This window comes from Amblyomma americanum, chromosome 1 (genome assembly GCF_052857255.1).
Source record: "Amblyomma americanum isolate KBUSLIRL-KWMA chromosome 1, ASM5285725v1, whole genome shotgun sequence".
Taxonomy (NCBI): domain Eukaryota; kingdom Metazoa; phylum Arthropoda; class Arachnida; order Ixodida; family Ixodidae; genus Amblyomma; species Amblyomma americanum.
In genome coordinates this window covers 74,633,967-74,752,804 of record NC_135497.1, presented here as the reverse complement: position 1 = coordinate 74,752,804, position 118,838 = coordinate 74,633,967, and the positions used below count along the sequence as shown (strand labels likewise).

Genomic DNA, 118,838 nt, shown 5'->3' with positions numbered 1-118,838 from the left:
CAAATCTCATAGCACAAATACATCTTTTCGCTACCGGAAAAGCGATGCCAAAACCACGAAATGAACTATCGGATTTTCCTAGCAAAAAAAAAATTACAAAGTTGTCCTCAGTGTCCCTTTAAGCATTTACGGCTATTTATTGTGTGCGTGTGGCACAGGTATTAGACCACTCGGCTATCGCCGCAGCCTCTTGCGGGGTGTGTTCTTACTCGTGGCATCTTGCGCATTTGGTGTGAAATTGTGTGTGCTGGCGGCTATACAGAGACTTCCATATTTATCTGTCCAGATTTTTAAAAAATCCTGTTTGCAAAGTACTGGCTTAATCGAGGGCAAACAAAGCTCACAAGGTAGTGTATTTTTGGCTATGTTCTTTGAGATGTAATCAAACTTGCCCACAAGCCATCGGTTGCTTCTCCAACCGGCAGGGTGCGCAGCCGCTCATTTCGGCTGCTCAGCCAGCCTTTCTGAAAACTACCCGTGGGCGACACCAGTACGTATTTCTGTAATTACAAAAAATTAGGCCTATTTTGATGTCGAACTACACCTCAAAGAATAACATGTTAGGGCTTGTGAGCGATGTTTGCTCCCAGTAGTTGGCGCATAGGAATTTTAAAAATTCCTGACAGATAAATACGGAAGTCTCGATCTATGATCGCAGACGATCCTTGTAATTGGCTCTGTAGTGGTCGTTGCGATGTCTACGTTCATGAATTGCTTCCTGTGGGCTGGAAGCGGAACATAATCGGGGTATGTTCCACGATAGTTTAGTTTATGGGGGTTTAACATCCCAAAGCGACTCAGGCTATGAGAGACGCCGTAGTGAAGGGCTCCGGGAATTTCGACTACCTGGGATTCTTTAACGTGCACTGACATCGCACAGTACACAGGCCTCTAGAATTTCGCCTCCATCGAAATTCGACCGCCGCGGCCGGGATCGATCCTGCGTCTTTTTGGGCCAGCAGCCGAGCGCCATAACCACTCAGCCACCGCGGCGGCTCCGTTCCACGATAGACGCATATCTTGAACACATATTAGCTGGTTTAACATTTTTCTCGCGGAAGCGCGTATAGTCTTAATACCACTTTAGCTGCATATCGCATATCTGTATGTATGCTACAACTTCGCCACGAGCACTCGATGAGAGGCGCCAAAATCCGGCCTTGCGTGCCGGCGCCTCACGTGCTGCATGCCAGGCTTCAACTCGACTAACAACTTTGTGTTCTGAACCGTGCCGATTCGTTTGCCCCACTCCGAACTCTCTGCGCCGAACAGGTGGGCCACGATTTTGTCACCAATGGAGATCCCAAGTGGCACCAGGCTCGGCACCCGCTCAGACTGCACATATATGCGGAACGCCAGTATAGGGCGTAATCCTGCCGGCGTGCCGACTCAACGACTGTGCGCGAGTGCGGCCACGTGGTGGGCTGTCACATTTTGCTGATGTGAGGTGTTACTGCTATGATCACGTGTTTTAGCCGCCATCTTGAAATCTGAGAGCGGACGAAGAATCTAGAGAAACGGACGCGAAACGCTGTTAAAATAGATACTTGGGAATTTCAAACCGCCCGCAGCCTGCGAAAAGTAGCCAAAAGTAGTAAAAAAGTTCTAAATTTAACTGATGCCCCACATTTTGGAGCGTGACGTCACGCGGACAGCCTTTGCCAACATGCATGTTCATTTCAGCTCGGTCGAACTGCAGATATAAGCGTTCCACCACCTTATACTCCCAGCAAACCGACTGAAAATGATGCACAAAAATTTAAACGCGATGCTTTCTGCGCTTTCTATATATTGTAATTTGTCTGTTGATTCAGGCAGAATGCATTCTGCCTTTTTTAGATTACGTTCCGAGTGACGAACATATATCATTTAGACTGTTTAGATCACGTTCCGACTGACGAACACATATCGTTGTTAGAACGTGTACCACCCAGGCAAAATGCAGTGCGGAACGAGCCAATGTGATGCATATCACCATAATCAGCTGCACGCAAAATAGCAGGGTATTTAAGCGCGTTTTTCACAACACTGCGCCCGTGTGCTGTGCGATGTTAGTGCACGTTAAAGATCCCCAGGTGGTCGAAATTATTCCGGAGCCCTCCACTACGGCACCTCTTCTTTCACTCCCACCTTCCTCCCTTCCCTTACGGCGAGGTTCGGGTGTCTGCCGAGATATGTGAGACAAATACTGCGCCATTTCCTTTCCGCAAAAACCATTTTTTTTTAAATTTTCAGTTTTAATATTCATGCAGAGCGCAGTAGTATTCAAAGTCGCACTGCGCACTTAAATGACGCAAGCGATGCCCCTTATCGACTCGAACACAACAGCGCTTGATAGAGCGCGGTATGTTACGATTCCTGGTTGAAAGTAATGCGGTTGTACTTAACGGCAAATGTGCTGGCATATCCTTGCGACAGCTGCTAGTTTCTTGAACACGATCTGCCCCACTGGAATAAACTACAAATGCTTACCCAGGTGTCCTGTCCTTAGAGTACTTTCAGCGGTCACATGCCATCCAGGCGTTTGAGCGGTCGGTCGGTCATGATTTCAGTACAGTTCGTTCGGGTCGATAATAAATAAACTAAGTGCTTGCTTGTTCGCTCAAAAATACATCAGCGCACGAGTACAATCAAATGCTCGCTGCAGATCCTGACAGCGCTTGACGTCGGTCACTTTTACTCTTTGTACAATTGATGGTAAAGGGGTTTAATAAAAATAATAATAAAAGGAAGGAAAAGATTTTTGCCAGCCCTGGCATCTGCCATCGATACTGAAGCACCTGAACTGGGCAGCGGAAATAAAGGATAGCAGGCAGAATGCAGCCAAAACCCATTTTTCATCGGTTTTTGCTATGCGAAAACCGGAACCAATATATATGCGACTGGTCTTCGACCCATTAGCACATCTCACCGCGCTAAAACTCGACTGCATTGAAAAAAAACACCGAAAATTGTCACCGGACGAGACCAAATCCGCTGCACCACGCTGCCAGCAGCGGAATGTGGGTTGTGGTGGTTGATTGTACGAATTATTCAGGGGAGAGGATACTGGTCCCGGATTATGTTGGCCGGGGAGTGACATCAATCCCTCGCGGCCGGGCTGTCGCAGCAGCAGCGTCGGCTCGCCCGCGGAGGGGTGGAGAAAAGCCGCGATGCACTGGGAGTGTGAGCAAGCATCGGGCAGGGACAAGACAAGCTTCATGGCCTCCGTCCGGCCGTGAAGCACCGTGGGAGGCGCCGAGCAGATCGCGCGCAGAGGCCGATGGTCGAAGGAGTGTAGGCCACAGGAGAGGCAGGCCGGGAAGGATTACCAGGGGCGGGGAGAAGCCAGGCTGCTGCAGGAACCGGCGGTGATAAGTGGATGGCGTTAACATAAAGTTAGTAAGGCTTCGCGCCATCTTCCATGCCGACTTCTCGGGATCTTTCAGGGAGAACACGGAGAAGCAGCAGTGGACGTCTCCGGTACTGGGACTTCGTGGATGCTTCCCTGCTGACTTCAAGTCGAGGTTAGGGGCTGGGAGGGGGCAGAGGACGTCGACGGGGTTCAGGCAACACCCTCTAGAGAATTTAGAGGGTGTTGGTTCAGGCTGGTTTCCTTCAGAAAGGAGAGGAGTACAAGATGTGCAGGGAGCTGGTTTCCGGTATCCCGCCTCAAGTTGTTGTCGGGAGGGGTCGTAGATCGGGCACGCCAGCAGCAGGTGGCCGAGTGTCCCCGTGTCACCGCCGGCCGCAGGCGTGCTATCGGGGACAAAAGTGGTATACTCCATGCAGCGGGATCCGGGGCAACGGAAAACTGCATCGTAACCCGCCGCGGTGGCTCAGTGGTTAGGGCGCTCGGCCTGATCCGGAGTACCCGGGTTCGAACCCGATCGCGGCGGCCGCGTTTCGATGGAGGCGAAACGCAAAGGCGCCCGTGTGCTGTGCGATGTCAGTGCACGTTAAAGATCCCCAGGTGGTCGAAATTATTTCCGGAGACCTCCACTACGGCACCTCTTCCTTTCTTTCACTCCCACCTTCCTTCCCTTACGGCGCGGTTCAGGTGTCCGCCGAGATGTGAGACAGATACTGTGCCATCTCCTGTCCCCAAAAACCAATTTTATGCCATCTAGAGCACGAAACATTGAAACGACATGCCTGCAGTTAATAAAGGGCTCCCATTTGGTGTCTCGGTCCCAGATGCCGCCTGTAGATGGCGTATTACGATGCATTTTTCCGTTGCTCCGGCTCCCGCTGCATGGAATGTACCACTTTTGTCCCCGATAGGACATCCTAGAGGGCGGCCACTTACACCTGATGCTCAGGCGCGGGAGTAGTGCTCAATCCCGCCTGGGCAGCTGGTCCGAGAGACGGCGCAAGGTAAGGTAGACCGCGATCCTCCGGTCTGGGGGTAAGGCCCTTGCTTGAGATGGGGACGGGCAGAATCATGCTGCATCACTACAAAGTACACCGGGACCCATCGGTCTGGGCGGACATGGGGACATGGCCAGCGCGTCGGCCAGCTCGTTGCTGTCAGTGCCGGTGCGGAATGTTTTGCGAACGAGTCCAAGCCGCGCCCCTCTTTCGAAACGTCAGCCGTGACGTAGGTCGGGAGAGGTCTATTGTTTCTTTGTCAGGGCAGCCCACAGCCGCGCATTTTCACGGCGTCGTCCCCCACTACTGGGCGCAGTACACAAGGCAGGGGTGACTAACAAAGGAAGCTCCCCGACGTTTTTATTGGTAGGATTACAAGGCGTCCTGTATTACTCCGCTAGCCGATTAAAACTAAGCGAAATCAGCTTTCTGATGTTTGACTTTATTAAACAAGCCAGGCATCAAAATTTTATATCTTATAATTTTTTGTTGAGATGAGCTTTTTGTTTGGGTAGCAAGAAAATTTTAACAGCGAACAAATTTTTATTTTCGTGGAAGAATCCTGTGCGGCGGTCCTGAATGTGGGCGGTGCTTCACTGCAGACTTGAGTTGCATCCGACTACAGCGTAAGATGAGCCTGCAATGTGATCGTTTACCCAGGTAGCACAAACTAAGGTAGAGCAGGTCTTCAAAGAAACTACCCGAAACGAAACAAACGCTAGGAAACGTACGTGTGGTGAAAATCCGTTTTCAGTCATAAAGCTCGTCTGATGTCCGGGTCAAAAGACGTTTCAGAGTCCCTCTTCTAGGTGTAGTCAAGAAACTTCCGAGCGCCGTAAAAAAAGTATAAATGAGCGACAGCAAGGCCTTTCCTTTACGAATGCAGGTAGTTTAGAACATGTTTGCGATACGATTTGTAGCAGAATTTTTCTACCCGCGAATTTTATTTGTTTTGTTCAGCGAAAGAAGAAACAGCACTGTGAGCCCACATGAAGCTTGCACTGTGAACTGTACAACAACCCTTCTGGACGCTGAAAGCTTGATGCTGGCACCAACTCCACCGCCAGCTCCGCCCAGGTAGCAGCAGAGCGCGGATGCACCGTAAGTCCGGTGAGACTCTGCAGCCAGCTGCAACAGCTCCAAGGAAGGGGGTGCAAGCGACGAGGCGCACGTAAAACCGGCTGCAGTTCCCTTCGGTCGCACGAGAGCACTGGGAAATGGCATACACTCAGAGATGCGCAGACTAGACGCAACACCGTGAGAACGCGCCACACGAGCACGGGAAGATCGCTGAGCAACCAAGATATGAGCGTGAGCTACACAGATATGGTGCGAAGAGATGTGCGCGCTCGATGGTAGCTGTACGGCGGGAGGCTCGAACAGCGACGGAGGGTCCGCGTGCAACGAGGAAGCCGCACTAAGGACAAAAGAATCACGTGAAGATTCGCGCGAAGACCCCGCACGACGGTTAACGGGCGACGATGGGATGTCCGCTGGATGCCACCGCACAGAGGTGGCGCTAAGAGCAGGGAGAGCGCACGAAGGTGCGAACAAGGGCCGCCTTGCAAGGGGGAAGTCGGACGAGCGACCAGAGTTTTAAGTTTTTTTTCCTCCATGCGAGCGACGAGCGATCCGCTGCTGAGGCACGGCAGAATTGCGGTAAGGGTTACGTGCGAGCACAGGCGCCCCCAAAGTTAGCGCCACGATGAAGAATCTGCACATCACGAAACGGGCTTGATGCAGAAAGTCTGAAGAGAGCGCACGCCGTTTCAGGTGTGCACCGCGGCCTGGCCGCACAGGTGGCAGGGCCGCCACCTAACAATGTCGAGACAGGCAACCACTGAGAAAGCTACAGGATTAAATGCCTTTCTGCAGAAGCTTCTGTTGTCTATTATATGTCTTAAAGAATACCCCGTACGCAACCAGCCCGAAAAGCCCGCCAAAATTATGTTTTCCGCCAAAACTTCTGTTTATAAGATATCTTAAATAGGGCTGACATAAAACCAGTCTTCTGCCCCGTACTCACCAAAAGGCCTAAAAGCCCGCCAAAATTATGTTCCTTTTTCGCCAAAACTTCTATCGCCTGAGAAGGCGGAGATAGGACCCGCGGAAACTCGATCAACACTTCCTCGGCGTGCAGGCGCGGCCAAAAGTAAACGGAGCACGTTTTTGCGTTCTAACATTTTTCACTCGCTTCCTAATTGAGACTGCCAACTGTGGTATGTGCAGGCTAGTAGTAGACGATAGTTCGCTTTCTCATGAACAAATGTTTCCGGGTGTCCTGTAGGAAAGGCAAGATTGCAATTAGAACGGAATGGAGTGCTTTGTTTACTTATGTCCGCGCCTGTAGATGCGGAGCGCCTGCGCGCCCATTGCCGCGCCGCGACGGACGTCGAAAAGGGGCATGCATTTCCATGCTCTTGGTGCTGGCTCACTCCCCCTTTCCAGCCGACCGAAAGAATGTCAAGGCCGTGAACAGTTGGATGGCCGAGGCATCCTCCGAGGCAGGGCGAAGTAGTTCTCTGTAAGCCGCGTGTGAATCAGTGAAGACTCTGACTGCTTTGATACTATAGTGTGTGGGAGGGCGGCAATGGCTCCCCAGATTTCGAGCAGCTCAGCATGCAGGGAGGGTACTGGAAGGAAGGTGGCACGTGTAGGCCCCGAGTAGACGGGAAGTCTGCGTATAGGTCCACGTCATTCGAGCTTGGTCGCCAGAGAGAGTGACATCAGTGTAGATGTCGAGGGTATCTGAGTGCGCATCCGCAAGGTGACACATAAAAAAACGGCAAACTACCCAGGGCCAGGCAGCGGTCCTATAGTGCGCACCGATTGCCCGCCCGGCCGTTGATTTTCGGTCTCTATAAAGTCCAGCACTCGAGAAATTGTAGCTGCTAAACTCTGTCACGTGCAAGAGCCATTCATACTTGCGTCTGCCTACTTTCGCCCAGGCAGTATCTCGAGCGAACCCTGCGCGTGGCTTCAAGTATTAACGCAGGCAGCTCAGAGCCTTCTTCTTTTGATTGGGGGTGACTTCAATGCTCACCGCCCTGCATGGAGTACTTGGCAGCCTGACCAACGGGGGAAACATCTCTACGAGACTATGGAGCTCTCCGCTTCAAACATCTGCAATATCCCTGGCATGCCAACGCGAATTGTACTACACAAAGCACAAAAAGACACACCTCCAGACCTTACCCTCGCCAGCCTTGCTCTCGTGCGGCACTGGACAGTGTGTGACCAGTCGTGGGGCAGCGATCACCTTCCGATACTCATGGCGCTTAATCGCAAACGTCTCCGTATTAAAACCACTAGCTTTGCCACTAAATGGGACGCCTTTCAGAGCCATGCCGCTGTATCCTCCTAAATATCCTACAACAAGCTCGCACCCTCGCGCTAGACATTGACATGTGATGGGTTTGCTCAACTGATGGACACACATTTGGCCAATCTGTGGAGACAAGCGGGTCGTCTTGTGCAAAGGTACCGTTCGTGCGGCAACCGCCATTTCGATCTCATGAAAGTCAAGCGCCAGTTCAAGTTAATACTTGAGTACCATGCTTCAACTTCAGGGCTAGACCTGGCATTCTACTTGCTACCGCCTTAGCCGAGTACCGGGACTTCAGGGCTTATATGGCGCATGTTTCGTAGCCTCGGCGGCAAAGGAAGGGTCCCCCTGCCCTGACTGAACTCAAGAAATCTGACCCTGCTTCAGTAGAGAAAGAGGCCATTACGACCTTCTTTCCCCACGCGTCTCTTACTCCGCCCACACATCCACACCCTCATGTTATCCCAGAGTCGGACCGTGATCTCGATCGCCCCTTCAGCATGAGAGAAATGCTCGTTGCAATCAGACAAGGTCGTGCTCCCTCTGCACCCGGCCACGATCGAGTGACGCGGCAGGAAGTTCGCACTTTTGGAGCTGAAGCTCGGGATGCTCTCTTAGAGGTCATTAACGATCTCTGGTCTTCTGGGACTGTTCCTGATGAATTCAAACTATTTCTCATTTACACCAAAACCCGGTAAAGAGCCGAAGCATCCTAGCAATCTCGGACCAATCTCGTTGACCTCAACTCTTTTTAAGCTTTTTTTCTTACGACGCTTGCTTAAGTTAGCAACCCCTGGTACACGCCTCCTTGCCTACAACACTATTATTAGATCAATCTTAGAATATGCAGTAATTATCTGGGACCCTCTTACAAAGGTAAACATAAACTTTAAAGAATCCAAAAGAAAGTAAGGTTTATATATAACACTTACGGGCGAGCATCAGTCAGTGACCTCCTCAAAAAAAGCGGTTTACAGAAATCGCATATGTTGCTTAAAGTTTTTCTATCAGTTAATTAATAATAATTTCAAAGTTGACACTTCCAATATCCTTACTTATTCCTCGGGGTACCAAACTAGATATCGCCATTCTCTTTCCATAACACCATTAAATTCGCGAGTTAATTGTTTTAAATATTCCTTTTTTCCAAGGACCATCATTGATTGGAATAACCTCACGGATGATGTCAGGCAGACATCATTACATTCATTTCAAGAGCATTTGCATTGATTGTTGTTAATTGACCTTGTCGCTGTATTTTCTTGTTGAAATTCTATGTGCAATTCTGTTTTGTTTGTAATTCTGTATATTAACACAATGTTCCCACCTGCTATGATCTTGCGTACAAGATCGCAGTATTCATAAATAAATAAAGAAACTTATAAAGCGCATGATTCACACGCGCATTTCATATTATCTCGAAACAGTTCGCCCCGGTTATCCAGCACTGAAGGGCTTCTGCCCTAACCCGGGCACTCACGATTGTCTCAGGCTCATGCGGCACTTCATCAATCGCACAGCGCGCACGTCCGTATACCAGACTACTTGCTGGCCGTCGATATGCACAGAGCGTTCGGTAACGTTCGCCATGATGTTATCCTTGAAGAGCTCGCTAATCGCTATCATAGCCAACGTGTCCAGAATTGGATAAGAAATTTCCTTGTAGCCCGACCAGTTCGTATACATGGCATAGCGCCTGGATGAACTCCAAGCGCACATTACTTGGATAGGGGAGTTCCACAGGATTCCATCTTGGGGCGCCTGCTGTTTAGCCACGTGCAAAGCAACAGAGAACCTCCAACGTGACACGGCGGCTCGATTCGCGTCCATTCCATTCCAAAAACCTTTATTTCCATCAGAAGGGAGGCCCACTACTCCCTACCCCCGGCACGCAGGCCTAGGGGGTAGGGACCGGGACCCCCGCGATTAAAGGCAGGCAAAGAGTTGCTGGCTCTTCGCGGCCTCCACCGCCAGATGAATGGCTTGCTTCTGCTTGACGGGGTCCGTGCTCCGCAGAAGGGTCTCCCAGGCTTCTCTACTATCAATTCCTTCGTTAGCCCCTGGGGAGTCTACACATTCCCAAATTACGCGATCGAGAGTCCCCCTCTCTCCACATTTTTTGCACTTATCATCTATGTCTTCGTCTTTGAGGACGTGCGATGCCCAGACCGGATTAATGTGATTTCCTGCCTGTAATCTGCTCCAGATCGTCGCCTCTTTGTTTCCGAGCTCTCTGTCCGGTGGAGGGATTAGTCTCCTTTGTAATCTGTAGTTTTCAGTTATTTCCGTGTAATTCAGCAGTCTCTCGTCTAGTTCTTTGCAGTCGGGCGGTTCTGCTCCGGCTCGGAAGTAGAGATCTCGAGCCAGAGCGTGTGCCGCCTCATTGCCTGGAACTGACGTGTGAGCTGGTGCCCATATGAGGCTAATTTTCCTGTCTATCTTTCCTCCTGTTAGTATCCGCACCGCTTCTGGTGCAATCCTACCTCTACCATAGTTATATATGGCGGTTTTGCTGTCGCTATGAATTTTGCTTCTGTCCCTACGCAAGCAAGCGCTATTGCAGCTTCTTCTGCTGACGCCGGATTGCGGCTGCGTATGGTTGCTGATGAGACTGCCTCACCCCGGCCATCCACCACCGAGGCTACTGCCGCTCCCAGCTTGCCACTCGCCGCGTCAGTGTATGCTACTGTTTTCTCGTTTGCCTCACTGAAGCGCCTGACTAGCGCCTCAGCTCTCTTCTCCCTCCTTTCCTTGTGAAAAGTGGGGTGCATATTCCTAGGGAGAGGATCCACCCTAAGTTGTTCTCTAATTATTCTTGGGATGTCCTGCTTCTTTTGCATACCCCTGTTCATTTGTAGTCCTACCATGTTTAGGATAGTCCTACCTGTGCTGGATTGGCTGTCTTTCCAGCTGGGCTGTTTTAACAGTCTCGGCGATTTCCCTCCATGTGTTGTGAACTCCCATTCCTAAGAGTCTTTCGGTTGAAGTGCTTATGGGTATACCGAGTGCTGGCTTGTAGCATCTCCTGATTATTGAATCTAGTTTGTCTCTTTCCGAGGCCCGTATATTAAGGTATGGTGTGGCGTAGCTCAGACGGCTAATAACGTACGCCTGCACCAGCTTAATTATGCTCCTCTCTTTAAGCCCTCTTCCCTTGAGGGCTATTCTCCTAAAGATTCCTATGACCTGTGCCGCATAGCCTTCCAGCTTCTTTATAGTCGCATCATTATATCCATTGCTTTGGATATGGAGACCAAGAATCCTGATCTTGTCTACCTTGGGGACCAGTTTACCCTCGACTGTGATGTTAAAGTCATTGCTTTGTTTAAGTCTCAGAGATTTAGGGTTGTACACCAGGAGCTCTGACTTCTCTGGTGAGCACGAGAGCCCCCTAGCTGCTGCGTAGTCCACCACTATATTCGTGGCTTCCTGCAGCTTGCTCTCGATGTCAGCGTTGCTACACTGGTTAATCCAAACGTTTATATCGTCCGCATACATGCTGAAGTTTAGGTTTTCGATCTTTTTGAGTCTCGTGGGGAGACCTCTCATTGCGAGGTTAAAGAGGAGCGGGGATAGCACAGAGCCTTTGGGGGTACCTCTGCTTCCCAACGTGATTTCCTCTGATTCTGTGTCCTGATATTTTATACGCGCTGTCCTATCAGACAGGAAGTATTTTATGTAGTTGTAGATTGTACAGCCTACACCTACTTCTTGCAGTTCTGCTAGGATTGCCTCGTGCTTGACATTATCAAAGGCTTTTTTAAGTCTAATCCTAAGATTACCTTTGCATCTCTCGACCGCGAATCTATGATGTCGTGCTGAAGTCTCAGCATTACATATTGGGTGCTCAAGCTCGGTCGGAAGCCGATCATCTCGTTTGGCCATAGCTCGTGGTCTTCCATAAATCGAGTCATTCTCGTTTGGATCACGTGCTCCATTAACTTTCCTACGCAGGACGTAAGAGAGATCGGTCTAAGGTTTTCCAGCTTTGGTGGTTTGCCTGGTTTAGGAATTAGTATAATACTAGCTTCCTTCCACTGCTTGGGGAGCTCACCCTTTTCCCACACTTGCTGGATGTAGTTTGTAATTGCTGTGATCGACTCGTCTAGATTCCGCAGCATTGTGTTTGTGATTCCGTCCGGGCCCGGAGCGGATTTCGTTTTGAGCTTAATTATCTCTGCTCTCACCTCTGCCTCCGTTATTGGCGCATCGAGTTCCTCTCTGGGAGGCCCCCTATACTCCGGTAGGCTAAAGCGAGTTACATCTCCTACGTATGTTTGTATGATTCCCTCCATAAAATCCTCGTCTGACCCATCATATACGTGTCGCGCTTTGGCTAACCTGATTTCTGCCTGAGATTTTTATTTGGTTGGATCTAGCAAGTGTCGCAAAATGTTCCACGTTTTTGCTAGGCTCATGCCTCTTTCCATGTCGTCGCACCTGCTACACCAGTTTTGCTCGCAAAGTTGCATCGCATACTTTTCGATCTCCCGGTTGTGTCTGGCTATCCTTTTGAGGTTTCGATTCCACCTTTGTTTTTTAAGTCTGCGTTCTAGGCCACATTTTGCCTCCCACATGTGGAGGAGCCTGCTGTCGGCTATTATTGGAGCGTCTGAACCCTCTAAAGATATCGTCGCCTCGGCGACGTGTCTCTTTAGTGTATCTGTCCAATCCCCAATGTCCGTGATGGTTCCGATTGAGATTTCCCCCCGTCGTTTTCTAAATCTTTCCCATTCCGTGACTTTCGGCTGTTTTAGCCTGTTTTCCCTCACCCCTTTCGTTAATGTTGTGGCTATTATATAATGGTCACTTCCCAAGTCTTGCTCTGTATTCTCCCAAGTAATCGCTATTGCGTTCTTGGAGAGCATCAGATCAGGCGTGGTGTCCGCCATCACGCTATTGCCTCTTCTGGTCGGGCAGCCTGGGTCGGTGTGTAGTGTAAAACCTAGCTCCTGTATGTCCTCCCATAGCTGCCTGCCCTTGCCGTCTCTTCTTCTGTAGCCCCACTCCTCGTGTTGCGCATTTAAGTCGCCCACTATAATCAGGGGATTTCTCCCCGCCGCCTTCAGGGCCTTCCTAAAGATGGCCCTGAATCTGACTTTCCGTTGTTTTGGTCGCGAGTAGATGTTTAAGAGAAAGAGGCTCGGCTCTTCCTTTCGGCCCGTGAGCATCTCTACTAAAACCCCTTCTATATCTTTAGAGTTGATTTCGTGTTCAGTTGTCGCTATGTTTCTTTTCACTAGAGTCGTTACGTGTGATTTCTCTCCCCTATGACTGTGAAAGGCCTGATATCCTGGGAGGGTTGCTAGTTTACCGGTTTCCTGCATCGCTATTGCCAGCGACTTTTCTTCTAGGGTGTCTATGTATTGTTGCAGTAGCGCTCGCTTGCATTGGAACCCTCGGCAGTTCCATTGCCAAATTACGGAATTATTTCGAGCGTTTCTGGCCATGTTGTAGCTGAGTTAGAATTCCTTCAACATTTTTTTGCCGCTCCGCGTGGGCAACCAGCTCAGCTCTTTGCATTTGTAGCTCTGCTCTCTGCGCTTGCAGTTCTACTCTGCGCCTGTAGTTCTGCGACTAGGCTTTCGTGTTTTTGGTTTGCGTTCTCTTGCGCTTGATTGTGTGCAAGCATCATTTGTGCCATGAATTATCTGAGTTCTGCCTGATTTGCCTTAGTTGCGGCCTGATTGGCTTCTCCCTCTTTCTTGAATGCTACCCATATGTCGGCCTCTTCCTCCCCCCTACGCTTGAGCGGGGGTCTCCTGATTGTTTCTGCCTCCTCCATCGCCTCGCCTGCTATTGCTTGCGGTTTGGGTGCTGGGGGGGGGGGGGGTGACCTGTTGGACTATCTGTTTTGGCTGTGCTAGTTGTGTGCGAGAGGGGGATTCCGTTTTTGCCTTTCTCTTATCCTCCTTCTGTTCTTTGATAAAATTGGCTAGGAGCCCTTGAAGCTCCTCTACCTTCCTTTTTCGCTGTTCGATCTCCCTATCCTTATCATCTTTAGCCTGGGAGGGCCCTTCTACAAAGCTTACTTGTTTCGGGTCCCTGCTCGGGTCTCTCCGCGTCTTGCCCCAGGGGTTCTTGGGGTTCCTGGACCTCGATCGTCTGTGCTCTTTGGGGGCCTCCTGGCTCCCGGGGGTCGCCTGGTCCTTCTTGTCTTCTCCCAACCTTGGGAAGCTGTCGTCCCTGCGGAGCTCTTTAACTTTGTCCGCGGCCTGCTCCCGTTGCTGGGCTTGTCTTTGCAGCTCCTCCTTTTCCTCGATCTTCTCACATATTCTTTTCTTGACCTCGTACGGGGTTCTGTATATCTCTTTGCATTTCTTGTCGCCAAGTGAGTGCTCCTTGCCGCAGAGCTGGCACTTGGTCTTGCATTGGTGGTCTTCCTGCGGGTTGTTCTCTCCGCATTGTCTGCATTTCTTGTTGTTTGGGTCCGGGCATACGTCCGCTCTGTGGCCCATACGGCCACATGCGTAGCAAACTTCGTATCTCTTTTTGTAGAGTACGCACTTAGTGGGTGCGGGTGAGAGGTAGACCTGCCACGGAACCTTCCTGTCCTCAAAGAGAATGAGTACAGCCTTGGAGTCTTTCCCTAGTTTTCTTACCCCTAGGATTGAAGGGTTCCTCGTTTTGAAGTATTCGAGTCTCTCCATGATTTCTTCCTCCGTCCAGAAGGATGGGACGTCGTAGATTACGCCTTTGCCGCTGTTCTCTGGTGCCGCCACGTAGGCTTTTATTGCCACCTTCTCGTTTCCTATCGTGAGTTCTTTGACCGCTGCGTATGTGTCTCTTTTCGCTTCGTCCTCCGTAGCAATGAGGATGGATTGCTGTTTCGTATTGAATGTTATGACGTCGTTCATGCCTCTATCGTTGGTGCCGGCCGCTTTGCTGATTGCGTCAGCCAGGAAAGCGCCTCCGTGCTTCAGCAGTTGCTCGAGACCCCCCTGAGGTCTCATAACGATCTTCTCGAAGCCGCTTGGAATTCTTGTGAATTGCCGTTCCACCGACTTCGCCGCTAGTCGTCTCCCTTCACGCCTCTCCGCCGCTCGTCTCCGCTCATCTTGGCCCTTGTCCACGTGGCCACCATTGTACGTCTCCGCCGGGACTATCTTCCCGTTTCCTTTTGCCTTGAACCACTGTCCAGGGATTTTAAATTCGCTGGGATCGATATCCGTTCCTTCTACGACATCCATGTCGTACGGAGTCGCCTAGTGGGGTCGTTAGGCCTCGGTCTCCTCCTTTGTCTTCCGTCTTGCCCCTAGGCCTTAGTAGGCTTAGCGTCCCATGTGGCATGTGGCGACTTCACGGGCATGAAATGTAGAAAAATATGGTCGCACCTTGTGAAATTCGGTGAATCCGCTGATCGGGCGTCCCCTGTCGTTGATTCCAGCCAAGAAGGTTAGCACCCAGGGCCCTGAGTGCTTCGCAACCCCCGATGTCGACGGAGCTCGTCGAACGCACGTCCGACTACCTCGACAGCCGGCGGAGGAATCGGCTCGATTCGCGATCCGTGCTGATGACGTCAGCATCTGGACCGAAGCGGCAAACTACACTGATAAAAGAAAGCACGCAGGCCGATTTACAGGCAGCTGTCCTCAGTCCGGAGACCACCCTTACCGAAATATGCCTGCGAGTTTCCCCTCAGAAAACGGAACTTATAAACATCGTACTAGTCCTGACATGCGCATCTCGCTCCATATGCGCATCTCGCTCCACACACCATGCAATCCCAGAACGGACAGATTAGAGTACTCGGTTTGCCAATCGCAGCGCTGTGACAGCCCCTAAAATACGTCGACTGCCTAACAAGTTCGGAGGAGCAAGACCAACATGCTTGTCGTACCCTAATGTTGCCGTGGGAAATATCCTGTGGAAGGCACATCCCCAGACACAAGACGAAATTGTCTGGTGTCCACAAATTTATTAGGCGGACTCGTTCAGCCAGGAGGGAGCGGAGCCGCCGACAAGCCTAGAAGTCGCAGCGCCGAGATCCGATCGCGTAGCCGTCGAGTTCTGATCAGCGCGCGCCCGCCGAGCGTGCTGCATGGGGTATGTCGCCTTCTGCAGCCGGCCACAACGGTGCACGCTACAATCGTATATGGTGCTCCCGTATGTGCATTCTCTCTGACCGGCGTCAAGAATCTCGTACGCCTTCACAGGTCTACACAACGAACCGTCACTGGGCTGCCTAAGCACACCAAGTGCCTGCACTTGAACGCGCTGCTGCCTTGCCACCACTGCTGGACATCATCCACGAGGCCAACATTCGACATCACATTCGCTTGGAAAATACCCTACAAGGCCTGCGCCTTCTGGCTTGGGACTTCCAGCGACATGACTATATGCTCCCCCACTCACTCATTCTCTACCCCCATGGGAAACTCCGATCGCTTGTCTCCACATATCTCGCGACAATTAATGTACCCCTCCGCAAGCTCCTTACCAAATCCTAAAATAATTATATGAAACGGGATAACGAAGCAAGAATACATGCATACACATAATACAACCCAGGGTGCTAGAGTGTCATCTGAATCTATTACAAGAAAAAAAAAGAAGGAAAAAGAAACGCCACATTAGCATCATAAATCGATGTAAATGCCGCAACGAACTCCGGCGCATAACAAGAAGGAGGAGCAATAAAAAGGAGCCGCGTAGAGCAAACTACTATGTGAAATAATTTTAGCACCGTTTCAGTTCTGTTTGGCTCATGGTTAAAGATTATAATTACATATGCGGTAGCTCTAAAAGGACGATTTAGTGCTAAGGAGCGAGGATATATCGATCGTCCCGACTGCCTTTTGTGCGGTCTCGTGTGTTGCACTTTTTTTTTTGAAGGCGATGGAAAGTACAAGGTCACAGGTGAAGAAAGGTGGCTTTATGGAAATTAAGTTTTAAGAGATTTGCTATAACAGGAATACTGACGCGTGAGGGGTGTATCTTGCGATCAACAATCCAGTCTCGGAGTCCGCGAAAATCTTGGGGTGTGTTCATACCTATCTTACAAGCGTTTTCCATCTTCATTGGAAACTTGTGCACAGGGGTGGTCATTAATAAATAGGCCAAACTGCGGTAAAAACTGTCAGATGTGTATTATGAAGAGCTTACGTGGTTTTGTTTCCCCGCTGTTTTGCTTGACGGTAGATTCAATGAATAAATGAATATGTGAATGCATATGTGTAAATGCATATGTGAAGCAACGTGCGTCGTTTTCGCTATATGCATCCTATAATGTAACCGTCCGTGATGCCCTGTTGCACTTTAAGAGCTCAGGTTTTTATTTCTTAGTATTCTCTGGCGATTTCTTGCAATAAATATGTAGTTTAATTCCGCAAGTCGAGCGCAAACAGTAGCGATGCACCATCAATATTCGAGCAAAAAAAAAAAAAAGAAAGCAAGGAAATGAATACTTTACTCGCGTGGAACACTTCTGGGTAGAGGGCGTCGTCGTCGGCGCGGCACCGGAAAATCTTCGGCGGCGGTGTGCAACTCGAAACCAGAAATTTGAGAAGCTGTTTTGGTACATCCTGTTTTTTTTTAAAAAAGTTACTTGGTTGAAAATCTGGGTTTTCCATGCGAAGGGCTGAGAGGACAGAACCTGTAGGTGTTGAAAGTAAGGGAAATACTGAACTTTTGTAAATCTATTTTTTTTTTTCAGCCGACACATTAATAAAAAAACTGCGCACATATTTAAAGGCGTTTGTGTGGAGCTTGTTTGTGTATTTCTCAGCTGATGTGCAGAAACGTTTGTGTCGCAATTGTTTTCCTTTTTTCTATACGCCTTGATTTATATCAGATATTTTTCCATTGAGCAAAGTGTCAATCAATTCGTCTCAGCACCGATGCGGGTGACGTACACTCCAAATATGCTAACCTTGCTTCTACTTTTTCGGAATGAACTGCCGCGGCGGCTCAGTGTTTATGGTGCTTTTAGATCCCGGCCGTGGCGGTCGAATTTCGATGGAGGCGAAATTGTTGAGGCCCGTGTATACTGTATACGATGTCAGTGCGCGTTAAAGAACCCCAGGTGGTGGAAATTTCCGGAGCCCTTCACTACGGCATCGCTCATAGCCTGGGTCGCTTTGGGACGTTAAGCCCCTATAAAGCATAAACCAAACCATAACCTTTTTCGGAATGAGATTGTAGTGATGCAATATGCTTTACGTTAAGAAAAAAAAAGGAAGTCTATTGCTGGGCTCAGCCCTTGAGCTGTCGACCAAAGATGAAATAGTCCGAACATTCACGACTGGACAATAAGAGAAATCACTTGTTCGGAATATTAATCACCCTTCGCTGAAGCAACTTTCCTTATAACGGCCTTTTTCCCGGAAGAAAAATAAATAAATATACTTTTGGTGTTTTTTGCGGCGGGTGAACATATTTTGAGCTCCTATATGTTATTGTGCAGTAGAAGACAAATTTTCTCACTTCGGTGACTCCTCACCAGATTGAATAAACGAAGTGCGGAATAGTGAAAATGGAGGCATTTCTCGGATGCAAAATTGTTTTTGGAAAAAAAAAAGCGCTCGCAGTAGTAGTCGGTTCCGACTGTTTTCTGCTTTCCTCCAGTTTAAGTGTCGAAAATGTTTCCAAGCAAAACGACTTCCATTATAATGCAACGGTATAATGCAAACATTTTCAGCCGGCTTTTCAAACGTATCGGGGCCAGGAATTTATATCTGACTACAGGTGATGCCGTTTTCAAACCAGACATATCACCGATTGCACCTGTGACCACAACCCCTCTAGTCGTGATTCCGAGGCTGCATGGTTGAGCAAGTTGGTTACTACTATCCATGGTAAAACAGCGCGGAAAAACACGAGGACGGAACAAGCACGACGACACGAGCGCTGACTAGAAATGACATTTAGAAGTACGGAAATAAAGCCGTACTTCTAAATGCCATTTCTAGTCAGCGCTCGTGTCTTCGTGTTTGTTCCGTCCTCGAGTTTTTCCGCGCTGTTTTACCATGGTTGTCCTCACTGCGTCGACTGGTGACGCAGTTTCTGGTGACTGGTTGAGTTTCTGGTGACTGGTGACGATACACATGCTGCGCAGACGCGCTGAGAGCAAGGTTGCCTTTGTTTATTTTGTGTTTCTTCATCGCTTCTTCCCTCCGTGACAGAATGGACGGTATATATATATATATAGGCGAGCTGGTTAGAAAAATGACATGATTCTAAGCACTGAGCAAGACAACACAAAATCTCAAACGCAGGCACAACTGGATGAAAAAAAAAAGTTTAACACTATTGAAATTGTGCGCCTATCGCGCCGACAGAACCCTCTATTTCTCGGGCCCAGCTTTGCACGCATGGAAAGCACCGACGGAAATTCGCACTCCGACATCATTGGCTGCACCGAATATTTTCGCTCTAGTGGCAACATGTGAAACGAGCCTGAGTGCGCAAAATGGGCAATATTCAACGCTCGTTTTTAATGCGAAAACATTATACGGCTTATCAGCAACGAAGTCCGGCGGTGTTCACCAAGAAAAGTGGTACCAAAACCCCGTGACGTCACCATGGCCTGGCGTGCCGTGGGCAGTAGACCATAGGATAGTAATGGGTGGTCATAGGCAATGTAGCAAATAAATTAGACGAAGCAGAAGAATTTAGTGGTTTGGATAGTTAGTGGTAGTGATAACTATAGTGACAGTGGTAGTTTTAGAATGATAAAGGACGTTACTAAATAACGACGAGGGTCATTAATGACATTAGACGCTTTTAGCATACCGGAGACGTAACACCGGAGACGTATACCGGTTAACCGGATCCCTCTTGGGCATGCGCATGCGCAAGAGGGATCCGGTTAACCGGTATACGTCTCCGGTAGTACGTCTCTGGTATGCTAAAAGCGTCTATTGATAAATGCCTTTAGGTCAACGGCCTTTAGGGTGGCCTTCAAGAAAAAGTCGTTCAGGGTAAAGGCCTTTAAGGTGAAGCCTTCAGCTCGAACGCCTTCCGGTTGAAGGCCGTTACGACGGAGGCCTTTAGGTCAAATGCCTATATGTTAAAGGCTTTTATGGTTTATGCCTTTAGTGTAAAGACCTTCAGGTCAAAGGATGCTTTCGCATTCGCAGCACGTCACGACCTTTAAAGGGGCTCTGAAACACCTTCCGAGGAGAGCACATTAACTCACTTAATCCCTGCACTGTGTTGCCATGAAAATCGGCGCCAAATAATACTCTTCTATACGCAGCAGACGACCCACAATGGCGCGTCAAAGTAGGCGAGCCCTTACCAGCGACCTTTTCATGCTCGCACCCTCCTCCGTCCCCCGCACCTGCGTAGACAAGGTGAGAGGTGGCCATTGGTAAGATTCTTTCAGACGTCAGGCAGCTACCGTGGCCGCGGTCAATAAGTCGCTTATCTCCGGCGGGTCGGGAACCTGCGCTCCCAGACGGCGGTCGGCGAAGGAGCGCCTACATTCCAGCGTGCAAAAAGTGACGAGAGGAAAGGGAAAGGCGCGAATACGCTGAAATTCAAATTTTAACTACAGATAACTCAGCTTCTACAAAGCGCATTTCAAAAAATCCTTGCTGGACACTATTCGCAAAGCGGCGTGCTTCAATATCCCAGGCATGCGGCACCTTTATTAGAGCCCCCTTCACAGCCCCTTTAAGTGCACAGCGTCTTTTGCGTATAGCCGTTTTCTCCTTCGTCTGTTTTGCGCTGTTTTAAAGGGAAGCTGAAACGCTTTTCAAATCGCACGAAACGCTGTGGTTGGGAAGAAAGGACCTTGAAAATCATGTGTGTAAATTTTTGTCCCGATTCTGTCCGCAAACAGCGCTGCAATCGCTTCTTGAAAACCCGCCGCTGGCACGCCCTCGTCGCTTCCGGAAGCGCCGGGTGGAGGGACAGCAGAGAGAAAGCCCCTCCATGACGTTTTCTTCCGACCGGGCAGCGGCAGCGACAATAGAGGGACTTTAGCAACAGCTTTAGGCAGAGAGGGAGAACTGGCGGAAGTGACGTCATTCACGGAGAGTCGGCTGGCCGTTCGGCTGCGCTTGCTTCGTTGCAGCCGTGCTTTGGCGAACCACAGATCAATGTAATCTTCTGCCAGTGGCGTTTACTTTCTCTCGTTCGGGCGTTCCCTGTAATGCTTGAAGCCTGTATATTAACCAGTTTTGGCATGGTACTTCTTTCGAACAGCGCTCAGCACACAGCGTGGTAGAATCCGTCGGTTGTTCTCCCCAAGCCTCTCCCACGTTAACCAGACAATCTGGTGGCACGCAGCATGCCGAAGCTGCCTGCACAAAATATGTGCATCAATATTTCTCTTTTCGTTATATTACTTTCTTACCTGTTTGTAAACGGCTTGCCTTTTCCAGCTGGTTGACATCCATGCTGAGCTAAGGCCACTTCCAGCACTGTTCCACACAGCCTTGAACTCTTTTGAGCTCGTTACGCACCGTGTGCCTTTTTGCTTTTTCCTGATTGCTTGCACCTCAAGACAGCGCAAGCAATTCTCTTAATCTTTTATCAGCGCGCAGCAAACGCAGTTGCACCTAACTGAACAAAAAAGCCATTATATAAGCCTAGTATACTTGAGCAAAGCAAACATTTGCATTCATGAGCGCTTGGTCATGGCTTACGATCAACAATGGCGCCAGAATTCATGCTAATTTGTCCTTGAGTCAGAACGGCAATGTTGTCGAGCCGCGGTACGCATACATGTATGTCATCCACAAGTAATTCTGCTGGTTATCTCGATACGCAACAGCAGCAACTATATCTCGCAGCACTAGTTTTGATGAGCAGCACTGCGAGCTCCGAAACACAGTCATAATTATTCTTCAAAAGCGTGTTCAGGATGCAAAAAAAAAATCAACTCACGGGGCAAGTGCAGAAGGTTCATGGTTTAATAGTAGCCCGAACACGCGACAGGAGGAAAGCGCACACGGGAGCTTCCCCCCGGAGCCTCGTCTCTTCGCGCTGCAGTACAGCAGTGAACCCACTCCAAATCATCCAGTTTGGCATTCTTTTGTAGTTATAAAAGGCCCTCGGGAGTAATTAGGCAAGTAACTATATATAAATGAACAAACAAATGCTTTACCTCGTGCGACTCGTGTAAGCGTGCCGGTGATCTGAATTAGATCATGTTTACAGGCGTTACAAGAAGTTGGTCAAGAGAAAAAAAACCATCGAAAAAAAGACGCAGGACCAGAAGACGCACACTGACTGTCGCCGGAAATAAGTCGGTGACCAGGCTTTTATGCAGCAGCGGTACACAACAACGTTTCGGCGCAATTTCCTTTTTTTTTATTGCCACTTGCATAAGCACCTACACAAAAGATATGCACGCGCATGCACCTACGCAAAACATACGTATCAGTCGAGGTTTTGCTTTCGTGTTACCCTGGTAGGACGTGAAAGGCCCATACTGGGTAACGAAATTTCCGGCTTGCAGGCGCCGCCATGCGGTCGCTTCTCTATTACTTAGGTTCTTATCCGTCAGTGGAACCAGTTTTCCGTTTAGTCTATAGTTCCCAACGATTTCGGAATAGGCTTGCGCGCGCTCGTCAAGGTTCTGACAGTCCGGCGGTTCTACGGTTACCCGGAAGCAAAAAATATGGCAATACGCTGACTACTGCGGACTCGACAAAGGTAAAGCAGCGAAGAACCCGCTCGGCAGAAACAATCCAATCCGCCTGGCGGCTGAGACCCTGAAGAGATAAAATCTCTTTGTGAGCCTTTAGTCACGGAGGCTCCGGCCCCCGCCCTCCAGGCCTGCGCGCCGGGGGCGGTGAGTAGTAAGGGGTCGCCATTCACGGTGGAAATAAAAGCTGTCATCCATCCATCCAGTCGAGATTTCCAACTCGTGAAAATGTCGGGACTTGACTTTCGCTGCCGGCGCACTCCGCGGCGTCGTTGGTTCCGCCGTTGTGTGAAACTGCTGATGGCTCGAACATGCATGGTGAAAGTCCAAACTGTTCAACACTGCTTGAATTATCCATAATTTCCAAAAAAGTAGTCCTTCAAAGCCGGCTGAAGCAACGCGCTACGCAGCAACGCCGTCGTTGCCGGCCGGAGATCCCCGTGGATGACGTCACGACAGTCCCGGCCAATCTCGGGCAAGAGCGGCGTTCGCTCGGCGCCCTGAGGCGATGGGGCGCGTTTGCTTCGGAAAAACAACTTTTTGCGTTTATTTCCTCTTTTTGAATGAGGTATTCTTTTTCAGCGGACTGAAAGCTATAAAATGACGTAGAGAACTCATTCTTTTCGAAAAGTGCTTCAGCTTCCCTTCCATGAGACTTCGCATTCATGGCTGCGCTCGTCGCGCGCTTCCTCATATTTCGATCACGATTGCCCACTGAATACGAAAGAATGTTCCTCGAGAAGCAGACCCCGGAACAGGGGGGGGGGGGGGGGGGCAAGAGTGGCGGTCGCCTTCCCCCCCTTCCCTAGTCTACGACTGCTTGCACTGACGAACAATTGAGTTCAAGGACGTTATGAACGTAAATCACAGTGGGGCTGAGCTGGCTTCGTAGCCAGTCGTAAAGAAATTCGTTTTAGTAACCTAAACCAATCATGTCCCAACAGAAGTCGTTGATTGTCTGACCCCTGTTCATGAGCATGATTACCAGAACTGCAACAGCAGACTATGCGCAAACTTTTTCAGTGCAGCTGATCAGTCCTCGTTTATACATATTTGTAAAGCTGTCATTTCAAATTTCACGCTCATTAATAACTAGGCCTTCGACAGCTGCGAAATAGGGAAAGAAAACGAGAAATTGAAGGCCTCGCCTTCCAAGGAACGGGGTCCGCGAGCCCTGGTCTCGCACGACGAGAGACACGCACACAGTCAGCATCAAAAATACCTGTTTATTCCGGACCAGACCGACGCTTCCCACGGGTCACAACATAGAACGAAGCAGAGCATGAAGACAAGGCTCTCGAGAGCGCAATGCTATATGGCTATAGACGGCAAAACTGGCGCTCACTCCTGAGCGCGGGAGAACAAAAACACTCTGAGACGCGAATGGGACAAAGCGGCACAGGGAAGTCTTCGAAGCGTTACATGCAACATGTGCGTACATGTACATCCCGACATGTACATCCCCCCCCAAGCAGCGCTTCCTTCGGGACCGTCCAGCGCCTTCCTTTCGCTGTCCTTATCAAGTCGTCACCGCAGCGATCACCTGCCACATCTCGCGAGCAACAGTGCAGTCGTGCGCGGTTACGCTGAACCCGCATGCACCTGTAGTCGGGTACTACTCAATAACGAAGCGGCTTTTTCCCGTCAAAGAACCCCCTTCCAGCCAATGGCGTCGCCCGATTCTCATGAGCCTGCTAGCATGACCCTGCTGGCAGACGTTTTTACTCCGAACGGCAATTGGATGGAGTTGTCCTTAGTGTCCTTTTAAGAATGGTAACGTGAGGGTCGTTGTTCAGATGCATAGAAGAAAACTTTCTCTTTTTCATTGTTAGGGTGACTGTGGCCGTCATTTGGTTGGCGATGTCCTCGTAGAAATTGCATTTTATTTATCGAACAAATAACGATTTGAGTGCCTGCGATGCGGGAATTCATATATGAAGCGTCCAACTCGTGGTGCTTTTGGCAAAAAATAGTTTCGTTTCCTTCACTGTGTGTGTGTGTTCGTGCGTGCGTGCGTGCGTGCGTGCGCGCGTGTGCGTGCGTGTGTGATATAGAGAGGGTAAGAGAGAGAGAGAGAGAGAGCGCCCTGTATCGTCGATATTTTGCTATTTTCAAGCCTGGGAGCTTCGTTTGACTGCGGCGCGCTTGGCCACGTGACCTTGCGCCGCCGCGCATGCGTGTTTGCGAAGGACCAAACACGCTCGTGAACTGGAGGCCGCTAAAATGTTTCGTCTGCTCCAGCACTCCGTCGTTGCCGTGCGGGCGTCCTTGATGGAGGCCGTGTGCGTTTTCGTAGCGTTGCCGTGTACTATTCCAAAACGAGCGCGACGCCGACTGCTCGCCGCCCTGTTCGGTGACGTGTTCGCCCACTTTACCCACTTGTTCGGCGGCGCCCGCAGCGCCGACGCGCGCGCGGCGCACACAGCGGAGCGGCGGGCAAATTTCAGAGGCACTTCCGCGATCGCGCCGATGGTGCCGGCGCGGCCGCCGCTGCTGCTGCAACGTCCACTGACGTTTCCATATCCGGAGGGTGTTTCCTCGTGCGGTCGCAGGCCGCGGCTGCTGCGCTCGCAGACGGGGCGCCGTGCACCATGGTGAGATGGACGGCGAGGAACCCGCCAAGACTGGCTACCTGCACGTCCTGCACCAGGGATTCCTCAAGGTAGTATCCACGTCGCGGCCCGGCAGCTTTTTGCTTGTCGTCGTTTCGCGTCGCGGCGGCGTGCCCGTGCGCTCGTTTAAAAGCTTCGGCGGCGCCCTTGTTTGCCTGTACAGAAGTCGTGGCTGCACAAGTACTGCGCCCTGTACGACAGCAGCCGGCACGGCGTGAAGCGGTTTGAGGTGTACGATTCGGAGGAGAGCTTCTCTCGCCATGCCCAGCAGAAGTGCATCACCTTGGAGGACTGCATTAAGGTCGTGCCCGCGTTGCAAAAGAACCAGCCCAATGTTTTCGAGGTGAGCAACTCTTAACCGTCAGTTGAGCGTGCTCTGCTGCGCCGCCATCGAAGTGGGATTCGCTTACCTGTTCCAACGAACGTGCGCGTTGCATTTTTTGCCCGGTTTATGGCAGCGAAGTTCCGTCGCAGGTGCACACCCGGACGCTCTGCCAGCACTTCTCGGCCGATTCCTTCGGCGAAATGACGCAGTGGATTGAAGCGATCAGGGGCGTCTCGTTTGGACAGCAGGCTGTCTCGAATCCAGCGACGCAGGACTCCCCCGTTGTCGAGGAGGAGAACACCCTGTACGGCTCGCTGGATGCTCGTAAGTGGTGCCTCGTGACATCGCAGCCAAGAGGCGTCGACAGTTTCCCCCGGAAACAGCCAGCTTTTGCTTTCGACAGCGGCGCACCGGGGTTTTGTGCCAAATCTAGTGCTGCCTTGTTAAATGTTGCATTCTTGTTAATTGTTGCAGCTGCAGAAAAGATGCAGCCCAGGGTATAGCGTATGACTAGTGTAGTAGGTTCCAAACTATTTGTTCGTTTTCAATAATCGTTCTTTGTAGTAGGTTATTTGCACTCCAGGGATCAAGGCTCACCACCGTTAGCATGTCAAACCAACTCTCCCAGCCTGTGAGTGGAATCGGCGGGGGAGTGCTTAAGTACTGTGTTGTGTTGTATGGCCAAGCGGCTGAGGCTGCCATATGCCAAACATACCTTCGACTTCTGCGGCTGATAGCATTTCGACTTGTGGGAAACTCATGGAAGTAGCGGTTGAAGGGGAGGGGGGGGGGGTGTATTTTCCCGCAACAAATTCCTCGCTTGGGTACGGGAAGATGGAAGGACGTTTTCCCCTACTCCTAAATTCATCCGTACACTAAGCACGGTTTATTTCAGATAAATTGAGAGCAGAGTTTTCTTTCACTTTCCTTCTTGCATACGTGCCATTAAGTTCAAGGGCCCATTAGTCGGCAAAAAAGAAGGAAATAATGGGGCCACCACGACAGCCAGCTGCTGCACTGTCCGTAATTTCGCAGCAGTATCCCTGAGCTGCCTTGCTGCCGAGTTCAAGCAAGCATCTTGCGCTGTCTTCTGCCCTGTGGCACTGCAGTAGTGGGATAATCCGTATTGCTTTTGTGTCGCAGCAAGCCGGCGGGTGCAGTAGGAGCCTCGTAATAAAGAAACGCTCTGTGGCGAAGTAATAGACGTAGCGAATTGAACTTGCTTCACTTGGAAAGACCCCGTTGAACCAATGTATTTCGTTTCACTCGTGTAGTCCAAGAACACCTTTCCTGTCGTAACAAGTCAGCATATTCCCTTTTCCCAACGAGAGACGCTAACCGGCCTCTTCGTGCACGTCGCCACACTAGCTGCGTTTTCGCGGACAGAGCAGAAATGGAATGCGAGGCGGCTTCGGTCTCCCGGATAATTGAGGTTTATTTTATGCGGGGGAACAAGTGGCTCCCGAGAATTAGGCGTTGCTCAGGTGAGTGCAGTAACACCCTACTTATCAGAATTGAGAATGCCCACCAGCGATCACCACCAGGCTGCACATGTCTTTCCCCCTTGTGTACTTCGAGCAGCAGGTAACCGTACCGATACACCGTTTACTCCTGTCCGCAACTGGAGTTGTCCGCTGTGATTCAGTACGGTATATCCTGAATGCGCCTCCTGCGTCCGGTGTCGACGCACTGTGGAGCGGAACAGAGAGCACTCGAGCAGTGGCTCATAGAAACAAAAGTTATCTGCAATCATGCTGTGACGTCACCGCACCTTGCCCGGTTGACCATATACCATACCATGAATTGAGACCACAAGGCTCAAGAAGCGACGGCCGCCAAGATAGAAAGAGACGCCCAGTTCGCGTATACCGTTTGCTGGGTAAAGCGAAGAACAGGGCGTAGAATACGGATGGGATATACCTCCTGTGAATGTGTGATCCTATGTCTGGCGTCGGTATTGTGCGCTTGGACCCTGCATCATGGGCATCGACAGCACATCGTGCCCCTTTCAGCCGCGTGCTGTCTCGAAACAGTTTTATTTGCAGAATGCGCGCTCTGCGTCGCCTTCTTTTGTGCAAACGTGTTGATAATCACCTCCCCCCTTTTTTCTGAGAGAAGGAACTGCGGTGGCCTGCAAGTGAATGCTACACCCACTCTGAACACGCTGCGGTGCCCGCGTTGCCAATTCGTCGCACGCTGAGAAGCCAAGAGATGCCGGAAACTTGTTTCCGGGTCGCAGCGAAGGTTCGACTACTACTCAGTTGAGTTGAAATGAGCTGCAAGCAAAATTAGCTGCAGCTAAACTCATCGGACCTGGCGTATGAGGTTTTTCAAGTGTGGCTGAGTTCAGGAGTCTGCGTCTGACAGACGGTGCGGCTTCGATGACTCGTCCGGCCGTCACTCCTTCGGGCGTGGTTCTTCGCGCAGTGGTCGCGACTGCGTCGTCCGTCTTTGAAATCGTCGCGCCCTGGCCTCAGTCCATGACTGCCTGTCGGACGAAAGGAGATTTCCCGTACTCGCCGCAGCTTTTCGTCGCCGGTGGCCTCTTTTCGAGTGCTTGTCGCAGTGCGCTTCTTCTGGGACGTGATTTACGAGTGAGCCGTGGGTCGCGAAGTGGACGAGAGGGTGCGCTCGAGCAGTGCTAGCGCGTGCCCTCTGTTCCTGGCTGGAAGCCTTTGGTCGAGGCGGAAGTTCCGCCTTGCGGCCCCTTATCGCGCCGGATTTCTTCCGCCGATATCGGCGCCCGCTGCCAGGAAGTGACGGCAGCCTTGTAGCCGCTGGTGCTCGCTGTGCACTGGCTGCGTCTGTGCAGTGGTGAAACGCTCGAGACAGAGCGCTGGCTTGAACAGGGCGGGAATATATGTTATTGTAAGCGAATACTTTAAGTAATAGTGGTTCCGGCGTGGAAAAAATAAAAAAAGCAGTTTCTTACAGACGTTCTCTTGAGATAGCACGAAAGAGAGATTCGCACTGCACGGACCATAAGAGCTGTTTCAGACGTCGTTAGCATCCTGTGTATGGGAAAACGCCAATGTTCCAAAAATAGAACACGAAAAAAAAATGCTTCGTCATATTTAATATGGCTGCATTTTTTTTTCACGGTTTTGCACGCGTCGGGGGCTTGCTGTAGGCAAGCAGCATGGCCTCCGACCAGCCGCAAGGCAGCGAGGACTGCAGAGCAGCGGTGGCTGTCCGCAGGTGGACGCCGCTGTGAAGAATCCAAGCTGCAGCAGCTTATAGGACCGCAGGAAACTGCTGCAGGGCAGCAGCGCGGCGGGGGACGCTGAATAGCGCCGTTTCCGGCGGCATGTAGAGGTTCTTCACGCACAAGTGACATCGGGCAGCTGGCGCCACGAGGTCCGGTGGCGGTACGAGTGACGCGGGATGCAAACCTGAGAGGGCCGCTGGCAGCAACGTGGCGGAATCGCTAGTGACCGCCATGTTTAGCGGCGAGAAGGCACACCAGTGTGCTCGAAGTGGACGAAGAGCAGCATGCATGCAGGAGGGCCGCTTCCGATTATGGTGGGGCAATGAAAAAGATTGAAAAATGAAATGCCCCAGCCCGTGTCACTAGGTGTAACGGGCTTAGGGTACGACACAGCCGCCGCCGTCGGTATCCGCTGTGCCGGCTGCTGGTGGGTTGCAGGAACGCAGAAAAATGGGCCGTCGCTGCCGCAGCTAACGATAATGGCCCGAAGTTCTTCATATAGGCGTAGACGACTACGCGGCCCTCGGAGGCCTACGCCGCCTAAGCGGCGGGCGGCCGGTGGAGAAGCCGTATAGAAGGGGCGCGAGGGCGCCGGGCGGCGCGGGAAGGCGCAGGAGCAGCAGCTAGAGACATCCGCTCTCCTCGGAGGTCCAGACGGGGATGACCGGAAAGGCCGCTTTCAACCAAGCCTGGTGACTTTATCCTGTTGTCTTTCGGCGCGTCCCCTTGCCGACGTGCTCCCCTGACGCCATATTTTTTTGCAAACAGGGAGAGGTCTGTTGGCTCATGCGACGCCACACCTCCACTATCGCCATGGGATCTCCATTCAGTGATTCGGATGACAAGGTCGCATCATCCTCGGCAGTACGCTCTGCTCTAACTGCGCCATAAACAGTGCACACAATAAACCCGTCCAACAGTGCGCATATTGCTGGCGGCGAGCGGTGCGGCCTATATGCAGCAGCCGAAACGAAAGCTACCGGCGGCTGGACATTGAAGACATCGGCTGTCGCTTCGTTTACGAAGTTCTCGCAAATAACTCCGGCATCTGCTTAAGCGACCTCAGCTCCACAGAGCATCCGGAGCTTTTGAAGGCTGAGGCGGCCGCAGTGGCCGCGGATATCAAGAATGTCCGAGCGCCGAGGAGTCGGCAGTGTCGTCATTAAGCAATTAGCTACTGGTGCGGCAGCTGTCATCGCCGAGCTACCGTAACGACTGGTGAGACTGACATGTACGAATGTATTTAAATTTTGTAATAATATAACACGCCGAGCGGCGCATTTGCTAATGTGAAGGCTGGTGCAGCATTACGTAGCCGCAGGTGTTTTCCTCTGCCTTCTCCGAAGCGTGACTATACGAGGTGCACGAAAGCAACGTTTGTCGCTCAACGGTACGGAATGCTGTCTTAATAGTAGCTGTGATAAGTCCTCGTACTCATTTAGCTGTCGAACGCTTCCTTCACGCGTAATCAGGTTAGTATTGGTACTGATAGAATTCTTGCTACTGTGAATTGTCTATCAAAAGGAGACCGATGACGCAGTACGTCCGTGCAGCTTGGCTCTGAGTATCATACACGGAGGCATGAAATAGCGCTCACTGCTCTAGCGTTGGGTAAAATGCCGTACAAGCCAACAAAAAAAAAGCATCACAAGTGCGTGCCGAGGCATGCACTTTGTCCGAAGAGCACTTAAAGGGGCACTTGGAGTTTCCATGCTGCTGCGCATTTGTAAATCGAGGCACCCCCAAAAAGTGGTAGGGTTTTAAAGTAGTTAAAGCAAACAGACGTGCGAAAGCATGTGTTCATTTTTCGTCTCTTCTTTCTAGCATCGACTGTGGCGTTTTGTTCCTGCGTGGAACAAGGAGAACGCAATCGAGCAACCAGCCGCGCCGACTCTGGAGACAACTCTGTTCATTTCAGTTCGCGCGCTGCGCAACTACGCCGCTAGCCAAGATATTGGGGCTGTGTCGCATTCTGTAGATAACCTGTGAAAAACACAGAAACACAGTGGCCAGCCGTGACACCCCTCCCCACCCGCACAGGGAAGGCACCATACACAGGACGCACGGCGAATACCGCAAACAGGGTCTAGATTTTGCGCTTTTTCGCACTGGCGGTGTTTTCGGCTCACAAGTGGGGAGCGTCGAAGCATCTGGCACATCCAGTGCTGAATCCTTGCTTGGTGGAGCCTCATGCTCTACGGCACCGCATTAGTGATGTCTTCATCCAGGGTCGGTCACCACACAAGGTTTCGAGCTACTACTTTCATTTTGCAAATACCAGGGTGGCATTCATGGAGTAGGTGCAGCACTTTTGTGGTTGCATGGTACTAGGGATAACCACTCGTGAGCCCAGCAGGACGCAGTTCTCTTGCAAGCTCAGTTGCGTAGCGCGATTGGCATATGGTTTTAGCGTAGGGTCACGCAGCTCTGTTCCAGCCTACAGTGCCTCCCGAACCTTGATAGCACAGGGTGCTTAGAGGTAGCTTCAACCACTACAGACGGCAACAAGACATTTGGGTAAGCACCTTCAAGCATGATTACTTCCGCTGGCTTATCGACGGAGTGTGCACAAACAGGAAGCGGCAGCCGGCTCAGTCAGCGTTTGCAATGCTAGCTCCGGGTCTGTACTTAAGCTTGTAGTTGTAGGCGCCCAACATCAATACCCAGTGCAGCACTCGCGGAGAGCACGTTTCCGGCACAGGTTTGTCAGCGGCGAGCAGGCCCAGCGAAGACTTGTGGTCGGTCACTGCCTCGAACTCTCGTCCCGATGCGTACTGGCGAAGCTTGGTCACTCCAAACACAAGAGCCAGTGCTTCCTTGTCCAAATGACTGTAGTTGCGCTCAGCTGGCGCGATACTTCTTGAGGCGAAAGCGATCGGACGCTCGGCACCCGTGTCCTCACGTTGAGCCAGCACAGGGCCCACTCTATACGGTGATGCATCGCAAATCAGCACCAAGGGCTCCACGGGGTCACAATGTGCCGAAACAGCAGCAGACGCCAGTAACTCCTTGCTCTGCCGAAACGCACGCTCTTGGTCAGCACCCCATATCCACGCTGTCTCGGCTCCACGCAGCTGATTCAGGGGATAAAGTCTATAGAGTGGACAGACTTGGCAGAAATCGCCGGTAGAAATTTACGAGCCCCAAATAACTTTGTAGTGATTTCATATCACTGGGCTTCGGGGCCTTCAGCACGGCCTCAGTCTTCTCTGGATTAGGGTGGAAACCAGCCGACGTGACAACGTGGCCCAGGCATTCCACCTGCGGATCCATGAAGCTACATTTGTCGAGCTTCAGCTTCGGTCCGGCTTCCTTCAAGCGATGCAGTACTCGGGTCAAGTTCTCAAGGGGATCCTTATCATTGCGCCCGGTCACTAGGACGTCATCAAAGTATACAACCACGTGTCCTCTAGAAAATCGACGGTGCTGACGTATTGCCGAAAGGCAGGCGAGTGTATTGGTACAGCCCCCTTGGCGTGTTGATGGTCAGCAGCTTCGAGGTTGCTTCGTCCAGTTTCCCTTGCAAGTATAGGCATCTTTGAGGTCGAGTTTGGTGAAGTTTTCACCTCCACTCAGTCTGGGGAAGAGATCCTCTGCACGCGGTATCGGATACTTTTCGGGCACAGTCACAGGGTTTACTGTGACCTTGAAATCACCGCAGATTGGAATCTGTCCATTGCGCTTAGAGATAGGCACAATGGGTGCAGCCCACTCTGATGTTTTTACCGGTTGTAGCATCCAATACGTTCCATACGCAGCAGTTCCTCGTTCACACGATCGATCATCGCGAACGGCACAGGTCTAAGCTTGAAAAACATCGCCTTAGCGTTGTCTTGAATGGTGATTCTTGCAGCCACACCTCTGAGGGTTCCAAGTTCATCATCAAAAACACTGGAGTACTCAGCCAGTACATCCTGGAGCGACAAACTGCTCTCTTGAATCGCACAATTCCAAGCCAAGGCCCTTCATCCAACCGCTCCCCATGATGGACGGTAAACCACCAGAAACAATGTGCAGCACCTCCTCGCACTTACGGTTCTCAAGCTGTACAGTCACAGGCAGACTTCCTAGCACAGGAGACAGCTCACCAGAGTAGCTCTTCAGCATAGCAGTTGATGCCTTCAGACGCAACGACGGAAACTTGCGGTGAAATGTATCCTCGGACACGACGGATGCACTTGCTCCCGTGTCAACCTCCATTAGCAGGGAAGTTCCGTTCACAGCGACTTCCACACGGTATGGCTGAGCCACTTCTGCACTCCCTTGCACAGTCCACATTTCGTACACTTGGGGTGCATCCAGCCGCTTTTGAGTTTCGTCATACCCGGTATCGTTTACGGCATGCAGATTGTTTTCTTCACAAACGGCGGCGCCGATCCTCTGGTGTTCGTCTCCCCTTGCAGACACGAGAGAGATAGTCCTTGAGCTTGCAGTCGGGGCGCAGACTATTTAAGTGTCTGCACTGCGTCGCCAGATGCTCGCCACCGCGGCGAAAACACAAAATGGCCGCTTCCCGGTTCGGCTTCCTCAGCTCCGCAGAGTCACGTGACACAGCGTTGGTCGGCGCGACAAACGGGGCGGGCGCCATTGAAAACGCTTGCGAGTCCTTGCTTGCCGCCTCCATCGCGATGACGGTTTAAAGGCGAAAGCCTTTATAGGCTCGTGACTCGCCAGCGGGGATGTTCGCACAAAAGTGTCACACTATAGCTGTCAATCAAATGTGGTTGAGGTGCCCACCGATATTTCGAGATCTGAGAGCTACTGCTTCCTTTCCTCAAAAACCTTTCGTGAAAACACATGCTTTCGCATTCCTCCACGTAAGCAGACAAGTGTCCTCACAGTTAATTAGTAATCAGTCAATTAGTTAATTGGTAAATTAGTAATACTAGTGGTTGGTGTAGTATGTCGTAACTGGGAACTCAGTATACGATAGTGCACTGCGAATGCCCAAGGCGCCAGCAGACAATGCACCTGCGTGTGACGTCAGTGAGTGGCGCCACCATCGTTCGAGAGGAGCACTTCCCAGGCAATCTTGCTAGGCGCCTCCTGAACGCTGATCTTTTAGGATGGCGCCTAAACGCTCTCCTGTGTCTCCAGGAACCAAACGTGTGCGCGCTAATGAACGTTAGCGAAAGTGCCGTGAAGCGAACAATTGTGTAGTCTTTAATCAACATCTTCACCGCACATCAGCGACATCAAGCAGCAACACCGCGCTAAAGGCTTTCGCTTCACCGCACTTTAGGTCAAGAAAGTGCCCCCTGAATTTTTTTCTTCGCCATGTCTAGCGTCAAGTCCGGCTGTTCCAACAGTCGTCTCTGAACAGCTTCATCATTAATCCCCGCAACGATGCGATCACGCAGCATTCTCTCGCAAAAGGTGCCAAACCCGCAGTCGTCAGCTAGCTTGTTCAGGGATGCAAAGTAGTCGGCCGCAGCTTCACCCGCCTGACGTGTTCTAGAGTTGAACATGAATGTGGCAACAACTTCCGACAGTTTTGGCGAGAAATGCGCTTCCGCGAAGATTAAAAATGGTGGTCAAACTTGCCTCGCATGGCTTCACGGGCACCGGCAGTTTCCGAAGCAGAGTGTATGTGGCCGGGCCACAACACGTGAGCAAGGCAGCTCCTTGCTCGTCATCCGGTACGTCGTTGGCTATGAAGAACTGTACGGCTCGCTCTCGATATGGGGAACTTGCGCTGAAGTTTGCGGTGCCGATTGCAGCGCCATAACACACTGCCTAGCGAGAAGAGCAAGCAGTTTTGGGTGGTACTCTTAGTACTTTTCCGCGCCACCTTCAGGCGCTTATTGGCGTGAGCCTCCGCGCTCTGTCGAAGGCGCACGTGCTGTGCGTCAGCTATCTGGGCTACACCGAGAGAAGCTAGGCAATGAATGCTGTCAGCCAGACGCGGGTATCTAATCGCGCAGAATGTGTTCTCGCGTTTGCAGCGGCCCAAGCGGCTGACAAAAGCAGTTTTGAGTCACCGAATGGAACAATTGCAGTGCCACATTGGCAGCGCAGGTTCCCCATTTTTCCCAGCTCGTTTGCGCGTCGAATGGCTCCAGCTTGCCGACGCCTGGCATTTCCCAAGTACAGGAACGCAGCCCAAGGCAGCAACGGCGCTAGAAACAGCCTGCAGCAGTGTGAGCAGCTCAACGCGTTTACCTCGTCGCCATCGGGACGCTTTGTTCCCGTGTGGAACAAGGAGAACGCAAGCGAGCAACCAGCCACGCCGACTCCGGAGACAACTCTGTTTCAGTTCGCGCGCTCCGCAACTGCGCCGCTAGCGAAGAGACGGGGCGGTGTCGCTATCTGTATATAGATAACCTGTGAAAAACACAAACACAGTGGTCAACCACTACATCGACATGGCACGCAACCGCGTTTCTCGCTCTTCATCTTCACACCCTCGCTCCACTTGGTGGCACCTGGCGCGACGCTCCTCCGAACTTACCGGAGCTTCCTCCCGTTGGCTGCAGCTTGCGCGACGCTCCTCCGAAGTAACCCCAACTTACCCGAGTTACTCCGAGGCTTTACACAAGATTCTTGGTCGGATTTGACCCCGCTAAGTATAGTGCTTTGGCACTAAAACGGAACCACGAGGGCATGCGAAGCGCAAACCGCGAACCCCGCAAAGCACCACGATATAGCGAAACGGAACTGGCTGACCTGTGGTGCTGCTAAGTATAGGTTTTCTTTCGTTCCCAACATTTAGGTTGTCTTTCTTCCATCTGCTTTGTGTGATACAAGTGCACTCAGGGTTTCAAGACGAAAATCACTTCAATATTCAAACGTCGGCCTCAGAGACCCGCGGTTTTCGGGCATTTCGTCATCCCGCTTCTACTTCCGAGATTGGGCTGTGGCGGCGATACCTGTATTTTAGTTCTTGATCTTTTCTGCCGTACAAGAGCTTTGTTTTAAGTAAAGTGGCGTTTTTGTTATAAGGAGCTGATATTTTTTCGATGCAAGCCACTTTCAATTTCTCCTCAGTGCCCTTTTAACGACCAGCGGTTATCTTGCCTTCGCATCACATGCGAACTACTGTGTCATTAACACGCCCTTTTTCCCTGATACGCTCTGCCCTCTTCATGTTTCCTAAAGTTACACTCATTTTCCTTTCCATAGTTCGCTGTGTTGTCCTCAATTTAATTTGAACCCTATTCGTAAGCCTCCACGTTTCTGCCCCATTGATGAGTACAGGTAAAATACATCTGTGATATATTTTTCTCTACGGATATTGGTGACCTGGCTCTCATATTCTGAGAAAACCTGTCAAATGCACTCCACCCGATTCTTATTCCTCTAGTTATTTGTCTCTTGTAATCCGGATGTGCGGTCAAGTACTACCTGCCCTATGCAGACGTATTCCCTTACCACTTACATCGCCTCGCTACCAATTGTGAACTGCTGTTTCTTTCCGAGACTGTTGAACATTTTTGGCTTTGTCCATATTAATTTTTAGGCCCACCGTTCTGCTCTGCCTGTCTAACTCATTGATAATGCTTTGCATTTCATCCCCTGAGTGACTTAGCAAGGCAGTGTCGCCATCGAATCGCAGTACTAAGGTATTTTTATTAATTCATCCCAATCCAGACCTCTGAATACCACCTGTAAACAAATTGTTAATAGCATTGGCGAGATCGCGTCTCTCTGCTTGACACCCTCCCTTAGTGGAATTTTATTCCTAACTTTATAGAGGACTTGTGGCTGTGCAGCCGTTATAGATATTTTTCAATACTTTGACATAAGGCTTCTGCACCCTGATTCCGTAATGCCTGCATGGCTGCTGAGGTTTCTACTGAGTCAAATGCTTTCTCATAATTTACGAAGGCTATGTTTAGGGGTTTGTTATATCCTACGCATTTCTCTATCACCTGATTGATAGCGTGAATATGGTCTATTGTTGAGTATCATGATACGAAACCCTGCCTGATCACACGGTTGATTAAAGTCTAAGGTTATCCTCGCTTTATTAGCGATTACTTTAGTAAATACCTTGTAGGCAACGGACAGTAAGCTTATCGGCATGCAATTTTTCATGTCCTTGACGTCTCCTTTCGTATGCATTAAGGTGATATTAGCGTTCTTCCAAGCTTCCGGTACGCTCGAGGTCTAAATGCATTGCGTATACAGGGTATGACGTGTTTTAGTGCAAAATCACTACTCCTGACGTACCAACCCCGAGCAAGAAACTCGTAATTTTCTGTTGTCTTGAGTTCCGAAATAACCCGAGTAAGCTTGGGTAAGTTGATGAGTGGAGCGTCGCGCCAGCTGTACCCAATAGAAGACAGGTGGCAGCTAAATTAATGATTGGTCGAGGCGATAGGTTTCTCGGGATGAGCAACATGGGTCGCACAGTCCCTACGGGTGGTTTTGACAGGAACAGCCAGCTGCCAGTGCGGTGGTGCATCTCTTCACCGCTGCGCCACTCGGCTGGTAGTGGTATGAAGACTCACCGCGATCTATGAGCGTTAAGTATAGAGATTGACCAATTCAGCATATATGGGCATTAACCCACTAAATATATCACGTCATACCCTTAAGGCGGAGCTTAAGTTTTCCCCCAAGTGAAGAATGCACACATGCTTTCGCACGTCTACTCGGTTTAACTACGTTAAACCCATACCACTTTGTTTCTAGCACAATCTCTTCACCGTCCTTCAACAAATCTGCTGTTACCTGATCCTCACCAGCTGCTTCCTTCTTTGCATTGCCCCTAAGGCTTTCTTTACTTCCTCTTTCATTATTGGCCGGATGGCTCACTGTTTAGTGCTTTTGCCTCCCTCATTAACGTCCTGATTGCATTGACTACTGTATAGATTTGTGCAGAACTCTCCGGCTACTTTAAGGATCTTATCCGTATTGCTAACGTCCCTGCCCTCTTTGTATCTCAAAGCATAAATATGATTTTTGCCTACGCCTAGTGTCCTCTTCACCGCTTTTAGGCTACAGCATACTCAACTCTCTCCATGCTAAACTTCCTTGTATCGGTTACCTTGCGCTTATCGATTATCTTTGATAGCTCTGCCAGTGTCTGCTGGGATATAGGCTTTCATGCTTTGGCATACGTCTCTTAATCAAATATTTCGTCTCCTGAGAGACCTTGCCGGTATCCTGTCTTAACATTCTACCGCCTACTTCTACATGCGTGCGCCATAATGATAGCTGTGAGATTGTCGTTCATTGCCTGAGCATCAAGATCATCGTCCTCAGTCAAAGCCGAATATTTGTTGTACAACGAAACCCTTAACTCCTCTACTTTCCCTCTTATCGCTAACTCATTGATGTGCTTCCGCCTCACTAGTTTCTTCCATTCCCTTTTCTAGTCTAGGCTAATTCGCGGCCTTATCATCCTATATGGTCGCTACGACGCACCTTTCAGAGGACCTCCACATCCTGCACGATGCCAGGGTGACCGCACAGTATGAAGTTATTTCATTTGATGTCGGTTAGTCGTTATTGGCATGATCTTTATTTTTTTTGTTTTTTATGTGTGTCTGCTGAGGAAACAGCGCGGAATAGGGACACGGACCGGACGAAGGCAAAAAGACACAGCGCGATTTATTCCAACGGATGAGTGATAGTGATCCCCCATCTGTATGTTCTTGGTCTTGTGTGTATTATTCCTGAACACCGCTCCTGGTTATATAAAGGGCATCTATTCGAATGAACGGCCAGTTTTAAGACCGAGCTGCGTCTTTCTGCCTTCGTACCGACTCCACGCTGTTGAACGCGGGGAAGACCATCGGAACAGCCCGGCGTGCGTCGTCACCATGTGCTTCCTCGCGCAGCGCACGTGTTCCGGGTGCGTGCCCTGCCCACGGAGGCCGGCGAGCGGTGCGGCCTTCTGCACGGCTCCTTCTTCCTGCTGGTCGGACCCCGGGGCGTGACGTTGGCTGAGCGGGGGCCGCAGGGCTCGCTGGGGCCCGCCCTGCTCTGGTGGCCCTACTACAGCATCCGGCGCTACGGCCTGCTGGCCGGCACTTTCTCGCTGGAGGCTGGCCGCAAGGCTGCGTCCGGCGAGGGCCTCTTCAGCTGGCACGCCGCCGACGCCGAGGACATCTTCCGCGCCGTCGCCTCCTGCGTGCGTGCCTCGGCCGACGGCTCGGCGCTGCTCGACCAGCTCGAGCAACACTGCTACGAGAACGTGCCCATGTCTCCGGCGCCGGCTGCCGACGAAGACGCCGTGCCGCACGTGCGCCGCAACGGCGCCGAGTACGCCGTGGTGCACAAGCCCGGCCGACTCTTTCAGTAAAGAATTCTCGCTGGGCGTCCTCCTTCTCCCAGCCGCTGTTCTTGAAAAACCACTGGTGAAGCTGCTCTGAGCAAAATGCGGGCGTGACGTGAAGGGCCTCCAGGCTCGAACACATCATGGCTGCACGCGCGGAAATGCCCCGCGACACCTGCTCGGCGGTCGTTCCGCGGAAAAATCGAACAGAGTTCGCGAAAAGAGAGAGAAACCCGTTAATGAAAAAGCAGCGAGTTTAGCCGACGTTTAAAAATCGCTGTTATGCTCGCGAATGCGACCAAGTGGCCCGCTCCCCTCCGTGCTGCAGTGGACCCGCTTACGCATTCAAACCCGAATCAGGCGCCAGTTTGCATCCCCCGGTGAATGAGCTGATACGCATGCTACGTCCAATTGAGACACGAATAAATGAACTTGGCATACGCTTGAATACCGCCCTGGGGATTTCGCTTGGGTTGCACCTTCGCTCAGTTAACGCCATCTCTTGGACATTGCCGCCTCCTTCTTTTTCCAGTGCTCAAGGGTACAAAGGACTGAAAGTCAGATGGCTCTTTCTTTGCAGTACTGAATTGCAAGTTGTTTTTTACCATACAATCTTAATAAAAAAAAATACGTGTTTACAAACTACAATAAGTGGTTCTGAACAAAGGACATTTAAAAATGCGAAATTTAAATGCCCAAGGCTGTAAAATCCAATAATTTGTGTACACCAAAACCGGATTAGATGCGTATATCAACAAAATGATTACAAAAATTGGCCACCATGCATAAGGTGCACAGATTATTTTCAATGTTGGTAAATTACCGCCGGCAATAAAATAAAATTAGTCTATTTGTGCTAGAAAAAAATTCACTGCCCTTACTCGCGTGTAACTAGGCGAAACAGAAAAGCCTCCGCCCGTTGACGGAGCAGCTATAGCTGCGCAAGGCCTCTGCCCCCGGCGCTCCGTCAAAGGTTGAGGCTTCACACATAACTCGGGTTTTTCAGCTTTGCCAGTGAAGTAGTGCTTTCGCACCAGAAACCAGTAACCCAACTGCAGGTAGAAGAGTAAGCTTCCCAGTCGATGTTCTGGGCTGGCTTTTTGCTTTGCCAACCGCACTGAACTCCGATTATATAGCATCATCTTCAAACTCGCCGCTACTGCTAGTATCCTAAAATTTTTGCCTCAAAACGTCAATAAAATCGCGAAACTGGCGCCGTTCTCTGGAGGGTCTGCTTGCCAAAAAGACTTCTCTCGGAAAAGTTACACACCGTACGTTTCGAGCTCGCACAAAAATTTGCCGCCGAAAGCGGGTTTGTGACAAGTATATATACGATTCGTTGAGAGCTTTGAAAATTGCCCGCAATTTCTATGTTTTGCCGGTGCGCGGTAATGGAAGAGGTGCAGTTGTGGAAAGCGTTGTGTAGGTGTGAGTCCTTGGCATCAGCCAAATCACGTCCATGCATGCATTCCTCCGTGCACAGACCTCAAGCTTGTGAGAATCACAGCGCTGGCAGGCAACGGACCAGCGCGACGGACGAGAACCAGAAGGACACACAACCGGTCCGTTGCCTGCCAGCGCTGTGATTCTCGCAAGGTTGAGGTCAGTGCACGGCATGCATGGACGTAATCTGGCTGATGCCAAGTACTCACACCTACACAACGCTTTCACACAACTGTACACTCCTCCTTGCCCTGGGAGGCTGAAGGAGAAAGCATTCAAGTGCGAAAATAAATCAATGTCTGTAACATTCGCAGTTACTTTGTGAGCTGCAATTTGAGGCAGTGATGCGCAGTTTCATTTTGCCGACATTTGGGGGAAGATAATGTTCCGACATGTTTGTAGCATAAGTTATCGCTCAGTTGGCCACTCTTGGCAGCCCACGTCAGCTTTATTTCTGCTAGGCAGCCATCATAGTGTTCTGAACGCTGGAATCTGTCCGCATACTCGATATACTAACCCGGGACGTTTTACAGCGAAAGCTGTTATAGGGAGCCTTTCAAGACCAGAGCCTCGCCGTGAACAGTCGACAGGCAGAACTAGCGATGCAGCAGGAGGTAGGCACAAGTTCTTGACATTCCGCTTTAATAGAAGCTTCAACCGTTCCACTTAATTATAACTTGATGCAATGTCTTGAGTAGAGTGTCAGTAAAGGCTGCGCTTACATGCATGGTGTAGGCATGTCAGGTAAATATGCCACTTCATCCGTCACTTATTTGCGCGCTGAACTTTATAGCATGCGGTAAACCAGCAGAGTCTGTAATGGGGGAGGGCGTATCTGTTGATGAATGAGCAGCCGTTGTCGCTTTTGCGAACCTGTTACACTAGGCTGAACTGTGGAGAAGCCTCACGTCGCCCGTATTCGTTTCGCACATCGGCGGCGCAGCGCGCCAGCTCCTGATGCCCGTTGTTGGGGGCGGAGGGGCCCTTGAGTTGACTGACTCGTTCAGCACCGCAGGTCCCGGCTCCGAAGGACGGTGTCGGTCTCCGTTAAGGAAACTGTACTGTAGGTTTATTTTACACATTTACAGTCGAGATAGGAGTGTGTCGGTGAAACCAGCAGCCCGTTAAATACCCTTCGTATTCCCCAGATCCCTGACTTGGGAATAAGGTTCGGAGAAGGATGTCCAGTCAAATGAGCAGACGAAGACACTGGTGGTACCTGTCCACGGCAGGTGGAGGTGCTGATGCTATCTCTCAGCTCGGTCGATGGAAAGGGGAAAAGACAGCTGCTGCAACAATGTTGCGTCGATGACGCCATGGCGACCGGGTCGACGCCTTCGTGGGAGAGGAAGGCACGCTGATTTACAGCAGGTGGACAGGAACAAAGACGCATCGAACACTGGCGCGTCTGTGTTACCACAGCTGTCCAGTGGGCGACCCCATGTGGAAGGAATGTCAAGCCTAGGGTGCCTCGATGCGCGCACGCTCTCCGCAGAGAGCGGGCGCGCATCGAGGCACCCTAGTCCAGCCGAGCTCCCAGCAGGTGGATGTACAACCTTGCATTTCCCCGCCTGTTGTCCGCAACACTGGAACTTTGTCAAAGTCGCAGCCGTCTTTCGATGATCCCCAGCGTGACCGATGAATAGCATCACTCCATCCGGCGAGCCGAGGCAGACACGGCCACCTGGCGCCGCCATTGTCGCCTGTGCTTCACCCGCTGCTTCCGCGAACGTCAGTCCGCGCAGCCACATGTATTCCCGCCGACTCATCCGCCTTGAGGTTCGTCTTCTAGGAATTCTTCCCAGGTCCGAGTTTTCCAATCTTAACACCGTGCTACACGCAAGATAGTGCTGCTGGGAATGTGGGCTAGCGCGCCGTACACGGGATGACTCTGCGGCGGCGCGCGCAGCAGTTCCTACAAATGAAAAGCTAAAAAAATTAACGGCGTTTTCAGCACCGGACACATCCTGCACACGCGCAGTGGCATGGGTGGGGCCACGCGTGGCCACTGCGCTTTTTTTACAAAAAAAATTCACAGATTATCTCTTCGTCGAGAGTAGGTCTAAGCATGAATTAAATGCTCTGCAGGAAACGCGTACCGTGATTTAGGACGGCTCTATAGATACTATAGTTGCGCACGAGTCTGAACTGGGCAGCCTTTGACAGCGCCCTTGATGACCACATCCTATATCCACGGGGGCAGCAGCTCTGGTGAAACAAGACGCCCAACACTCGGTCGGCGTCTACGAGAGGAATAGGAATTGGATTGCGAAAGGAGCCGAAGCGAAGGGCGTGGTTCTTGTCTGCATTAAGCTGGGCGCCAGACAGCGCTGCATGGTTATCAAATGTGACCAGGAACTCTCTGAAACTCCGCGTGTCGAGGACGAAGGTGGAAATGACATCGGCGAGACAACGACCACTTCTTGAGCAAGGTTTTTTGCTGGGCGAGTTGCTGAGGAACATTCTGAGAAAACCAGCGCTCGTTGTGTGTCTTGTTCTCGTCCCTGGTCTGCGGGCGCATGTTTTTCTCAGAACGGACCATTTCTCGCCCTGGCATTGGAAAGCCAGGGATGCGCTGACTGGAGGCAGCGCGCCGCAAGAGCGGGTCCAACTACAGGACCGGGGAGAGAGGACATCCCTGACGTACAAGGGAGGGAGACTGAGCCGTTCACCTGTAACTCTGCAGGGAGGTCGCGATGCATAAGAGCGATGCGCTCGATAAAGTTCGAGGACAGTCCGAAGCAGCCTCGGGACCGAAAACAAGTGCTTATGGCCCACCCTGTCGAAATTTAAGCCTTGACTTGAACTAAGGAAACACCCCGCCAGTTCCCTTCGCGTATGCGTATGCGAACACATCTCGCGTGCACGTGAGGGACGCGAAAACCGAGCGGCCTGGCACAGAACCGGACTGGAAGGGGCTAACTAGGTGTTGCAAGAGAGGACGCAAGCGCCCGACCAGGATTGAAGCTACCAGCTTGTAATCAGTAATTAAGCAGGGTTATCGGCTGTCACGCCGCGGAGGCCGATAACCCGGGTACAAGAGAGACACAATGTTATGGTGAGGCTTCAGGAGGAATAAGAATAAAAAGGCCTCAGCCTGGGCAAGAGGAACAGGCACAACCTGGCCTGCGCTAAAGGACGGCGGCTTACCTCCTTGCTCAGGAAACGCATTAACCAAGCGTGTGAGAAATCACCGAAGCCGTCAGAATAGACGCTGTAGAAACCGACTTCCAGTCCATATCGTCCCGCCGTGGATGTGCTTCTCATTCTGCTGAAAGCACTGAAAACCTCTCGTTGCACGAGCAGAAAGCCCCGATTTTGCGCCAGCCTTCCTGAGTGCGCACCAGCCTCCTCACGCCACTGTGTCCGCGTAGCGATGTATACGCTCATGATATTGCCATTTATGCTCAGCTCCAACTAGCGCTGGCGCATCCTCCTTATACGAGAGCTTCAGCGCACTCTCAACGCAACTGAACACTTCCTAAGAAGCATTGACCTCTCTGTATCGGCAGGAAAGAGCGAGCCTCTACTTGATCATCCCCGCGGCTACAATTTCCGCGCAGGTACGCCATGGTTTGATCACCCTATGGGTTCCCATCTCCCCTGGCGCAAGACAGCGCGGTACGTGGGGTTCACTATTGATTCCCCGGTTCACATGATCCCCAGTTATCAATTGTTTCCGCAAGGGCATGAAACGGGTTGCAGGGTGCGCTTGAGGATTCCTGGCCCGAGACTAGGGACCCTCGCCAGCGTTGTGTACTTGGCTATGTGAAGCTATCGCCTGAACAAAGGCTTTATATGCCCGGCCCCTCCTCGGCCTCGAACCCAGCCAATGGCGGAGCACTGATGCAGACCACTGTAGTGCCATACGACAGTATTATGGACTGCCTCATACTCTTCTGTCCCAGCAACTTATGCGGAGACTCTCGCCTCCTCCACTTTCACTTCGTGCACAAAGAGCCCTGCTCAACGACGCTGAACGCATTCGCTGCTCACCTGATTCTAGTGTTGCCGCATTGGCCAGTTGGTTTTTCCCAGTTGTCGGCTAAAAATTTTAATTTTTTTCCCACAAATATATTTTTTTCAGAATATAGCAATTTTAGAGTGAATAGAGCCGAGGTAATAAATATAAGAATGAGTGAAATAAAACAAATACAAAAAGACCATTAATAATGAACATCAGGGCTCGATTACTCTTGATCACATCACCATCAATCACCACTGTGTTTTATTAGTTTTTGCGTTGGGACGGGGACCAGCTCGGCTACTTCCATTTCCCTTCTAGCCTGTCCTGTATAGACAGAAATTTTCGGGAATTCCTTTACAACAACATGCGTACTTAGGGGATTGTGTGACTATAGAGATGGGAGTGGTTGGAAGCAATTAGTGGAAGGGTCACTGCCACTATAGGTGGAATAAATCCAAGGACGCAGCACTCGAAGCCTGAATGAACCTGAATGGGCCAGGGCACTGTATCTAAGGCTATAGGCAGCAAATTATAGGGAAACATCAAGCCAAATTTCTTCTCGCGACACTAGTGAGGCCGCCGTGATAACAGCATTTTCCTTTCATCTCTGCACATTTTCCCGAGAAAGCACATTTAAAACACCGGTCTTTAGCGAAACCAAAATTTCCCACGTTTCACAATGGGTTAATGAACAAAATTCTCTTTTTCCTTCAGTGGCTTGATTTTCCCACGATATGGGAAATTTCCCACGATTCAGCAACACTGCCTGACTCTTGCTATACTCTCGGTAGGTTACTATATCAAAGCCCATCACTCCTGTTGGCAAGTCTGCGAATTTATTTCGAGGACTTTTGTGGTTCACCCCCAGCATCGGCACCTAGCCCCCGCACTTGCAGACAACGTTCAACATCTGCGCCACATTACCAGCAGTAACCTCCTGGAAGAATGCTCCCGTTTGTGCCCTTCGCCATGAGACCTGGGCCAAAATTGATGAACTCACTGACCGACTCACATATATGGACGGATCCGTCACAGCCTCATCTGCAGCAGCTGCTTGCAACGCGCCATCGCTGGACATCCACAAGGTGTGTAGGTTCCCCTCACCCTCCTCCTCAACGACAGCAGAACCAGCCGCTCTTCCTCATGCCTCCTCAGAGAACACCCAGAATTCCAAAGAGCGGCCATCCTTTCCGACTCTAAAGCTGCTCTCCAGTCTTTCACAGTCCCTGAAAAAGGAACGCCTCTCCTACAGATCGCCTTCGCCAAGTTTAAAGAACTTAGTGAATCTGGTTTATACCCATATCGGTATTCAAGGAAACGAGGGTGCCGACCAACTCGCTCGCACGGCACGTGACCCCGCATTCTCAAACGTCTTCCTCATTAAGTGAACAACTGCCTTTACAAAATTTGGGAGGAAAGCGAACTGCGTCGGCTCTGGCTGAAAGGCGGGTGAGAGCAGATGAAAGCAGAGCGCAGGGGTAGAAAGGCGCCTGCGTCTTGAGGTAATCATATTCAAAAATGTTTTCGCCCTTATAACAAAAAAGGCTGTAATAAAATTCAGTGAGTAAAATTACAATGAAACTATAGCTATTCATCGAGTCACATTTCATCTTTACTAGGATCGCCTCTGTACGAAATTTATCGCCGAAAACGCGGCACAACTCTTTTTTCTAAATTCATTTTTTTTCTGAAATATATTATGCTGTAATATAGTTTAAACATTTGATGACATAGTACAGATTATAGAGAGCCGGCGAAAAATATGCAGCTGCTCGCGCATGTCGCGAAAAAGTTTTAAAAAGAAAACAAAAACGATGCTTCTTGGGTTAACATAATGGATTAAAACGCAAAAAACTGGTTTGATTTGGTTTATGGGGGTTTAACGTCCCAAAGCGACTCAGACTATGAGAGACGCCGTAGTGAAGGGCTCCGGAAATTTCGACCACCTGGTGTTCTTTAACGTGCACTGACATCGCACAGTACACGGGCCTCTAGAATTTCGCCTCCATCGAAATTCAACCGCCGCGGCCGGGATCGAACCCGCATCTTTCGGGCCGGCAGCCGAGCGCCGTAGCACTCAGCCACCGCGGCGGCCAAAACGCAAAAAACTGCTGAAAATCCCTTGCTGTCGATAAAAAACCACAATGCATATTCATTATGTGTAAAAACTTTTCGAGCGCAAAAGTAAAACGTCTGATTTTTTTGTAAATTGTTTAGCGAGACCACCTTTTGCACTCGTATGAGAAATTCAAAGGGCTGCCACATGACCAAGAAATGTTTTCCCCAAAGTTAGTATGGGTAATTAGCAGGGAAAGGAGGGCTAGTTGGTGGTTCGTGTGATGATGAATTTTTATTGCGCAAGGGCAGCGTTGGCCATAGAGCGCCATTGCCCAAGCATTTCACCCTAATAAGCCGAGCACCAGGCAGGGAAAAGCTCGTGCCCATTGTATCACCGGCGGGTATCCGGCGGCATTGGGGATCGAACCCCGCACCTCCCGCATACGAGGCGGATGCTCAAACCGCTAGGCCACCGCTGCGGTAGTTGGCGGTTCGTGCATAACTGCATATTGTAGCTGCGCGAACGGCAAGGGACGAAGAAGGGACAATATGCAATTACTTTAGACGGTTCAGTAAAAGGCCGCAGATTTTATGGAAGAGATAGGTGGGGATCCCATCACCCTGCACTGTTGTGAACAGCTAGCAGAGTAATGCAAGGCGCCTCGGACCGTAGTTGCAGCAGATACTTTTTTCTGGTGTGCCGAGGGGAAGCAACAGCAGCTGTCGCCCGCGCGGCCGCCAGCGCGGTGGCACAATGTATTTATGGAGGGGAAAAAGCTCACTTATTAAATTAGTTTTCACAGCCGCCGCGGTGGCTCAGTGGTTATGGCGCTCGGCTGCTGACCCGAAAGACGCGGGTTCGATCCCGGCCGCGGCGGTCGAATTTCGATCGAGGCGATATTCTGGAGACCCGTGTACTGTGGGATGTCAGTGCACGTTAAGGAACCCCAGGTGGACGAAATTTCAGGAGCCCTTCACGACGGCGCACCTCATAGCCTGAGTCGCTTTGGGACGTTAAATCCCCGTAAACCAAACCAATAGTTTCCAGCCCATTGAACAGGTAAAATTTTGGGCATCAAAGGGCTTTGGTCGCAAAGGTGGGGCGGCCGATAGCTGTACCGTACCCTCCTCTTCCCAATGCGCCCGTTCTCGATGGCTTTCCGGTTGGCCGTCTGGGGAACGCGGCAGTTTTCCCCGCTTACCCCCAAAGAATTTAGCTCCCACGTGCAGCTATCGCTGCAAAAAAGGTAGCCTGTGAGAAACCAGTGAACGGCACCTGTTTTAATGAAATGACTCTGAGGCAGGGCCGTGATGAAACTGGATCGCCACACGTGTAGACCCTGCATTCAGATGCCTCACTGGACAGTCTGGACAACTTCGCGCTGTCGACCGGCTTCTTGCAGGTTTCTGTCGGCACCCACGAGTACTGCTAAGCTTGCTGCCCACCAGTCTAAGAGTTTTTTTCTCTTGACCGCTCCTCGCAGACAGGGGCGCCGGCAACACTGCTCCGCTACACCAGCAACGGGCACCGCTCGTGCGGACTCATGGCCTGACCCGGCTTGCACTTGAAGGCCGTCGCAAACTCTTCTAGGTTGCGCATGGCCATGTTGCAAGGACTTCCTTCACGCCCGCACCACTTGTGACAGCTGCTAATGAAGAAAATCTGGTCAGGCGAGTAAATTTCGAGGCCTTTCAGAAGCACGTGCTGGTGGGTCCTACGGAAGGCTTGGAACGCGAGCCGCACGGCGCTGCTCTCCAGCAGTGCTCGGCCGCCGCCTTTGGGGCACTGGAGGCGATTGCGGTACTCGTCTGCGGTGGCATCGTCCCACCAGCTTCGCTTCCGGCCACGCTCGTCGTACCAGCGACCTTCTTCGTCCACGGAGTGCAATAGTTCCGCTGCCATGCGTTGTCCCAAGCCGGCGTAGTTAAAGGCTGCCGGAAGCGTCTCTTCGAAGAACGGCGTGTTGAGCATGCCGGCGGTGACGACGATGGTGTTTTGCTTTGGCGAGTAGGCCACGTTCACAGACGCCTGGTTCGCCTCCTCCGAGTCTCCGTGGACGCTGTGCTCTGTCACGTTTAGGTACGAGCTGAGGAAGTCCGTGAGCCCGAGGTCACCCGTGTGGGAGTAGGCACGGTTGACAGGCAACTCGTGACGATGTCGTGGTAGCAGCCATGTGAGCCTGCGTATCTTGGCCGTCGCCATGGCCTTGGGCCGGTCGCTCATCCAGCGGCTGGCGCGCACGCGTGCTGCGGCGGCCGCGCGCAGGCCCTCCGCCATCGACTCGACGGCGCGACGCGAGCGGCGCGTCACGAAGTGGCGCACCACGAAGGCGTTGTACGCGAGTGGCATCAGGTTGGCCGCGTGCGCCAGGCAGGTGGCCTTGACCAGGGCGGGGCTGGGCTCCAGGAGGCCCAGCGAGTTCTGCAGTGTGGTCCGGAACAGGTCGTGCTGGGTGAGCGAGCCGAGCACGCGGGCTGTGTGCCAGGCCACGTAGCGCCGCAATGCAGGGTCTGACCGGTGGCGCCGGAAGAAGTTGGCGTACCAGCGCACTGCGACCGGCGCCTGCACGGCCACTGGCGTGTGCGTGTTGGCGCCCGGCAGCTCGGTGAGCCAGTCGCGCAGGGTGCCGCACTCATCGGCAACCACCTCCAGGGCGACGGTGCGCTCCTCTTGCTCGTCGGGGACGGGGCGCGCAGCCAGCTCGCTCTCCACGAGGCTCAGGTCGCGCCCTACCAGCTCCGGGTCGTCCCGCAGGGCCAGCTCGGTCACGCGCCGCACGTAGGCCGGCGGTCCGCCTGCGGGCGGAGGGTGGACGGCCCGCAGCGTGATGCCAGTGGCGTTGCGCTCCACCGCGAACAGGAGATGAAGCGAGTGGCGCGAAGAGAGGACCAGCACCGCCCGGAAGGCGCTACCGAGCGACGCGGTGCTGGGCGTCAGGCCTAGCTGCGCGAGCAGGGCGCGCAGCGTACCGCGGTCTCCGCCGCCGGGGGAGAGGGCGGCTACGCAACTCTGGAACAGCGCCACCACCTTGTCAACGGCCGACTGCTTCCGATGCGGCACCACGTACGACGTCCAGGCATAGTCCATGATGAGCTCGACGCGCGAGCTGGCGCGCTCCATGCGCGGCCAGCCGTCGCACACGAAATGCTGCAAGTCCTCGCAGGGTGCGACATTGCGACTCAGCGATACGTTGAGCGCCAACGCGGCCGTGCGGCAGGCGGCCGTTGAGCATACCCCCGGGGAGCCCACCGTTCCGCGGCGGCCCAGGCACGTAGCCAGTCCCAGCAGCGCCAGGGGCAGACCGACGAGCATGGCCCCGGTGACGCCGCAGCGCCATTTCCTGCGACCGCTGCCGCCTTGGTCGCACATTTTGGTCGCCTCCAAGATGGCTGTGCCTGCTGCCGGTGCGGGTGGGTGGAACGGCCCTCGTCGCGAGAGTCTGTCACGCGCCTCGCTCGGCCCTTTTCTTCGTCGCTGCCAGGGTCCTCTGGTGTCCTCTGAACGCAACTCATGCGCTGAGAGAGGAAGACGAAAACGGACAAAAAGAGCGGATGTGCGCGGTAGGCGGCCGTCGAGCATGTTTCGTACGTACTGCACACTTTAAAATTTGGCGCATCAGCGCTTACTTCCTTGGACGATTTTCAGCACCTCATGTTCCCTTGAAGGAGTAAAACTTGACGATGTCGCAAATTTCAAGTTTCCTTCACGCGCCTATACGTTGCCGCGTGCCGCAACTAAATTTTTACCCCTACAGGCCTGGTCTTGCGATCTCCCCATTGTGTCTGTATTGTGTTGAGCCGGAAACAGTAGAGCATTTTCTTCGCTATTGTTGTCGCTACTCATCGCTATAAGGAGGCAACTAGCTGGTAGAAGCTCTATTAGAGAAACTCAGTTTGCGCCTGTCTTCTGCGGTTGTTTTATCCCTCGGCGCTTCTATATGCTTGGACATATAATTGGGAATGTTTGCTCTGCCGTCCAAAATTTTCCCCTAGAAACAAAACGCCAACCATCATATGCTTTCGTAATGACCCTTTTACGCTTTGTTTTGATATTTCCTTTTTGCTATTTCTACATGTTTTTTTTTCTTTCTTGTACTCACTCCCTCGCCTAAATTTAAGCTTCTTAGAACCCCTTACCACCCTCAACCACCTCTCTCACGGAAACTGAGTTGCCCAAATTTTTTTAGATCATCCATGGTTGACGCATGCAATTTGCAATACAGGTAGTCACCGCCTGGTTATGGCCAATCCCCTTGTGGCAACTAGTGAGCATGGCAACGCGGAGTGCGCGCGGCAAGGCATCCGTGGTACTCAGGGATTTGTGCCAAAGTGGGCGGCGCATATACGCAAATGCGGCTCAGGACGATCGACACCGTCCAGTTGCGAGCAAGAAAAAAAAAACAGACGGACGGACGTTCTGCGTCCTTCACAAATTGCATTCGTTACGAATTTTGCAAAATTATGCATTGGATGTTTAAAGGGGAGAGAGAACTGGGCGGCGGCTCTTGCTTCGCTCTCACGCTCCTCTCCAGTGCGGCCCTCCTGGCACGAACCTCGTTCGAGACGGCAGTTCCGAAGTTGAAGGTCCGCCCTCTACGCGTTGTCGCCGGCGCCGCTCTCTCTGCTGCGAGGCCTTCGTCGCCCGCCGTTCCTCGGTCTTGCTACGACGCCGATCGGCCTCTCGCTCGACGGCGGGCGCAACCGGGTCTTGTCTGCGCCAACGTCGAGGCTTGCGCGTACGTCGTTCGTCCTCGCGGTCTGTTTTGCTCTCCGCACAAGTCAGAGCTTCTCGCGCGCGGCCGCTCCCGTCCTCGCTCGCCTCCACCTCCTCCAATCCACCTTGCCTTGAACGCTCAACCCACTCCATTGGTCCCCCCCTTCGCGTTTTCGGCCTGCATCTCCAAGCGGACGGCCGCTCAAGGGTCTGTCTACCTGAACCGCCTTTCAAACACGTTCGCAGAGCTTCTGGGCCTTTTCCGCTGTATTCTGCACATTCACGCCGCACTGCCCGAACAAGACTCGATTCGACTGGTCCAGGCCCTTTTTCTCAGCCGTTTTTAATATGCTGTACCTTGTACCTGGCGCCCACACCCTCCGACCTCGATCGCCTCGACCTGCTTTTTCGTCGAATCTCAAGATGGCTCTTGGTCTCCGCAGACTCGTCCACCGAGTCTCTCCTCGCCCTCGGCCTCCACAACACTGCTCGCGAGATCATTGAGGTTCACAGAGCCGCCCGACACTACCGCCTCACTCTCTCCGCCTCTGGACGACAACTTCTCGCTCACCTCGCGGCCTTCGGTCCTCCGCTCAGTTCTCTCGATTACCTTGCCTCGCTACTTGCGCTCATCGCTGGTCGTCGCTTTCATCCAATTCATATGCACTCCGTCCTTAATGTTTGCCGCCGCACGGCCCGCGCTTCCTATCTGCAACGTCGTTACGGCCCCCTCGACACTGTCGCATACTTCGACGCTGCCGCCTACCTCGCCTTTCCCGCACAGCTTCCTCCATTCGTTCCTCGAACCCTTGTGGCCGAGGAGCTCGCACTGGCCCTCGTCATGACACTGCCTAGCTCCGCCCCTTGTGATTACACCTTGTCCGAGCCCGCTTCTGCTTGCCGCAGCTTCCGCGATCTCACCGTCGACCGCACTATCGCGGCAGTCCTCCGTCACCAGCCTCCTCGAGATTCGCCGTGCACTCTGGTTTTGACTCCGGGTCGCATGGCTCTGGATGGAAATCAACAGGCGCATGCCTTGGGCCAGCGCTCTTTCTTACCGGGCTGTCTCCCCTTCGGCCGCCTCCTCTGACCCGGAACTCAGTTTAGACCCCGGAGATTCTAGAGCATTTTCGCTCCCAACGCCGCCTCTTGCTCACCTTTGCCTCCGCCGCGAGGAGTCAATTTCCCTTCGCCAATTTCACACCGACACCTACCCTAACCTCGCGCGCTATCACTGCCTTTACTCTACCCGCTATCACGCCAATTGCTCGCTATGCGGGCAGCATGCGGCTTTACTTCACACCGTCTGGGCCTGCCAGGTCATTGGGGCTGCCCGTCCATTGGGGCTGCCCGTCCAGAATGTAGCCGGCTGGGAGCGTGCCCTCCAGTCGACCGACCTGGTTGATCAGCGCCAACTGCTTGGCTGGGCTGCGGCGGCCACGAGGGCAGTTGGGGCTCCGGACTAAGGGCTCCACTCCCAGTCCCCCTCCAATAAAGATATTTTCCACCCCCACCACCCCTCACAGCACCAATAGCATTGCGGCACAGCGGCTGCTGCTCCATCCGCGTGCGCTGGTTTTTCAGTTTGTTACTTTGTTTTTCCAGCCGCCCGCAGAGGAAGTCTTGGCTGAGCTCCCTCAAATAGTTTCGCTTCCCAGCTGCAGCCGCTCGGGGGGACACAGAGAAACACAGAACCGAATATTAGACCGGCTCACGTGGCCGATGGTTTTCGCGGCTCCGATTGCGAGCGGGGCGCCGCTCGCTCTTCTGACAATCTCTCTGTGGGCAACAGCGCCGTCCATTTTCTCCCTCTGCTTCTTCCCTCTTTTCTCCCCCACCGGCGCCTTTCTCTTCGTTTCGAGAAGACGTTCTAAACCTCTCGAAAACAGTAGCGGTCTCCAGTGCCCGCGCGTTGGCTTTGGCGGAATTGAGATGCTTCGAAGATGGGAAACGCGGAGGAGGAGGCGGAGAAAAAAAAAAAAAACTTTATTCAAGGCCAGCACTAAGGCCCCTTATACTGATTCCCCCGACAAACCCTAGGCGGGCGAAAAACAAAGTCAAAAATAAAGATGGGGGAAATATGCCTGCACCAGCTGAGCTTTAAGCAGGCTTAAACCAATTGGTAAAAATAAACGAACAGGGCCCTCGAAAAAAAGGGCCAAAGCGCGAAAATAATTTCTTGTATAAAAATCCAATGGAAAAAATAACAAGGCGGGCACGTGGCGCAAAAACGGTGTCCTAAAAGGCGCCGGGTACAGCGAACACAGAGTGTAACCCTGCGCGTGAGCTGGTTTATTATTTCACAAAAATAATCCAAACAAGTGCCCGAAGTAAGAAAGAAGAGAAAAATTAAAGAAAAACAGAGAAAAGAGGCCAAAACTAAAAATAACCACAACCACCCCAGCGGAAAAACAAACCCACCCCACCCGCAAGTTGGGTCTATTGACAAGCAATCACATTTTATTGACACAGAAACCCCTGGTAAAAAATAAAATAAAATAAAATTACAAAAAACAACAGCATGGTAACCAGAAGTCCAGTGATGCCTTCACAAGTTCAAAATGTCAAGGTTACCGGTGTGACAGATCAAAACCTTCACAGGACACCAGATCCACAAAGCAGAGACCTGTGAAAACACACACACACACACACACACACACACACACACACACACACACACACACACACACACACACACACACACACACACACACACACACACACACACACACACACACACACACACACACACACACACACACACACACACACACACACACACACACACACACACACACACACACACACACACACACACACACACACACACACACACACACACACACACACACACACACACACTGTCATTTTAGATTCCATTCAATTTATTCCAGCTATTTACACTTCATTTTTAGTTTAGTTTTTGTACACAGCGTATAATTATCCCATCCATTTTACCTAGTATAACACATCTTAAACACTTCCCTGAGGCTCTTTGGTCGTCCCCCTTGCGCCAAACTCCCAACTAACCACAGCACCTGAAACCGGCGCACAATTGGTTTGCGAGGTGCGGCTGATAATAATAATAATTGGTTTTTTGGGGAAAGGAAATGGCGCTGTATCGTTGGACACCTGAACCGCGCCGTAAGGGAAGAAATAAAGGAGGGAGTGAAAGAAGAAAGGAATAGGTGCCGTAGTGGAGGGCTCCGGAATAATTTCGACCACCTGGGGATCTTTAACGTGCACTGACATCGCACAGCTTACGGGCGCCTTTGCGTTTTTCCTCCATAAAAACGCAGCCGCCGCGGTCGGGTTCGAACCAGGGAACTCCGGATCAGTAGTCGAGCGCCCTAACCACTGAGCCACCGCGGCGGGTAAGGTGCGGCTGCGCCGGAAAGTAAATTTGTTTTTGGGGAAAGGAAATGGCGCAGCATATGTCTTACATATCGGCGGTCACCTGGACCGCGCTATAAGGGACGGCATAAAGGAGGGACTGAGAGAAGGAAGAAAGAAAGAGGTGCCGTAGTGAAGGGATCCGGAATAATTTCGACCACCTGGTGAGCTTTAACGTGCACTGACATCGCACAGCACACGGACCACGCGCTGAAGGTCGCTGGTCAAAGTCGCGCGGTCGGCGAAGATCGCAGAACGCCGTAGTAAAGCTTTCGCTTTAAAACTGACGCAATGGGCGGCGCGTTGCACGTGCTCCGCTGGGCTTGTCCTGGGTTGGCCCTGGCAGCTTCCAGCGCGATAACCAGGTTTAGGCAAGAGAAGTAGTAGTAAGTAGTAAGTGGTGTTTATTAAAATAATAATAAAAAGGAAGGAAAAGATTTCTGCTAGCCCCGACATCTGCCATCGATACTGAAGCACCTGAGCTGGAACAGCGGAAATAAAGGATAGCAGGCAGAATGAAGAAATGAAATGAAAGAGGTGAGGGGACAGGAAGAGAGGATATGGGGAGAGATAAGATACACAAACTATTTACACAATAAGAAATGTGCCCAGGTTGCGCGCGTGATTAGTTCATGATGGAGCAATAAAAACGCACGCACACAACACTATGTTGACTACAAATGGAGTGGGGCGTCCAGCTGTTAATCGTCCAAGGTAGAGCTCGCGGAGCGTTCGGTCACTGCGTGTAACTACCTGGCGGAGAAGAGACCTAAAATATAAAGGCAACGCAATCCGGGTTTCTTCTTGCTACCGAACGGAAACGTAATTCGAAATTCCTTGCCGTTTCATGAAAGGCACCAGGGCCTCCAGTAGGTATCTTCGAACTCAAGAACGAAGCGGCAAATGCCCAGCCCCCCCCCCCCTCCCCCCCCCCCTCCCCCAAAGGCCTTCCAGCCAGCGGCCTAGGCTGTCATGACGTCGTGATTAATTCACTTGCACCTAGTTGCGTGACATCGCAGGGGGCTGGCATGTGATCAAATTAACCACGATGTTGCAATTGGTCGACGCCATTTGCTTGCTTCTTTGAGAGGGCCTTCTTTGAGAGGGACTGCAGCCTCGTTCTTGAATTACCTGCGCCCTTAGACGGAAAGCCTTTAAGACTCGGTGCGGAATTACTGCACTGCAACCGTAACTTTCTAATAACAAAAGATAATCGACAACAAACTGTTCAGCGACTGGACGAGCAATGTGATAATTGCAGAATTACTGCTCTGCAACCAAAACTTTCTAATAACAAAAGAAATGATCGGCAACAAACCGTTCACGTGACGGGGCAAGCATTTTGAAACAGGAAAATAAGTGAGTGCATGCAGAAGGGAACAAGAGAAAACTACATTCGAAACAAGTGTGTCCACAGACAACCCAACACAAAACAGTCCCGCAAAGAGTCCGAAACTCTGATGGAGGTCGGCGATAGTTTAACAGGTCTTCTCGGGGCACTTGAGACTGTGGCTCTTCAGGTAACCCTTACGGAGATAAGCTGCAGGCCAGTATTTGCAACAGAAGGGCTCCCCTGCCTCGTGAACGGCCTCGTGGTTCTCCAGGTTACCCTTGCGAGCATAACTCGCCTCGCAATAAAGGCAGCGGAATAGCTCCTTGCTGTCGGCGCCTCCTTTAGCCTTGCCAACGGGAGCGGTACTCTGGAGGAACGGTAACTTCTTGGAGCAAGCGATCGATGATGCGGCGCTTGAGGCCATTTTTTTGGACAAAACCGAGGGTGCAGCGTTTGCAGCGGTACAGCCTCTCCACCGTGTGCAGTAGTAGCACATGGTGCTCCAGGTGTTCCTTGTGCGGAAAAGAAGCGCCGCAATGACGCCAAAGTTGCGGGTCGCTGCGTTTGGAAGAGCCGGCAACGGCGGGTATGGCACAGGTGCTCGCTTCACTCGACGCGCTGTCAAAGGGAGGCGAGGAGTTAACAGGCGGGATAATTTCGGGAGAGATGTCGTCGTCTCACCACGTTACACAGTGAGCCTTCGACACGATTACCGGACCCGAGTCGTCCGTGCCAGGAGCTCATTGACGGGGCCTTGCGACTGCGTCTGCTCACCCTCTGGTGATTGCACGAAAGTAACTTCGGCAGTGGCGAAAACGTCTTCGCTTTCCTGGGGTTCAACTTTCCTAAAGTCCGCGACACGGCTTAGGCTGTCGCTTTGCTCGGCAACATATTACCGCACGGGCCGCAAGAACTTCAAGGCGGACGGACCTTCAATAGCCCCGGCAATCGAGTAATAATAATAATTAGTTTTTGTGGATAGGAAATGGCACAGTATCTGTCTCATATATCGTTGGACACCTGAACAGCGCCCTAAGGGAAGGGATAAACGAGGGAGTGAAAGAAGAAAGGAAGAAAGAGGTGCTGTAGTGGAGGGCTCCGGAATAATTTCGACCACCTGGGGATCTTTAACGTGCACTGACATCGCACAGCACACGGGCGCCTTAGCGTTTTTCCTCCATAAAAAGGAGCCGCCGCGGTCGGGTTCGAACCCGGGAACTCCGGATCAATAGTCGAGCTCCCTGACCACTGATCCACCGCTCAGTTTTCTCTTTCTTCTTTCCCTCCCTCCTTTATCCCTCTCTTTACGACGCGGTTCGGGTGTCCACCGAGATATATGAGACTGTTACTGTGCCATTTCCTTTCCTCAAAAACCAAAGAAAACAAGTGACCCGACGGCGTTCATGGAGTTCATTGGCGTTGACAACTTTGCAAAGGCCGTTCATTTTCACGAAAGGACCGGCGCACAACCGGCTCCGTGGGCCAGTGGAGACCTCAATCTTGCTTTCATGTACGTTGCGTTGGTGTCCAACTGCAAAAGCCTGCTTTGATTGCGTTCCGCATACTGGATAGTTAGCGCGCCGTCCCTGCCACCCTTTGAGGTCGCATGCAGCTAATGGTTGACCGCGAGAGATTTATCACCAAATGAACGCTGCGGCCTATAGCTATTGCTGCAGTGCCGCATGTCAGCCACAACGCTCTCAGCTCTAATGAATTCATGGCATATCTCTCTCTCTCTGTCTCTCTCTCTCACCACCGCTACATGTATCAAAGCATGAATGAGGCGTCCGCATATGCAGGGAGCCAGTTGTGCGCCCTTCCTTTGCTCAAAGCCATCGCCGTCTAGAACAGTGTCAACGCTAACGCCGGTGAACGCCGACATCTTTCGATTTGTATATCCTGAATTAGCTGAGCTAATCCACATTTTTATTCCGGAGCCCTCCACTACGACACTCACTCTCTTACTTCCTTCTCTCAGTCCCTCCTTTAGCTCTTCCCTTACGGCGCGGTTCAGATGTCCGCCGAAATGTGAGACAGATACTGCGGCATTTCCTTTCCCCCAAAACCAATTTTCCAACCAGACCGCGGCGGTTGCGTTTCGTTGGAAGCGAAACGCTAAGGCACCCGTGTGCTGTGCGATGTCAGTGGACATTAAAGATCCCCAGGTGGACGAAATCATTCCGAGCCCTCCACTACGGCGCCTCTTACTTCCTTCTCTCAGTCCCTCCTTTACCCCTTCCCTTACGCCGCGGTTCAGATAACGATGTTGTTCTTAGCGTAAATTTTAATTCGATGTACCCAGTCTGTATATAAAGAGTACAATTATAACCTATCTATGTATTATCAGTTGGGTTAATGCATTTCTGTGGGATGTCGCTTTCTCAGCGTCCGTTGCAAATATGCTGGGGGTGGGGAGATACTGCCAGAGCTGCAGCTGGTTTGGTTAACGCCTTTTGTAATCCTACCAGATCCGCGCAGGTACCGCAATAATCAGTGTATCCTATTATTGATTAATACATGCAAACTCAGCTTACCAGATGGTAAACTGCGAAATTAAAGGAATATGTTGCACTGAAACGTCACTCCGAATGTTCAGGAGTCGCGCCACCTGAAAATATCAACTGCAAGCTCACCGTACGGGACTCCCCAGAGCAAGCTAGCGGCCGAGTGACAGCACAGATTGTGCGAATTGTACGATTCCATACACATGCATGCACAAAACACACACACACAGCCGTCCCCCCTCCCTACCCCTCTTCCGCCTCCTATTTATGCCTCTTTCGTGCAGTAGTATTGAATAAAAAAATGACCGTATTGGCTAAACAGATGCCTGCAGTTTCTGGGCTATTTTTTTTTTTTTACCTTGCAGAGGAGGACCATCATTTCAATCGCCTCAACTCAGCCACTAGAAGCAGCGTCCCAAAGCAGGCATCTTGCATCAAAGTTGACCAATGTCTGCCATTTTAGACGCTGATCAAAGGCCGGCGCCTTCGTATTCGCGCCACGTGAACAACGTTGAGAGAAATAAAAAAAAACAAAAAAGTGCTCCAACCAGCGGCCGCGCTTCTTCCCACAATCGCGCCGTTCGCCGAGTTCATGTGGGGAGCACATACTGCGCATATGAGAGAAGATCCAGCAAATGTAATAAGTAGAGCGTTGAAAACTCCCTTGTAAGTTCTTGAATGCATGAAGCAAAAAAAAAAAAAAACGCACATGAACGTGTTTAAAATAACGTCTCATAGCTACCACAGACCGAAACGCCGAAGGATCTATGTTTTTGAGCGGATGGCTGCGAGGTGCTCTTTCTGCTCATGCAATGCCTCCTGAAGAACATGCCTGAAGCGTCAGGGGTTTTTCTGCCCGCCGTAGAGCGCGCGTCCGACGTATGGCGGCGCTGTCAAATGACCCTGTAGCAGACGACACGCAAGCAGCACAAATTTTTCTTGTGACTGCCGTTGCAGCAAAAAGTATGTCTGCTGGCGCGCTGTTTCTTATATTATTTGTGTCGTGTGTTTAGTGTTACCGTTTGACAAGTGACGCGTCGATGACTGCAGTTGCTGGAGGGAGTAGCGAGCGAAAATGCATTGCTGTTCGTTCCGTTTTGCATGTACAGTCAGCGAAACAAGAAGCCCGGCGTTTCGTTCCATGAAATTCCTGCCGACTGAGAACTCCGGGAAAGATGGCTCAAGGTAATTCGAAGAAAGAACTGGCAGCCAAACACAACATCAAATTATTCTGAAAATTGCAGCTTGCATTTTCAGCCTGGGAAATGCTACTGTACACAGTTTGACTGCCCACCAAGACAGGGGTGGACTCTTTTACCCTACGTCAGCGCTCCGAAGAGTTGTACATGGCCTCAAGAAGTTCGTCGATGTCATGCTCAAAGACCGAACGCATCTTCAAAGGCTACTGGATACATGCTTGTGCCACAACTAGTGTGCATAAAATTGCGGGTTTGCCTGTCCTGACCTGTGAGAACAAATATAGCGGCCCCAGCTAGGCAAGCACTATTGCATAATATCTGCAAGAAGTTAAACGGTTGCTAACAAACCATGCACTTTACATAACAGACAAGAACGCAGTTGCGAAGACAAGAAACCTCTTTCCCGAAAATTCTTAAAACTGCAGTAAGAAACGATTTCCGCTGCATCGTCGCACCGACGCATGCCATTTTTCCTTGTAAGTGCGCACGTGTCTGTCCCTTCAAGTGCAGCTTTTTTTAAATATTGACAAGTCGCTCGCCATGTCTGATACTTTCCTTGTTCCAGTTGTCATTTCATCAACGCATGTGCTAGTCATTTGGAGAAATCCGGTCAGTCAGGCCTGTTGTTTTAGTCCCAAAGTCACTGTGCGCGTGTGCATGACACAGGAACCTAGTGAGCTGTGTTTCTTACGGGAAGAATAGAGAAGAGGGGCATGGGTTTATTTCAAATTTGTCAACGTTATTAAGGGAGGTACCGTTCGGCGAAAGCTCGTCGGAAAAATGAACAGAAACAGCGCAGGCTGGGCCTTCCAAGATCTGCTTCACCCGATCGAAACATCTCTCGCAGTGCTCCGCAGCAAGATTGTAACAGACGCGCACTTTGGCAAAGTTCTAAGAACATTAGATATGAGGGATGTGCCCCCTGCGGGCCAGCGATTCCCCAGGCAGGTTACCGCGACGTCTCCGGCTTCCATCCGTTGAGCGCCATGGATGCAGTCCTCCTTTCCCACGAGCCACCTGGCTACAGTTGAGAGCTCAGGTTCCGGACTTCCTCCTGTCCTTATTCTATCTCATGGATTATTTTACCTTTTTGCTTGTCCGAAGTAGTTAATGATTTCTTGCCATTGGCAGCAGTACAATCCACAACCATGCATCATGCAGTGTAAATACTTATTTTACTGCATTTCTAGCCACTTCAAGCACTTGTTGCAATATGGATGTTTCAAAAACATGCGTTTTGTCATTAACAAAATAAAAATTGATGTTCAAAGCCCGAAAAGAAGGATGAAACAGCATGATAGGGCGACGCACATCACAGTCTCCTGGCCATTGAAACCGAAGTTGAGAGTCATCTTTTAGCTCCGCCTAGCGGGCAGTTTGCGCATTGTCGTGCCGATCTCGGGGCCCATTGAAATAGACGAGACGCTTCAGGCATGTTCTTTAGGAGGCATTTGCTCATGCTCCGCACTCAGCGCGCGGAGGTGGCGGAGGTGCACTGCTCTTATTCGTAACTCAGCGCGGCGGTTGCGGAGGTCGGACTGATCGCTTCATTTTTCAACTGCGCGCTACTTGAAAAATTGAAAAAGTAAGTTTGCGGTAAGTACACCTTTTGGGTTTGGTTCACGTAACATGTATTCCCTCTGTCCTGCTAGCCTGTTAATGGTTCCTTAAATGTTTATTATTTTGTCCCCAGGAAATTTGAAGTGGTCTGAGAAAACAAGAAAAACCGTTGCGCGCGCAACGGACGCACCGGTCCGAGTGAGTACATTTTTTTGTAATAAAAAACGTAGTTCTTAAGATGAATTTGAATATTTAGCCTCCCGTAATGTCGTTATTGAAACTGGTTGCCTTTGCTGCGTGTTTCTCGCAACATTTGTGCCGGTTGCCGTGTTATAGAACTGGCACGCCGGCCCATGTGGTTCGTGTGCATACGTTTGATTCCTTGTTTAACTAAATTAAGCGTTGCTGCCGACTCGGAAAGCGTTCAGGGAGTCTCTGGTGTGCAGTGCCTCGTTATTTTGTTGTCGGTTTTAAGCAGCGGTCAGGTTTTGTTAAAATTGTAGTTGCAGCGGAGCGCGTTCTTCTTTGTTAGGAGCCCCTTCTGCGTGTTGTGAAGTTGAGAGATCAACACTTGTTCTTGTGCGTTGCTGCTGCGTCCACTGTTCACCACTATTTCTACCATTTTCTTGATTCATCTTCTTTCACGGTGAGGTGGTATATGATCGCTGCGAACTACCATAATTTGCGTGTTGGGGGCTGATTTCGACTTGCGCGGTTTTGTCTTTTAGAGCGCTGAACTTGAACCCTGCATTGCTGCTGCGTCCACAGTTCGCTGCTCTGTAGTGCCCAGTTTCACAGCTTTAAAGCTTTGCGCGGTTGTTGCAAACTTCTATCAGAATTTGCATATATGGGGGCCTTTTTGCACTAGTTGAGGGGAGTTTTAACATGCACAGTTTTCTTCGACCTTACGCGCACTCATATTTTTTTTTTTCTCTCTGTTAAGATGCCCTGGTATCCGAAAATTGTCACTGTTAAAAAGGATGGAACTCGAGGCTCCGAGTACCCATTTCCAACGGGACGATGCTCGGTTGGCGGGTATGTATATTTATTCTACGGTTGTGGTTGTTATATAAGGCATCACATTGTCATTGTGCTCAGCCTCAAAAGGCAGTCGAATTTCGATGGAGGCTAAATTCTAGAGGCCAGTGTTCTGTATGTTGTCAGTGCATGTTAAAGAACCCCCAGGTGGTCGAAATTTCCGGAGCCCTTCACTACAGCGTCCCTCATAGCTTGAGTCACTTTGGGACGTTAAACGCCCATAAACCAAACCATCAAAACTGGAAAAAAAAAATACTGGTTTTGCTAGCTGCTGCTTTGTGTGTGAGCTGTTGTTACCTTGGAGTCTGGCATAATTACTTTGTGAAACCTACGTCCGAGACGAATGTGGAATAACTTTGGTATTTGGCGTGTTAGGGCCCAAGTTGCTGCTGCGCCATTCCCCCATATACTACTACTGCAGTGAATTTGCATTGCATTCTGCCTTAATATCGATGTCATGTTTCTGGGGCTCCGAAGTGCTGTAGAAATTCCTATTATCAGCTTACTTATTCAAGTTTCACTGGCCATTTTGGGAAAAAGCTGTTTTGCATTGGTATGCACCTGCTACGGGTATTTAGGGTCACTTGATACGAAGCATATGTCAAGATACAGTTGCTGTATAACCGTAGTGAACATATTGAAAGAGCAGCAACTGGGGAAGTTTGTATTCCACTTTGAATTGTAGCACGATAAACCAAGCACGAAGGTTTTTGGCGCGAAAAACAGACCTGTAACCAAAGATGTACAGTTACCAACTTGCCCCGCAAGACGTTCTTTCAAGCACGCAGGACTTGTTTTGTCTTGTCTCTTCATTCATCTCAGTGCATTTTGCAACAAATGTTCTGAGTAGCAACAGTTGCGGTAGACATTTAACAGATATTATTATCGCAAATTTCGGTGCTAAATTTACAGCACTAGCGAGCAGTTAGGGCGAAGGCTCCCAGGCAAAGTGTGTTGTCATGATCGCCAAAAAGCGTCCGTGCAGCCAAGTGTGACCGGAAGGAGGAGAGTGGGACATGCACCCTGCACAGGGTGCGACATCACGGAGGCAAGATCATGTAGCGATGCTGAAAACATAGTCCATGCCTGTGCTAATTTTCTCAAAGCAAACATTGCAAAGGTTCTGGGAAATGCATATGTCTTGTTTGGAGTCATTTTGCGTCCTCGGAGCAGTCTCTGATGGTGAACCCCGGCCTACATCGTCCTGTGCATAATGTATTATTGCATGCTATTAACGCGGATTTTCCACATTACAAGATGTGTAATTGCCATTAAATTTTTTATTCGGTAAAAAGCAGGAAATGGTGAAAGTTTCATGCCGCTATTGTAACCTAATAGAGCTCAGTAAAGTGAGCAATTTGCTTGTAGACTGCAATTTAAAAAATGTGTTTTTATTCTGCGCTTGTTTAAATCTGCGGTGTTAAGAACCCAAGTGAAAGAAGTAGCAGAACTTGAGATACGGAAAAACTGGCCCTTCATTCCAGGGGCAAGTGTGTGTGAAGTTTAGTGAGGTTAGTCTTGTTTTACAATATTTGTGGTTTCCCTGATTCTCAAGCCAGTACTTGCAAAGCTCATTAGGCCGCTGTCACAAAGGTACCTTTTATCGTGATTGAGTCTATAGGGATCAAGCTTGATGTAGATCTGCTACTGCTGTGTGGTTGAGCCCAACCTGCTTGTCCAGAAGGTGGTTGAGCCCAACCTGCTTGTCTTGAAGTGCGATTGTGCTTTTTCCTTGTGCTGAGGAAACATTAAAATTAAAAGTAAAATGAAATATACTTTAAAGATATTTCATAAAAACTGTAAAATTTTGAAATAACTATTTAATTAAGTGGAGCTTGATTTCCGAAACTGTGTTCACATGCAACATCACACACTTGCCTGGACAGTAGTGAGAAAGCATGGAAGTGCCAATTTTTACATGGGTTGGTAGTATTGTGTTTTGTGTGTGTTTTTGGTGGAACCCACTGTAGATGTGTCACAGCTACAGGACGTTTGATCAAAATATTTTTTTTACTTCTAAATGGTTATAAGCTAGGGTTGTGCGAATAGTACTGGCTGTATCCGATCGGATCCTTTTGTTTGGTGTTTTAAATCTCAAAGTATTCGGCTCGAGCGAGTGATGTTCTTGGAACGCTTCCTTCCCCGTGCCCCGACTCCATGGCATACATGCCTCATGCGTGCGTGCCGGCATGTATGGTGGAGCCAGTCTGCACATACGCGTGGCAATAGACATGAGCAGGCGCAAGCGCGGCGTCGAGACCTGCACCTGCCAGGTGCCTACACTCTCGTTACCCATGGTGCGCATGTACCGGAACCGGCATGGCAGTGTGCATTGACTGGACAGTGCCCTTGATTTCGGCGGGACGAGTCTGAGCTGAGTGCATCTGCCACAGGCACCTCTTTGCGTGAAGTACGATAATGAAGCATGAGGGCGCGAGCGCAAAGGGGAGCTAGCGCAAGATGCATGGATGCCTCCTTCTGGCACATGACGCCGGGTGGCATGTAGTGTGTATGCTTAGCAGGTGCCCATGGACTCACCCCTGAAAAGCAATAGCTGCGCAATGACGAAATTGCAATTAAGAACAGCAGTCGGAAGGTCCCACAAATGCGTCTGCACTGCATGTAGGTCAACCCCCCAAATTTCTGATGGCCATTTTTTTAATAAGTCAACACAGAATGTGATGGCATTGTGTGTTAGAAGAGTACATGAATTTGAAATGCGTATTTTGTCATTGAACCTTTTTTGTGTTCCAGAAGTATCCGAAATATTCAGTTTGAATTTGCCTTGAACGAGAAAACCACTGTTTGCATGCCCAAATTATAAACCCAATTAGCTTTCCATCGTGTTTTCCAGTACGTTCGCATGCAGCACCACTTACCACTTAGCAGGCCAACTCGTCGATTAGGATCAAATGGAAACGAATAGCAGGGTTAAATGTCTAGCATGCTTGGAACTTAATTGGAATTAGACCTTTTAGATATTAAAGGTGCCCATGTGCAAGAAGTATAATAAAAGGCCAGGGGGGGGGGCTGAGATAAGGAAGAGTGTATAAAACTTGTACCGTGACACATTATGTATCAAAATAATGGGATGCATCTTATAATTGCTAATTACGGGGATTTTAATACAGTTGGCCAGTTTTGAGGTATTTAGCTAAATTTAATCCTGTTGTGCTTATGGCTATATCTTACACCATGTATTTTTGTTGTGCTGTTATGGTAGAATTGCCATGTTTAGTTGCTGATGTGTTGAAGTTTAACATCACGACTTAATGTCCTCAAGTAGAAGCTGCCCCATTCTAACATGCCGTTATTGCACTGGTATGTTTGCATGGCCTGGTTGTGTTTATTTGTGAGAGACTTGTCATTGGTGTTGCCAGCATCTTTTTTTTTTGTTCCATACTTCTTGTTTGAAAAAAAAGCAGTCTTTCACAGGGAAAATGATTGCTTTTGTGTGGATGCACAGTGCAAAGTGTGAATGCATTCCACTCTATAATGTGTACTTGAGCCTTGGAATATTTTCACGGAGTATCGTATTCACTCTTTTTTACTTTGCTGGCCTTTAGCATTATGGCTAGGGCTACTCTTATATCAGCAGGAGATTGGCAGAACAGTCATTGGGCATTGTGTTCAAAGGGTGCTAACATGCTGGTGGGACACTAGTATTAAGCACATGGCGATCTATTACATTATGAGGTTAGGGGTACCGTGTACAGTGGAGACCACTTATAACGTAACCGCTTATAGTGTGGGACGGTATTAAATGCAGCTTTTGCCAGCCACTAATCTGCCTCCCATAAGGCTCAATGTAAAGTCATACTGCTTAATATGTGGTCGAGCGAAGTGAAATACCGGTTACAGTGCTGTTTTGAAATCCTTTCGGCAGCTGTGTGCAACAGCAAGGGCACTTTCCTGCGCTGCACCGTGAGCTTGTGAGGCGCACTGCCACTTATTCCGCACAACACAAACACAACAAAAAGTTATGCAGCAATCGGTGGTCGACTCAATGGAAATGCGACAGCATAAATCGTTCTCATGATTGCTAACACACCGCTGCTTAGGTAACACTTCTTTTATTTCGCTTTGCAATTCGCACATAAACTCTGCTTTCACTAGTGGAAGGTACTGCATCAAGCATTTTATCTTCATCACCTAGCTGGTTATGCCGCCAATTCTTGAAGGAATGTCTGTCATCACGTCAAGGAATGTCTGCAATCTATCCCACTCTGTAATGAAATCGTTTCTGTTGCATTCGCGGTAGTCCAGCATAGGGTAACGCTGCGTGCGGTATTCTAAACCTAATGTAAGCATGCAACGGACTCAGTGGGTTGCTTTGTTTTCAGTGATAGATAAAGCATTTTTTTAAGGAAAGCTACCCGTCAGGTGTGTATTTTGACCTGAAAAAAGTTTTTTTTTTATATACTAGTGTGGTACCCGCTTATTGAGCAGATTTTTATGGCCGTTGTGACATAAGTTAAAAGCGAATACACTGTAGATTATGAAATCTTTTGTGTCTCTCTTCCGTGATGGTTTTCCATAGCACTGTTTTAATACGTTACGGATGTGTAATTATAGAAAGGTTGCACACCAAACTCGGCGATAGCTTTTCTTTGCAATGAAGGGAAAGCTAGAGGTGTGGAGTGTTTGTGACTGTGTGAGTGCGCCTAACAGTTCGATCGCACAACAGTGCACCAGGTCTCTTGGCGTGTTTCTCTTTCCATGGTACCTCCACTATGTTGCTGGGGCAGTTGGTGTCATCTGTAGAAGCTTCTTGCAACTAGATGTGCCTAGCAATTTTGCAATCGAGAAAACTTTTTTCTTGGCCTTCAGCATTGAAAGTTGGCATTTGTTACAAATATGCCTTTAACAATGAATATTGACGATATGTTAGGCTTTAAGAGAGAGCTAATAACTGTAAGCAAACTATTTTCAGCTGTACAGGAAGAAAGTGCATTTTCGGTTCTGTACCTTTTGCTGCCTTGCCAGGAAAAGTTGTCGTGGAGTATAGTCTCTGCACTGGTGACGTGACTAATAACATTAGCATGTTGTGCACACCAGAGGCATGCCATGAAACTAATTCTGTCTTGGTTACTCTAGAATTGCTGGCTGTGACATCCACATACGGGGAGCTGGTTCAAGCCACTGCTTGTTCATTGTGGACAAAAATCAGCAGGTGAATATGTGTTTCCATTGACTTACTATTGCTTTAATTCAATTCGGTGGAGACACTGCAGGGATTGATTGATTGGTGTTTTATTTGTCCCCAAAGAACATTGTGGACTAAGAGCTGTTGAATAGTGTTTGCAGGAATGTGTGTATGCGTTCGTGTGTGCGTGCGTGCGTCCTATGTTGGCAGCTTGTTATGCTAATTTAAACTATTTAATTACTAAGCTCCCAAGTTGCAGTGATAACAAAGTTCCAAATGGTCTTCAAGCAGACATGCTTTAGAACAAACATTTTTGGTAATATTTGTTCCAGGTGACTGAAAATTTCACAGTTGATAGATTGTTGCCAGTTTTTAAATCTGTTGTTAATTTTTGCAAATCATGCATTTGAAATATAGGGGTGTTTTTGTGCACCTATTTGTCATTAGTATAGACATAAGACAGCAGTTAAAAATATCTCCTTTTGCTCGCTATGATTCCTTTTATGCTGAAGAAGAAAGTGCTCCATGTATAAAATTTTCAAACTTTTTAAAAATTAGTACTCTTTCGCATGTCTCATTTTGATGGGACTGGAATGGTTTTAGCAAATTTGAATCACTTTAGCAACTGCTGCCAGTGTGTCTCAGTGGTGGTTATTGCTCTCAGCTGCTGGCCCGAAAAACGCGGGCTCGATTCCTGCTGTGGTGGTCTAATTTTCGATAAAGGTGAAATTCTGGAGGCCCGTGTACTGTGCGATGTCAGTGCCCGTTAAGAAACTCAGGTGGTCGAAACTTCCTGAGCCCTTCACAACAGCGTCCCTTATAGCGAGAGTCACCTTGGGACGTTAAGGGACTATGCAATAAATTAATTCAGATTACGTAAAGCAGACGAGAGATAAGCATTTCATCACTCGTCACCCCAACGCAAGAATTTTTAAGCTAACATCAATAACAACAAAGATATAGGCGATTAAAAATTACGCTCCTCCTCCGCCCCCTCAACTTACACGCGGGGCACCAGACAAAAATAAGTAAAACAGCTCTGGGACTGGGCCCAGCCCATGAATACGTCATCCGCTGACGTTCCTTTTGCAACTTTTGGTTGTCGCTCCTAGCACCCCAGCAGCAGCGTTGGTGACGTGATTGCGGCGCGCGTCGGGTTTCTTTGCTTGTCGTCTGTTGTAGTTAGCAGTAATGGACCCGGACCTCGAGGCGTGACTGCTCGCTCTTACGGCCGCGATGGGCATCGAGCCCTATGCGTGTACACCATTGCCGGCTGAACGTCAGCGACGACAGTAGCGACTCGGCGAGCCACTGTGAGTGGCTCTGGAACTCCCGACAGAAGGAGGCGGCAGAGGAAAATTGAAACCTTGTGCGCGAAGGCAATGCCCTGGCTCGCCCGACGGCACGAGCAGACGATTTTCACGGCTACCGGAAGTGTGCCGTGACGTGGCTGCCGTGGCTGCCGTGGCTACAGTGAATGACAGCGTGTGGTGGCCTGGTGACGTCATGGGTATAGTGACGTCTTTTTTCATGATATTAGTTTCAAAATCGGTCACTACGAGCACACCAATCGGCCCGCGAATTTTAAAAAACACGGTTTTTAAAAATTCTTAATAAATTGCCGGCTCAGTTCCGAAGACTCATACTTGGTGTGAATGCTTCTTAGGATCATTTCTAAGCATTGAAAACATTTATTAGCATTGAAAACATTGAAAACACTTTTTATTCATTGCATAGTTCTTTTATACCTCCGTAAAACAAACCATTTTTGCAACTAGAAATTGCATTAAAAATAGTATAGCTGCATTCTGCATATAGTACAGCATATTCATACCAAATTTCATTTCAAATTTCAGCAAGTGCAAGAATGTAATGCACAAGCTGCGAGGTAGCATGGGAATGATGAATGAAGAAAAATGCATACCAAGTGATTTAAACTGACAGTGGTGATGCAGCTTCTGGGAGCATGAGAAACACTAGTGTAATGAGAAATACGACTCTTCAGCCTGAAATACTGAAAACCATGTGCGCCTCATGCGCGCCATGCATTAGACCCTGTGGCACTGGTAATTTCTTGCATTGTATGCATTATCAGTAGCAGACCGGTTACTACCATGCAAAAAACCTCCTCAGATGCGGTGTTTGTTGATACTGTCAGACCTGCTCACCTGGAGCTTCAGTATAGCAAATGATATCCATTTCTTGCTCCCTGTGTTGTGTGACGACAGTGCGCAATCGCTGAGTGGATAGGGCGCTCAGCTGCTTATGGGTTCAATTCCTGCCGTGGTGGCAGTGTTTCGATGGCAGAGAGAGAGATGAAGGCAAAATGCATAAGGCACTGTGCGTGAGGTCGGCGTTTGTTACAGAACCCCAGGTGGACTAAATTAATTCCTGCACTGTGGTGTCCTTCATAGCCCATTTGTCACTACAGGGCATTAACCCTTTCGCTGTCGCGGACGTACCGGTACGTCTTCGCGCTCCCCCCCCACAGTGTCACTGATGTACCGGTACGCAAAGCTGGCGCTCCTGGACTGGCCGCGCCATCTGTTGAATCTTTCTACAAGTTCATATTTTCGCCCCGCACTGTGTAGGTGCATGTATTGAAGAGTACGGTGCGACTGCCACTCCCCCCTCTCTCTTTGCTGAGTGGCGCGGTCGCTCCGGGTTCGCTAGATCATGCGCCGCGCACTTGTGTTTATGGGTTCAAGGGTTGTTCTGCCATCTCCGCTGGTTTGAAGGTTTTTATTTTTCTTCTGTTGGCGTGTCTGCTACGGCGCGTCAAGTTCAGGGGCACGCACCGTTGCCTCTCCAAAAAGAGACCGACACATGACTCGATTGCTGCTTTCGCTCTCTCGCCACCCTCGCTTCCGGCTTGCAGCAGTAAATGTAAAGCCCCTCAAACTTGCCTCTCCAAAAAGAGACCGACACATGACTCGATTGCTGCTTTCGCTCTCTCGCCACCCTCGCTTCCGGCTTGCAACAGTAAACGTAAAGCCCCTCAAACTTGCCTCTCCAAAAAGAGACCAACACATGACTCGATTGCTGCTTTCGCTCTCTCGCCGTACCCTCGCTTCCGGCTTGCAGCAGTAAACGTAAAGCCCCTCAAACTTGCCTCTCCAAAAAGAGACCGACACATGACTCGATTGCTGCTTTCGCTCTCTCGCCACCCTCGCTTCCGGCTTGCAGCAGTAAACGTAAAGCCCCTCAAACTTGCCTCTCCAAAAAGAGACCGACACATGACTCGATTGCTGCTTTCGCTCTCTCGCCACCCTCGCTTCCGGCTTGCAGCAGTAAACGTAAAGCCCCTCAAACTTGCCTCTCCAAAAAGAGACCGACACATGACTCGATTGCTGCTTTCGCTCTCTCGCCACCCTCGCTTCCGGCTTGCAGCAGTAAACGTAAAGCCCCTCAAACTTGCCTCTCCAAAAAGAGACCGACACATGACTCGATTGCTGCTTTCGCTCTCTCGCCGTACCCTCGCTTCCGGCTTGCAGCAGTAAACGTAAAGCCCCTCAAACTTGCCTCTCCAAAAAGAGACCGACACATGACTCGATTTCTGCTTTCGCTCTCTCGCCACCCTCGCTTCCGGCTTGCAGCAGTAAACGTAAAGCCCCTCAAACTTGCCTCTCCAAAAAGAGACCGACACATGACTCGATTGCTGCTTTCGCTCTCTCGCCGTACCCTCGCTTCCGGCTTGCAGCAGTAAACGTAAAGCCCCCTCAAACTTGCCTCTCCAAAAAGAGACCGACACATGACTCGATTGCTGCTTTCGCTCTCTCGCCGTACCCTCGCTTCCGGCTTGCAGCAGTAAACGTAAAGCCCCCTCAAACTTGCCTCTCCAAAAAGAGACCGACACATGACTCGATTGCTGCTTTCGCTCTCTCGCCACCCTCGCTTCCGGCTTGCAGCAGTAAACGTAAAGCCCCTCAAACTTGCCTCTCCAAAAAGAGACCGACACATGACTCGATTGCTGCTTTCGCTCTCTCGTCGTACCCTCGCTTCCGGCTTGCAGCAGTAAACGTAAAGCCCCCTCAAACTTGCCTCTCCAAAAAGAGACCGACACATGACTCGATTGCTGCTTTCGCTCTCTCGCCGTACCCTCGCTTCCGGCTTGCAGCAGTAAACGTAAAGCCCCCTCAAACTTGCCTCTCCAAAAAGAGACCGACACATGACTCGATTGCTGCTTTCGCTCTCTCGCCGTACCCTCGCTTCCGGCTTGCAGCAGTAAACGTAAAGCCCCTCAAACTTGCCTCTCCCAAAAGAGACCGACACATGACTCGATTGCTGCTTTCGCTCTCTCGCCGTACCCTCGCTTCCGGCTTGTAGCAGTAAACGTAAAGCCCCTCAAACTTGCCTCTCCAAAAAGAGACCGAGACATGACTCGATTGCTGCTTTCGCTCTCTCGCCGTACCCTCGCTTCCGGCTTGCAGCAGTAAACGTAAAGCCCCTCAAACTTGCCTCTCCAAAAAGAGACCGACACATGACTCGATTGCTGCTTTCGCTCTCTCGCCGTACCCTCGCTTCCGGCTTGCAGCTGTAAACGTAAAGCCCCTCAAACTTGCCTCTCCAAAAAGAGACCGACACATGACTCGATTGCTGCTTTCGCTCTCTCGCCGTACCCTCGCTTCCGGCTTGCAGCTGTAAACGTAAAGCCCCTCAAACTTGCCTCTCCAAAAAGAGACCGACACATGACTCGATTGCTGCTTTCGCTCTCTCGCCGTACCCTCGCTTCCGGCTTGCAGCAGTAAACGTAAAGCCCCTCAAACTTGCCTCTCCAAAAAGAGACCGACACATGACTCGATTGCTGCTTTCGCTCTCTCGCCGTACCCTCGCTTCCGGCTTGCAGCTGTAAACGTAAAGCCCCTCAAACTTGCCTCTCCAAAAAGAGACCGACACATGACTCGATTGCTGCTTTCGCTCTCTCGCCGTACCCTCGCTTCCGGCTTGCAGCAGTAAACGTAAAGCCCCTCAAACTTGCCTCTCCAAAAAGAGACCGACACATGACTCGATTGCTGCTTTCGCTCTCTCGCCGTACCCTCGCTTCCGGCTTGCAGCTGTAAACGTAAAGCCCCTCAAACTTGCCTCTCCAAAAAGAGACCGACACATGACTCGATTGCTGCTTTCGCTCTCTCGCCGTACCCTCGCTTCCGGCTTGCAGCTGTAAACGTAAAGCCCCTCAAACTTGCCTCTCCAAAAAGAGACCGACACATGACTCGATTGCTGCTTTCGCTCTCTCGCCGTACCCTCGCTTCCGGCTTGCAGCTGTAAACGTAAAGCCCCTCAAACTTGCCTCTCCAAAAAGAGACCGACACATGACTCGATTGCTGCTTTCGCTCTCTCGCCGTACCCTCGCTTCCGGCTTGCAGCAGTAAACGTAAAGCCCCTCAAACTTGCCTCTCCAAAAAGAGACCGACACATGACTCGATTGCTGCTTTCGCTCTCTCGCCGTACCCTCGCTTCCGGTTTGCAGCTGTAAACGTAAAGCCCCTCAAACTTGCCTCTCCAAAAAGAGACCGACACATGACTCGATTGCTGCTTTCGCTCTCTCGCCGTACCCTCGCTTCCGGCTTGCAGCTGTAAACGTAAAGCCCCTCAAACTTGCCTCTCCAAAAAGAGACCGACACATGACTCGATTGCTGCTTTCGCTCTCTCGCCGTACCCTCGCTTCCGGCTCGCAGCAGTAAACGTAAAGCCCCTCAAACTTGCCTCTCCAAAAAGAGACCGACACATGACTCGATTGCTGCTTTCGCTCTCTCGCCGTACCCTCGCTTCCGGCTTGCAGCTGTAAACGTAAAGCCCCTCAAACTTGCCTCTCCAAAAAGAGACCGACACATGACTCGATTGCTGCTTTCGCTCTCTCGCCGTACCCTCGCTTCCGGCTTGCAGCTGTAAACGTAAAGCCCCTCAAACTTGCCTCTCCAAAAAGAGACCGACACATGACTCGATTGCTGCTTTCGCTCTCTCGCCGTACCCTCGCTTCCGGCTTGCAGCTGTAAACGTAAAGCCCCTCAAACTTGCCTCTCCAAAAAGAGACCGACACATGACTCGATTGCTGCTTTCGCTCTCTCGCCGTACCCTCGCTTCCGGCTTGCAGCAGTAAACGTAAAGCCCCTCAAACTTGCCTCTCCAAAAAGAGACCGACACATGACTCGATTGCTGCTTTCGCTCTCTCGCCGTACCCTCGCTTCCGGCTTGCAGCTGTAAACGTAAAGCCCCTCAAACTTGCCTCTCCAAAAAGAGACCGACACATGACTCGATTGCTGCTTTCGCTCTCTCGCCGTACCCTCGCTTCCGGCTTGCAGCTGTAAACGTAAAGCCCCTCAAACTTGCCTCTCCAAAAAGAGACCGACACATGACTCGATTGCTGCTTTCGCTCTCTCGCCGTACCCTCGCTTCCGGCTTGCAGCAGTAAACGTAAAGCCCCTCAAACTTTGTTTTAGCCTTTTTCCATCTACCTCTTGATCACACAACGTCCCATTTCTCTCCGTTGTGCGGGCGATTGAAAGCGCATCCTCCCTGCGCGTGGTTACTTTCGGATGGCTGAGTGTGCGGGACCTTCGTCTGCTCATTGGAGCGGTGGCTCTTCCGATTCTGAATACGAGCCGAGCTCGGATTCGGACTCGGACAGCGTCTCATCCGAGGAAGAGGTGAGTTCCGCATTGTCAGATTCTGATGTTGAAACGGCGGGACCATCATCCCGGAAGCGTGCGCGGCAAATGGAAACAATGTGGAAGAAAGGCGATTTCTCACCAACATTGTTTCCTTTCGACGCGTCACGTTCAGGACCGTCCGCGAGTGCAACTCTTCAACTGGATGCGCAAGAAGGTGACTATTTCAAGCTTTTTTTTGATGAGCCAATCGTTTCACACATCGTGAGTGAAACAAATCGGTTTGCGCGAGTGAAGACAAGCGCGCAAGGAGTTGCGCGCAAGTCGCGGCTGAGAGCTTGGGTGGAGACAGATGTAGCAGAAATGTACTGTTTCCTTGCGGTCGTTCTGCTGATGGGCCTGATAAGAAAGAATGCCTTGCAAGACTACTGGAACACGAACCCTATGTTGAACACACCATTTCTTGCAACCATTTTTTCGTTGAACCGCTTCCTGCTCCTCCTGCGGCTTCTCCATCTGAGCGACTCCACTGATATCGCAGATCGGCTGAGAACAGTGCGGCCATTTATGGAAGCAATTCAGAGCAAGATGAGTAGCCTGCTAATTCCTCACCAAGACCTGTGCATAGACGAGTCTGTGATGCCATGGAAAGGGCGGCTGTCATTTCGGCAATACATTCCTTCGAAGAGGCACTGCTTTGGTGTCAAGTTCTTTGTTCTTTGTGATGTCAAAACCGGCTACATTTTGAAATTTGTTCTGTACACTGGAGCGACGACAAACATGACCATGGTCAAGGATTTGGGATTTTCTGGCTCCATCGTTCTAGAGCTACTTGAAGACTACCTCGGCAAAGGACATTCGCTATTTGTAGATAATTGGTACACTAGCCCAGCATTATTCAACTGCCTTCAAGATAAAAAAACCAACACATGTGGAACTGTTCGGACGAACAGGAAGGGGCTTCCAAATTTCTCAAAAAAGATGAAAAAAGGGGAAGTGGAGTCATATCATACCGAGACTCTTCTTGCGCTCAAATGGCATGACAAGAGAGATGTACATGTACTAACGTCGATGCATAATGCACGTCTGGAAGACAGGGAAGGTGGATAGGGTAACAGGCGAGAACAAGCAAAAGCCCGCATGTGTTCTCGAATACAATATGAAGATGGGATTAGTGGACAAGACGGGCATGATGATGAGTTTTGCTGAAAGCATTAGGAAGAGCCTCAAGTGGTACAAAAAGTTTTTTTTTCATATTATGGACATGTGCCTTCTGAATGCCTTCACCTTGTGGCGTGAAAATGGTGGGCGAAAAACATTCGGCGAATTTCGTTTGAATGTCGTGTACCAACTAATACAAGAGTTCCACACTGCTAGGAGGAGAGGTGGAAAACGGAGCGGTGATGACCCGACGAGGCTCACGGCATGACACTTTCCCCAGATGGTTCCTCCGAGCGAAGCCAAAGGGAGCCGCACCCAACGGAGGTGTCACGTGTGTGCGAACACTGTTCGAGGGCAAAAGAAAAGGAAAGACACCCGTGTGATGTGCGCTGAGTGCGACAAAGGCTTGTGCCTGGACCCATGCTTCAAGATCTACCACACTCTCAAGAAGTATTGAGCAGTGTTTTTTTTTTTTTTTCATGTTATCCCCATTTATCTCATTTATAGTCAGGCTGATGATGATGTTTACCAACAGCTGCAGAACACTGAAATGTGCATATTCCATTGACTATTTTATTTGTATACCAATAATAATCAAAAATAAATTGCTATGCTCATTCCCTTTTATGCTCGTTCCCTGAAACCAAGCCGACACTGGGGGTGCGTCACGGCCAGAAAGGCCCGACAGCGAAAGGGTTAAGCCTTGCAATTAACAATTTGTATTGTGTAACGTGCTCAGTATTGGAAGAATGCGGAGTCTGTCTGATGTACTAGAAGATGGCAGTTTGTACCACGAAGGTGCTGTACAGCAACCTTTGCTGCGTTACCAACCCTTTAAGCTATATTGACGGTACTCTACATTGCTGTATGGTGGGCTTTGTACGGGAGCTAATTGTAAAATTTTCATGCAGGCGCACGTTGTGAATGTCACTGGCTCAGCTGATGTGAAGCACAATGGGGAAGATGTAGACAACGAGTCTTTCCTTGGCCATGGGGACATTGTTCAAATTGGTCCACGGCAGTTCCGCTTTGAATGGGTGGAAAAGCGGAAGAAAGAAGAGAGTTCTAAAGTTGCTGCTGCTTCTCACCAGCCAAAAGGTAAGGTACTTTCCTTGATTGTGCAGAATTATACCTACTGCTTTATACAGTTCGCCTGCAAAAGTCTAATTGAGGTAATCTGTAATGCCTGTGCACGTTAAGAACCCCAGGTGGTCGAAATTTCCAGAGCCCTTCACTGCGGCGTGCCTCATAGCCTGAGTTGCTTTGGGACGTTAAACACCCATAAACCATTCTTACCTCAGTTATTTCATTTTATGCTATCATTACCACAGCATGCAATAATGACATTGATTAGTAATGGATGTTGAATTGTTAGAGTCGGGTTTGTTAGCTGCCCCTCACACAGCTGTTATAACTGCCTGTGTAGTCAGCAGGAGCTCTGCCCTCTGCCGTTGATAATGTGGTAGGTCTGAAAGGGCTAGTAGAATTGTAGCAGTCAAGTGAGTGGAAGAAAATGGATCATGGGTGTTTGGGTGCTTCAGGTCACTTTAGTCTAAGGTTGCAGGTTTTCCCATGAAGCCGGAACTGGTGGCAAATTCATGTTTGGTGTGCGCAGAAAGTGTTCATTTGACGTAATGTTGAGTACCTGGATATTCCTGTGAAAGTAATTTCAGTGTCTTAAATTTTTAGGAGACGACCGCTCTTCAGTGATTTTACTCTAGCATGATATGGCGGAAAGTTTTCACTATGCATTTTAAGGTCGTTTAGTCTGCCATATAATCATTGTTGGGTACTGTGTTTAAGCGACACACAGTTATTGTTTGAACAGAGATTTTGTGGCAGTAGAGCCGTCATTTATGTTGCTAATGGCCCCTCATGTCATGACTGTCAATTAAGCATCAGTTCAATTCAGGGTACAGCCTCTGAATGGATTGGGTAGATGCAACTTAGTTTTTTTAGAGGTAAAGTTTCTGTGCAGTCAGTGTTTGTTTCTGGCAGAGTTTGTAAAGAATTGAAAACTTTGTTATTTGGCGTGTAAGGCACTGTGATAGGTTACACTGTATCGCCTTGTGCACTTGCTTGTAATTGCTAATGAAGAACCAAGCTCTTGGTTCTTTTTGTCACTGCTTGTTGCATCTAAGATGAGGTGCTTGATATGTTTAGACAAATTATTTCGTTAAGAAAAAAGAACGGAGGGCTACTAGCAAGCATGTATCATGCATCTGTGAAAACTTTTTTTTTAGCTGCAGGGGATGCAAGAGAGAGTTCAACACTGCATAATGAAATTGATAATGAGGCTCACCATGTGGAACAGTCAAATGGAACACCTGGTGCCTGTACACCTACTGCATATTCCTTTGACCAGTCACTCTTCAAGACTCCTCGTATTCCGCCAGAAATGTTTGTGTCACCTTTGTCTGCAACAGATTCTGACGGGTGTAATGGCGATAAGGGTGGTCCAGGGACTGATGCTCTGGGCAACAGTCAACATAACAGCTCTTCATCATCGACACCTTTGATTGATGAGCCAAGGATTCGAGCCTTGCATTCAAGTACCTCATCAACACCCTTGATTGATGAACCAAGGACCCGAACGACACGCTCAAGGAGCTCATTGGTAGGCATGGTTAATAGCTTTCGTGAACAAGAGCATTCTGCATTCCAGGAAAGACAGAGCTACAGCTCGCTCAAGAGAAAGTCTCAGTCCCACCAATGTAGTGTAGAGGAAGGGCCCAGCAAACTGAGGCGCTCTGATAGCTGTGGGCATGCTCAACGTACACCTTTGGCATGCCACAGCAATGCCAATGGACAGTCTGGTCCTTCAAGTCGTTCGAGTTCTACAGAAGGCTGTGCTGCCCACATTGATGGTTCTACACTCCCAGGCACATCTGCTCAATTTTTTGCTGCCAGTACACCAGTGACAAGAGCTGCAAGAAATAGTCGCTTGCGGAGCGACAAGTCTCTTAAAGGCATTTCATTCTCGCACCAGGAAAAAAACTCTGGTTTTGTAACTCCAGGATCACAGAGCTCCTACCCAAATGGTAACGCTACAACAGATGAATCATTCCTTGATTCACCTGGCCTTTCTAGGAGGGCACTCAGAAGCTCTCGAGCAAGTTTGTCCCACACATCTTTGAGCTCATCAGCTGACTCTCTAGGTTGTGAGTCCTTGTTCAAAACACCCAGCCATACTGATTCCATCAGCAAAACAGAGTTGGGTCCTCTCACTGCTCAAGATATATCTAATTGTTCACTTGGCAACAAGCGTGTCCATAAACGGCTTTCACACGTTGCAAATGAAAGCTCCCAGCAAAGCCAGGCAAAAAGCTTTACAGCAAGCCCTATGAGCAGCCGTTCAAGGCACTCCTTGGAGAAAAATACTAATGGGGCTCAGACACCTTCAGACCATTCTGCTAGGAGCACTAGGGCTAATTCATCTCTTGGTCAGAACTCTGAGTCTACCAGCAGTGTTAAAAGAGTGGTCACCGCTGATGAAACTATTAGTTCATTTGATGGTTCTAACTGCGAAGGCCAGTTTGGTGCAAGCACTCTAGGCTTTCTAGAACAGGAAGAAGGTGTTTCTGCTAAGAAGACAGGGTCCAAACGTGCTATCTCGACAGACAGTACTTCAAGTTTTAAGGAATCTCCAGGGGACAAAGGAGGCACTGCAGAAGTTTCTTCTAGGGCTGCCAGAAGCAGCATCACTAACAGTGCAGTCGACTCACCAACCTGGGTTGAATTGGGCAGCGAAGGTCTATTGCAAGGTGTCTTCTGTGTCTCTGCAGATGACTCAAAGAGAGTTACTAGAAGTACCAGACTCAGCCACACACCAAATCAAACACCTGCTTCTAACAACAAAAGCAAAAAGGCAAGTCCAGAACAAGAGGGTGCAGTTGCTTGTGAGGAAGGGGATGATGAGGAGGAAGGTGTACCAGTGCAATCTGCACGAGAGATGTCACAATCTGATCAGGAGTCATTGGAACACATGGGCATCGTGGCAGAATCTCCTAAGGTGACTGTCAGTAAGCAAACAATTCAAACGTTGGAAAACAGTCGAGAAAGTGCACTGGAGAAGGCCACTTTGCTTACCAGGAGTGGAAGATTTAGCCACACACCGACTTCAAAGGAAATGAGAGAAGAGGTTTCCGAGCTTGAGGCAACAGGCACAGCAAGTGCTTTGAAAGCCCCGACGTCTAGGCGAACTTTGCGTTCAAGCAATGTAAGCGAAGAGATGAACCGAGCAGTAAGCACATTGTCCCCTGGACACATGACTTTGGATGATGTCGATGCTGCTGTTAAAGGGTTCAACAAGAGAACTAGAAGTGCAAGGTTTAGCCATGAATTGGTTTCAAGAAAGGCAGATGAAAAGGCTTCAGAGCACAAAAGAGGAGGCATGTCACCCACATTGCAATCTTCAGGAGCACAGCAAGCTCTTATTTCAAAGAAGGGAATTGAAGGGATGTTAAAACAGAAAACTGCAGGCACTCCAAAGTCGTTGAAGGCTTTGGCAGCAAGGCAGGTGCCGAGGTCAAGTGAAGTAAATGAAAAGGAAGCTGCAAACACATTGCTGTCTAAACGTATGTCATCGCAGAACATGGGTGTTGCGCTTGAGGAGTCCTTTGGGTGTACAAGGAGCACTAGGTCTAGCTGCACACCAGCTTCAGTGAGTCCACATGTGGAGAAACTTGAGCAACAGATTGAAGGCACTCCAGTTGCTGTCAAAGGCACAAAGGGTAAACAGACAGCAGTATCAAAGTTGGCATTTGGAGGGGTCTCGAAGCAGAAGAGAGACAGTGCTGTGTTAGGAGGTGAGAAAACACCAACATTACTCAAGGCGGATGAAGAGAGGAGCCCAGAGCAGGAAACTTTAGACATGCAAACTTCAAAGACATTGAGCTCCCCAAAATCTGACTGTACACCAGCTTCTAGGAGTGGAGACAGAGGTACTCCTGGGCCAGATGAAGTGGGCTCACAAGATCCCATGGGAGGCTCAGAAACTAGGCAAGCGCCAGTATCGAGGAAGAACAAAGCCTTAACATCGGAAACACTTAACACACCAAAGTCCTCGAAAGCTTTAGGCAGTAAGAGAACACCGGCTTCAGGCAAGATAGATGTAAGTAACGAGGCGACAGAAGAGGGCATAGTGGGCACACCAGCAGCAGCTGAATGTGCGCCTTTCATGAGCACCGGTTCTGTGATGAATGAGTCTTTCCGGAGAAGTGCGAGGTCAAGCTGCACGCCAGTCTTGGAACAGGAGCCTAACACAGAAAGCATTTTTAACCCTTTGGAAGCTTCAATGGCTAGGCAAAGTATTCCAGGCAATATGAAATCTGAAGCAGACACACCAAAGTTTCAGAAAGTTGCAGGAGTGAAGCGGACATCAGCTGCAAAGATGACGACACAAGAGCGAGGGGACCTTAAGCAAACAACACGGGCCTCATCAGCTAAGCGCGTCTCCTTTGATGACACCTGTGTTGTAGTTGAGGGATTTGTCAGGTCCACAAGATCTAGCCTCTCGTCAGCTTCAAGGAACGTAAATGCAGCGACTCCTGGGATGGAGGAAGTCTGCTCACAGAATGTCATGGGAGATTCAATAGTATCAAGGAGGAGCAAAGAAGCCCTAGCACAGGAAACAGTGGACACACCAAAGTCTTTGAAAACTTCAGGAGGTAAACAAACTCCAGCTTCGAGCAAGATGAGTGCAAGTGAAGAGGCTACAGAACAGGACATAATGGGCACATCACCAGTTGAACGCTCACCTTTAATGAGCATCAGTCCTGTGGTGGCTGAGTCTGTTGGGACACAAAGTACAAGGTCTAGCCGCACACCAACCTTGAAAAATTCAAGTAAAGAGGCTCCAGGGGATGAGACAGTAGGCCTCACACCAAACTCTTTGAAAGCTAGTGGGCAAAAGAAAGCTGTTTCAAGGAAGGTGAGTAATGAAACTCCGCAGCAAGAGATGGCAGACACACCAAACTCTCTAAAAGCCTCGGCAGCGAAGCGGACATCAGCTTCCAAGAAGATAATAGAAAATCAAGGGGACCTTAAGCAAACAACACTGGCCTCACCATCTGAATGTGTGTCCTTTGATAACACATCTGCTGCAACTGAGGGGTTTGTCAGGTCCACAAGACCTAGCCTTTCGTCAGCTTCAAGGAACGTAAATGCAGTGACTCCTGGGATGGAGGAAGTCTGCTTGCAGAATGTCATGGGAGCTTCAAGAGTATCGAGGAGGAGCAAAGAAGCCCTAGCACAGGAAAAAGTGGACACACCGAAGTCTTTGAAAACTTCAGGAGGTAAACAGACTCCAGCTTCAAGCAAGATCAGTGCAAGTGAAGAGGCTACAGAGCAGGACATAATGGGCACATCTTCAGTTGAACGCTCACCTTTAATGAGCATCAGTCCTGTGGTGGCTGAATCTGTTGGGACACAAAGTACAAGGTCTAGCCGCACACCAACCGTGAAAAATTCAAGTAAAGAGGCTCCAGGGGATGAGATAGTAGGCCTCGCACCAAACTCTTTGAAAGCTAGTGGGCAAAAGAAAGCTGTTTCAAGGAAGGTGAATAATGAAACTCCGCAGCAAGAGATGGCAGACACACCAAAGTCTCTAAAAGCCTCTGCAGCGAAGCGGATATCGGCTTCCAAGAAGATAATAGAAGATCAAGGGGACCTTAAGCAAACAACACGGGCCTCACCATCTGAATGTGTGTCCTTTGATAACACATCTGCTGCAACTGAGGGGTTTGTCAGGTCCACAAGATCTAGCCTCTCGTCAGCTTCAAGGAACGTAAATGCAGTGACTCCTGGGATGGAGGAAGTCGGCTCGCAGAATGTCATGGGAGCTTCAAGAGTATCGAGGAGGAGCAAAGAAGCCCTAGCACAGGAAACAGTGGACACACCAAAGTCTTTGAAAACTTCAGGACGTAAACAAACTCCAGCTTCGAGCAAGATCAGTGCGAGTGAAGAGGCCACAGAGCAGAACATAATGGGCGCATCACCAGTTGAATCACCGAAGTATCTGGAGGCCTCAACAGCTCAATGGGCATCACCTGCAAAGAATGTAGTTGAAGAGGACCTTGAGCAAGAAACAGGTGCTTCACCATCTAAGCAGGTGTTCTCAAATAACACGTGTGTAGTGAGTGAGGAGTCAGTCAGGCCTACAAGATCTGGGCGGACGCCAGCCTCAAGGAATATCATCACAGAGACTCCTGGACAGGAGGAAGTGCATTTACAGGAAGCCACGAGAGGCTCAGGAGCTAAGCGGCCAGCAGTTTCTAGGAAGAACAAAAAGGCCTCAGCACAGAAGCCAGTGGGCACCCCAAAGTCATCAAAGGCTTTAGGAGTGAAACAAGTGCAACCTTCAGACGAGGTGATTGCAGATGGAGGAACCTTGGAGCAGGACACGGCGGGCATGGCTCCAGATGAGTATGTTACCTTTGACAACACAGATTCAGCAGTGGAAGCGTCGGACAGGACGAGAAGCATAAGGTCAAGTCAGACGTCTTCAAATGAGGGGAAACTAAAAGTCACAGAGAAAGAGAAGGAAGCCACAGCAGGCTCAAATCAAAAGCCTTCTTCAAAGCCTTCAAGAGCCAAGCGAACACCAACATCGAAAAGGGCGACTGCTGCAGACGTTGCCACTGAACTAGAGAAAGCAGGCATGTCACCATTGCAGCATGTAGCTTTTGACAACACAGATGGTACTGCGGCAGCATCTGGCAGGGCCACTAGAGCTGCCAGGCCTAAGTATGCGGAAAATGACAAAAGAACTGATGTGAAGATGCCGAGGCAAGAAGCAGAATGCACAGTGAGCCCCTTGAAAGCTTTAGAAGCTGCACAAACGCTGGCTTCAAACAAGGAGCTTGGGGAATCGCCAAAACTGGAAGCAGTAGATACTAAGAAGACTTCGAGAAAAATTCTGCAGGCAAAGACAGCACGGTCTAGGAGGAAAGTGAATGAAGGGGAAGAGGTCCCTGAGCTAGAAACTGCAGGCGTGTCCCCATCAAAATGCTCATCTGCAACCCATGTACATGCCTTGGCAGATGAACCTGCCAGACCTACAAGAGGTTGCCGTACTCGGGGTTCAAGAAAGGACAATGTAGAGGCCCCAGAAGAAAAGGAAGTAGACCACCCACAAAGTACAAAAGCAACCAGAGCGAAGCATACACAGGGTTCAAGGAAAGTTTGCAAGAAAGATGAAACGCTGCAAGATGTTGCTGGCAGTAGCCTGGTAACGAGCAGTACTACTCAAAGGAAGGATGCGACATTTGACAAGCATCTGCAGGGGGAGCTATCCCCAACTAAAGAAGTCTCTGTCACAAGGAACACCCGTGGCAAGCGCAAGGTTGATTTGAAGAAAGAGTCCATAGCAGAAAAGCAGACTACTGCTGAAGAGTTAATTGGTACTGTTGCTGAAAAAAGGGGGCGCCGGCAGCAGCGTGTTGCTTCAGCCGAGGATGCACAAAATCCAGACAGCACAGAACAGATCATTAATCCAAAAATCACCAGACAACGCCGGGCAAATGGTGGAGCAAAGAAAGCACCGAGGAATAAAGAAGTGGTTGATGATGCCCCCGCTTCCCCAAATGTTGAGGAGGCTACTGTGGAAACAGCAAGTACCGAAGGCAAAGTATTAGCAACAACCATGGAGCCGAAAAGAAGCAAGCGGAAGATGGCTGCTGTGAAAGTTGATATGGCCCAGACAGCAACTGAAGCAACTCCAAGGAAGACCCGGGGAAGACGTGCCAAAGCACTCGAGACTGTCATTGGTAAGCAGACTGTTGAAGCCTATTCTTTTAAGTGCTTATCTTATAAGGGTTAGTCCTTGCGGAACAGTTTTTTGTTTTGCAGACCCGTAGGCAGATTTTGCCAGTGCTTTTTGCTTTTCAGTTCCAAGAATGCACATGCAAGTACGTGTGTGCTAGTGCTAAAATTGTTCCAAGTGTGCTATCCATGTTAATATCATGCATGATGTAATGCTGTGCATGTTTATACCTGATGATTCTTTTTTTACAGGTTTATAATAAAAAAGCGACACTGATGGTCACATAGATGCTGCTTTCACTGAGTGTATGTTGGGCTCGGAGTACTCTTGAGTGACAAGGTAGTGGTCATGGTTATGGGACTAGTTAGTCAAAATTTCCTAATTACCCTTTTAATTGTTTTAATACAGCACGGTGAAATTGCAGTCTTGAAGGCTGTTGATTCGAGGGAAATCCAATTTACAGAACTCACGAAAGTGCAAAACCCTGTATGTCAGTCAGTTTATTGCTTCCTCCCTCCCTTTTTTTCCTAAAGTTATCTTTCGCTGTAACCTCCCTTCCTCCAGTTTTTTGTTTAATGAAATAAACACTACTACTTACTGTTTGAATTGGATTTGCATACAATATGTTGGTACAGGATTCTGTACTATTAAGTTATTTTTATTCTTTTACATCTTTATTTGAGAGTAACAGCATATGGGGGGGGGGCATTGTGTCAGGCTCTCTTGACATGAAACTTAGTTGTCTGTCACTGAGGGAATTCTACAAAATTCAGACTATTTCATCGTCGAGAGTAAATGCAAGCATGAAATGCACTGCAGGGAACGCGCACTGTAATTAAGGATTTAAAACTTCTCCTGAACCGTTCTGCAGTCCTGGTGCGACCGCGATCCCTGACGACATAAACTGGCAGTCACGTGCTTGCTGGCGACTGAACTGCGCACTGTACATATAGTGAGTGTAAGGGAGTGGGTTGTTCGGACTAGGGGTGCAGAGGGGTAAAGGGAGAAGTCTTGACTACTTGCCAGGGGGAGGGGCTCAGAGCCGACAACTTCTAATTGCAATTTCTAGCTCGAATGCGCGCGTAGAGCCCTACTTCTTTTTTAAGTAATGCATAACAATGCCATGGCTAGTACCTGCAATTTAAAATCACAATTTGTTGGTAGACCATGTCATGACCCCTTTTAGCGTACTCGGGGAAAATTTGGCGAATTTGGAAACGTCAACGTGGTAGACACCCTAGGTGATTACTAGAATGTTACAAAGGAATGTCATGCAGCTACACCATGCAAATATGTATGAGTGCACATGAGACTGAAATAGGAATAGCTACGTCTGATCCACTCATTTGTATCTTTCTCATACAGAGTGGGCAGATGACAAACCTGATGCCTCCCGAAGGACAGCAAAAGATCACTCTGAGGAGGTGAGAAAACAGAATTGCAGACGTTTCTGAAGACATGTTTGCAAGTTTGAAATACGGTATTGTTGCCCTTAGGGACAGAACAAAGTAATGCAGCTTCTCTTTGTAATGTTTTGCCAAACGCATTCAAGCATGGTTATACACAGGACTGGCTGAGTGCCTGCTGCTCATGAGCAGCGACAGATATGTGTCCCCACCTGGAAATCGCACGTGCACGGCAGGCACCCACCTTGTCTGGCATACATAGCTTGCATGGGACATCACTTCAGCAGGCTCACTGTTACTGTTAGGCGCTCACTGTTAGGCTCAATGTGGTCTGTGCTGCGATCAGGTCCTTTTCACTTTTCATTTCAAAATTCCTCCACTTTCGAGCGAGCAGCTGGTTGGATTGGCATGTGTTCAGTGCAAGCAAAGTTTTGACAGTGTGACGAGCCCTCATGATGCGCCAGGGTTGGCCTGCTCTTGGATTTTACGTGGCGACATTGCTAGCTACTTTGTGTTTTCTGTCTACTTTGGGACCATCAAATTAGTGTATAATTGCTTTCATTGCATATTTATTTGTGCATGGGTAAAGAGCTTGTCACGAAAACAACCCCTTCTTGGAGAGGTCAGCACACTTCTTCCTTGAGATTTTTTGTCTAGTTGAATTTAGTTCGAGGCATCAATGCAGCATGCCATGCCCATGTCCTTTTACCTTCTGGATGTGAAAGCTTAGTTTCTAGAAACATTGATTTCTCCACAGGAATATGGATGGTGGCAGCTATGGTGTAACAGTGGATAGCTGAATCGTTGTTTCCGCCACATCAGTCTCAGTATGCTGTTTCTGGGCCTCAGTTTGCATTTTTTGCTGCATCGTTTTTCACTGGGTGCTGATCGCGTGTGGAATCTTCATGCTTGGCGCTGTACCCAAGGAGGAAAAGTGGGCTCAGTCGGGATTTGTCTTCTCAAATTACTTGGGGGTGGGGTCTTCATTACAATGCCAACAGTAGGGTTACACAGTGATGTTTTCTGTTGTGTCATCAGCATGCCATCAGCAGTCGAAATTGTGGGGTTACCGTATTTACTCGTGTAATGAACCCACTTTTTTTCCAGAAACATTGACATCAGTTTGGAGGGAGGTTTCATTACACGGGAAAAAAAAGTTTCCAACTGATTTTTTTGGAAGGGTCGAGATTTCTTTCTCCGTCTTTCCTTCTGCCATCAACAAACGCATGCGGTCAGATGTGTTCGTGCCACTAGAGTTTAGCATTGTTCGCTTTCACGAGATCCAGCAGTTTTGTGCTAGCCAGGTGCACCGGCCAATAGCGGCGGGATAATGCGAACACCGGCCCCGAAGGTCAGCTGCTCATTTTTTAATGCGAGGTTAAAAACAGGGCAGTGACGAGTGTCTAATGCGAATGTTTAAGCTTTACCTTAGAGCGCGCTTCTTGCCGCCGCTCTACCAAGTTTGCCGAGCTTGCCCCCCCCCCCCTTTCCGCCACCCCTCTGCAGGAGCTCTCCTCGAAATATAAAAAACAAATGATGTTATTATGTTATTATGCGAGTGGGCTAATTAGCGAGTAAATACAGCACTTGTTATGAATTGCATGCCACAGAGTTGACATGCTTATCGCATGCTGCAAGCAAGCTTATTGCTTTTGCTGAGCGCCTTAGCCCACAGTCTCGCATTGGTCCTCTGTTATCTGTGAGAAGCTTGTGTTTTTTAGCATTTTAGAGAGAACTGGGATACTCCGAGCAAGTTCTTATGAGAGAGCATATGTTTCGGTGCCAACTCGGCACCATCTTCTGGGTTGACTTGGTAGAAGCAAGCAACACGCTTTTTCTAATCACTGCCGTTGGGAGTCGTTGCGGTGCGAGTCACAATAGGTCACAATGAGATTGCGGGGGTCCTACCGTTTGAGTCACATGAGTTGGGGCACACAGTGGGTTGTTACAAAGGCCGTGTACACACACTGATGGAAGAGAGCCTTGAGCGCAGTTTACATTTCTGGGTATGTTTTGGATGTGCCAGGATTCTATGATCTGTCGCTTGAAGGGATCTGGCTCAGTGTCTACAAGTTCATGCAGTGGTCCAAGTCTTTGGAGCGCTCCATGATTGCACTGCGCCCTTTTTCGAAATTCTACACATCGTGTGTTTGCATAGTTTTTGTAGCGAATTCTTTGTTTCATTGATGTAGCTGGCAGAATAGTCAGCACTATCGCTGCTGAAGCAATGAAGTATTGCGCCCAAAGCCACATGTAACGACAGCCTTGCAAATTGAGCTGGCGGTTCATAAACATGGCGGACCCATCTCATGGGATTGATAGCAGTGCAACCTGTATATGCATTCGCACGAATACTTCTGCGCTATGGTAAAATTATCCGCACATCATCGGCTCCGCGATCGCTTGTAGCACTGTATGCACAAGGGCGCATGGGCGCGCGGCCTGTACATCGCTGATGTCACGATCGCCAGCCGTGCTGTACACATCCTGAGTAGTGAGCTGTGGCCATGCGGCCGAAAATAAATTCTGTCAGCCGAAAACAGATGTGTGTGAGTACATGTGTGCTTCGTACTGATTTTGTTCATTTTTGATGATTGAAAACTTTGGACGATACGATTTTTCTCGCGACCCCATAGAATTTGCTTCACCGAGATTCTGCTGTATGTTCAAACAGCGTACGATCTAACACAAAGCTTCTAGTCGCAGCTTGAGTCAGCCATGAATCAGCGGTAGAAAGGTCAGCCAGCACATACATAGACGTCTATAGGGGCCTTTTGTGAAGTCCATCCCGTTTCGCATGAGAGCGGGTACGTGCTACACTGAATGTGCAGGCCAGCTTCAAACAAAGACGTGTCTTTTGTGGCATCCGTATTCCTCCATGAAGTAGAGAGACAAGCACGGTGCAATGCGTTCTCACAGGGAGCAGCTAGCACAGGAGAGGACGCAACAGCCGGGCAGGGGTTGCACTGCGCTGCTCTATACCACTGAGGAGAATTTGTCAGTGCAATACTTTAGAGGCCTTTCTTGACAAAGCGCAGATGCTTCGCACTGTACTCTTGGGGGTAGCTTGAGCGTCGTCCATGTTTTCTGCCTCAGTGTATCACAGAATCGTGCTGTGCTCAATTTTTGGGTTATGGAGTATTGTAATTGGCAGTCAAGTTTTTTTCAGTTCTCGGTTTGTCTCTGTTTGCTCATTATTTGTGCTCTCGTGTTTCCCATCTGGGAATTTGATTACAGTGAAAGCTTAATAAATTCGAACTTCTTGGGACTAAAAATGTTCAAATTATATATTGAGCCACCAAAAAATTCAATAACTGCTGCATCAACATATATTTCTCTGGCAAAAGACTGGGCGATAGTTTCCTAATTCTAAGACAAAAGCAGTGACTGTTTTTCAAGTTTCAATTAATGCTTTATTGCATGCATATTGTAGGGAGCATCAAAGCAGAACTGCTCCAAAATCTTAAGGGCCCCTCGCATCCTTCACGGCGCAGCGCAGTGAAGCTCTACCACATCGCACCCACCATAAGCAGCGCTGCTGCGTGCGAGCAGGCTTCACTGTTTCAACAGCGAATTGTACGTGATAAACATGCAGGTGAAGGAAACTGTGCTGAAGTGGTGAGAGCAAAAGGAAGTAATAGTGTAACCTTGTCTATGCCTAGAATACCCTGATGAGGGAATGCATGCATGCTGAATTGTGTTCGTTGCCATAAAGAAACAATGGTTTTTGATAAAATGTAGTTTTAATAATTTGTTTGTTTTGTCCTGTAGGCCAGGAGGGCGAGTATTGGCATGACAGCTGACGTAGATTTTGTAATTTATGCTGGTCTTGCGTCTGTTCTCTTCTGAAGGCGATAGGCAGTGGCACTTGTGGAAGGTTCTGCCGATGTCAACGCCCTTGTGTCAGATCATAGCTGTACAGTTAGCTAGTGAAATTTTCAAGGGCCGAGTCACAATGGTTGGTACATGTGTCTGTTTTTAGATGGTTTACCAGTGCTAGCTCCCATAGAGAATACATGGGCACTTTCAGAAGCTCTAGCGCATCCAAATTTGTCCAAATTTTTATGCGGCTTGCGGTAACATTGTCATTTTTGATGAGGGGAGGAAATGTTGCGGACAGATTGTTGATTAAAACTTTTTTTTTTTTCAAAGGAGTTGTAAATATTCAGAAAAATCTTACTTTTAAGCATGTCGCTGTTTCTTGTTGCCTACTGAAAAAAAAAGTGTCGAAATTTGGTTTCCAACATTTCCTCTTTTTCTATTTCTGTATTGTTAAGACACAGTTTTCATCAATATTGAGCCTGTGGTGTGCGTCTGCTATGTTCTCAAAGTGTTGTGTATACTTTCTGGATAAGTTCAAAATATGCACCAAGTTTGACTCTTGCAATTTGGCTCCACCTGCCACTGGGATATTTTCATAATACTCCAACCTCCTCTTCACTGTGTTCACGCACTTGAGGTTTTTCGGATAGAGGCTTGAGTGAACTTTTCCTCTGCCTCCCCCTCCCCCCTTTTTTATTTCCTTGGGCTGTATTGGTGCATCCTTTTTTTTTCCATTTTGTGAGACAGAGGATGTGGGACCGGAGGCTAATCAATGCTAGTGGCGTCCGCTTATTGCACACGGGTGCAACGTCTCCACAGAAAGCTGCTTGCCCACTGTAATTTTGGTAACCGCGTTTCACGCATGTTGTGCCGTTACGAAATGACAGTAGAGACATTTAGAACAGGGAGACCCTATCAGTTAGGGGGAAAGGGGAATTCGCTTCAGAAGGTGGACTGGGTCTGCTATGTAAAAAAAGGTGTCTTGCATCATCCACTGGGCAAGGGTACACAATGTCAACTGTTCGCGTTTTAGAGAACAAGGTCATCAGTTTTCTGTTTATGGAATTATCTGTTATTACTGCGATGACAGTAAGCCAGGCATTCTCGAGCTCCAAAATTGTCTTTCTTAGGGATGCATGCAATTGGACTGCTTCAATGTTACATACTGGCAGAATGTGCGCAACATCCTTGTGGGCTGATAGCAAGGACTGCATCATAAAAACATGCGCAGTTTTGGCTGCTTCGGAAGAATTGGAAGCTGCCCCGGCCACCGATCCACCTTTGTATTCGAAGTACAGCTCAATATCGATCTCGTCCATTATTATAGTGATCTTTTCATGCGCTTTGAGGAGGCTTGATCGCTTCTTCACATAACTTAAAAACCCTTCGTCGTCCTGCTCATTTGCAGGATTGACTTTATATTGCGAACAGATTCGCATGAGTGTAGATCGATGTGGTAGTGCTAACTTGCCAGCACTGCGAATGAATCTGTAGGCGTGTGGGGAAACAGTGTATAGATTACTGGAGAATATTAAAAGCTTACCAAAGTACTGTGTTTAATGGTCCTTCTTGTGCAGTGGTTCACGTTGCTCTTTTATAAAGCCGAGTGCTTCTGTTTTCCCTTGGGCAAAAGATCATCACACCCGAGGCTGTCCAGCAAAGAGAAAAGCAAGCTGAAACTTGCCTTAACTTTTTCATCCTTGTCGCAAATGTCTGGAGCCTTGAAACTTCTCATACTGTTGAGTGTAGTCTGAAGGCAGCGCAGATCGTCCAGTATACACGGGATGAGCAGGTCCTTTTACAGGCACTTTCACTTTTCTCCAGAAGGCAGTAACCTCCATGTTCTTACGAACAATTACAGATCATTCAATGTCTGGTGGATCTTCACCCTCTGTGTGAGCAAAGAGAACAGCATGCTCTGCTTTTACTGAAGTAGGTGGAGAGGTCGAGGCTTTGTAGGGTGCGATACAAAGTATTCATATGACTTGAGCTTCTTTTGGCGCTCTTGTTCTTCGTGCGATGAAATGGACTGCCGAATAGGTTCCTCTAGATGCGATGCCTTGCAGCGTTTCCTCTTTGCCTCTGGCTTCTGGCGCACTGGTGCGCATTCGCTCAAATAAGCAAGGGCATTTGGAAAAATTGTCGTCACTGCGTCCAGAGTAAGCCAAGTAGCGCCCATGGGAGCTTCTATTGTCTTGCCAGTTCTTGGATCTGTGCACGTAGTAGTCGTCCTTAAGTACTCGGCCTTGAAATGAAGCTCGCACACCTGCAAACCATTCACAAAAAATAAACTGTATGCTACAGTCTTTGTACTCCACATCCACCTCATTTACTAAGCTACAAAACGAGAATATTTTAGGTGTCTACAGGGATCCAAATGCGTCTGAAGTAAAGCAGTACATATTCAAAGGAAATAAAGGAGGGGAACGTGTACACATGAAACGACACTGCATTTTATGGTGCTTTTACTCCTTCGACAGCCGGATTTGTTTTTTAGCCCCGACTGGTGCTTCCTCGACAAAGCGCACTGACCAGCAAATATATTCGAGAAAAATCTACAGATTACTTCGAGCGTGCACGTGAACTGATAATACGCCCATACTCTTCTGGAAAGAACGGCATTACTCAAAACTTGCGCGATCTTATAGCGATAACGCGCCTCAGTCCCTGTTGAAGGGGACACGTCAGGGTCGATGCCTGAGAGTCTCGTCACAACAAAGCGCCGCAGTTAAAGCGAACGTTCCAGAACAGAAATAAACATCCGTGACAATGTCAAGTCTTACTGGCTGGCAAGTAAAAAGCGCACAAGAGATCAATATTTTTGCTTCTGGAAAGAACATCCCTAGTGGCATGCGCGCGGCATTATAAAGATAGCGTGTCTCATCGCACAGACTGCCGCAGTCGAAGCGAACATTTCAGAACAGAAATAAACAGACATTACTGTGTCGAGGCTTACGCTGGCTGGCAAGTCAAAAGCGCACAAGAGGTCATTATTGTAGAGCAAGAACCGGACATGTTGGTGGTGGTGCTTTTAGAACGACTCAAAAGTAAGTAGTACAGTCGAACCCTCACAATAACGAAACCGCCGCGGAAGGAAATCTTTTTCGTTTTCGCGAGAATTTCGCTGTCGCAAAAATGGACAAATTAGCACACCTATTACTTTCAGAACCAAAATTTAAATGAAAAAGTCGCTTATTTTGCTCTGGTTCACATTGCTACGCAGGAGCTTCATGACTCAGGCTTCGCAGCTTGATAAGCTATGCATAGCTTCGTCGTTGTATTTGCAGAGGAGAGTTCTGACAACATCAAAAGCCTCAAGCACATCACGCGAGCTTACGTTCCTTCCTTGTGCTTGGTTTTCGCCACCCTCGTCATCACTCTCCTCATTTCCTTTGCGCACACTGTCGATAATAGCATCGTCGCTGAATGCCTTGTGCACGATCAAGTCGGCGTCCACACACAAAGTCATCCAGTTAACAGCGTCTGGCACCATTGCATTGACACTGCGAAGCACGTCCCATGCTTCGGTTAGTGGCTGCAGATCGTCACCACTTTCAGGAACACTCGCTTCCGGTTCTGCCAAGGCGGGCTGTCCAGCCGCGAAATCGGCGTGCCTGAAGCAGCTAAGGACAAGGGTGTCCGAAGTAGCAACCCATGCCCCGGCAAGCGTCTCTAGCACCATGAAAAGATCAATTTTTGTCTGTCGCTTCATTTCGATGTTTAACAACATCCACCGGATGAGTCTTCCCCGGTACGCAGACTTGACACTCTTAATAACCCCTTCATCAAGAGGTTGAATAACTGATGTGCAGTTCGGAGGGAAAAAAATTGTGGACGCTCGTCAGGACAATGTCTTCGATGTGGTGGGCAGTGCAGTTATCCAAAAAAAGGCAGATGGATCTGCCCTGCTTTCGCATATCCGCATGACAGGCTTCCAGCCAGCTGGAGAATATTGCACGCGTCGTCCAAGCTTTCTGGTTAGCAGTGTACTCGACCGGAAACCTTCGGTTATCTTTAAAGCACCGTGGCGTCTTGCTCCGGCCGATCACGAGGAGGGGAAGCTTGTCGGATCCGTCCATGTTAGAGCACAAAAGAATGGTCACCCGCTTTTTGCTCAGCTTGCCACCGTGGCATTTTTGTCCCCTCAGGTCTAGTGTTTTCGGTGGCAACATTTCATAGAAAAGGCCAGTTTCATCCGCATTATAAATTTCGGAGGGCTCGTATTTGTCCATTATGCTTTTGTAACATCCCTGCATCCAGGACGATGCTGCTGCAGCGTCGACGCTCGCAGACTCCCCCCGACAACACATTGACGATGCAGTGCCATGGTTTAAATCGGCTTGGCCATCCAACGCTCGCCTTAAAGTTGTTGTGCGCCAGAATGCACGTGAAGTCAATCGCCTTCTGCTGCAGAAGCCTTCCAGATAAAGGCATCTTGGTCGCTCTCTTGTAGAGGAACCACTGGAATACGACTTTGTTGACGTCTTCATACACTGGCGTTGCCAAAGTCTTGTTCTGCGCGCGTGCGCCGTTCTGAAGTGCCGCCGTGGTGCTGTTCTTGGATTTCAGAATCGTAGAAAGTGAGCTGTTTGGGATGCTGAATTCCTCCGTAATGTCCGACTTCTTTCTGCCTTTTGCAGATTCGGCGATTGCAGACTTTTCCTGCAGCGTCAAAAACTTGCGCCTTTTAACAGGAGCATGTTCGGTGTGCGCAAGGCATGGTAGCGAAAAGAAAAAGTAGGATTTGTTGTTCTGCCTAGATGCTTGCCTGGTTGGCTGGCGGTGTCGCCACTTGCATGCGTAGTTGCCAGCAGATGGGCTAGCAAAAAGCCGCTTTTAGTGAACAAAAAAAAAATCTCGTTGCTATCATCATCATTACCGAACCGCCAGAAAGTAAATAGCAATGGCCGCTCCAGTGCTTTTGGCAGAAATGAACGGCCTTGACTTGGTCGGATGAGTGTGCTGCTGCAGTTTTGCACTCCTCTGTTCCCAACTGGCTTATGTGCCGAAAAAATGTTACGTATCACTACCTAACGTACACATGCCTTCGAATCACGGAGAGAACGGATATCGATGTCATCTCCACGAACAGCATGCTTACACTTTGCTCTTCGGTCGTCCTTTGGCAACGAGAACACTTGAACCTTCGGCCCATTGTTGTAATTACCGCGACAGTTGAGCAAGCAGAGTTCTCATGCAAAATTTGGTGGCATGTTGTCTTACTAATGTCGAGAGCATGTGATAGCATGCGGACTGTAATGTACGATTTCCCTGATCCAAGCCACGTTGTTTTCATTCCGTGAGGTGGAAGGGTGCCCCTGCGTTGTGTCGTCTTCCACCGACGTTCTCCCCGAAACGGACCTCTTGTGCCACTCGAAAACTTGCGCCCGCTTAATGTCTCGTTGGTATGCGTCACGAAGGAGCTCATATGTGTGTGTGGCTATCTTGCCAAGCTTCACACAGAATTTTATGTTTACACGCTGTTCGAGGTGGACATCCATCTCTCCACATTCACTCACAGTAGAATGCGCAGATGACTAGTGACAACGTATATTTCTACATGTAGTGCCATCTAGCGGCTGCCATAGCAGTCAACATAAATAGCTCAGGTTAGCCCGAAAAGATGGCTCTACACATATGCACCATTTGTTTCGGGGAATCGTTTCTAGAAGAAAATAAATTGGTTTTGAAACTTTACGGACAAAGGTTGTAGAAGCCCGTTTTTGATGAGAGTGGCCTCTTTGTCGTGTGAATGCAGTAGTCTTATCGATTCATGTCAGCTTCAGTTTCGGTTGTTGGTATGAGTAAAGTCAAGTAAATTAAAAATGCTGAATGGTAGTTTACTTGATCTTTTTAAATCTCATAGCCTGATGGTATCTGCAATTTTTCTTCAAAAGATTATCTCCAGTTACAAAAGGCTGTTGATCATGAGTGGCAGACTAACACACTTATGTGCACTGCTGCTCTGGCCAGTTTAGGTTGTAAAATAAATGTAGTCTAGACATGTCGGAGTATTGAGAGCAAAGCTGTGGATGTCCTAGAGTGTGTCACATATTTTGTCCATTTCTAAAAATTTTCAAGGCAGCTCAGCCCATGAAATGTTTTTTTTTGTCAGATTTGTGAATTCCTTTTTTGTATCACTCAATATTTGTTTTATTTTTTGCAGGTGCCACTCCCAAAGAGGACCCGTAAGAAGGTGTAATTGGAAGTGCTCTCTACGGTTACTTCTGCATGCATTTCTCACATTAGTCAGCTTTGAGTGCCAATAAACTTACAGCTGCCATCCTGTTTCTTTTGCAATAAATGTGCTGACATAACTATGCTTCATGCAAAGTTGCAACAAACGCTTCCTTGCAGTCATTTGTGCTTGAATATTGTTTTCCATGGCAAGCACCAGCTGCTGCCTTGTACTCGCAAGCAGCCAGTGAATATCAGTGCAAACCTGGGACTAGGCCCTAACCACCATATGGCTGGCGTTATTGCGATGTGGTCGTGATAACAGAAGCGTTATTTTCACCCATGGATTGATTGGCTTGGCGTCATTTGTGGTTTGTGGATCACGGTCGTGCGGGCATTTTGCATCACTTGCTTGTTTGATCAGCCTCTGGATGCCCTGGACGTGTGGTGTGGCACATTGTTACCATTGTGATCGCTTGTTTCATTGTGAAAGGACACTTTTGTGCTTGCGTGGTTTGTGTGCTCGCACTTGTGTAGTGCCTGGCCTTCGAAGGCGCTCCAAAGAAATGAGTCTTTTCAAAGCTTCCTCAGGAAAATCTTGTAATTAATTGACCGTATTAATATGCGCTTTCATTTCGCGTAATTTATGGGTTGGTCGAGTGGGAATATGTGCGCTCATCTGTTTCAAGCTTTCATCCTGATTTGCGCAGAGTGTAGGCAAGTTAATAATGGGAATTCATTACAATGTGTGGCAATGGTCTGAGTATGGTGGTTCTGCAGTCCCCGAAGCATTCGTCGGTCGAAGCGAGCAGCAGTCCCATAGGTACAGGGTCGTCCACCATGAACACGCGAGTGCGTGGCTGCTCTCTCTGGAGGGCCACTGCGTCCGACACGGCCACTCATCGCAGCCGAGTGGCACAGGAGAAGTTGGACCTGGGCGTGGCTCTTCGCTTCAATGCACGGCCATGTCGGATGCAGTGGCCCTCCAGAGAGTGCAACCATGCGCTCGCGTTACAAGAGAAGGTTCCTAGTGTCACATCGACAGGACCAGATGGTATTCCGATTAATAAAGAAGCTGGGACCAAAATCCAAGCAAACATTAAAAAAGGTAGTGAACAAAATGATAGTGGATGCAAAGCCCCCAATGAATCGCGATCAAGTAGAATGAAAATGATATATAAATGAAAGGGGTACAAAGCTGAAATAAGCAAGTACTGTCCCATAACAGTGAAGTGTGTGGTTTATAGGGTGGCGATGCAGATTAAGGAGACTGCAGCCTTGGGTGGAGAACGAGGGGGAGCTACAAAATGGGTTCCGGAAACAGGAGGTTGGAGGACAATCTGCTTTCATTGACGCAGTATATAGAGAAATCTGAAAAGGAACACAGGCCCCCATGGCTAGCATTTTTGGATATCGGGGGAGCCTACGGCAACATTTTTCAAGAGGATTTGTGAGACATACTGGGCATATTTGATGTGGAAGATGGAGCAATTAGTCTTTTAAAAGATATGTATAAAGGTAACAGAGTGCTCATAAAATGGGGAAAAAATGTATCGGGGGCTTAGGCAAGGATGTCCTGTCTCCTTTGTTCATGTTGTACCTGCAAGGTTAGAGACCAAACTAGAGAGGAATGGACTAGGCTTCAACCCTTCTTTTTTCTAGCAAGGAGAATGGATTAAAGTCATTACCGGGACTAACGTACGCGGATGGTATAGTGCTAGTGGCTGACAAGGAAGATTTGCAGAAGTTGGTAGACATTTGTGGTACAGAGGGAGACAGATTAGGTTTCAAGCATAGAATACAGGAGTTCACGCTAGATGTAGTGGATGAGCACAAGTATCTTGGGGTGGGGATAAATAACTGCTGAGTATGTGACAGAGCATGAAATATATGTAATGCATAAAGCTAGTAGGAATCCAGCTGTCATGAAAAATAGGGCACTGTTGAATTAAAATAGGTATGAAGTGGTAAGAGGGATCTGGAAAGGAGTGATGGTTCCTAGCCTGACTTCCGGCAATGCTGTCCTGTGCATGAGACAAGATGTTCAAACAAGGTTAGAAATCAAACGCGGCGTAGGGAGGCTAGCTTTGGGAGCACGTGACAATGCACCAAATCAAGGGGCACAGGGTGATATGGGATGGGCGTCATTCGAGAGCTGAAAAGCTAGCAGTAAGATGACATTTCAGGAGCGATTGAGAAAAAGGTGGCAAAGCAATGGGCTAGGAAAGTTTTCAGATACTTGTACATAAGGAATGCTGGCACGGAGAAAGCGAACTAGGAAATTGACAAGCAAATATCGGGGCAGCAGTAGGGGGACAAAGCAGCAATTATCGGTTAAGAAAAAGGTTAAAGAAACAGAGCTCTGGGGAAAACGGATGCTGACGAAATCGGCTCTGGGAACATGCACGATCTTTAAGCAGGAAATTGCCAAAGAAAATATCTGATAACTGTAGGGGAAGCTCTGTTGTTTGAGGCCAGGACGGGAGTTTTGCGGACTAAGACGTATAGAGTCAGGTGCCACGAGATAGAAACGTGCATTGCGTGCAGAGAGGAGGAGGAAACGGCTGAACACTTGATACTTTTCTGTAAAGGGCTTCACCCTGCAGTGAAATGCAGCGGGGCTGATTTATTCAAAGCATTGGGGTTTAAGGACAGTGAAGGAAAAGTTAATTTCGAGCGGGTAGAAGTAACCAAGCGAAGGTTATCTGATTGGTGGCTAAAATCAAGAGAAGAGTAAAATTTCACAAGTCATAGGTGGCTTGAACCACCCTACGATTTAAAAGAGTTCAGCCATACATCCATCCACCCATCCGTCTGTCCACCCACCCATCCGTCCGTCCGTCCCTCCATCCATCCATCCATCCATCCATCCATCCATCCATCCGTCCGTCCGTCCTTCCGTCCGTCCGTCCGTCCGTCCATCCATCCATCCATCCATCCATCCATCCATCCATCCATCCATCCATCCATCCATCCATCCATCCATCCATCCATCCATCCATCCATCCATCCATCCATTAATCCATTGCATTTATACTAAGGGTGGACGGCTCTGTACATTCTAGACGTAAGTGAAGGGCACAAGTCTTCGAAATGCACTAGGTGAATATTGCCCACGTGCTATTAAATTGCGCGGGGATCTTGCAAATGTTAATTATGCTCTGCCTCGTTCGAAGTTCCTGGAATCGTTTACAAGATACCCTGCAACGATTGTAACTCAGTCTACATCGGGGAGACAGGAAATCTACCAAGGCGGCTAAGAGCGCTGCAGTGATTTCGGCAGGAATCAAACAGCCTCAAGTGCTGTGGCAGAACATGCGCAAACAGGGCATGAAATTGCTTGCGATAATGTGGAAATCGTTGCCACTGAAAGAAATTCGTAAGCGTGGCTTGACCTGGATTCCGTAATAATAGAGACCATGCTGAATACACCCAACAGAATAAAGGGGAACTTTCACCAGGTCTATGCAAAATCACTGCGCCGATTAGTTAAGGCTACAAAAGCATCTTATTTCATGATCGGTCCTTCATTGTGAACAAGAAAGCTGTAAGGGATCCGAGATGTAAATCAACGTGTTCGGCATGATTAGTGACCCAAGTTTCATCCTACCTTTAACGCAAAATGGGGACTCCACGACAAAGTGTGCCCTATGCACCTAAGCTAACAGCAGTTGTGCCCTGCTTCCACAGTATATTCCACAACAATTCCTCACAGATTCCAAAGATCGAGGCATGCCGTAACTACATAAACGGCAGAATAGGTCATAAAGCGCTCCAAATCCTCCTCCGCGCAGGCCTACCCAAAGATCACATTAGACACACCATTTTCTGGATACCGGTACACACCGAGATAGAAGGCAACCAAACGGTCGACAGAGTCGCTCGCGAGTACACTAACCGAGCACTCTTGAACGAAGACCCGGAGGACTTCTTGAGGGTAATCCCGACGTACTCCGACACTAAATTATTACAGAGGGACGAGACTAAAGTATCCTCCTCTCGCAATGATCCGCCTTGCGACTAATGCAGCCCTAAACCTACCTCGTAGCACTAGCACAGCCAAACTTCTTGCACTAGGCATGCATAACACCATTCAGGAACTAGTTGACGCGCATCTTCAGGCACAGTACCTTAGACTTGCCACGAGCGCCACTGGCCGTCATATACTCTCCTCCCTTCGCATCAACATACCCGCTAACCAGTCAACCCTTATACCCATCCCTCGACACATCCATACACCTCTCGTTGTGAAACCCCTTCCTCGAAACGTCCATCCCCAATATCACATCCCTCGCCGCGTAGCTCGCGCTAATGCCCTCCATAAGTACTATGGGCAAGCCCACGATGCCGTTTGGGTAGATGCCGCATGTACAGCGCATGAAGCGGTAGCAGTTGCCTACAATCCAACCCTACCTCACCCCCTAACTCACCGTCTTCCCTCGGGATCTACGCCTGAGGAGGCAGAGGAGACCGCCATCGCCTTAGCCCTTGCACATTCGGACGCCCAATACATCTTCAGCGACTCCAAAACGGCTCTGTCCAACTTTGCCAGGGGCAGGATTCACGCCCCTGCCTGGCAATTGTTGAACACCCCTACCCAAAATTTACCGCGCAGGGTAGGGCTTCAGTGGGTGCCGGCTCACTCTGGGAACCCTGGAAACGAGGCTGCCGATAAATTGGCACGAGGTCTGATTTGCCGGGCTCAGGACAGTCTCGATCCAGGATTCTCGAGGGAGCGGGCGCACACCTTTGCGGAGCTCACGGAAATACCCCGTTTGGACCGTCGGATTTACCCTCCTCCCCACCCCTCTCTTACGCACTCTCAACAGATCCTCTTCAGACGCCTCCAGACCCGCTCTCTGTCATTCCCTCAGCTTTTATCCCACTATTGCGGCACATCCCCTGCATGCTCCCTATGTGGTGATCCCCACGCCACACTCTTCCATATCCTTTTCGGCTGCCCTGCTGACCCTCCCCCGCGGGGACAGCACGCCATCTCGAGCTGGGAGGACTGGGAGGTCCTGCTTATGTTTGCAGACCCGACATCGCAGCTTGCTGCGGTGACTCGGGCTGCCGACGTCATATCCCGGCATGACCTACTTGATGCAGTGCGGGACCGCGCAGTGGCCCAGGGACCCAGCTGGGTCAAAAACTCACTTGCTGAATAAAGTTTTTCTGTCTGTCTGTCCTCTCCACAACAAATTAAATCAACAAGAAGCAGTTTACTGGAGGAAACTGCAAACCGGAACCTTCCCCAATTTACACATCCTTAGCAAAATGTTCCCGAACCAGTACAGGGACATCTGCCCATGGTGCGGTGCAACACCAACCCTATACCATATTACTTGGGAATATGACATAAATAAAGCATTCCGTGGCTCAGAAAATCCGAGTGCGGAGCACTGGGAGAGTGTGCTCTCCAGCGGCAACCAATCCTCCAAAGAGGATTGGTCATCCATGCCCAGCGAGCGGCCAAACTCAGCGGTGCCCTGGAATAGGGGCGCCGACCTCTGCAAGACGGAGGGGAGACATCTGCTTGAAGATGAAGACCTCTGTCTGACCGAAAGACCTTGTTAGAGCAATAAAGTTAAAGCAATAGAGCAATAAGCAATAAAAACATTCCAGACAATTGGTGTACTGCAGTGGTGTTCTGTGGGGATACTTCTGTCAGTAGGTCATGCTAGATGGAATTTCAATGAAGTATGCCCCCCCCCTCCCCCCCTCATTAAATTTGTTTAAAGGGGTAGAGACACCACATTTTTGTGTTGCACCTCTCGGTTGTAAATAATGCGTAGCGATTCTGTAAGCATGGTACACGATGTTAGAAGCACGAACTCGTATTATATAATTAATAGTAGTACTATTTGTACCCACCAGTTTCGGCTTCGGTTCGTAGTTGCCAGGTTTCTACACGACGTCAAAAACCAGACAATGCGCTGTCACGTGGGCCCGGAAAACCGTGACGTCGAGTGGGCACGTCGTCTGCTTGACACACACGTGCGTAAACACGGAGACGACGCAGACGGGGGCAGGGCAAGTCGCAAATTAATGGCGAATAGCTCCGAGTCAGAAGTCGAATCATTTTATTTTGGCGAGGACACTGATTATGAGGCATCGGAGGACGACACAGACGATGAAGACGCCGCGTTTGTGAACTCCGACAACCACTTTATTTTTACACCGCTTGAGATAAACCTGGATGAGTTTTTTCCTGTTTGGATCTGCACCAAACCCTGGCCAATACCCCACCGTGGGTATGTGCCATCGTATTTGAGGCAACAACAACAACTTCGTTTTTGACCCGCTGGCCAGCGATTAATAATAATTGGTTTTTTGGGGGAAAGGAAATGGCGCAGTATCTGTATCATATATCGTTGGACACCTGAACCGCGCCGTAAGGCAAGGGTAAAGGAGGGAGTGAAAGAAGAAAGGAAGAGAGAGGTGCCGTAGTGGAGGGCTCCGGAATAATTTCGACCACCTGCCGCCTGCCTCCTCCTGGCCAGCGATTCCGAAGAGGAGGCAGGCGTCAGGCCCGACGCAGTTCAGGTTGTGCCAGCGGACGCCGAGCGTGCAGGCAACGTCAACTGGTAAGCAGTGTTGTGTTATTTTGCTGCTCGTCTAAGGGATTTTTGTTTGTTTTCGTCCCAACTGCAGTGCCCGCCCTTTGCCATTATGTCAGTCACTGCCAGTCAAACATATCACCGACAAAAAAACGAGGCCACTAACACGTGCAACCCCGCATGTTGTAGCTCGGTCTTTGCTGTTTGCATAAACAATGCGTATATATTTTGTCGCGAGCACCCATTACGCCGTTTGGATGCCATTTCTCCCTGAACTGTTTGCAAGGGCTCTCCCACGTACATGTATAGTGCTGTAGACTTTGCGTGATTGAGGGGCATAATTTTGCCGCTCCAGCAAGCCATTCGCACACCTCTATTCGTTTCTTTTATTTTTTTCTTCGTGCTCCGTGAAACACACGATCTTGCGCTTGTCGCGTGCTTAGTGGCGAGCGTGCGCTAATTCGAGAACTCGCAAAAAGGCGCCCGATGCATGCACAGAGTTGACTTTCCGAAATTGCCTTCGGCTGCGGGCGCGACGGCTTGCAAGTCCGGTTTTGCGTGCTGCAATAGTAGTAGTAGTAGTAGTAGTAGTAGTAGTAGTAGTAGTAGTAGTAGTAGTAGTAGTAGTAGTAGTAGTAGTAGTAGTAGTAATAATAATAATAATAATAATAATAATAATAAAACGACGTTTATCCTAGGTGTGAATGCGGCCGCTGTCGCGCCATGGACACCGTGCTCGAGTCTGTGTGCTGCCGTGAAATCCCTCAAGTAGCTGCCCACATCCACGAGTGGGCGCAGTGCATCACCAGCAGCAACATATTTGAACAGGGGTGCCTTAACGTCTACACACTGCGACTTGCATATTTGGCACTACTGGAAGACAGATCGGCCCTCATCAACACAGCAGAGATCCACAGGTAACTGGATGTTTCATATTCGATCATATATGAGAGGCACTTGCGATATTGTCATGCTCCACTCCTGTATCAGTTTCAATGATGGCATTTGTGTCTCTTGCATTACACTCCACATTTGTATTGATCTTCAAACCTAGCTTCGCCACCATTTCGCTTGCAGCTATAGAGTTTGAATGTAGCCACCTCCGTATGAACTAAGTTTTAAATTTTCAGCTGAGTGGTTGAAATTTTGGCAGTCCTGACAGCAAAGCTGAAAGCAGTGAAACTATAGCTTCCTACATAATATCGCTACATACTCTCTTATTCTGTCTATACACCTAGCCTGGCACCTCAGTTTCTGGCACTTGCCACTGATATTGAACAACTAACGTAAAAACTGATTCAGGGTTCTGTAACTAACAGTTTTTTTTTGTGTTTTGCACATCACCATCACAATGCAGCGACTATTTTTTGCAGTCATTACAGGTACACGGCGTACCAACAGTTTGTGCGCTGTATTTGGCGTCGCCTTGATAGGAGGCTTCGCAGAGTTCTGCCAAGCTGTGTCATTGGGGAAGTGAGAAGTGCTTTCCCCGCGCAGCGATAATGTGGGTTTCGCTACCCGGAATAAATCAGTGTCAGAAATGAACTGCGCCCACTGAAGGTAACAAGGTGTAAAGTCATTTATTTCACATCAAAATGCAAAGCAGAACAATGAATTCTAAGTAAAAGAAAAAAGAAAGTGTTCATTAGTCTGAATTATTTCAAGTGATATTTCGGACAAATGTGTAATTTGTATAGATGTACATATACATACTTTGCGCTGGCCTAGCTACACGTACAACATATGCATGAAATGCTGCCTTCAACAATATAACTGCCGAAATTCACACCACATAACAGGGTTCGTACCTGTGACAAAATATCCCATTTCTCTGTAATTACTATGAATGAACACACACATTTTCATACGCAACAGTAAAATGGCAGAACAGCTAAACCTGCATTAGCTCTCATGCATAAAGAGTGACCCCGGCCGAGCAAGTTTGTGCTAAGCATATGCGGGTACAATGACAGACATCGCTACACAATGGACTTCCTCAGTTAGTATGCACTTTTTGCAAATTCCTGAGAAGTGCATACCCACATACTCCGTTAGGGTGCATGCCTTGCCTTCTGCAAAGCACTGATTATTATCATGTCAGCATTTCCTCAATATCCATGTTATCCAGACGAACCAGTTTCATAAAATCAAACCCTCTCCCATTATCTTTTTTTCTCCCATTTGCTCACCTCCGTTTGAAAGTAAAAGCAAACAAATGTTACCCTGATCAGCAGTACACTAATGAAGTTTTGTAAAAGCAATACAGCACAACAACCTGAGTGCACTTCACACAAAGCAAATACGTGGAATAGCGAAGACTTGAGGGTTGGACAAGTTGCAGTGGGCTCATTTTTGAAGGACAAGGATAGTAGAAAGGTGGCACTTGTACGTGCTAATCGAACGAAGGTAATTTGGAAGAAGCAACAAATTATAGCCAAATTAAATTAGGCAGACGGAGGAACAAAATGAAAAAGGACAGATAATAGTTGGCAGCAAGTATGAACGATCAAGCAGAAACTGTTTGTGTGTATCAAGGAGCTTTCATTATGAAAGGAACTTCCAAACTCGAGAAAGCCAGGGTGTAGTATCACTAGGAGCCCCAGCTTCTCGAAGTTCCGTGAAAGATTTCAAATTTGAGCTTTGTATGGGGAATTCTGAGCAGGCAGCTACATTTCCTTTATGGAGGTGTTCCGCACAACACTGAGCACAGCAGATCGATAGGAATGTTGTCAATTTAATCTGAACTCTCGCGAAAGCTATGCCCTGGTAAATAAGAACTTGCACATGGCCAGATATCTGCTCAAGCAAGCTAGCACATCAAGCGTGGTAGGTCTAGTGGCAACCCATTAAAAGTGTTTTATAGTCACAGGTGAGTTGTAAAAACAATACAGAGTAACAAAAAGTGTTACTATTTTCAAATAACGCTAAGCATCCATTCTGGGGCTTCCTCTTGCGGCAGTACCAGGCCTTCCAGCAATAAAAGTGAGCAGCAGCGTTAAACTTTTGCAGGGCTGTATCCCACTGCAGGCTCGCTACAACAGGTGCAGGATTATGCACTGGGGCATCATCAGAGATATTCAGTCACTGGCCATGGCACTCTATGAGAAAAAAAGAGTCAACCTTCAAGCTACTAGAAAACCAAGCGCTGCGCTGTCTATACCTATTTAAGATAGCCCAGCCTAAATCTTCTAGCCTATATAAAAAACAAAAATCAGCTGCGAACAGTTGGGGCCATTACGACAATATGTCAGGTCAAATGCATAGTCCATTTTACTCAGTGCTGCATGGATGTTGTTTGCAGAGTTACTGCCACCTGTGCAAGAATATATAACTGCCAGAAATGAAGGGCACTGTGAGATATTTGGAAGAACATTTCAATTTTTTAAAGGTGTGCCAAACTCTAATTAATTTCTCCATTGTTGCTCTTGTGGCGCTATCGATGTGACTTTCATAATGCAAACTGATCATCACACTTGCAGAGCAGAGAAGCCTTTCAGAAGGCAAACAATATTTTTGTCGCTGTTCTTGATCCTTATACGCCCTGTACACTAACCCCCCCTCCCCCCATGTGATACCCTCGAAAGAGAGCCTTTAGGAGAAAACTGACCAAATATATAAAAATTAAGATCTAAGTGTTCGCCGACCTTGCATGAAGAGATGAAACAAGATAGGCTTCCCTAACCATTTTCAAACACGGCAGCCTAGAGTTCCACACCTTATTTTAGTTGTCCTTTTTTGTCTCATTTTATTGTTATTTTGGCCGTTGGTCGTCTAAACCCTTGTTAAGGGAGGATACTCGGCGTAGAAGGTGCAAAACGGATTGCGTGGAGGCCTTGAGTCTTTTAAGGGTATGTTCATTCCGTCCAGAATCCTGCAAGTGGAGGCCAATAATGCGGAGGGCGGGTGTGATGGGGATAGGGGATCCTTTTAAAGCGATTTGGATGGGCGAGTTAGCGCCAGATTTTGGTTTAATTAGGAAGAGCGTGGACTTAGAGGGGGAACGAATCCGAGCCCGATGGATGACGCGTGAGAGGAGATAGTGTCTGCTGCTAACTGAAGAGTTTCCTCAATTTCCCCGTCAGAGCCATGAGTGGTCCATGTGGTAATATCATCAACGTACCGGGTATGCTTTAGGTGTGGGATTAGAGCCAGTTTGTGAGCTAGGGGGATATGAGAGCAATGTTAAAGAAAAGGGGAGAAAGGACCACCCCTTGAGGTGTTCCGAGCTCTCTGAGTGTATAAGGGGGTGAGGTAATCTGATCTATGTGCAGGGAGGCAGTGCGGCGCGATAGAAAGGCGCGAGCGTAGTTGTATGTTTTAGAGCCTACGTATACCTGTAGAGCCTGCAGTTCCCGTAAGATGGCATCGTGTCGAATCCTGTCAAATGCCTTGGTGAGGTCAACTGCCAGGATAGCTTTAGTGTGGTGGGGATGGTATCATCAAGCACGTCATGCGTAATTTGAAGTAGGGCATCCTGCGCAGATAGATGCGCACGAAAGCCGAGCATACTGTGGGGGAAAAGGTGGTTGTCTTCCATGTACGTTGTTAGCCGATCAAGAATTATGTGTTCGAAGATCTTGCCTAGACAGGATGCAAAGAGAAATGGGGCGGATGTTTTCTGTGGTGATAGGCTTGTAGGGTTTTGGAATAAAGACGATTTATCCCTGCTGCCACGAGGCAGGGAGAGTACCTGCCTCCCAACATTCGTTAAGGTAGTTGACTCAGTCAGAGATGTAAGCATCGCCAAGATTTCGGATAGCTGCATTGGTAATTTGATCGTCTCCGGGAGCGGTATTCCGTAACAGTAGCTTGGTTTGGGCTAGTTGGTAACAGTTCTTAGAAAACATAGCGCAAAAAGGACACGGACGACACAGAAGTGGACAGGACAGGCGCTGTCCTGTCCTGTCCACTTCTGTGTCGTCCGTGTCCTTTTTGCGCTATGTTTTCTAAGAACGGTATTCCGTAATTTGAATAAGGTGTCGCGAAATTCTGATTATGTAATAAGGGCGTCAAGCTCGGGCTGGGGTGGGCCCGCGTAATCGGAGTACTTGCAACGGAGACTAGGGTTGGTATAGGTGCATTTCACCTGCGCGGGGAAGGCGTCGGTGTCCTGTCGATGGTTGTGAGCGAGGCGGTGAATGCTAAGGCGCGTCTGGGATTTGGGTTGCGTGGGATCTAGCATGTGCCGTAACAGGTGCTAAGCGCGGGTTGTGGAGAGATTGCCGCGGAGGCCGTCACAAACCTGAGCCCAGTTAGCTTTGCTAAGAGTGGCTCTTCAGTGTTCTATTTGGGATTGAATCTGGGTAAGTTCGAGTTTTAGTCTCCTATTGTGCTTCTGAGTTTTCCACCTTTGAGTTATGTTGTCCTGTGCTTGGAGGAGGTGGGCGAGCTTGCTGTAAATAACAGGGGTGTCTGGGGTAGAGTCTAGCGTTTGAGTGTGTTGGCGAATGACTTTTTGCAACTGAATAATCCAGGTGCCTAGGTCGAAGTGTGATGACCCCCAGTGTGATGACCCCCATAATGCGCAGGTCCACACGGGACGGAGAGGCAAAGAGACACCGTATGGCTCAGTTTAAACAAACAGGTATATTCAATAATTACACATGATTAAGGTTATACATCAGAGGCTGGGGCGTCCGAGCTTACGTGCCGACGACTTCATGGGGGCGATGGAGTGGCTCCGGAGTTGGGCTCGAGCGGTTGCTGGCAGAAGCTGCACGCCGTCGGGCTTCGGCGCTGAAGGCCCTCTTGGCGAACGATGTCTTCCTGAGCGTCTATGCAGTAGAATTTCAATAGTCGTCCGTTTCTTCGAGGATGGTTCACAAACCCTTCCTCTAGTGTCGTTCGGCTTGGAAGATGAACAGGAGGCGAGCTTGTAGATGATGACAGCAGAGCATATTTTACAACATACATATGCAGAGAGTTAAACTGGAAAAAAGCAGAACTGAATTTACAAAAGAACAAACTTTGCACTACTTTACTCATCGACCGGGCAGGTTAGTGCCTAAGTAGCATCACATTACATGCTAAGCATGGAGCCCCAGCTCAGACTGGACTGCATCCGTTTACATGTGCTTTTAAGCACTTGATTAACAAAGGACTAAGGGCGGTCATTTCCAGTGGCCCGCCCAAAGCATCAATTCTCCAATCCAAAATAACATGCGAGATGGGGACCACCCCTTGGGTTGGGCTTAGCCTCGAACCCAGAGTCTGTTAACAATACAAACTAAATAAACAACAAAACGCCACCACTCTCTCTCAAGTGAGAGTATACACAGGCTCTCTCTTCGGAGCTAATTCACTAGCGCCTGTCTTTCCACATTCTTGGCGAGTACTGCCTGTCCGTCTGACAGGTGTCCGTCACGGCCCTTCTGGGAAGCTGTGGGTGCCTTCCCGGCGATAGCCCACGACAAAGGGGGGGGGGGGAGGGAAAGAATGTTGTCTTCGCGGTAGCGCATAGCGTCGGCTGTGGTACGGCGCGCTCTGGCCCGCTGACAGCTCCCTTGTCCTGGAATGTGCCCGGAAATTGGGGAGGATAAAGCCTGTTTCCCCGGGGCGGCGGCGGGTCCGGTTGTTCTGGTCGTCACTCAAAGAGCATGGCTGGGTAATTGATGAGGCCGCTGTCACGGCGGCGGGTCCCTTCGTTCTGGTCGTCACTCAAGGAATGTCACACTCGCTCACCCTCCAGAAGAATGTTCTCCGAACATTTGAGTTCCTGCAGCTCCCCTTGTCTTTCTGAATCGCCTCGCACAGTGCGTCCGACAAAACACTTTTCGCTGCACTCAACACCACTGCACAACACCATATGCCTCCGCTGTCATAACTGGCGTCTCCAGGGGCAGCACTGATCTTCTTTTACAGATAAACATGAAACTCAGCACCCAAGCCTCTCCTTTCTAGTCCAAACTGGACGAAATAAATTTACCACAGTTATAAAGGAGCTCCCACTTCTAGCACGATCACGGCACAGACAAAAATATAGATAACGAAAGGAAGTAGGGCAGGTTGTGCATGCGCTCCGCATGCTCTCCTGTGAAGGTGTTACTTAATGACAGAAAGGTTTAACTATTAACTCCGATAACTTAACACATACGCATATAGCAATGTTATGAGCTGCGGCATTACACAATTCTAACCAGTTCACAACTCCGCTCTGTTTACGCCATTAGTCCGACTTAGCTTTCCGATTTCGCAGCGGATATCGGCCTTCATGAGTCATACTAAGTAAGTCTGTGCCCCTTTGTCTGCTTTGGGACTCGCGAGGGCTCGTGGCAGGAGCCTCTCCTGGCGTTATCTGCGCGGCAACCTCGCGCGCTTCTTCTTCTAGCAATGCATGAAGTAAATCCGGTGGCATTCCGGCCGTCACCTCGGGCGCCTGCCGAACAAATGCAGGAGAGGGCGTTTCTTGCGAACTATCTGCGCGCTCCGCTTCACTTCTGTCCCCATCAAAATCCGCGCTTTCCCTTTCCTCATTTCGTGAATACTGAACCGGTGCCGACTTGAGGCGATTTGCGTGTATCCTTATCAAACGCCGGTTCACGTCTCGGACTCTGAAGTTTACCGGAGAAAGCTTCTCGACAACCTCGCACGGTCCTCTCTACTTCGTCTGGAACTTACGAGCTAGCCTAATCTGCCTTTGGCAGTTTTCAATGTACACGCTGTCCCCCACATCAAACGGCGCGTCTCTAGCACTGCGATCGTGCACCTCCTTCCTGCGCTTCGCCGCTTTCTTTAAGGACTCCTTTGCGATGTCCCTCGCCACTTGCAAGCGCGATTCTAGCTCAACCTTATAGTCGTCCAGTGAAGCGTATGGGACACGACGGGGGCCCTCTGGCACTTCACTAGGCTGGTCCGGGTCTCGACCGTAGAGAAGAAAGAATGGCGATTCGCCCGTGCTCTCGTGTGCTGCGGAATTGTAGGCAAACATTGCATACGGGAGCCACAAGTCCCAGTCCCGCTGGTCGCGCGAAACAAAATGCGACAGGAACCCGGCCACGGTTTGGTTCAGTCGCTCCACCGCGCCGTTGCAAGCCGGATGGTACGGTGTTGTCTGCTTCTTAGCGATCTTAAGCAGCTCGCAAACTCTCCTCATTAGCTGCGACACGAAGTTCGTTCCCCGATCTGTCAAGAGTTGCCTCGGGGGTCCATGTCGGAGCACGATCTGTTCGACAAATGCTCTTGCAACCGTGTCTGCCTTCTGATCGGGGAGTGCTACCGCTTCCGCGTATTTTGAAAGGTGGTCGACAAATACTAAAATGTACTTGTTTCCGGAAGTGGTCGTGGGCAATGGGCCCATTATGTCCATACCTGTCCGCTCGAAGGGAGCCGAAACCTCAGGGAACGGCTGAATTGGAGCTGGTCTTCGTCCCTTGGGTGTTTTTCTTTCGAGACAGGAATGACACTTCGCGCAGTAGTCTCTAACATCCCGTCGCATGCCACTCCAAAAGTACAAACGCTCCACACGCCTGCGTGTCTTCGCTACGCCAAAATGACCGGCGCATGGCGCATCGTGAAACGCGCGAAGAACCCTTTCTGTCCACGACAGAGGTATGACGACTCTCTCCCAAGCGGTTTTCTCTGGTCTCCCTTTCCTGGTTGGCCTCGTGCGCCGACACAGGGTGCCGTCTTTGCCAATGAAATAACCTAGCTGTTCGGGGTGAGACGGTGCGTCCTCTAAGCTTTCGATTATTCGCTTCAGGTCCGGATCTTTGCACTGCTCTGTGCGTAATTCGGCGGGGTCGACTACGGGGACAAACTCATCTATAGCTGCCACGGCAGCTGTGCGGCTGAGTGCATCAGCATTCAGATGCGTCTTTCCTGACTTGTGCTCAACTTCAAAGCAGTATTCCTGCAGGTGTAGATTCCATCTAGCGAGTCGCGAGCTAGGGTCCCTGACACTCATCACCCATTTCAGAGGATGGCAGTCTGTGACTAGCTTGAATTTGCGGCCGTAAAGGTAGCATCTGAAGTGCTTTACTGCCCAAACAACGGCGAGGCACTCCCTTTCCGTAGCTCCGTACTTTTGCTCTGTGGGGCTCAGCTGTCGGCTAGCAAAAGCAACGGGATGTTCTTTGCCCTCGATAACCTGAGATAGCACGGCACCAACTGCGAACTTTGACGCATCTGTGGCCATAACGAAGGGCAAATTAAAATCCGGGTGGCGCAACAGCGGTGCACTCATTAGCTTCCTTTTCAGGACCCCAAAAGCATTCTCCGCGTTTTCGTCCCAGCGAAAGGCGACATTTTTGGCTGTTAAGGCGGTGAGCGGCTTAGCGAGCTTGGCGAACTCCTCTATGTGCCTTCGGTAGTAACCGATCAGGCCGAGAAACTGCCGGACCTGGCGGACGCTAGTCGGGGATGGAAAATCCGAGACACACCTTAGTTTCTCAGGGTCCGGTCGCACGCCGTCAGCTGAAACAACGTGCCCAAGGTATTTCACCTCGTTTTTGAGGAATTGGCACTTAGAGGGCTTCAGCTTGAGACCCGCTCCTCTTAGTCGCACCAAAACCTGCTCAATATCGCGCAAATGGTTCTCAAAACTGTCACTGTATATGATAATGTCATCCATGTACACGAAGCACAGCCTCCCCAGAAGACCTGCCAGGATAACATCAGCGGTTCTCTGCCAGACAGCAGGGCTGTTGGCCAGACCCATCGGCATTCTTTTCCATTCATAGTGCCCTGAGGGCGTGTTGAATGCCGTTTTCTCGGCATCTGCCGGATCCATTGCTATCTGCCAGAATCCCGCCGCCATGTCCACTACCGTGAAGTACCTGGCAGAGCCCAGCTGAGAAAGCGTCTCCTGTATATTGGGGATGGGGTATGGATCGATGCGAGTTACGGCATTTAGTTTGCGGTAGTCCACTACCAATCGATACGAGCCATCTGGCTTTTCCACCAATAGTGCTGGTGCTCCCCAGGGTGACTTTGAGTGTTCGACAATGCCGCGATCAATCAGGTCCTGCACCTGCCGCTCCATCTCCTCACGTTGGGAGTAAGGAATCCTGTACGCACGCTGGTAAACGGGCGATGAAGTGCCGGTTTCTATCCTGTGCTTTATAACGCCACAGCAGCCCAAATCCAGGTTGGACGCGGCGAATACCTCCGAGTAGTCGTTCAGCAAACCAGCCAGAGTTTCCCTCTCCCTGGATTTTACGTGAGAAAGATCGAACGACACCTTTGGAGCAGCCGAAGGACTAGCATGCTCTACAGTTGCGAGTACCGTATCGGTGGGCTCACGTTGCTCTATCGCAGAGGTGAAGAAAGCCAATGTTTTGTTCTTGGGAAGGCTCAGTGGCTGCTGGCTACAGTTAACCACCCGTAGGGGCACTCTGTGGGCGTCATTAACTGTCACGAGGCACGCGGCTGCCTTCAGGCCATTGCTGAGAGAGTCGACCGGCTCAAGCACTCCCACGGCGCCGCTCTCTACATCTGAAGGCACAAACGCGTACAAAATGTGCTCCGACCAAGGAAGGACGACCGCCTCATCGACCAGCCTGACGGCAACCCGCGAATATACCTTCTCCAATGATCCCACTGTTTGACGGGTGTCAATATCGGTAATGCGAATCTCAGCCCCTCTCCTGTTCAAAAACGGAACTTTTGAGCCGCCCGAATTAACCTCTTCCTCAGAGAATGAGACTACTACCTTCCCTTTTCTCAAAAAATCCTGCCCTAATATACCTGACACTCCGTTTGGCAGAGACACCGTGTCCGGGCATACGTAGCAGGGGTGCTCCAATGCAATTCCGCCGAGAGAAAAGTGTAACCGGTAGAGTCCACTTATGCCAAGAGGATCCCCCGTTATGCCTACAAATTTGGTTGCCATACCACCCGACGCTTCCAACACCTCGCGGTCCCCCTTCCTTCGAAGCGTGTTAAAACTGCTCTCCTTAAGCAATGTCACCTTTGACCCCGTATCTATCAACAATTCCATGCAGCAACCATTTAACTTGCAACGCACAACAGGGCATGCCTCGTCGGCCACACAAACTACCACCACCTCATCATCCACTGCTCCCTCCCCACGCTCCTCAGGCTGGGGAGGACTAACTAGTTTTTTGACTCGGTATCTGGAGCCCCGCTGTAGGCTTGCTTAGGGCGTGTCTCGCCTGCTTCTCTTTGTGGCTCCCCACGGCGCACGTTTTGGCAGAACCTGGCGATGTGTCCGCGACCCTGGCAAGCGAAGCATACGATTTCTTCAAAATCTCGCATACCGCGCCTGTAGCTTTGTGGCGGTCTCCGGTTTCCAGCGAATGGGCGCTGTTGAGCGCGCGCTTCAACCTGGCATTCTACCTGCTGAGATAGCAGCTGTTCTAAGCGATCTAACCGCTCTGTCAAGAGAGCAACCTCAGGGTTGAGCACCGCTCTCTCTATGACGCGTACTCTCGCTGCGGCTGTCGTTAACGCCTCATTTCGTTCCTCATCCAATGCGGCCTCCACGGCTTGGTCGAAATTGCTCGGCTTGCGCGAGAGCACGAACCGGCGCACGTGGTCTTGCAGACCAGCCACGAACAAAGCGGTCATTTCCTCTTTAAGTATATCCTCCGCGTATTTCTTCCTTAGCTGGTCTCCTTCCTCCTCCCTGCTTAACGTATCGCGTGCTAGGCGCTGAAGCCGCGACGCAAATGTTCGCACGTCCTCCCCTACCATCTGTCCGGCGTCACGGAACCTCTGTACCCGCACGTGACGTGGTTCAGTGTTGAAATGCTCAAACGCGAGCTTCTTAAATTCCGCAAATGATTTTGTGGATTTTACTTTTTCGTCTCGCCAGGCAAAATCATGAGCAGCTCCTGCCATCTTACACCTCGCCATTCCCAGCATTTGAGCATCGGACCATCCCCCCATTTTCCCAATCTCTTCTAGCATGGAAAAGAAATCGCAGATTGGAACCCCTGTCTTATCTCCCGTAAACGTCGGAATGACGCTTCCTAATGCCAGCATGCTTGCTCCGAGCGACGGCTGTGGAGTGGGAGCTCCCTCAGATACAGTCATTTTTTTTTTCAAGCCCTCCAGTGCCTCAAGCCTCTCAAATGGGGGTAAAAGTCCCACAATCAGTCCCGTGATTCCCTTTTGATTACAATTTTGAAGTCATGAATGTCACAGCGTTCAGAGGACATTTGCTTTTGAGACCCCACTTCTGGCACCAGTGTGATGACCCCCATAATGCGCAGGTCCACACGGGACGGAGAGGCAAAGAGACACCGTATGGCTCAGTTTAAACAAACAGGTATATTCAATAATTACACATGATTAAGGTTATACATCAGAGGCTGGGGCGTCCGAGCTTACGTGCCGACGACTTCATGGGGGCGATGGAGTGGCTCCGGAGTTGGGCTCGAGCGGTTGCTGGCAGAAGCTGCACGCCGTCGGGCTTCGGCGCTGAAGGCCCTCTTGGCGAACGATGTCTTCCTGAGCGTCTATGCAGTAGAATTTCAATAGTCGTCCGTTTCTTCGAGGATGGTTCACAAACCCTTCCTCTAGTGTCGTTCGGCTTGGAAGATGAACAGGAGGCGAGCTTGTAGATGATGACAGCAGAGCATATTTTACAACATACATATGCAGAGAGTTAAACTGGAAAAAAGCAGAACTGAATTTACAAAAGAACAAACTTTGCACTACTTTACTCATCGACCGGGCAGGTTAGTGCCTAAGTAGCATCACATTACATGCTAAGCATGGAGCCCCAGCTCAGACTGGACTGCATCCGTTTACATGTGCTTTTAAGCACTTGATTAACAAAGGACTAAGGGCGGTCATTTCCAGTGGCCCGCCCAAAGCATCAATTCTCCAATCCAAAATAACATGCGAGATGGGGACCACCCCTTGGGTTGGGCTTAGCCTCGAACCCAGAGTCTGTTAACAATACAAACTAAATAAACAACAAAACGCCACCACTCTCTCTCAAGTGAGAGTATACACAGGCTCTCTCTTCGGAGCTAATTCACTAGCGCCTGTCTTTCCACATTCTTGGCGAGTACTGCCTGTCCGTCTGACAGGTGTCCGTCACGGCCCTTCTGGGAAGCTGTGGGTGCCTTCCCGGCGATAGCCCACGACAAAGGGGGGGGGGGAGGGAAAGAATGTTGTCTTCGCGGTAGCGCATAGCGTCGGCTGTGGTACGGCGCGCTCTAGCCCGCTGACAGCTCCCTTGTCCTGGAATGTGCCCGGAAATTGGGGAGGATAAAGCCTGTTTCCCCGGGGCGGCGGCGGGTCCGGTTGTTCTGGTCGTCACTCAAAGAGCATGGCTGGGTAATTGATGAGGCCGCTGTCACGGCGGCGGGTCCCTTCGTTCTGGTCGTCACTCAAGGAATGTCACAATAGTATCGGCAGTAACACTGTAACCGATCCGCGTAGGTAAGCTGAAATCATTAAAGATGGTCAGGTGGAGCACCAGCGTTTCATTGTAAAAAACTGTTCCTCTGTGGTTGGTGCGCCGATATCCCCAGTCCGCGTGAGCGCGCCGCCGCTGTGGCACAGTGGTTATGGCGCTCGGCTGCTGGCCCGAAAGACGCGGGTACGATCCCGGCCGCGGCGGTCGAATTTCGATGGAGGCGAAATTCTAGATGCCCGTGTACTGTGCGATGTCAGTGCACGTTAAAGAACCCCAGGTGGTCGAAATTTCCGGAGCCCTTCACTACGGCGTCCGTCATAGCCTGAGTCGCTTTGGGACGTAAAATCCGAAAACAAAACCACGTGAACGCAATTAAAATCGCCGGCAATAAGTAGGGGGTTTGATCCGGCCAATTGGGTTGCCGATTTGAGAAGTGAGGGGAGTAGGTTAATTGGGTGATGTGGGAGAAGGTAGCAGTTAAGAAAGAACAGGGCGATTTTGCAGGGGTGGGCGGTAAAATTTCAATAAGGCTGTGAGCGATAGGGGAGCTAATTGCGTGCTCCACGTAATTGCAAGGATTTACAGACGTATGTGACCACCCGAGGAAGATCAGTGGGGTCTGAGGGAATAAAAGCGTATCCTGGAAGCTGCCTGCAAACATTTGCGTCCTGAATGGCGATGATGCCCGGTGGGGATGACGAACTGACGATAATTTGCTGCAGAGGATCGCAATTTCGCCGAAAGCCCCTGCAATTACATCTGCAAAGAATTATGGCCCGTCGGAGGAGCCTTGTTGTAGGTAGTGAGAGGAAGGAGGGGTGTGGAAAGTGGGACTGTGGGAGGATCGTTCGTTGAGAATCCAGGAGTGAGGCTAGTTAAGCGCTCCTCTGCCCTGGTCATGATGCTAGGGATGACACTATCCATTAGACGGGTAATGAAAGCTTCAATCATAATCTGGCACTGTGCAGTAACCTGCGCAGTGATGCACTCTGTGAGCGTGGCTTCCAAGTTTTGGGCGAAGTCCTGAAATTTGGCCTCTAGGTCTATTGGTTGGATTGGGCTCTCATCAGGCCTCGTTTTTTTTGGGGGGGGGGAAGGTTGGGCGGGTTGGGTGGTTGAAGGGGATGGGGTGGTTGATGGGGAGATAGAGCAGAGGTGGCGGTAGAGGGGGCTGCTCTGAGCTCCTTTACCTCTTCCCACAGAGCCTTCACGTCGGGGTCCTGGGAGGTTCAGGTGTTCGTCCCGGCAGCCTTGGAGGCCCGTGTTGCAGTAGACGGGAGGGTCGTTTGCAGAGGAGGAAAGTCTTTCTTGTTAGGGGGCATTGCCTTCTGAAGCGATGGGTTGCGTGGTTTGGCGTTGGGATTTCTTGCCTTGCACGAGCCGGTGCCCGTGAGGTGCTGGCCTCCACAGAGATTGCAGGTCAGGATGCAAAAGGGCACATCTTGCGGTTCATGCTTGTCTCCGCACCGCGGGCAGCGACCAGTCTTGGGGTGCGGACTCACGTCGCACCTATGGCCCGGCCGATGACAGTTCGTGCACGCGTCTGGACTTCCCTCGTAAGGCGTACATCTGTACACTACACTCATGTAGCGTATGGTATGGGGGACTGGTCCGTGCGCAAAGGTGATCAGTACGGAATGAGTCCTACCCATTCTGCGGGCTGCGATGATATCAGCGTACGGGTTGAGGGCCTGGAGGTCCCTTAGCACTGCTCCGGCGTCTCCCCCCAGAAGGCTTACGAGATGATTCCGCGCACAGCAGCCGCCGGCGGTGCAATGTAGGCTGCGACAGGGTAAGCGGTCTCTTGGAGGACCGCTTCTCTGAGCTGGACGAAGTGAAGGGCGGTTGTCTCGTGCGGGGGTAGCGACCGTGAAGGTGTTATTCGTAGAATGGATCCTCAGGTAAATATGCCCGAGGACACGGCCAGCGACGCTGACTTGCAGGGTTTGCATGAGTGGCTGCGCCGTGGTTCCTTTCAAAGCAAGGCCTCCTCTTGGACGGAAAATGACCCGTATAGCGCCGGGAGGGAGTGAAGCAATTTGTTTGGTTCAAAGTGCGACTGCGTGTGTCACGCGCAGATGTTCTTGTTGAGGCCTCTATGTAGGCTTGAATGTCGGAGGGGAAGCGGACGCGGACGCCGTAGGCTTAGATGGAACAGACGCTGCTTGAGGGGATATGGCTAGCGTTTCCGCGCTTGACATTCCACCCTTGTACGCGCGGAGTATCGGGGTCCACTGATCACTGGGTCGGAGGTCTTCGGTTTGCGCTTGCACCTCCATGACTGTTGGGGGTAGATGCTCTGCCGGTGAGTGAGGAACGCAGCGCGGCGGCGACGCTCGCCTCGATGAGGCGAGGGTCAGCGCAGCGGCGTAGCTGGTGGAGACATTTTCACTGGTCAGTCCTTGTGAATCATCGAGCACAACCAAATGATGGTAACAGTTAGGGCCCGTGTACCTTTCTGGATCCGTTGAGGGTCTTGATGGTTCCTTGGGAAGATTTAACTGGGTACAGCAGACAGAAATTGGCGGAGTATTGGCGCTGAAGATGGCAAGAACCAATAGGGCTTCTGTACACCAGGTTTCCCTTCCCCAATAACCTCTCGCGACCAGTTATTAATTTAGCTGCCACGGTGTGCAGTTTGCTCAAATTCCGGAGGGTAGGTTGTGAAGACACCACTAGGTTACGTGGCATAGGTGGCCCACCTGCCTCCTAGGTTGCTCTCTGGGAATTTTTCGCGGATTTTTCGCACACGGTCAACGCCGACGACGACACTGAATTTTCTGCGACAGGAGCTCCTTAACTTTATAGTGCTAACACGGTTTCCGCCGCAACCGTCGCCTCGAAGAGAACCTCTTCGTATTGACTCGGGGCATCGGGGTGGCCCGCCAAGAATCTCGACGTCCCCTGGGGTGCATACGACACTGACACACGAGGCGATCCTGCGTTGTATGGCAGAGGCAGATATGCCACGGCAGTGGATAGACCTCTTGTGCCGCCTCTGTACCGACAACACCGTGGCGACATGCCTTGGCAGCGCATCCTCTGAGCCAATGACAATGCGCAGACGGATACAGGGGTGTCCGATGTCGCCACTCGAGCTGGGTCTGGGCTTCACGTTGCATTTCACATAATCGCCTGTTACTGGCGGACCTACTGCGCATAAGCATTGTAAACGTGTGCACGGTGCTTCACCTAAGACCTTACACAATTTTTAAAAACAGGCCTTTTAAGTTAAAAGAGCCCCCTCCCCCCCTTTTTTTGGCATAGCATTGTCAGCGGTATAGTGCAGTCTGCATCACCCTTGTGTGTAGAGTGTTCGAGCAGTGCATACCAGGCAATAAAAACTAAATTTTGCAGCAGCCTATGATTTCCGGGTAAAGTGGTGGCACCCAAGTTGCTTACACGCCGCTGTGGCTCCGCTTCTTAACAATGGTTGCCTCCGTAACCAAGCAGGTGCGACGAGGTGTCACTTTTTGTGCAGGGGAGTACGTCACTCTAGCGCTCTAGACAGGGGTGACGCAGATTTACATCAGAATAACCTAAGACGGGGTAACTCGTACACTGGTTAACTAATTAGTTAACTTTTAAACTGTTACTGTTAGGCTCCTTAGTTATTGACAGGCGTGTAGCCCACCGCAAGTAATATCCATATCAGTTTTTAGAATTTAGAACACGCGGTTACCCTCGCCCCTGTGGTCGAACAAATTGGTTTTTTGGTTCTTGAGGAAAGGAAATGGCGCAGTATCTCTCTCATACATCGGCGGACACGTGAACCGCGCCGCAAGAGAAGGGAGGAAGGTGGGAGTGAAATAGGAAAGAGAGAAAGTGGCGCCGTAGTGGAGGGCGCTGGAATAATTTCGACCACCTAAGGATCTTTAACGTCCACTGACATCGCACAGCGCACGGGCGCCTTTGCGTTTCGCCTGCATCGAAACCCGGCCGTTGCAGTCGGGATCGAACCCGTGTACTCCGACTCAGTAGCCTAGCGCCCTAACCACTGAGCCACCGCAG

At 49.8% G+C, this 118,838-nt stretch overlaps 3 protein-coding genes across 4 annotated transcripts; 2 read left to right on the top strand and 1 right to left on the bottom strand.

Annotated features, from left to right (window-relative positions):
- The first annotated feature begins 24,720 nt into the window (after nt 1–24,720).
- Nucleotides 24,721–38,723, top strand: LOC144113033 (docking protein 1-like). The gene is made up of 4 exons (XM_077645917.1): nt 24,721–24,936; nt 25,050–25,229; nt 25,361–25,535; nt 38,208–38,723. The coding sequence occupies exons 1-4, from the start codon at nt 24,874–24,876 to the stop codon at nt 38,669–38,671; spliced, it is 882 nt and encodes a 293-aa protein (XP_077502043.1). The 5' UTR covers nt 24,721–24,873; the 3' UTR covers nt 38,672–38,723.
- Nucleotides 38,724–47,338: 8,615 nt separating this feature from the next.
- LOC144133395 (endothelin-converting enzyme 1-like) lies at nt 47,339–49,898 on the bottom strand. The gene has a single exon (XM_077666480.1). The coding sequence runs from the start codon at nt 49,690–49,692 to the stop codon at nt 47,623–47,625; it is 2,070 nt and encodes a 689-aa protein (XP_077522606.1). The 5' UTR covers nt 49,693–49,898; the 3' UTR covers nt 47,339–47,622.
- Nucleotides 49,899–60,688: 10,790 nt separating this feature from the next.
- Nucleotides 60,689–95,104, top strand: LOC144113032 (uncharacterized). 2 transcript variants are annotated; one of them, XM_077645916.1, is made up of 8 exons: nt 60,689–60,851; nt 60,949–61,013; nt 61,759–61,850; nt 66,951–67,026; nt 75,680–75,866; nt 77,012–83,536; nt 84,898–84,956; nt 94,927–95,104. In XM_077645916.1, the coding sequence occupies exons 3-8, from the start codon at nt 61,759–61,761 to the stop codon at nt 94,960–94,962; spliced, it is 6,975 nt and encodes a 2,324-aa protein (XP_077502042.1). In that variant the 5' UTR covers nt 60,689–60,851; nt 60,949–61,013; the 3' UTR covers nt 94,963–95,104. The 2 variants fall into 2 exon arrangements, with proteins under 2 accessions (XP_077502042.1, XP_077502041.1); XM_077645915.1 differs by having other exon boundaries at nt 60,723–60,840.
- The last annotated feature ends 23,734 nt before the right edge of the window (nt 95,105–118,838 follow it).

Excerpts from the sequence above, each read along its gene's own strand:
- LOC144113032 (XM_077645916.1), top strand. The coding sequence starts at position 61,759 with ATGCCCTGGTATCCGAAAATTGTCACTGTTAAAAAGGATGGAACTCGA. Across the intron at positions 83,537-84,897 it reads AGCACTCGAGACTGTCATTG|AGTGGGCAGATGACAAACCT; the intron begins GTAAGCAGACTG and ends TTTCTCATACAG. Across the intron at positions 84,957-94,926 it reads CAAAAGATCACTCTGAGGAG|GTGCCACTCCCAAAGAGGAC; the intron begins GTGAGAAAACAG and ends TATTTTTTGCAG.
- LOC144113033 (XM_077645917.1), top strand. The coding sequence starts at position 24,874 with ATGGACGGCGAGGAACCCGCCAAGACTGGCTACCTGCACGTCCTGCAC. Across the intron at positions 24,937-25,049 it reads TGCACCAGGGATTCCTCAAG|AAGTCGTGGCTGCACAAGTA; the intron begins GTAGTATCCACG and ends TTGCCTGTACAG. Across the intron at positions 25,536-38,207 it reads GTACGGCTCGCTGGATGCTC|CGCACGTGTTCCGGGTGCGT; the intron begins GTAAGTGGTGCC and ends TTCCTCGCGCAG.
- LOC144133395 (XM_077666480.1), bottom strand. The coding sequence starts at position 49,692 with ATGCTCGACGGCCGCCTACCGCGCACATCCGCTCTTTTTGTCCGTTTT.